Here is a 102885-nt window from a genome sequence, read left to right on the forward strand (position 1 = left end):
AAGTGTGAATGTGTGACATGTATCATGTGCATTTATGTGATGGCTACGATGTGAAGTACACCGTTATGGAAGACCTTCCTTGTGTAACAACTTGGGGGAGTTCTAGGGGATAGTGCAGTTTAGATATCTCGATTCCGCCCATTTGTGAGCACGAGACGTAACTTGCGCAACTTCGCTATCCCAACCAGACCCTAGCAGTACATCCTTCTAGTTGAGAGTGTATGGGTAGCTCCCTACATGTACTCCTAGACTACCTTAGGTGTGTTGTTTAGGCAGCTCACCAGTGATATGTGATATGGCGCCACATGCATGCATTTTTTAGTTGAGTCCTTAACATCATTGCATGATGAATGACTGTGTGTTGTATGTGTAACTTGAATTTGCACTTGGTTAATATATATTTTTTATAATATGTATTGCATTAGTTTATTTTATTTTTACAAATAATAGTTTTATATATAATTGTTTTTTGAGAATATTTAAAAAAAAGAAAATTATTGTAAAATTTCTTCCTTTTATATTATTAATAAATATGAACAAAGAAAACAAATCACATTAAATAAAGGACATAAATATTAATGATTATTTCTCTTTTATCGTATTACCAGTACATTCTATAGGCAACTGTACAAAATCTGGCAAATCATATAAAATTATAATTTGATAATTCTTTATTAGTATATTAAAATGAGTTAACTTCTGTACAATTTTTTTAAAAATGTTTTACGAAGCCTATTAATATCATGATTAGAAAGAAAGTCCAACTCATTTGATTAATTAATAATAACAAGCTGCACACACTCACATATTAATTTTGTATAGACCACAAGTGTCTTTTATTGAAAGTAATCTTATTTGAACGACAAATTTTTTTCCTTTTAATATTTAACATAGTGACATATCTAAAACTTGAATTTGAGATCATTATTTAAGTTGGGCCCATTTTTAAGTTTTGGTCCTCTTAATTTTATTTTATTTTAATCCTCTCAATTTTCTATCCTTATAATATATATTTTTACTTTGGTACCTATAATTTTTTTCTATTGATTTTGATGGATGAAATTGATGATAATAACTAAAATTAAAAATATATATTAATTATATAATGATTAAAATTTATAATAAATTAATAATTTTTATCATATAAAATATATTTTATATTTATGATAAATAACTTATACAATGATGTAGATAATATTAAATATTGTATAATACAAAATTATATTAACTATTAATAACTTCTTTTAAAAATTATGATAATTTGATATAAAAATAAAAATAACATATTGAATGAGATAAAATGTTAAAAAAACATATCTAAAAACACTCATTAAAAAAATAAATAAAATTCTCTCATTGAATAATGATCAATAAAAACATCTCTAAACAAAATTCTAGCACCATATATAAAATGTGTCTAAAAATAATAATGAAATAAGTGAAACATGTCCAAAAGTAAACCAATCTCTCAAACCCTTATGAAACACAATTTGATTTCAAAGTAGCATGATTTAATTAATTTTCACCTAATTAAACACATCTAACATATTTTTTTCAATAAAAAAATCACTATAATTAATGCCATTAAATTGGCTACCATATAACTCAATTATTATATCTACTTGGTTAACACTATATTTCTATCCTATCCATAAAAAAAATAAAAAAAAATTGCGCTAATAATTCCATCATTCTCTACCAAACACAACCGAAAATGTTTTTTTATAAAAAAAAAAAAAAAAGTAGGCATAAATAGTAATAAATAAATAAATAAATAAAAAAAGTTCATGCCGTCTTTGTCTCTAAAGATGAAATGTCCAAGTCCTAATTAACCGACAGTGATTCCATCTACATTAATTTAAGAGAAGTTTTCAAGTTAAAAAAAGTACCCTTAACATAAAATATGATGCATGTGATTATTGATAGAATTTCTTTTTTTTTTTTTGATAAGCAAAAGAGATTAATATTAAAAGGAGTACAAGGGGTACTCCAACCCGTTACAAGAGATACAGATACAAAATTAGTCTAAAATCTAAAATAGAAACTATAAGAAATACAATGTTGGGTTATTATACCAAGTTGAGTAACTAAAAGAACAAACAGGGATAGAACAATTTATCCACTTCCATGAACGCAATTTAATATTATCCAACACTTCCTTGGCATCTATAGTACCTTGCTGAAAGATAATAACATTTCGATGAAGCCATAGGGACCAAATGACAGAAACCCAGACTACTCGCAATAATTGAGAATGTTTTTCATATATGCCAAGATTCGTCCAATATAAATAATGAGAAGTTATAGAATTGGGGAACACCACCGTAACCTCCAACCACTTAGCAACAGCTAACCAAGTATTAAAAGCCATCGGACACATTAGAAAGAGATGAAGAGGATTTTCTACAAACAGAGAGCAAAAAGAACAGAGATTATTTTCCAACTCCACACCACGTGCTTGTAACAATGATTTGCACGGGAACGCATTCAATAGCACTTGCCAACAAAAGACCAAACACTTGATCGGAGCCTTACATTTCCAAAGTCTTTTTATAACTAGTTGAAAATCCGAAGAGTTTCTGAGTTCTCCACCTACCGATCTTTGTAGCCAAAGGTACGCACTTTTCACCGAGAATACACCGTCCTTGTCATAAGTCCATCTCCAATAATCTTGCCTTGACGAGATAACTTGCAAGCCCTTAAGCATATCCAACAAGATATTCACACTCCTACCTTCATGGACAAAAGGTTCTCTTCTCCACTTAACCTGCCACACCCATGTAGATCCCTCCCAAGTTCCATTATCTGCCACCACTGACAATGGGTCAAAGGCAAAGGAGAACAACCGAGGAAATACTTCCAACAAGCGCAAACCACCTATCCACTTATCCTCCCAAAATCGGGTCATAGTACCATCACCAATACAACGTTCAATCTTTTCGTCCAACCAATAATTCCCTTGATGTAGCACCCACACTATATCCTTCCACCACCAAGATGCCTTCCTATCCACATTTGAGCAATTTGAAAAAGACTCAATACGACCATACCTATGATGGAGAACTTTTGCCCACAACATACCCGGAGATTGCATGCACCTCCACACCCATTTCCCTAGGAGTGCCCAATTGAACAATCTAACATCTTTTATACCTAGTCCACCCTCCACCTTAGACTTACACACTGTTTCCCATTTAACCCAAGGAATCTTTGAGCCATCCTTGACACCTCTCCACAAGAAATCACGTTGGATAGCCACAATTTCCTTAATAACCAAGTTTGGAGCTTTAAAAAATGAGAGAAAATGAATTGGAATAGCATTCAAAACCGAATTAATTAAGGTCACTCTCCCTCCAATGGATAAATGCTTATACTTCCAAGAGGATAGACGCTTTCGAAGGCTATCAAGCATTGGCTTCCAAGTATACAACTTCCTAGGATTAGCACCAAGAGGTAAGCCCAAATGCTTGAAAGGTAGTTGACCCACTTTGCAATGTAAGAAAGCAGCCGCCAAATTAGTAAAATCTGCCCCAGAATGAATACCGACCACGCAGCTCTTATGGAAATTAATTTTCATGCCTGAAATTAATTCGAAACCACGCAAGATTGCTTTTAAGCACCACAGATTCTGCATAGTAGCTTCTCCAATAATCAGAGTATCATCCGCAAACTGTAAAAGAGAAACCGGAGGACCTTCATCGCCTATGTGTAAACCCTTAAACAAATTCATTTCTGAAGCCCTACTCATCAATAGTCTGAGGCCTTCCGCAGCAATTAAGAACAAAGATGGTGCCAACGGATCCCCCTGCTTTAATCCTCTACCCAAAGATACTTCTGCTGTAGGACTCCCATTCACAAGGGTTGATAGGCTTCCCCCACATACACAAGCTTCCATCCATCGGACCCATCTCTCGTGAAAACCACACCCTTGGATCATGAACAACAGATAGTCCCATTCCACGGAGTCATATGCCTTCTCATAGTCAATCTTCATAACAAAAATTTGCTTCTTATATTTCTGAGCATAGTCAATAGCCTCAGAAGCAACTAAAAAACTATCCAACAAGTGTCTACCAGGAATAAAAGCAGACTGATTCTCTGAGATGATTGATGGAAGAATACCACGCAATCTATTCACCAATACCTTAGAGATAATTTTATACAAGCACCCCAGCAGGGAGATAGGACGGAAGTCTGTCAAACCTTGAGGACAAGAAACCTTAGGGACCAGAGCCACAAAATAAGACAGAAGAGCCTTTGGAATCTTCAAGTTAGTATGAAACTCAGCAAGCAAGTCCATCACATCCACCTTCATAAGAGGCCAAAATCTCTTTAAAAAAGCAAAATTGAACCCATCAGGCCCTGGGCTTTTGTCACCGTCACTCTCCCTAATTAAACAACTTACCTCCTCCTCAGTAAAGTCACCCACTAACCTTGCATTTTGTTCATTAGACACCACCGGAAAACCAGCAAGTGACAATCGTGGTCTAAGCCAACTTCTTGCTTTGAAGTGCTCATCAAAATATGACCACACTACTTGTTTGATCTCATGGACCTCCTCTACCATACGCTCACCCATCTTCAAGGCTACAATCTGGTTACGTCGTTGTCTTCCCCTGATACAAGCATGAAAGTATTTGGAATTTTGATCACCATATTTACCCCCAACGAATTCTTGCCTTTTGAGCTAGCAAGGTTAACTTGTTTCTCCGAGCACTCCAAATCCCAGCTACTAACTCCTTTTGCCTATTTCTTTCTGATTGTATAAGAACCTGTTCCTCGTTCTTCGCATCAAGCTCCTTTAATTCATTTGTCAGACTTTTTATCATGGTATCCACATTACCAAACACCTCAATATTCCACTTCTTTAGAGCATTTTTAACATTCAAGAGCTTTGATCGTAATCTTTGAGCAGCCCACGGACCTTGGACCTGTTTCTCCCATGCAGACCTTACCACACCCTCAATACCACAATGAGAAAGCCAACAATTATTAAAGCGAAACGGTTTAGGACCCCAATTTAGCACCTTATGGTTCAAAATCAAAGGACAATGATCAGATACATCTCGCGGGATCACCTTCACAAATCCTGCACCCCAGTGAGCACTCCAACTTTCTGATACCAACACCCTATCCAACCTGCTCATTATAGATCCATCACTCCTAAACCAAGTAAATCGCTTGCCAACCAGTGGTACATCAATCAACTCCATCTCAGTTATAAATGAATTGAATTCCTCCATATCCCGTGCACCATGGTCACCAAACCCCCCTTTTCTCTCTTCTAGTCTTCTCACCGTATTGAAATCCCCCACTATACACCATAAACAACTCCCAAAACCTCTCTTAGACATTATTATATCTCCCCATAACCGCCGCTTATCCACAAGGTGACAAGAAGAGTATACATTGACCACTACACACCTATACGCATCCACACCCCATTGCAAGCAAACACCATGAAAACCAGAACCAGAAAACGAAAATAATAATTTACCTCTATCAGAGTTCCAAATTGAAAGTAGACCTCCACTCCTACCGTGAGAAGGGGAAGCAAACCACTGAAACTTTGTAGATCCCCATAATTGAGCACAACGAGCAGTATCACACATCTCCAATTTAGTCTCCTGTATAGCAATAAAATCTAGCTCCTCAGATCGAATAAGCTCTGATATGCGATGACTTTTCACTTTACCCCCTAATCCCCGACAATTGAATGTACCAACTTTCATTGCATATATGAGGCTCCCCTTATATCAACCGATGCCATACGATCCCTCTGCTCCATGGATATAATCTTCTGTCGCACTTCATCTTCATTTCCACGCACCTCCATTCCAATACTCTTGCAAATAGATAGAATACGATTTGCCATGGCTTCATCACAACATCGTTCTGCATTAGCAGCTGAATTGGCCCCATTAATATCATTTGAATGGACCACCTTAGAGTTTCCCCCACCTACACTAGTCTCTGGAGCCAAAGAACTTTTTGGCAATGATGATGAATCTTGAGGTGCTCCTTGGATCTGCATTTTCTTTCTGGCTCTGTTTAGTGCGTTTCTCACATTATTTCTTATAGTTGGCTCATGACACTCCACAACACCCCCTCTACTAGACACATCTTCTTTTTCACGAATCACCCTGCTCATATTGGTAATCAAACCATTATCAACTACTGCGACATGTTGGTCAACGCATACCTCCCTCATCGGGCTCACCATATGATTCTTCTTATTCCCCACTGCCCCACAATGATTATTCTTAGTGCCTTTGTTACTAACCCCTACAATTACGTTATTACCTTCCATGGCCGACTCAGTACTTTTACCATCTTCCATAGCAGTTTCGTTGACCCCTTCCACTATGTGTTCCACCCTTTTCGTAACCCCCTCAATGCCATTCTGACCATAATCATCATTGGCAATTCCCAATGAGACCTCACCGCTGCTACTTGCTTTGTCCATCATCTCTGGTGGTTGTTCCTCTATTCCTCTATCATCCTCAGAGGAATAATTTTCCACATCCTCCAAATTAAGTGACTGATCGACGGAAGCATCCTCAGAGTTGCTATCATCACTGGACCATTCTGTTGTCAGAAATTGTCCTCCATGTTCCTCCACCAAGCGCACTGAGAAACCTAAATCATTCACCAATACCCGTGTTTCCTCATTGATCAATGCCTTATACGTCGTACTCATTTGAATTCGGGCATAATCAAGACGCCTTCTCTGTCGTGTATCATCGTCTACTTGGATGAAATCCCCCATTGAAGATACCATTTTAATGAAAAATTTCTCTGACCATGCATGAAGGGGAATGCCATAACAACGTACCCATGTTTGACGTCGTACACAGACCATCCTCGGATGCCATTCAATTATCTCATAAAACCACCTCTCCCAAAGTTGTTTATATAGTGACACTGTATCCTTAAGATTAACACAAGCATCCGATTCTACTAAAACCATATCATCACCCATCGTTGTCACCTTAATATCCAGGAGACCCTCTTGTAATAGCTCTTGACGTATCGTATCTAACTGGATATGACGATGGCGCCGACCCACCAAAGATCGCTGACAATCCTCTATTACCTTATCATCCACCGAGAAATGAAGATGAGCCCAAGGCTCCTTTTTCCTCACCCATTCAGTACCCCTCTTAGCGGATACCACCGTATTTCCCTTTGAATCCCTAGCGTTGAACCTGGTTTGTCCTTTTAATTTATCCGCATATGAGTCACTATGGCTACGCATTTCCCTGCCAGAGGCACATTGTCTACTAACTTGCATCTGCGTACCAACATGACTGTTACTCCTCACATTTCGAGAATGACGAGTGAGGTTGACCTTTAGCCTCCGTGCTCCAATGACAATAGAATTAAGACTCCTCTCCAAACCTTTCACATCGTAGACACCAGAGAATCGTACAAACCCAAACCTTCGTCCATGATTATCCCGTTTTTTGGGAATAAACACATCTACTACCTTTCCCCATTTTTGGAAAATTTTCCACAGCACCGAGATCTCTTGATTATCTGCCACATTGGTGAAGAAAAACGATGTAGAATTATTCAGAATCTTTCTTAAGTGTCCTCCAAAATTTTTGTGAGCTCCCTCCATTCCCCTTAGAGACCTTTTCGTGATCATTTTCCCGTTCTGCAATCTGAATCACGCAACCATAACCACTCCGATTAAGACAGAAAAGCCTTGTTTAGTAAGACATTTGATCAAACATATGGTGCGCAACCTCTCCCTTACATCCTAGAATGGCATCCTGCATGTCCAGAGCTTGAGGAAACAAATATGAGGAAACACTGCAAAAGATTCCAACACCAAAACCGATAAGACAGAAAGACTTTGTTCAAAGTGTCATTTGATCAAACACCTGGTGCGCAACCTCTCTGTTTGAACTATGAAGAAGAAGAAGAAGGAGATGCTACGACGCTACAATGACCAATTGGACAAGTTGATGATTGAACAAGTCAGAAGCCCTTTGTAAATCGGCTAAAGACAATTCAGACCAAGAACACCCTACAGATCTTAATTGTCTAATAGATGAAAAGGAAGATTGTGGCTATGACGAGGAAGAATAGAACCTTTTAGAAGTTTTAATTTGAATGCCGTTCCACCCTTATTTGTACTTCACCTTCCTTACTGATTTGATACTTCATCGCAAGTAGATTCGGAGTCTCGTTTACACTGTCTCTTCAAGCCTTCTCTCTTTCTCTTTCTCTCGTTCTGTCTCGTTCTCTCTTTCTCTCAACGTCTGTCTTTCTCTCTCGTTCTCGGGGCACAGCGGGTCGAGGGTGGTGGGTGTTGGGTGTGTCGGATTCGGACCACGGAGGGTGGTGGCTGGTGTGGGTGGCTGTTAGCTTGGGTGGTGGGTGTGTCGGATTCAAACTGCGGAGGGTGGTGGTTGGTGTGGGTGGTTGTCGGTGTGGGTGGCTATGGGTGGTGGGTGTGTCAGATTTGGGCCACGGAAGGAAACGACGGATTCAATTTGGAGGTTGGCATCATCGGGATCAGTGTTGGACGGTGTCACGGTGGAAACGACGCCGGAGCTTGGCTCCGATGAGTTTTCAGATTCCGGTTCTGAGTGGTCTCTGAAGCGGAACTTCGGAGGAGGAGGAGGAGGAGTTGATGAAGATTCCATTTCCATGCCAAACTAATGAAAAGGATTTGAATTTGGTGATAAATGCATCAAAACGTGGTGGTTGAGTGTCAATAATATGAAAGAAACTTGATTATCCTGTTGAGAAGGTTAGCTGCTATGTCTCAGATGACAGTGCATCTATGCTTCTCTTTGATACCTTGTCAGAAACTGTTGAGTTTACCGGAATATGGGTTCCTTTTTGTAACAAGTATAACATTGAGTCGAGGGCACCGTAGTTTTATTTCTCTCAGATACTTGATTACTTGAAAGATAAGGTGCACCCACATTTGTTAAGGATCGCAGGGCCATGAAGGTGGGGACTACATAGATAAGCCATGAAAAAAGTTTTTTTTTTTTTTTTTTTTCTTTTTTTTGATGTTGCTCTATTGTCCATGTGAGACTTTTAGGGTTTTTCCTTTGCACATTTGCAGAGAGAGTATGGAGAATTCAAGGTGAAAATTAATGTGTTGGTTGCAAAGGATCAGAAAAAAACCAGAAGAGGGGTGGGTGATGCAAGATGGGTAATCCATGGCCTGGGAACAACATTGATGATCATCCAGGAATGATTCAGGTTTAGCCATTGTTTGATGTGCATTAGGATTTTGTTCCAATAACAAATGTTAATTATTATTGATTTAGGTCCTCTAAATCAAACTTGGGGGAGGGTGTTGAAATTCAGTCTCAAAAATTAGTCTTTCTTCAAAACTTTGGATAATCAACAAACCAAGGAACCATGACTTGTCTTTGCGGGCATGTCTAGGAAGTGCTGGTGCACTGGACAAGGAAGGCAAGGAACTGCCAAGGCTTGTGTATGTTTCACAGGAAAAACGTCCTGGCTATCAACATCACAGAAAAAGCTGGTGCCATGAATGCTCTGGTTAGTAGCTTAAAGCCTAAAACATTAAGTATTTAAGAACAACATGGTATTAGAAAAACAGTTTATTGATAGAATTTCATGTTGTTCACATGTAACTTAAATAACTCGTGCTTTAGAAAATAGATGAACTGATATAATATATAACGCATTGATTTCCCACACTATGTGCTTCTATAGCTATTAAATACAAACAATTGTTACAAATTTAGCAAAAGTTAAAAAAAAAAAAATTTAACTACAACAATTTTCAATTGACAACGTTTGACAACGTGAAAGCAATTGTTCATGCGTTTTATGAACACTTTCGTATTGTATACTAGGTTTGTCTACATTGTCTTCTATCTCAAGATGTAGCTTCGCTTCACCTTGGTTTTTTTTTTATCATATTTTTTCCACTAAATTTTCCATTGTAGAACTATACTTCATTCACTGCAATTGACAAAGACGAATTTCTCTTGCTGAATTTGTTCTTCAGTTTTTTAGCTATGAAGGTCCTATGAAGTATCCAGAGAACAAGGCAAAGCAAGACACCAATTGAAATGAGGCCCAATCCTACATTGATAACCTTAAGATAATGGTTCAATGGAGGACAGTAACGTGAAGTAATTTCTTTGAATGTATCCCTCACAAAATTGCAATTCTGAAGGCCAAGTAAAATTGGAGTATAATGTTCCAATGCATAACTTTCATTAACTACTTGTACTAACTCCACGTAAATCATTGGGGTCACCCTGCCAATAGTCTTGCAAACACCATCTTCAGATGTCTTACACAAATACTTCTTCCAAACCTAAAAAAAAACAAACAATGAATTTGATGAATTATTTGTACGTCTTAATTAGTGATGTGAATCGGTAAAATTGAAGATTAACAAGCCCAAAGTTATATGATAAAGAAGAAGGATTAATGAGCTGAAATTTTAGTGTTTTAGGCTTCTTAGTGGAATTTAATAAGATAATGAACTTATTTAATTATTAGTCCCAAACTAAATAAATTTTAACCCATTAATTTTTCTTCTTTATCATATGACTTTGAGCTTGTTAGTCTTTAATTTTACTCAGCTGAATTCACATTAATTAGTAGAAACCAAAACTATAGAGTAAATTAAATACAAAATCCTTGATGTTTCATGATATTGCACGCAAGTTCTACCTTTTCAAACCACTAAAGTTGGTTGGCCTAATCCTAAGTTCAAATTATGATTCTTTGATAAGTATTTTATTGATATAGTAACACCTTTAAATGTTATATTAACTCTTTAATTATTTGAAAAATATGACGCAGACAAGTAATTGTAAACGTTAAAAACAAAACAAGAGAATTTAACTAATCTCATGAAATCTCATGTGTTAGTGTACTTCACTCAAAACTATAACAAATATAAAAACCAATTCAATCTTACAAGGGTAAATTTTGGCGATTCCTTTTTGCATCTCACTTCCCATAAAAATAAAATAAAATTTGTTCAATGACATGAAGAAATCAGAATTACATAACACATTTGTAGTTATCCTGTCAAGTATTTTTTTTGTTACTCAATCATGCCTCTATAGAAACTAAGGTTGTCAAACTCGACTCGTAGACTCGTAAGAGTCTACCTAATATTCAAAGATATTAAAATAGCACAGTCAGCAGCACCTATAAACCAGAAAAGAAGGGATGCAAAAAGTTTGAATAAAATAGCATAAACACAATAGCAATAGCATGGCTGAAGAAGGAGTAAAAACAAAGGAAATGAAGCACTTTTTTAGCGAGTGTTCTCTCAACCTAGCAAAGGTGAATGAACGGTGCTGGACGAGCAGGGAAACGTGTGAATGAACAACTCGTCAGAAACTACAGGGACGACGTCGAAAGCTACAAGGACGGCGTCAGACGGACAAAACGAAGCTAGGAGGTGTCGTGGGAGCTCGAATAGAGGCATATCGAAGAAAACAGAGGGAGGGAGAGTGTGGTTTTTTATATGTAGAAAATGAGAGATCGAAGAAAATAGAGAGGAGGCTAGAAACCCTCTTTGAAACGACGTCATTTTGGACATTTAGGGGCAAAAAATTAACCTGAAGCTGACTCGCGGACTCGTCCATAGACTCGCGATTCTGAGTGATTCTACTCGAGTCCAGCCGAGTCTGCAGGAATCTACCAGAAAACGATTCCAGAAGCAAGTTAACTAGTTTTCCTACCCTAGACTTGTAAACTCGTACGATTCTATAAGTTTACTCGCGAGTTTGACAAACATGATAGAAATACTAATATTTCAATCACCAAAAGAAATAATAAACTTAAAGTTGATTATGGACTACCAAAACCAACCAACAAAAAGATAAAGCAAAAGAATAATTCTAAATTTGATTATATATAATACTCTCTAAGCTTCAAAATATAAGATTTTTTTTTTTATATTTGTTAATATCATATATAAATAAATTTCACTTTATTTAATGTTATCATTTTTAAAATGCTCCTCATTTAATTGAGAATGTATTTGTAATATTCCTTTTTTTTCTTATATCAAGTTTCAAGAAAAGACAATTTTTAAAAAATAAATTATTTTTTTAGATAAAATTAATAAAATTAAATGACGTAAACAACCTTCCTAATATTCAGAATTGGAGGGAGATCAATATTCTTAGCAATCGTACTATTTATTAAACAAAAACATATTAAGTGCATCCCATGTTTTGAAGAAATTTCAAACTTCCTTTAGAAGTGATTGATCAATTTTCATTAACCAAGTGGTGATTGATCCAAAAACAAGTTGATACCCATCTCAAATTTGAAAAATGAGTTGAGAAACAAAAAGCATACCAATGAAGCATTGGCCGAGGAAACTTCTTGAGGCGTACAGTGGCGTTGTCGAAAGTGAGAGTCAAAGGGATAGCACAAAGGAGGCATTGTAGGTCCAGATTGATTGTAATAGTTCATACTACCTTGTGATGGACTTGCATCTGCAGTGTCATTGATGAACCGGTTCACAACACTAACAATATTCGTAACCACTTGTTTACTCTGAAAAAGTGTCTTGTTTGTTGTTCTCTGATCAACACATGGAAGGATATTGCTAAGGGCAGATTCTGCATGTGGATTCTCCACCCATTCTCCCATGGCCATGCACGTGTCACAAATTGCACTATAATACAAATAAATTAATCATGCCCCATACATACTAATAAATGACTAAGGAAATTAATTTCACATAAGAGAAACTTGGTCCCACTCTCTAACACTTTTTTTTCTTCTTCTAATATTCTCTATTATTGGTTTGAGTTTATTAAAAATCACAAATTTTAATAGATCCTAAAAAGTATGACTCATTAAATGAGATCTGAAACCCACAAAATCTATGGTTTCCGATAAATTTTAGTCAATACTAAAAGAATATTAGAAATAGAATGATAGAGAAATCAATGATACCATTACTTTTCCAGACAATTGAATTTCAATAAGGAAGGGTATATATACTATATAGCTAGATCATTCTTAATGAGCAAGTTACATTGATCTCACACCCAATGCCCTTACTTATTAAGGATTGTGAACACTCCACAAAGAATGAATGTGGTTGCAACCAATAACCATCCACTGATGACAAATCTGCAATGAAATATTGAAATATGAAAATGATCCTTGAGACAGAAGCAAAAAGCAAATGTATTATATTATCATAACTTACACGAGGATTGCATGTTGATATCCAAGGATAGACAGAACTGTAGAAAACATATAAGGAAATTATGAGCAAGAATATATTATTATAAAGTAAGCTCAAGGTATTTAAGATGTTAATTATCACCAATCAATACATACTTAATCCAATTAGAGCTAGTAGAAGCATCATAGCTGCCATCATGATCAAAGCTAGTCGCCTGCAAAGTGGATCATGTTACTATATGCATGCCAACATTAATTTGTAATTAATGAAGATTGAACATTATGAAAGCATACACGGCATTGAACAGTTTTTGTATTTTGACAGAGTTTTCATTTGTTTGCTCAGAAAGTGTATCTGCTGCAGTATTTAGATCCACATTTAAATTGTCAATATCATCCATGATATTAGATGGAAGAAACATCTCTGCCACCCTGATGGATTTGGCAAGTGAGAGATACTCTGTAACATTTCTTAGAGTCTGCACTGTGTAGTCTGATTGATTTACAACATAATGGAGGGTATTCACTGCCTCACCATGGAATTTATCCTGCCCAAAAGAAAGAACAATACATCCAGTCCTGTGGGAATAAGAGAGGTTAATTAGGCAGCATTTACCTGCAAAGCTTGAATGAATGGAATAATCAATCATTTTAAGTACTGGTTCCAGGGATTGGAATTTCATCATTTTTGTTAATGAACTGCTTTCTAGTGTCAACTTCATAAAGTTTAGGCTTAAGGCAAGATTAACTACACAAGAGACAGGTAAGCAAGACAGTGTAAATCATCATTTGAGTCCTTTTAAGTGTATATCGCTCACACTTTGGTTCCTGAAAGTATGGAAATTTAAAAAAAATTTATGAAAGTGTAAAATGTTACTTTAGTCCAAAATTCAGAAACATGTGTGACTTGAATGTTAATATTAACATATATTTTGAAACTAAAATTACAATAAATGGTTAAATTTAGTGACTTAAATGAAACAATTAGAACTTTCAAGAACTTATTTAGAAATTTCTTACTTTCAGGTACTAAAATGCTAATGATATACACTTTTAGAAATCCGAATGGTGTTTTACCCAACAAGATACTTCTTGGCCCTAGATTTCTTTTTAATATTTTCCTTTTCAATCATCCATGTTTTTGAGTTCAAACAATGAATTTACAGGAAACAAACTAACAAATAATAAATGTCATAAATGCTGATTATTAAAATTTCATAGCAGTTGAATGATTTGATTACAGCAAATTATCACCAACGCATGTATTTATTTGCGAATACAAACTATATATGTTTATGGTTAAAAGAGGAAAGGAAGGTGGGAATAAGGAAATCAAGCACTCTAATGAAGTGTTAACAAAGAGACATAAAACAAAGTTAAGAGAATTACGTTACAACACAGGTGAATAACAACAGCAACACTAGACAAATTCTTTGCAAACGATTTGATCCTTTGTCCTTGATGTTAATTCCCCATCCGCAGCATAGATGAATCACAAGTGCTAAGCCAAATGAAATAAACCATAGGACAGCAAGGGTGAAACCAGTCACACCAGTGAATCCAACAGACTGAACAAATAATGGTTAAAACTGATTAATTTAGTTGAAGTGAAAACCAGAATTTGGATGCTGTTAGGAACATTAGGTAAAAAACAATCTGCTGATAGATGAACAACATAACTGAACAATACCCCAACCTAAAATATATCATTTCAAGAATAGAGAAAAACAATGCAAAAAAATCAGAGACTCAGAAGGAGAAATTATTAGGTAGTTTAGGACTACCAAGAGTCCACAGTCTCAATCAATTACTATATGATATGTATTTAGATTTTTCAATCTACAACAAAAATTTAATAACACTTGATTACATGTCAATATGGCATGTAAAAACTAGTTAAAGATCATGTAGTCCACACCAACCACTTAATAATTTATCGCATGCAGGGAGCAAACATACCAGAATATCATATATAATTGGAATTAGAAGAAACATAATAAATCAGTGTCATCCGTTTGAGAACATTATGAAAATGAATCATTGTACTTACAGCCCAATAATGGCGATTTGAAATGTCCCAACCACCATGGTAACGTCGAAATCTGCGTAGAATGTCAGGTCTATTGGTCCTGTTTGCTGCTAGCACAAGAGTACCCTCAGTTTCAGGACGTGGTTCTATTTGTGTGACTTCATTCTTCCATGGACCCAAATTCTCTTCCCCTTAAAACAAAAAAGGACAAGGTGAGAACTGAGAACAAAAGTTACAAAACACTGTATTTATTTTGCCTAAACACGCATAATCCTCATACATAAACTATGTCCTTATTAAATATCAGCATCATTTGTTATGGAATGAAGAATTTGCCTTGTTTTCCCACAATGGAATATGTCAAAATTCAAGTAATTGTCAATTTGATCAGCTTATTGCATCCAATTTTTTTATGTTAAATATGAAATGAAACATTGGTACGTTCTTATAATTTTTATTTTTTTTTACATCTCTTAGAAGAAACAAAAACAATTGCATAAAACTTAGGTACAGTTCCTAAGATACGGTTGGTGTTCTCCAATCAGAGTTGAGGTTTTACTTCGATAGTATCTGCAAATGTATATAATGAATCTTGCATTAAATGATCAAAATAAAACCCCAGATTTTATTGGATAATCGTAAATAAGTTTTGTTTAAAACAATTATGAGGAAACATATTTATGACTAACCAATCACCACAATTTATATTTGTGAAATACTTTCACTGTAATCAATGTTACATAGACATGTGCAAGAGGCACCAACCTATGTTAAACTTTATGAGATGTTTGGCAGACCCACTTGGAGAGAAAGCTGAAATTAAGTTAAGAGAGAGTACTAGGGGGAAGATGAACAAGAGAAAATGGAACAAAGTAAAGGGAACAACACACTTCATTGCTACAAGCTTAAAGGATGACACCCTTCCATTTTGAATTCTCATCCAACCCAACTCTTAAAGCAATCTAACATAGAGATTGAGCCAACATCATGGAATGGTGTTGTTTATTTAGGATTGTGTTGTGCTTTGGATTCTGAGTCTAATCCAACTCTTGAAAATCTAATGTAGGGATTGAGGCAGCATGGTGATGATGTTTGTTTAGGATTGTGTTGGATACTAGGATGATTTATGGAAAAAGATGAGGAGAGTTCACATGGTGTGGTGAAGTGTAGTGTGCAGTGATGAAGACCTGTAAGGGAAAAGGTGGGTGTGATTTATTTAAAACTAGTTTAATTAGTATTTCCCACTGTGACTATAACCCACGGAGTTAAGTAAAGCAATGCCGCAACTTTTGAAAGTTGATATGCTATTTGCTTACATTTCTCTTTTCTGTTTTTTTTTTTTTTTTGCATTGCTTTTTAATTATGGTAATTTTATTTGCAAAGACAACGTGCAATGTATATATGTTTATTATATATAATGAAAATTTATAATAAATTATATATATAAATAAATATTATATTTGAACATATAAATTATATTTAAAATTTATATAAATAGAATTTTAAATATATAAATTATATTTTAAATTTATGATAAATAAATTATATTATATTAAAGAAAAATTTTATTTCTTGATGATTTATTTTAAATATTAATATTTAATTCATAAAAAATTATGATATATAAAAATCAAATTAAATAAAAAGTTTAAAAAAATCCTTACAAATCTTCTAAAAAAAAATTCGTAAAAATATTTTGACACAAAATAATAATTCATCTTTAATATATAAAAATTTATAATAAATTTAATCAATTGTTACATAACTCATCATCATCAATGAATCCAAAACTTAGAAATTTACTAACAAATCCGAATAATAAATAGTAAAACTAACTCACCCACAAACAACCTTTTACTCAGATACTCCCTCCAGATACACACATATATGAACAAAGAATGTTTAAATTTTTTGAATTGAAATATAAATAAACTTAAATCAAGTCAATCTTATTTAATGTTCTTATTTAAAAAATATTCCTATAATAATAAATAAAAAATACTATCTATTATAAATATGGTTAATAATATTTTTAAGGCAAAAATCCTATTTTGGTCCCTTATATTAATTATTTATTTCAATTTAGTCCCACTTTTATTTTTTGTTTCAATTTGGTCCCAAACTAATTAATTGGTTTCAATTTAGTCTCAAATTAATTAATTGGTTTCAATGTGGGACTTCCGTCCAAATTATTTACACGGAGTTAACTTTTGGCCACGTGGATACCACATAGATGCATACGTGGATGACAATTTTTGGCTAAAAACCTATTTTGGTCCCTTATAATAATTGTATGTTTTATATAAAATTATGAAAATTAAATATATTTAATAAATTTTCTGATTTTTTTTATATATAGATATTTAGAGGGAGTACCATCTAACCGAACTAAAGCAAAATAAACTAGCAAACGCTAAATCTTCATGTCCCCTCAACCCCCACAACTTTATCCTCGTTTTCTGAAAATAACATTGCTCATTTTTTTCAATTTTCAGATAACATTGCTGAATATATGCTCTTAGATTTGAATTTTATTGAACATTTTACCGATAAAAAGAAAAAAAGAAGCTCACTTTTGCAAGGTTTAATTTTACTACACAGTATTTCTGAAAAAAAAATTTAATAATAAAAAATAAATAAATATTAAAACTATAAAAATAAACACGAATTTGCTTCTGTTTCATTGGAAAATGATATATGAATTAACTAACGAAGAAGTCTCAATCAAAAGTCATATATCCCTCCACTGATTACATAGTGAGTGATAGATGAATCACGACAAAACAATATTCTGGAGTGATACTCGCTACTTTCCTTAATGACACCAATGAAGACACGTTCATTTACCTTTGTGCCACGAACATGATATATAAACTTAGGATAACAATTACAATGAATCAAAGAGAGAAGCTATTATCAGTCTCAATCAAATGAATCAACTTTAACACCACGTTAGTGTATATGTTGGCTTCTAACTTTGTTTACGCGTTGTTCTGAATCAGTTTGAAAGATTGCAAGGGGAAATCAACTACATGAGATAAAATAACTCTTAATTAACTCTTAGTCTCTTTCTTATCTTCATTTCAGAAAATTAGGTAACAAACTGCAAAACTTGTTGTAATTTCATTATCATGTAGTGGCCAAGGTTTCACAACATAATATCATGTTTTTTCCAACTTGCAACTACATCACAACCGTAATTATGATTGGATCAACTGCATTCATAAGTAGCAATTGTCTTTAGTGTTAAAGTTTTAAATCATGAGCCAACCACAATTTAAAATTTTACATTTGATGACTATTTTATGTTAAGGATAATGAATAATGTTTTGCAGTAACCTTGAAGGGTATAGATAACTAGAGATATTTAGAAAAGAATAAAACTTTAATTAATTTTCAATATCGATATCAATCAATGTGTAACTTGTAAATGAAAAGCATTGTGAAAAAATTAGTTAAGAGCCTCAATGTCATCATTGACAGAGAAAAGGAGGTGCATCAAATGGAAAACGGAAGAAGAAAAAAGGTGTGGCAGCTGCTTTGATATGTGAATATATATAAATTGAGAAACTAATTGTATTAAAGTAATTTATAACTTTTTTCTACTTATAATTTAGGCGAACTATAGGTTAGGACATCCCAATAGTATTAACAAATAATACTTGTTCTTACCGGAGATCGGTCGTGAGAGACGATCTGATAGGTAAGATTGTGACCCTCCTTTGCTGGGTACGTCGGTTGTTCCAAAGAGAGGGTGGTACCTGTAAAAGAGACTCCGATGTTAAAGTTAGTATTTGTGGGTGTATGGGTCTCGTATATGTAATGCACGTACCTTAGTGTGAACTAGGGTGTATCTGGGCCTTGGGCCTGAGGTTGGTTGTCACCCGTTCAGATAGTGGACCTTTGTCTTGGTCGATGTCATGTGACGTATATCCGATGTCAATCTGGCTTTAACGCCGAACTCAAGCTCGGCTTCGCAGTACGGACAGTACAATACTAAATAGCAAGAATGGATTTTCTTCAATTCCTTGCACATTTACACGAGTATTATTGTTTTCAATTAAAAGAATTCAAGCAGACATTAAATAAACAAATATTGTTTTTCAAAATCAAAACATCTTACAACACTTCTTTAACCAAAGACAAAGATTCAACTTCTAGCTTGAGTATATGAAATTGTAGCTCAAGATACTATTTTATTCATATAGGAACCGATCTGGTGGGAAGGAATTTTACCTCCTTAATAGACAAAAAACAAAAAAAATTCCTACTAAATTCTCAAATTACTTTTGTGATATTGACCGTTATTCATTGTTAAAATCGTAAGACAAATATGATGGATTAATATAATAATTTAGTATTTCATACTCACACGTTATAAGAATAATTTATTTAATAAAAAATCTCATGTTTCATTCTTATTGTGTGCAAAAGCTCTTTAGATAAGTGAAAAATAGAGTATAATGAAGGTAGTTTCTAACCCAATAAATTAGAAATATATGTGACAAGATTAAAAAAAATCTTAAGACAAACATTTTCAGCATATAAAGGTGACATCAATATCAATTTAGAGCTAAAATATTTACGTGCAAGGTAGATTGTTCTCCTGTCTCTGCAAATAGTCTGTTTTTTTTTTTTTTTTTTTTGTAGTAAACGCATCATTATATTGTGCTTTTGCAAACTCCCATTAGTTTGGGTGAAAAGAAATGACAAATTACTTTTTAATAACAACCGATACAAATTACCTATATTAATAATAATTCTGTTTTTGAAACAAGTTTTAGGGTTCGAGTGATGTTGAGAGCAGTTTCTATCTGTTCTTTTGAGCTTGTGAACTAGGAAGGGATCTTCCTAATGGAGCATTGGGCTGGTTGTTCTTGTATCTTGGTATTTTCCATTGAAGCATATTTCATATTACTGCTCTGAATCACCAACACTCATTTACCACCAAAATAGGTGCTGCACAGTTGGTATCATTTTTCCAATAAGATTACAGATATATTGATTATTAAAGGTTTGATTGAGTAAACTTCACTATAAAAACTTTTAGGAGAACAAAATAAGAAGAAAAAAATGAAATAAATTTCTTTATAAACTAAAATTAACTTATGCATAAATTATTTTGTAATTTTTTTCTATTAACTTTTTCAAAATCTTATTTTTAATTCATACATAAGTTAACTTTAGTTTATGAACGAGCCTATTTAGATATGAGCTAAAAATACTTTTGAAAACTTCTCTATCAGAAATAAAGAGTATTTTTCAAAAGAGAAACTTTCAAAAACATTTTTAAGTTTGTATCCAAACAGACTTGAAACTTTTTTTTTTTTTTCCTATTTTTTCTCCTAAAAATATTTTTAGAGAAATTTATCCGAATTGACACTAAAACTGATTGGAAAAGACAATAATCTAACAGTGCAATGGAGTTTCAAAATACAACACTTCATGCTTTCACCAACAAGAAATAGAAAGGTTAATGCTTTCACAACATCTCCTTTTTTAGGCAAAACTATCTAAATCGTTATCAAAGGTGAAACATGAATCCAAATATGTAAACAATAATGTCACAGAAATTAACGTGTCTTTCCTCTAGATGGCCGAGTTTTTCATTAAAATATCTTTATGGTAAGTAAGTCTAAGGATAAATAAAAATAACATTGACAAATAGACTGGAAATGAAGTAGCCCCCCCGATGATCTCCAGTATCAGAAATTTGGAAAGTGAACATAATTTCCCCAGTAAAAATAACAAGATTTTTAACACAGCCATCATAAAACCTTCAATGTTCAGATTTTGTGAAGAAAAAGTTGACTGTTAAGCTCACAATTAAATTAGCTTAATAGTCAAAGGAAACTTCAAATCACCACATTAGCATGCAATTACTGATATGAATGCGTAACATGTGCTAGTTAAGCTCCAAAAGTGTAGAAATTACACCTACCAGTTCCCTCAGACAAACTTTCTAAAGATAAATAAAGTTGACCAAGAAAACCCAGTTCAAAATCATCGGAAGAACATTATTTGCATCCTTTATCAACGGCAAACCAATGCAATAAATAATTCTATCCCCACATACCAAATACTCCATCCAGAGGACGATACAGAGGGAACAGTCTTATAACCTACTACACAACAGCATCAAGGCAGTAAATAATATACTACAACTTCAAACATACTTAATTATTCTGAAGTAGATTACAATGTACAAAGAAAAGGAGAAAAGGGCAAACACGTGCTGCCAGAAGAGAAGGGCTGAGGCTTCACTTACTGCATAACCCCTTAAGCTGGCAATTGCTCCCAGTAAAATGGCACTCGGTGTAGTGTACTGTAACAAAAGCACAAATCTAAACATAGCATCATTCGCAACTAGGAAATTTAGCTTATCTGACAATGCCACAATCCCAATTCCCAGGAGAGGAAGCACCAGGAGTCTTGCCACAGTAATACCAATAGTAGTCCTAAGGCCAAGTTTAGACTCATTTGGTCCTTCAGCAAGCATACCCCCCAATATAAGCATCACAGAAGGCACCATTGCCCCAGCCAAAATCTCCAAACTGTCTGTAATGAAAGATAATGGAGCATCATATCCAAAGAACAAAGCTTTCAGCTGAGGCACCATGCCAATGATGATAGCCAATAGAGAGGCAATTGTTGGGGGTTGAAGTATGTGCTGAAGGGGAGTTTGTTCAGCAACAATTCTTATCCTCCTTACAACTCTAGGTTCAGCCAAACATCTAATGGACTTTGGACTATTCCCACCACCACCACTTTCTGCATTGACTTCAAGCTCAGGAATAGTGGATGAGGAAATACCTGAGATGCTCTTAAAGATCCTGGCAATAAAGGGTGTCTTAGAATGTTCGGTCTCTTTATCCTCAATGCCAGGCCACTCAGCTTCTACAAGGAGTGGTCTACTGATATCATTAAGTGCCTGCTCTTCCTCAATTTCAGCCCCTTCCTCGACAATCTCGTAATACTCCATAGGAGGTTCCATCATGTGATAAACAAGAGTGTATACAAGGATAACAGAAACCCATTGAGACAAAGAAACATAAGCCACCCCTCTAGTGTTGCAATGCTTCCCAAATGGATTATCCTTACTATGGCAAACAGATCCAACCACAGCAAGGAGGAGATTTCCGGTGTTGCCGAATCCCGTCATTATAATAGTAAATCTGGTTAACTCTGGAGGTGGGTGACATATGATGACCACCAAGAGCCCCAGTAAACAACCAAGAGCTGTACTCACCAGCACGTTAACAGGGATAAACCACCAATCCCTAAAGTTTTCAAGAGTAATGCTTTCACCTAACTCAGTAAATATAAGGCATGGCAAGAAGAGAGCAAAGACTAGTTTACTAAGAAGCTTAAATGTAGCCTTGGGAATGAATTGCATTGTTGGGTTTGCAAGAAGCAATCCTATGACTGTTAGGCATAGCAACTTCAACAGTGGTACTATAGCACTTGTCAGATCCGCACCAGCAGACATCGTGGTATTTTCACTAACCATGTTTTTGCTCAAGGAACAAAATCAGTTCCCTCCTGCAACACAATTCAATAAGCCATACCCCATTAACACCTTTCAAATCATTATCAAGACTAAACTTAGATTCAGTGCACTTCAAGCTTATCACACAAGAGACCAAACAAAGTCAAAGATAAAAATCTAGAAATTGGCACAACAGAAACTATAATCAATGATAAGCGAAGAAAAAGGGAACTTACAAAAAGTTTTGGAGAGACAATCTTCACAGTTGTGTTGAATATTCAAAATCCCCAAATCGTGAACACAAAAGGATCTAACTATCAATTTCAATCAGATGCTTCGGATGTGGTTCGTACCCATCATTCAACCCTTACACTAATTTCAACTCTTCTTTCCAGATTGTGGTATTAACAAAGAATTTCATTATAACTACAGTACTAGTATTTTAATATTTACATGCGATCTCCGTGTTCAATATTTATTATATATAATTAAAATTTAAAATAAATTGTGGATATAAATAAACACAATATTTGGTAATATAAATTAAACTTAAAATATGAATAAATAGATGTTTTTAGTTATACGAATTATATTTTAAATTTATAATAAATAATTTATATTATAATATAAAATTATTTTTATTTATTAATTTTATTTTAAAATATTAAAATTTAATTTATAAATAATTATAATAAATAAAAAATAAATTGATATAAAATTCAAAGAATTTCTAAAAACTCTCATTTAAAAAAATTTCATAAAAATATGTATGCAAAATAGACGTTTTTATTTTATATGTAAGGGTTGATTTTAATAATATTTTTAAAATTGAATCTATCATTGAACCAAGTACTAATTTAAGATTTAATTATTTAATTATGATTGAATTTGATCGATATTAATAAAATAATAACAATTATTATTATTTAATATAAAAATAATATTTAGTAGATATAATATCATTATTTTATAACACAAAAAAAATATATTATTTATAAATTCTTAATATTTAATATAATAATATTTAAGTTCTAAGTTATATATAATACAATATTTAAATTTTAATAAAATATAATAATATTCATTAATTATAAAATGTTCATATTTAGAATAAAAGGTATCAAATTAATATAATATAAATTATAAAAATAAAAAATTATAAAGTATAAATTAACAAAAATAATTAAATTATATTTATAAGACAAGTATTAAAAAATAAGTTATTCTAAGCATATTTATAAGACAAGTATTAAAAAATACATTTGTATCTATATTTTTTTTATGCTAACTGCACACAATAGTTAAATTTTTTTTTTTTTTTATAACAAGTGCGAAAATAAAAATACATTAAATACTTTATTGCACTTTTTTTTTGAAATATTTAGGTGAGTCTTTTGCATTGTTATAACACTTTGGATAAATGAAAATAAAAACTTTTTTGTTTACAACAGGTACTATCAATTTTGGGTAAAAGTATTTACACGATATAGTCTCCGATCCAAAATCTATAAAGTAAGTGTTATTCAAAAGGTTTTTTTTTATTTTTATAATAGGTGACTTAAACATAAGATGGTTTTGCGACTATTCATGACCATGTATTGTACAAAGTAAGTGCTATAGAAATTTGAAGAAATATAAATAGATGTGCCAAGTTCTTTTTGCTTTCAACTCTTGTACTTATACCGGATATAGATAAGACTAAAAGATTATTGGATCTAATGGGCCTGGCTGTAGGCCTAAATCCATTAAGGTTAGTATAAATAAGTAATCAGCTACTGATAAAGGTACGTTTTCATAATTACCAATTTGATTAGCATTCCTAACTCCGAGACCGAAGACTGACTTAAATATTGGAGTGCCTTTTGCAGGTACTCCTCTCTTTCTCTAGGATACATCACGGAAGACGAAGACCCAGCAGGAGTAGCAAAATTACCGGAGTATCCCCATGCAGATACATTTTGGCGTCCACCGCGGGGCCCGATTTTGAAGGCCCGCATTGTCTGTTTGTTTTGCAGGAAGAAGATTTTGTGGAAGATGGTTAACACTAGGAAGAACAACCACTCGGTCCAGCAGGAACAGGACCTGGGGCCGATTGCCATGGAAGATCAAACCGATCTCTCAGATGCTGTGAATATGCTACAGGAAGAAATAGCAGCCGCCAAACAAGCTCGAGAAAAAGACGCGCAGGAGCTAGAAGCACTTAGAAAAGAAAATGCTGAATTGAGAAGCTTGAACAGAACTTGGAACCCTACGACTGAGCATCCCAACAATGAGGCATCCTCGTATCATGCACCAACAACTACACGAACACATGTCCCTCCTATGCAGCTGTCAGCCATTCCCGGGCAACCTTCCCCTCGGGTAACAATAACACCTGGCTCATACAAACACCCTTTCACTCAAAGCATTATGGAGACAACCATATCTGATAGTTGGAGAAATCTTCCTCTAGAGAAGTACGATGGGTCCTCGAACCCCGATGACCATTTGAACGCATACCTCACACAAGTTACCTTGTTGACAATAGAAAATGCTGCTTTATGTCGCCTTTTTCCCACTTCACTAAAAGGGCGAGCACTGAGTTGGTTCATTAAGCTTTCACCTGGCTCCATAAATTCATTTGAAGAATTGGCATCCTTATTTACGATGCAATTCGCCACAAGCAGACCTTACCAACTGACAGCACTAGCCTTGGCTAATATCAGACAAGAAAAGAAAGAATCTTTAAGGTCGTTTATGGATCGTTTCAACAAAATTGCAATGGAGATAAAAAACCTGAACCCAGCCGTTGCAATGGATAGGTTGAATACAACATTGAAACCCGGGCCTTTTGTAAACAGTTTATGCAAAAAAAAACCCCGTTGGATATGAATGACTTGAGGAGAAGAGCTGAAAAATATATGCAAATGGAGGAATTAACTGAGTCAAGAAACCAAGCTAAAGCCGAGGCCATGCCTTACAGAAGAGAAACCGAAAAGGAAAATTACCAAAAGAACAAAAGAGAAGACACCGGAAGGAGTTATCAGGTGAAAAGACCTCGCTATGCCGAGTACACCCCGTTGAATACAACCAGAACAAGGATATTAGAACAAGCCCTAGCATCAGAAATTTTGAGCATTCCCAAAAGAGCCCACACCCCTCCAAGAGCCGACCTATCGAAATCATGTTCATATCATCAAAACCATGGTCATTCAACAGAGGAATGTGCTGCTTTGAAGGATAAAGTGGAGGAATTGATAAAACAGGGACAACTAAAAAAGTACATCGAAAATCAAAGTACTAATCGAAGGTACGATAATGAGAAGAATAATTACGTACAAAGAGGAAGAGAGACACTAAGAGAAGAACGCAAAATTAGCAGAGAAAGGATTCGGTCAAGAGAAAGAAAGAGGGAACCAAACGCTAGAAATCAAGAAAAGAGAGTCATCAACAGCATTTCAGGAGGATTCGCAGGAGGAGGAGAAACCTCTTCTGCTCGGAAAAGATACTTGAGAGCAGTGAAAACGGTAAATTTTGTAGAAAAAAGGAAAAAGAAGATGCCCACTATAACTTTTACAGATGAAGATTTCAAAGGAGTAGACCCTGAACAAGATGATCCCATGGTCATCAGTGTGGAAATCAACAATTGCATCGTTAAAAAGACCTTGGTAGATCAAGGAAGTTCCGCTGATATACTATATTGGAAAACATTTAAACAAATGGGAATTCCAGAAGAAGAACTGAAACACTATGACGAATCACTGGTAGGGTTCTCGGGAGAAAGAGTAACAACAAAAGGGTGCATTGAACTTTATACTTGCTTCGGTTACAATCAAGAGGTTTCAAAAACTATAAGGATAAGATATATTGTGGTAAATGCGAATACTTCTTACAATATACTGTTAGGAAGACCATCAATCAACGCATTAGGAGTCATCGTCTCAACGCCACATCTAGCCATGAAGTTTCCAGGAGAATCACAAAAGATAATTACGGTTCATGCTGATCAGAAAGTTGCGAGAGAGTGTTACATGGAAAGTTTGAAAATACGACCAATAATAGAGAGAGAAGACAAAAATGTACATATGGTATCACCAGAAGCTGGGAAAATGTTAGACACTACTGAATTGGACCCACGGTTAGGGAACGAAGATCTCAGGATGGAACCGAATGAAGAAACTTTGCCATTCCGGTTAGGGGATAAAGAAGGGCAAAACACATACATCGGGTCGAAACTCGAGAAGGAAGATAAAGAAAGAATACAGGAAGTAGTGACAAAGAATAAAGAATTATTTGCATGGACAGCCGAAGATATGCCTGGCATTGATCCCGAATTCCATTGTCATTGATTAGCAATATGCAAAGAGGCAAAACCAGTAGCTCAACGTAGAAGGAAAATGGGAGAGGAAAGAAGAAGAGCAGTAAAAACAGAAGTACAGAAATTGATAAATGCACGGTTCATACGAGAAATACAATACACAACTTGGTTAGCAAATATAGTAATGGTGAAGAAGGCCAATGGAAAATGGAGAATGTGTGTAGATTACACCGAGTTAAATAAAGCATGTCCTAAAGATGCTTATCCTCTCCCAAATATCGACCGACTTGTCGACGGCGCCGCAGGCCATCAAATTTTCAATTTTTTAGACGCGTATTCAGGGTATAACCAAATTAGAATGTACCCAGGAGATGAGTCTAAAATCGCGTTCATAACCGAATCAGCAAACTGTTGTTACAAGGTAATGCCCTTTGGATTAAAGAATGCAGGCGCAACTTATCAAAGGATGATGGATAAAATATTCCACAAACAGATCGGCCGAAACGTTGAGGTCTATGTAGATGACATGGTGGTAGAGCTGTCAAAATGGGCTAAACCCGGTGAGCCAACCCGGCCCACCACGGGTTCGAGCCGGGTTGGGCCAAAAAAAATTTGAAAATTTCAGTACGGGCCAATTTTGAACCCGGCTCACTAACAACCCGGCTCACCCGGGTTGAACCCGTGGTGAGCCGGGCTAACCCACCAACCCGTAAAAAAAAAAAACGTATACTCTTATTGGGCCAGATTTAATTAAAAAAATATTAAATATATCCTCATTGTTTTGTTAAGCCTAAAGGATGAGATATGAATTGGACTTCAAAAACAGAAAGATGCAGCAACTAGCATTCATACCTACTTGGGCCAACACTTCTTGGAAGGGCTATTTAAAGAGGGCCCAACCCATTATTTACGGACAGGGGAATCAAAAGGCCCAAAACATAGGCAATCCAAAGGTCATGATCAGATAAGCCTTCTCCTTCATATAAGCCTAGTATAATGAAATGAAGATTTAAGATTGTAGAATTGGATGAGACTACTGTAAAGGAATAATCTTAATTAAGAGTTTTAGATTTTTTAAAACAGGTTTGAGTTTTTTGGGCTTTAGTTGTATATTAAAAAAAATTACATTTTTTTTTAAAATTAGGTGAGCCAACCCGTTTAACCCACCAACCCGTGGTGGGCCGGGCCGGGTTCAATTTTTTTGAGCTCACTGATAAATGAGCCGGGTTGGGTTGGCCCACCAAATGCTCAACCCGTGGTGGGCCGGGCCGGGCCGGGCCGGGTTACCCGTTTTGACAGCTCTACATGGTGGTGAAATCAAACAGTGTAGAGGAACATATCCAAGACTTAAAAGAAGTATTCAATGAAATTAGAAAATACAAGATGAGGCTCAACCTTGAGAAATGCGCTTTTGGTGTGCAAGGAGGGAAATTCTTGGGGTTTATGTTGTCATTCAGAGGTATACAAGTAAACCCGGACAGGTGCCAAGCGATACTAGATATGAGAAACCCAAAAAATATAAAGGAGGTACAACAATTGATCGGGAGACTCACCTCATTGTCTCGGTTTATTCCCAGGCTGTTGGAAAGAACCAAACCAATATTAAAATTGCTAAAAAAAATCAAAGAATTATAGTGGACCGAAGAGTGTCAAGAAACATTTCAAGCCCTAAAGGAAACCTTAGCATCCCCTTCAATATTAACAAAACCAGATACAAGCAAGGATCTCATCGTGTACTTATCGGTCTCGGACGAGGCTGTAAGCACAACTCTAGTTCAGGAAGAAGAAAGTAAACAACAACCAATATACTTTGTAAGCCGAACGTTACATGACGCAGAAACCCGTTATCAATTGACTGAAAAGACGGCGTTAAGCTTGGTTTATGCAGGAAGGAGATTACGTCAATATTTTCAGAGTCACAATATTGTTGTTAGAACAGATTGCCCCATTGCGAAAATTTTAAAAAAGCCTGAGTTAGTAGGAAGAATGATGGCATGGGCAATAGAACTATCAGAATTCACTATTCGCTACGAACAGCGAGGTCCAATTAAGGCACATGTATTAGCTGATTTTGTAAATGAATTGAATCCAAAAGAAACGATTGAAGAAGTGTGGTGGAGCCTTCATACAGATGGATCTTCGAATAGTCAAGGAAGTGGGGTTGGTATCATATTAGAAGGACCAAACAAATGTTCAATCGAACAATCTCTTCGGTTCAATTTCAAAACATCTAATAACCAAGCGGAATACGAAGCTTTGATAGTTGGTCTTCGGTTAGCCAAGGAAATGAATGCGCATAAAATAAAATGTCACACCGACTCAAAAGTAGTGGTAGAACAAATTAAGGGAACCTTCCAGATAAAAGAACCACATCTGTTAAACTACTTTCATCTTTTTCAGAGAATGAAAGATGACTTTGAAGAGGTACAGGTCCAACACATACCCCGCAATGATAACGAGAGGGCAGACAAGTTAGCCAGATTAGCTAGTAGCCGAAAACCCGGGCATTTGAACACTTTGCTCCAGCAAGAATTACAAACTCCAAGTATAGAAACAAGAGAATGTTGCCAAGCAGAGACCACAGGAAAAGAATGGATGGAAGATATTTTGAACTACATGAACAAAGGGGAACTACCACAAGACTCATTGTAAGCTAAAAAATTAAAAACAAATGTGGCTCGTTATGTGCTCATTGCAGGAGAATTATACAGACGAGGGTTTTCGCTACCTTTGCTCAAATGTTTGACGGCCGAACAATCAGATTACGTGTTAAGAGAAGTGCATGAAGGCATATGTGGTTTTCACTCAGGAGCAACTACGATGGCGGCAAAGATTCTAAGGGTAGGGTATTTTTGGCCAACACTGAAGAAAGATTGTGAAGACTTTGTCAAAAAATGCAAGCCATGTCAACAACACGGTAACATCATTAGAAAACCTGCCGAAGAGCTACACAGTATCAACTCTCCGTGGCCATTTGCTACTTGGGGAATGGACATCCTCGGTCCGTTCCCGATGGCAAAAGGACAACTTAAATTCCTCATAGTAGCCGTTGATTTATTTACAAAATGGATAGAGGCAGAACCACTGGCAACCATATCAGCAGCAAACATTCAGAAGTTCACATGGAAAAATATCATAACCCGATTTGGAATACCTTACGCGATAATCACCGATAATGGGCTTCAATTTACCGACAAAAGATTCAACGAGTTCCTGGACAACTTACATATCAAACATAAATCTACCTCGGTGGAACACCCTCAGTCAAACGGGCAAGCAGAATCAGCTAACAAAGTCATATTATCAGAATTGAAAAAGAGGCTAGGATCGGCAAAAGGAGCATGGGTGGAGCAGCTACCTGAAATCTTATGGGCATACAAATATACTCCTCGAGAATCACAAAGGCAATTTAGTATGGAGAAGCACAGGCGAAGCAAGGAGGAATCCAAGGGAAGGAAAGCTTTCGGCCAATTGGGATGGACCATATAGAATCAATCAAGACCTACAAAATGGAGCATACAAACCAGAAGAACTAAACGGAAAGTTGATTCCAAGAACATGGAATACAACACACTTGAAAATGTACTACAGTTGAAAAACCTTGTATCTTGGTGTACTCTTTTCCTTGCTTAGCTTTTTATCCCTAAAAGAACGTGAAAGGGTTTTTGCTAAGGAAGGTTTTTAACGAGGCACCCCAATGAATAAAAAGACAAGGAACTTTTTCAACAACAAAAGAGAAGGCAAATCTAAACCTTGACCGAGAACACACTCGGTCGAGTACAAATCAAGATCTCGGCCGAGGACACACTCGGTCGAGCATAAAAAACGAATCAAGACCTCGGCCGAGGACACACTCGGTCGAGTACGTAAAACGAATCAAGACCTCGGCCAAGGACAAACTCGGACGAGCGTGAAAAATGAATCTAAACCTTGGCCGAGGATACACTTGGTCAAGCGTGAAAAACGAATCTAAACCTCAGCCGAGGACACACTCGGTCGAGTACGTAAAACAAAGACCTCGGCCGAAGATACATTATGTCAAGTGTGAAAAAGAACTCAAAACCTCAGCGAATGACACACTCTTCAAAAGTGAAAAATGAATCAAAACCTCCTCGGACGAGAGCGTAAAACAACTCAATCCTCCTACCTAACACGCATGATACCTCGACCGAGATGCATTCGGCCAGGAAAACTCCGAAAAACTGTTTTATATACATTTTTCAAAGCAGTTAAAAGGAATCTAAAATTACTTGATTTACGCTCTCGGTCAAAAAAATTAAAAGGAATTTAAAATTAAGAAAACCGTTTTATTCCTCGGCAAATTAAGGAAAACGTATATAATAGTCAAAGGAATCTAAGGTTAAAACCGTCTTATACCCTCGGTGAGAGTCTTACGTATCAAAAGGCCTTTGGCCAATTAAGGAGACCGTTTTGGCCTTAGGCCAAATATTTAAAAGATAAAAACTTCACGTATTAAAGATTCTGCAGTGAAAAAGCTTTTGAAAGCCAAGGTTATATATATATTAGCCCTTGGTCAAATAATTGAAACGTAAAGCAAGCTGTACGTATAAAAGACTCCTCGGCCTACTAAACATTCTAGTTTTTAGACCTTTCGGCCTAGTTGTTGTTAAAAGTCCTCGGCCTATTTAATTCCTCGGCCTACTAAACTTTTCAATTTTTAAAGACCTTTCGGCCTATTTGTTTTCAAAACTCCTTGGCCTACTAAACTTTTTAGTTTTTAGACCCTTCGGCCTATTTGTTGTTAAAACTCCTCGGCCTATTTATTTAAAAAAAAAAAAAACATTGGCTTTTAATCAAAACTTCCAAAGACATTTCGGTCAATAACCATTGAATAAAAGCTCTTGAACGAGTAAAAGAACCTTCGGCCAGGAGGACTTACAAACGAATTTTTTACGTAAATAATATTTTTTTAAAATTTTTTTACCAAAATAATACCTGTACAACTTTATTTACACAACTAGAACCGTTTACTAATCACACTCAGAATTCGGTTCCCCGGGAACCGAATTCTGAGCTTCAAATTTTTTTTTTTTATGCTCAGAATTCAGTTCCCGGGAAACTGAATTCTGAGTTGTTTTTAATTTTTTTTTTTTTTTTTTTTGCGTTTTCTACTAGTTTGCGCAAGTCTGGGAAGTGGAACGGGCCGTTTCGGAAGTAGAACGGCCCATTCTGGAAGCAGAACGGCCCGTTCTGCTTAAACACATAGAGTGTTTTTTTAAATTGGAACGGCCCGTTCTAATGTTAAAAAAAACACTCCATGTATTTAAGCAGAACGGGCCGTTCTGCTTCCAGAACGGCCCGTTCCACTTCCCACACTCGCAGAAAATCAGCCATAAACAAAAAAAAAAATTAAAAATAACTCAGAATTCGGTTCCCCGGGAACCGAATTCTGAGTGTGAACAGTAAATGGTTCTAGTTGTGTAAATAAAGTTGCACAGGTGTTATTTTGGTAAAATTTTTTAAAAAAAATATTATTTACGTTAAAAATTCTACAAAAACCGTTATACACATTATTAATCCTCGGCCAAAAAAGTTGAAAGTTAGTTTTATATATAATAATCCCTTCGGCCAAGAAAACTTACTTTTGAATGTGATAAAGACCCTTAGGCCAGGAAAACTAGTGAAACTGTTATATATTAAAAGGCCCACGGCCAATTGAGAAAACCATTTTGATCCTCGGTCAAATGCTTAAAACCTAAAGTTTCGCACATAAAAACATTCTCGGCCAGAAAAGCTTTGAAAGGCATTTTTTTTATATATATACACATTCGTTCTCAGTCAAACGAAGCTTTACATATTAAGTGGTCCTCAATCAAAAATTGCCAACGTTTTTATATAACCCCTCGGCAGTTTCAATTCTTATAACTCCTCGGCCAAAAAACTCCTTAGTCAAATTTTATTTTATCGAATAATAAAGGAAATTCCACCTGAATCCCACTTGAAAGCACACTTAGTTATACGCACAATATTAAAAACTTATCAGAGGAGTATTGTTCATAGAATAATTATGTTGCCTTAATATCGAGAATTGTTTTCAATAATACTTGATCATGGTCATGACTTCGGCTCGAAGCTAAGAGAAAACGGAAAATATCAAGACCTAACATTCATAACATGGATGGGTAGAGTACAAACTATAAGAAGCATAACAACTATCACGAAACAGAGTAAAAGACTAAACACGAGGATTTGCATTAGCTGGAGCAGAACTGTCTTCGGCACCTTGAGACAAAAGAGGAGGGGTGTTAGCATCTTCGGTGGTAGCTTCATCAGGAATATCGTTCAAATCCATGAAGTTTCCCTTGTAAAAATCCTTTCCAAGGTCAAATTGAAAGTCCGAAGGAACATCAAGGAAACGAATAGCCTGCCGAACGGCATGATTAAAACCCTCTTCATGTTCATTGTAAATCCTCTCCTCGGCAACGCTTTTGTAGGACGCATAATCTGAAATAGTTTTGTCTCTTTGAGCAGTCACCTCTTCAAGTTGTCCCTCCAACTCCCCCACCACTTTGGCCTTCGATGCTTCGGACTCACCTAACTTCTCTTGAAAATCGCTTACCAAACCATGCAGTTTCGTGCGCTCGGCTTTAAGCTTATCAAGTTCGGCAGAAAGTTCTTCATTTTTGCCAAGAGCCGAAGTAAGGGCAACTTCTGAATTCTTCAAACTGGTACGAAGTTTATCGGTCTCAGTGATCGGTTCCATGAAGAGAGTTTGAACTATTGCCATAGAACGGCCCATCAACTCGCACAAGAGAGACCACTTTGTCAACGAGTTCTCTTGAGATAAAAAGTTACGGCCTTCCGAGGAAATAAACCCTTGACCGAAGACTTCACGTGTGTTGAGTGTCGGATTTAAGAAACTACTTGAAGTCAATGCAGGAGGCAAGGTACATGGACCAATGAAGGAAGGGGTTAAATGCTTTTGTTTCTTAGCTCTCATTCCAGCCTCGGCCTCGGTTTCCATGCGTTCGGTGGTCCTACGCTTAGGACCCTTGCCCTTGTCTTTTGAAGGATTCTTTTTCTCAACCCGAGGAGGGACTACATCTACCAAAGGCTCAACAGAATGAACTCCAAGTGAAGGAGTAGCAGTAGCAGCGGCGGCCTCGGCTTTGGCACGTTCCTTTCGGACTTGGAGGAAGGAAGGGACGTTAGCACCCGAAGAAGCCATAATACCTATAAAAAAGATAAGTTAAAATCAAATTCATGATCACGAAACATGAGAAAAAGAAAAATATATACCTTCAAGGTCTCGAATGGGATTGGGAGACTTAAGCAAATCTATAAGTCGTCGGCATGGGAGGTCACGAGGAAGACTTTCCAAAAAAGAGAATTCAGAAAGTTCCTCGGGTGTAAGGAAGGAGGGAGGAAGAACATCATATCGGAGTGGAGTCCGAGTCCAATAAAAAGGAAACAAAGGAGTATTATGATTATCAAAAAAGTAAGATTGACCACTCGGATGTACACACACCTTGAAAAATCCCACTTTGAACTTTTTATAAGAAGAGGTGAAAGGTTTCAAGAGTCTCCGAGAAAGAACTCGAGATAAAGATACCCACTTGACTTGTTCGGCCGGACGACAATTGATGGAGCTAGGTGAAGAAAATTGATGTTCTCCAATAGTTCCATGCTTGGACCGTGATGCTTCTTGAGGTTGACACTTTGAGACCTCTGAAAACTCCTTTGAAGAATCTTCAATGGAGGAGAAGTCTTAGAGGAGGTTCGGCCACTTCCTAAAGCTTGTGAAGGAAGCTTGAGGAACCAAGGCAAAGTTGAGAAACTTTGCTAGAAAACCTAGGAGAGAAAGTTCTCATTCGGTTTTGGAGAGGGACTCTTGAGAGAGAAATCAGAATTTTATTTCTCAAATGTTCAAAAGTGAGTACATAGGAGGTATTTACAAATATATAGAGAAAAGGTAGCTTCTAGGAGAAGCTAACCTTAACCATGGTTCACTAGGAACCATGGTAAGGTTTACTTAACTCCCTACGGTTTAGCAAGCTTACAAGGGAAGCTAACCTTGACCATGGTTCACTTAAGAACCATGGTAAGGTAAGCTTACCTTACTTGAGTTTAGAAGCTTGCAAGGCAAGCTTCAAAACTCAAGAAGAACAACTAGAAAATTCGGCCAAAGAGACTTAAGAGAGCAAGGCGGCCTTGAACACATTTTGCTCCTTGAATTAATTTGAAAATCCTTGATTTGGTTTAGTTAGGTTCATCATATGATGATGAGACCTAGCTAAATCAAATCTATGAAAAATTAGGAGCAAAATGAGTCCAATATGCAAAATTTAGCCTAGGCCCAACTCAGGCCCAATTTCTAGTCATACCTCAAGCATTGCTAAATGTCACCCCCTTTTCCCTACTGAAGAATATAAAATGAATGTATCATCTAGGGAGGTTAAATGGAGTTAAACTCTCCAAGTAACCTACCTTAAAAACAATATACAATCACTAGGAAAAAGCAAATAAAGTGCCTCACAATACAAAGGCAAAAATAACCTATACAAAAACTATGCATGAACTGTACAATATAAACAAGTAGAACTAAGGCCTTCTCTTCATGATAGAGCATTCCAAGTGAAGATTACCTTGGGCCTAACAAGCCCATTAGTCTTCTCAAGATCTAGCTCTTCCTGTATCCTCCTAGCCATAGCTCTGGTCAATGGGCCCTTGGCCCATGGTCTATCAACAATAATAATGAAAAAGAAACAAACTAGATGTTGCCTTCACATGGGTAAACTTGCACAAACTCCAAAAGGCTTGCATAAATGCCCAACTATTTGGATGTGTCGCAACCCGAAAATTTCCGATCTTGCGACCTATAGTTTAGACATCCTTTTAAAAGTCTCATTAATTAAGGAATGCCCGGATACCAGACTAATCCTTAATTAATGATTTTGAAAATAGGTTCATGGAGTCGCCACCAATATTTTACTCAAAACATTGGAAAAAGAAAAGGTTTTTAAAGATCCAATAATGGCCTTGATAACCAGAATTGGGTTCGGGGGTCGGTTACGTGTAGAGAAGGTATTAAGCACCCCTACAACGCTCTCAATCGGTACCCTATGATGAAGTTAATATGATAACAATTAATAAATTAAATATTGAATCCCCTTTATTAATATTTATTTACATATTTAAAATATAAATTAAACGATTAACCCTAAAATATCTACATTATGAAGTTTGTTATAACAAAAAAAGAGATAAAGATGAAAAATAAAAGAGAGAGAAAAATATTGACTGAAATACCTCTTGAACGAGCTTTATTGAATCTTCAAATATGGAGAAGGTGCTTTGTGGCAACCTTTCACACTACAATATGCCTCACGGATCTCAAGAAATACAATAGGAGGGAGAGAGAAGATAGAGGTGCGACACAAATCTCAAGAAATACAATAGAAGGGAGAGAGATAGAGAATTTTCGTGCTCAAAGGAGTCTTATTCGAAATTTCTCTGGCCGCCCTTGTGAATTGTGCCCAAGGCCTCTATTTATAGTAATCAGAAGGGGACCAGAACGGCCCATTCCGGATTCGGAACGGCCCGTTCTGGGCTAGTCCTTTGTGGGCAAAATAAGAATCTGGAACGGCCCGTTCCAAAAGTGGAACGACCCGTTCTAGGTTCGAATTTTACTTAAAGAAAGTTGTTCTGGAACGACCTGTTCCAACCAAGGGGAACGGCCCGTTCCAGTTTTAGAACGGCCCGTTCTGGGCAAGGTTGTTATAGGTAAAATAAGAACCTGGAACGACCCGTTCCGAAAGTGGAACGGCCCGTTCTGGGTTCAAATTTTGCTTATAACAACCTGTTTTGGAACGGCCCGTTCCGTTTTGGGAACAGCCCGTTCCGGTCTCAGAACAGCCCGTTCTGGGCTATCAAAACTAGCTTTTTTTTTAGGCTTTAGGTCTTCTGATGTCATGTTTCCATGCTTCGGGAGTTCCTTTCCTTCACAACGAAGGTCCATTTCCTTGTTTGTGTGCCCCCCGGACGAAATTGGGTGTCTACAGCTACCCCTCTTTACTTGTCCTTTGGAGTAGCTATGTGTTGCTTTTCCAAAGGCAAGTAAAGACGTAGACATTTCGTCCGGGTCTCCTTCTCATCTCTTTCGTGTTGGTGCTTCTACGTTCCTTCTCTTGGATAGGTTTATTTGCTCGTGTCCTCGCCCTTTAGAGCAATTGAGTGTTGGTTGCATACTCTATTGGGTAGCAAGACTGACGAACTGTACACCTAATCTTTGATCTTTATGTAGATGCTCATTGTTTCTCTTGTGATAGTTCGTTCCTTTATTTGTAACTTGTTGAAGAGGGAGTACTTTCGTAGCTCAGCTTCCCTCACGGCTTTGTCGTATACCGGATTAGGAGATGACTACAGTCTCTCCAGACCTTTCCCTCACGGCTTTGTCGTATACCGGATTGGGAGGTGAGTACAGTCTCTCCAGACCTTTCCCTCACGGCTTTGTCGTATACCGGATTGGGATGCGAGTACAGTCTCTCCAGACCTTTCTCTCACGGCTTTGTCGTATACCGGATTGGGATGCGAGTACAGTCTCTCCAGACCTTTCCCTCACGGCTTTGTCGTATACCGGATTGGGATGCGAGTACAGTCTCTCCAGACCTTTCCCTCACGGCTTTGTCGTATACCGAATTGGGATGCGAGTACAGTCTCTCCAGACCTTTCCCTCACGGCTTTGTCGTATACCGAATTGGGATGCGAGTACAGTCTCTCCAGACCTTTCCCTCACGACTTTGTCGTATACCGGATTGGGATGCGAGTACAGTCTCTCCAGACCTTTCCCTCACGGCTTTGTCGTATACCAGATTGGGATGCGAGTACAGTCTCTCCAGACCTTTCCCTCACGGCTTTGTCGTATACCGGATTGGGATGCGAGTATAGTCTCTCCAGACCTTTGTTGTATTTTGAGGAAACTGTCGGTGCCCTCATTGGTTTGCTTGAATTTTGGTAGATATTGCCCCAAGGATGTTGGGCAGGAGGTGTGTCGTGATGCCTCTAATTTGGGCTGCTTTTGACTTTTGTTCAGATGTTGTCAATTGGAATTTGTGTTTCCCTTTCTTGGCTTTTCTTGTTGGTGTTGTGGGATGAAAGACTGCCCCTAAGTGGATGGGCAGGAGATGTTTGATGTGCCCCTGTGTTGGTGGGCAGAGAAGTGGATGGCTAGCAGGGATTCTAGTGTTGCCCCTGCCACATGAGTATTGTGATGCCCCTCCAGGCGCTTGTTGCGGAGTCCTTTTGATTCATGGATGATTAATTGTTGATTGTTGATGGATGGTTGTGGATGCCCCCTGGTGAGTATGGATGCATGGATGCATATGAAAATGCAATACAAGAATGGATTGGATTTGTTTATTATATTTATTATTTATTTATTTATTTATAAAATGAAGTTATACCCTTTTGTGCACGCTTGTGCCCTATGCCTCTATGATATATTAGCCCTTAGATTAGGTGTACCTAGACTCTGTTCTAGGACACCTCCATCTTTTCCTTGTGAGTATTCACTGTGCATATTCTGTGTATCTTTCAAATTTATCTTAATGTCATGTAGGTCAAGAGGAATGGGATATATACATATTTTTTGTAAAAGTTTTGTTAGAAAGGATTTTTTCAAAAATGGTTTATAGAAGAATGGCTGGCCGAGGTAGGCTAGTGGTTTAGGCTGATGAACAAGTACATTCAAAGTGAGGAAATCATTTTCTACGTTAGCTTATTATTTCCTTCAAAGTTAAGCGATGACTTGGGATGCATATTGATTAAGTGATCTTCTAGAGCCGCCTTTCGGTTTTCAGCTCGGGATGTTGCTTTGTCCTAACTTTTGCCTAGGTTACTTGAGATGTGTTCCCTAGCGGACATTTTTTCTTTGATCCTCACTTTTGCCTAGGCTACCCTTTTTGTTTGTGGGTCTCCTAGCGGACCTTGTCCTAATTTTTGCCCAGCCCCCTTAGTGGGTTTCCTGCCAGTCTTTTGTCTTTGCAGCATTTGTGATCATCTTTCATTCCTTCATGAAAGGGGGATGCCCCTTGCATTGATTTCATTCGGACTTTTATCCACAAGTCATGCCCAATTTGATTGATCTTTATGTGTTTTTTTATTGTGTTTTAAGCCATTATTTCTAATGACGTCCTTATTTCAAATGTACTTGTTCATTTAAGGTTTGTTGACGAGGCTTAGAGTAGATAAAAGGGAGAAGAGAAATGAAGTAGAAAAGTGTATGGCATTAAAATAGAATTTTCAATTTACACGTGATTCGTACACAAAGAAGTAGAGGGAGGTTGCCCCTCAGAGAGGCCTAGGTTGTCTGACTGTAGGGCTAGTCCTACACTTGCTCGGATGTGGCAATTCAGAAGTTCTCGTGCAGAGGGAGGTCCTTTGGCTTCTTGTCTCGTGAAGGTGTTGTCAACCCATATCTTGAGCCTTTCCTAAGAAGTAGGAATGAGTAGAAGCGATGATAGAGCTTTCCATGGAGTCTTGCTTCTCAAGAGGAACATTCAAGCTGTCTCTCAATTTTTAGCTGGAACAAACATTGCTTCTTAATTTTTATTTTTTTATTATTATTTTTTTTTACTTTTTTTTTGTTGCCTAGAACGCCCTTTGCGGGTTTTCATTCTAGCAACTTCTTAACAAGCAATGTTTCTCTCTTGTTGAAATTACTTTTCGAGAAAGCTCTATTCACTTTGCCTTAGTCCTCCTCAGATTCTCTTTAATAGCTTGCAACTCATTAAGAATGTGGATCCATTCATTTATAGTCGTTTCTCCTATTCTGCTTGTATTTCACAGTTGTACGACACGGCTTTATCTTCTTTAGGCAGGAGTTGGCGTCTTGAAAACTCTTTATGCATATGGCTTATATCCCAATACTTTCGACTAATGCACATAGGTTAATTTCCCTTTATATTCTCATTTATTCTTTTACAAGGAGGGATTTGTGCTGAATGAATGTAATGCAGAATGTAGAGAAAGTTGAGAAAAATAAATATCAGTCTCATTGATTTATTTATTTGTGAATGCTCAAATAAATTTCGACAGTATTAAGTGAGAATCTTTATTAGATTATAAGAAGACTTACTTCAACAAACATATCAAAGCAACGGCCCAACTATAGTATTTTTTTTTAAATTGATTTGGGCTTTTCTTTATAGCGCAGATACTGTCGTATATTAGAGCTTTCACTTTTCTTAACTTTCTATACGTACTGCAACCTAATCCTCCTTAGCTAATAAAATAAAATGAATGAAATTAATGAGCTAATCTAGAATGCATGTTTTTTTTTATCTTTATCATGTTGCATGATGGAGATGAGATTTCTTTTATTCAATTTTTTTTTTAAAAAAAAGAAACTACCTATATGATGTTAATGGAATGCTGACCTAAGAATGTACAAAGGGGTATAAAATTTTTATTTTTATTATTTTTTATTTTTTATTATCTGTTTGCTTATTTTAAAATTCCAATCCATCTTATTAGAACAAAATAATACAAGCAAATGCACACACATATGCTCAATCAACGTACACCCACGAACGATCATGATCAAATCCTTGGTCTGTGGTCCCTGTCAAGAAAAGTGCGTTGTATAGGGCGGTTCTAATCTCACTGGTTTTTAAGGCCCCCAAGGTGCCCCCATTATAGGGACCCAGTATCTCTGTCGCCGTCACCTGGCAAACTCTAAGGTTTGTCGCAGTATTTCGGGCTAGAGTAACCGGTTATCACCTTGAGTGTGATTTCCGACAAGGCTTGCAGGCTCCAAGGCCAAACTTGGGCCGGTCTTACGTCAACCACTCCCTATTTTTAATACCCTCATGCCCCCGGGTGTAGGAGGAACTGTTGTGTGCAAAGGTTTGTGTACAATTTTATTTCAAACAGGTGCGAAATTTAAATAAGTAAACAGATATCAGAGCCAAACAAAGAAAACAAATAAGGTAAAGGGGAAAAATATTTAAATTATTATTCTTATTTTATTAACTTCATCATTTACTTGGGCCTGACCCTCTTAAAACGTCCCTAGTGGAGTCGCCATCTGTTGCAACCCGAAAATTTCCGATCGTGCGACCTATAGTTTAGACATACTTTTAAAAGTCTCATTAATTAAGGAATGTCCGGATACCAGACTAATCCTTAATTAATGATTTTGAAAATAGGTTCATAGAGTCGCCACCAATATTTTACTCAAAACATTGGAAAAAGAAAAGGTTTTTAAAGATCCAATAATGGCCTTGATAACCAAAATTGGGTTCGGGGGTTGGTTACGTGTAGAGAAGGTATTAAGCACTCCTATAACGCCCTCAATCGGTACCCTATGATGAAGTTAATATGATAAAAATTAATAAATTAAATATTGAATGCTCTTTATTAATATTTATTTACATATTTAAAATATAAATTAAACGATTAACCCTAAAATATCTACATTATGAAGTTTGTTATAACAAAAAAAGAGATAAAGATGAAAAATAAAAGAGAGAGAAAAAGATTGACTGAAATACCTCTTGAACGAGCTTTATTGAATCTTCAAATATGGAGAAGGTGCTTTGTGGCGAACTTTCACACTACAATATGCCTCACAGATCTCAAGAAATACAATAGGAGGGAGAGAGAAGATAGAGATGCGACACAAATCTCAAGAAATACAATAGAAGGGAGAGAGATAGAGAATTTTCGTGCTCAAAGGAGTCTTATTCGAAATTTCTCTGGCCGCCCTTATGAACTGTGCCCAAGGCCTCTATTTATAGTAATCAGAAGGGGACCAGAACGGCCCGTTCCGGATTCGGAATGGCCCGTTCTGGGCTAGTCCGTTGTGGGTAAAATAAGAATCTGGAACGGCCCGTTCCAAAAGTGGAACGGCCCGTTCTGGGTTCGAATTTTACTTAAAGAAAGTTGTTCTGGAACGACCTGTTCCAACCAAGGCGAACGGCTCGTTCCAGTTTTAGAACGGCCTGTTCTGGGCAAGGTTGTTATAGGTAAAATAAGAACCTGGAACGGCCCGTTCTGAAAGTGGAACGGCCCGTTCCGAAAGTGGAACGGCTCGTTCCGAAAGTGGAACGGCCCGTTCTGGGTTCAAATTTTGCTTATAACAACCTGTTTTGGAACGGCCCGTTCCGTTTTGGGAACAGCCCGTTCCGGTCTCGAAACAGCCCGTTCTGGGCTATCAAAACTAGCTTTTTTTAGGCTTTAGGTCTTCTGATGTCATGTTTCCATGCTTCGGGAGTTCCTTTCCTTCACAACGGAGGTCCATTTCCTTGTTTGTGTGCCCCCCGAACGAAATTGAGTGTCTACAGGATGCAATTGAGTAGGTGCTACATTTAGGATTCGGAGAATATTGGTGAAGAAAGGATGGAAAGGAAGAACAATGCCGAGGTCACGAAAAGGACAATCATACATGTAAAAGAATTGCTTCGGTTTGCTATACGATTGACTGGCAAATATATAGTCCAGAGTAGAAGAGGCATCAGTTTTACAAGTCCTAGCATAAATAGGGTAAGGTTCATCCGTGGAAGGGAAAGAAGATATTTCTACGAGGCTTATAAAGTTCTCTAAAAGTCTAGGGTCACAAAACCTAGAATTGTATGTAGCTACTTCAGGATGAACCCATTCAAAACCCGGTACCACTTTAGACTTACTATCATAAAGAACATCTATATCTCCACCCTCCTCCTCGGTAGAGAGGATACCTTCAACATGAGTTAAACCTTCGGAGGAAGATGAAGAGCCCATACACGAGTGGTAAGGAGATTCATTATTCTCAAATGAAGACGAATTAGAAAAAGGAGAAGAAAAACTGGAAGTAGAAAAAGAGCTCATTACCTAGAAAAGCAAAGAAGACTTCGGGTAAGACAAAACATAGGAAACCAAGAGCAACTGGGAGGAGAGTCTTCGGCCTCGGATGATAAAATTTTTTAACCACGGAGCAAATGTCATGGTAAGAATAAGCGAGCATTTATAGCCGCAGGGTAAAAAGAAAAAGAACCTTTCCGTAAATAATAATAAAAAATGAATAAATAAATAAAAATAAAAAAAAGTGCCTCGGTTAAGAAGACTAGTTTTCTACGAAATTGTCACACTTTCAAAGCTGAAGAGACATTTCGTCCCTGGCACAAGCGTTACTAACACGCAACGATTAATCCGTTGAGATTTCTCGATTGTTTTCGTACATTTTCTTACAAATAGATGGAAGGAATGCATCACGTGTTCCTCGGTTACGTGCGGGGTGAAAAACCATCAGAAATGATGGTGAAAGCATTTATGAGTACTATCAACCACCTTTTTTGGAGTAAAGCAAAGGGAATAAGACAAAAATGGGGTACGTAACAAATATTGATGAACCTTTTACATCCATCTTACTAACATCACACATCCAGGTGCTTAGTAAAATGGGTCCTTGCCTAATATATATATATATATATATATATATATATATATATATACTCATTCGTATTTTAAGCTTTCTTTGATTATTAATAATAATAAATAGTTTTAATAATCTTGAAAGCCTGGGGCATGTATACTGGATATAGATAAGACTAAAAGATTATTGGATCTAATGGGCCTGGCTGTGGGCCTAAATCCATTAAGGTTAGTATAAATAAGTAATCAGCTACTGATAAAGGTATGTTTTCATAATTACCAATTTGATTAGCATTCCTAACTCCGACACCGAAGACTGACTTAAACATTGGAGTGCCTTTTGCAGGTACCCCTCTCTTTCTCTAGGATACATCACGGAAGACGAAGACCCAACAGGAGTAGCAAAATTACTGGAGTATCCCCATGCAGGTACAATACTAATTATTCAATCAAATTCAACAATAAAAATCTAATTTCAAAATGAAAATTGCTCAAAGTAGATAAAAATCTTATACTGATAAGAGGGAAGCCTTAGGAGTTTGAGGAAAGGGAACCTGTATTTCTTAAGGTCATACTCACTACTGGAGTGGAAAAGGAGATAAAGTCAAAGAAATTGACACTAAAGTTTATTAGACCTTATCAGATCCTTTGTTGTGTAAGTTCAATGGTATTTTAGTTAACTTTGTCACCATTATTGTCCAACCTGCATGACATATTTCATGTCTCTCAATTGAAGAAGTATATTCATGACCCAAGTCATGTTATAGAGCCTGATGTTGTGCAAGTCAAAGAGAATTTGACCTATGAGAAGCAACTATTTGTAGTTTTGGATCATAATGTGAAGGAGCTGAGGGGTAAGTTCATAAGACTGGCCAAGGTCCTAAATTATAGGAGGCCAAGGTCCTAAATTATAGGAGCAAAGATTAGTATTCATGAGGCTACATGGGAGTTGGAAGATAGGATCAAAGATTAGTATCCATTTCTCTTCCTAAGTAAGTCAATTTTCGAAGAAGAAAATTCTTGTTGTTGGGAAGAATTGTAACAATGTATGTTTTAGGTGTTTTATTTAATTATATGATTATTTGTTGAATTGTTGTTATTACTATTGTTTTAGTGCTCTAGGGATCAAGGGACCCTTGAGAGTTAAGTTGGCTGAGGTAGTTTAAGTTATTGTTAAGTTGGTTTAACTTAAGGAAGGGTATATAAGATTTTTCTTAGGATGCAAATCGCATAAGTTCATATTTTAAAAAAAAAGTACAAAGTTAGGGAAAGGGTCTTGGAGCCAGAAGAATTCCTCTTTCCCCCTTTAAGAAAATGTAGAGAGATGTTAGAGAGAGGGACTTAAGAAAAAGCTAGAAGAAGTTAGAAAGCCACTTAAGAAATATAGAGTGGTGGCTGAGGCAACTAAGAGTGTGCTTGTGTTGTGAGATCATCACTCATAATTTCTTTCACTTTAATTCTTGTTTGCATCCTACCATGAGCATATGAAATATAAAAAGTATCTAACTAATTAACCATAAATTATTTTTACATACTCAAATTATGGTTTTTTACTTATAATTTCTTTCACTCAAATTCTCTAATGTTTGTTCACTGTTTTAAACATGCAGGGCTAAAATTGCTCATAAAATTTATCTCCTTTTTATTTGTTTTTAAATTAAGAGACATGAACTCCCCCAATCCCTTGCGCATGCTTCTAGGAATAGGCAAAATATCAATGTTTTATGTTTTATTTTCTAAATGTTCTATTGCGTTCCTTGTATGATGTTGAGCGTAAATATGTGTTTAATTTCAAAAATAGACAAGTTTTGATATGAATTAGAGTACTCTGTGAGTTCTTGTGGGAAATCCTATGAAGTAAAATTAAGGATATGATTTTTGGATGAATTTTGAGGCATTATATGTAAAATTGAAGATGGATTTATGTTTTGGATAATAGTTAAAGTGTTTTGAACAATTAATATTATATTAACTGGTTGGTTGTAGAAAATGCGTGAAATCCTGAAATTGAAATCTATGGTCTTTATGCTTCGTATATTATGAATTACTAATTGAATGGGTATGATGTTGGATAACTTCTTGGTATGATTTATGTCCTATTTTGATGTATATGACTACGAGAAGTTTCTTGTATGAGACTATGTGAATATGAAGTGAGAATGTGAAAGGTGAACATATGATCTATGATATGATATTATGAAATAATGCGACATGAGATATGATGAGACGTGATAAGTGAAATGTTGAGTCAATGAAATAGTGAATGTGTGGCATGCATCATGTGTATATATTGTTAGTCAAGTAGCCTCGTATAACTTAACAAGGGGGTGAATTAAGTTTTTCAAATTTTCCTTTTATAAAACTTTTCCGAATTACTTTCTTACAAATTTAATTCCTTAGATAAATTTACATGTAAAGAATGAATGAAGATGCAAACTACTCAATCACAATAAATAAAAAGTAATTAAAAGTGTAGGGAAAAAAGAATTGCAAACTCAATTTTATACTGGTTCAGCCAATCCTGCCTACGTCCAGTCCTCAAGTTTCCCACTTGAGATTTCCACTATTCTTGTAAACCTTACAAGACTTGAATCCTCCAACACCTCGGAACTTCCTTTCCTTGTGTTGAGATTCAAAAACCAACAAGGAGAAAAACCTTTTCTCCTTCACAGATCCAATGATCAATTTGGAATTTACAGAATAACTCTCTTTTAAGAGTAGATATACATTTTTATGATCTTAATGAACTCTTTTAGATTAATGCAAATGAATTTGTCCAAGATGTTTTTGTATATGACTTTTTCATAATAGAGTTCGTAACCTTCTTCTGAAAAATTATGGGTATTTATAGATAATTATTTCTTAGGTTGTGTCTTTCCATGAAGAGTTGTAACTCTTTATAATTTTTCAGAAAAGATACTCTGGTAATCGATTACAAGACTTGGTAATCGATTACAACAGTTTTTAAGTTCAAAATAATTGAAACATTGTATCTTTTAAATTCAAACTTTTGAAGTTTCCTCTTCTAGTAATCAATTACAAGGTCTGGTAATCGATTACCAGAACACACTTTGTATTCTGAATTTGAACTTTGAAGTTTTCTTGTTCTGGTAATTAATTACAAGGTCTGGTAATGGATTACCAAAATATATTTTTGCATTGTTTCAAAAACTTTTATATAGAAAACTTCATATCAATAATTTCTTTAACAAATCTCTTTTAAGAAATGATTTGAACTATTCTTTTAAAGTTTTTGTTAAGTCTTTTGAAAACATTTTTACTTACTTTCAAAATATTTAAAACTTGCTTAAATTTAAAGAGATTAATTTGAGATTTTTGAAAACTTATTCTCAAGGCCAAACATACTTGCAATTCTAAAAGATTCTTTTACATTCTTAGCTAAGTTGACAAGACTTATCTATGTAACACTTGAGATCTTTTTCTTGCATCAACTTGTTTTAGCTCAACCTTGATTATTCTTCAATGCTTTATAATCACTTTGGCATCATCAAAACATTTGTGCATATTTTCTTCCACATATATGACTCTAGGTGTGCCGCTTAGGTCGCATACCAGTGATGTAATAAGCTATTCCAGGTGTACCTTGGGTCACCAGTGTAGACACCCAATTTCGTCCGGGGGGCACACAAACAAAGAAATGGACCTCCATTACGAAGGGAAGGGGCTTCCGAAGTAGGCAAACAACAAGACAAGACATCAGAAGGCCTAAAGGCCAAATAAGGTGGTTTCAGTAGCCCGGAACGGGCCGTTCCAAAATTGGAACGGGCCGTTCAGAACCCCGGAACGGGCCGTTCCAATATAAGAACGGGCCATTCCAACGTAACTGAAATCAACTAAATATTTTGGGTGGAACGGGACGTTCCAATACCAGAACGGGTCGTTCCAAACCAGGCAAATCTGGAACGGGCCGTTCTGGAAAAGGAAATTTTGTGTTATATTCTACTCTGGAACGGGCCGTTCCGTTTTCAGAACGGGCTGTTCCAGGGTACGAAATTTACACATAATAATTGGGCCAGAACGGGCCGTTCCGAAACCGGAACAGGCCGTTCTGGCCCACTGCTGATCCCTATAAATTGAAGTCTTGGGCACAATTCTCCGAGCGGCCAGAAAAATTTCGAATAAGACTCCTTTGAGCACGAAAATTCTCTATTTCTCTCCCTTCTATTATATTTTTTGAGATTTGTGTCGCATCTCTATATTCTCTCTCCCCCCTATTGTATTTCTTGAGATTTGTGAGACATACTGTAGTGTGAAAGGTCGCCACAAAACACCTTTTTCATATTTGAAGATTCAATAAAGCTTGTTCAAGAGGTATTTCAGCTAATCTTCTTCTCTTCCTTTTATTTCTTATCTTTATCTCTTTTTTTTTGTTATAATAAACGTCATAATGTAGATATTTTAGGGTTAATCGCTTAATTTATATTTTAAGCATGATTTATATTTTAAGCATGTAAATAAAATATTAATAAAGGGGATTCAATATTTAATTTATTAATTCTTATAATGTTAACTTCATCATAGGGTACCAATTGAGGGTGCTGTAGGGGTGCTTAATACATTCTCTACACGTAACCGACCCCCGAACCCAATTCTGGTTATCAAGGCCATAGTTGGATCTTTAAAAAACCTTTTCTTTTTCCAATATTTTGAGTAAAATATTGGTGGCGACTCCATGAACCTATTTTCAAAAACCATTAATTAAGGATTAGTCTGGTGTCCGGGCATCCCTTAATTAATGAGACTTTTAAAAGGATGTCTAAACCATACGTCGCGAGATCGAAAATTTTCGGGTTGCGACAGATGACGACTCCACTGGGGACGTTTAAAGAGGGCCAGGCTCATTTAATTGATGAAGTTAATAAAATAAAAATAATAATTTAAATATTTTTCCCCTTTACTTTATTTGTTTTATTTGTTTGGCTTTAATATATGTTTGTTTAAATTATGCATCTGTTTGAATTAACAATTGCACACAAACCATAGCACACAACAGTTCCCTCTACACCCGGGGGCATGAGGGTATTAAACATAGGGAGTGGTTGACGTACGACCGGCCCAAGTTTGGCCTTGGAGCCTGCGAGCCTTGTCGGAAATCACACTCAAGGTGATAACCGGTTACTCTAGCCTGAAATACTGCGACAGACCTTAGAGTTTGCCAGGTGACGGTGACAGAGATACTGGGTCCCTATAATGGGGGCACCTTGGGGACCTTAAGACCAAAGTGAGGATGATTAGAACCGCCCTATACAATGCACTTTTCTTAACAGGGACCACATACCATGGATTTATACGCGACTGCTTGTGGATTGTATGAACACATGTTTGTTTCATTTTGTTTATTCAAACCATTCATTTATTTTTATAGTTCCCCTAAGGTAAAGAAAAACACAAAATAAAAAAAATAAAAATGCATTATCATGCGAGAGAAAACCTAGTGTGAAAATAAAATATGTGAGAATCATACATCCCTTTTTTATTAAAAAAAAAAAGGGGGCATCATGCATTTTCCAAAATAAAAATAATAATAATAAAAAAAAATATAAAAGAGAGAGTAAAGAGGAGGGACATGCATACTACATACATTCCTATGATCACAAGGAGATTTCTCACAAAGATTGATGAGCTCCAATTAGTGTGACCTTTGATACATCGTAAAAAATTACGAAAAGGGACACTTTGATCTCATGTTCAAAGGAGTGGCTACCAAGTCTTCGTTGAGAAACCTCCTTCATGCATTATCATTTAAATAAGCTTAATAGGAAATTATCTTATCCCTTAAAGGTGGCTTTTCAACATTCCGTACTCACACGAGCTCAAAAGATAAAAGCTATGGAAGACCTAGAGGAGAGAAATCGTGCCCTCAACGAGGAGCTCGGACAGCTCAAGGAACAAATGGCTAGAATGCTTGAGGCCATGAACAAATTGCAGCATGACAATAATACTAGCAATGTTGGTAACGCTTCCAAAGATCATCTGAACGCCTTGGAAGAAAGACTGAGAGTTGTGGAAGGCCACAATTTTGATGTTCAAGGGGCTGCAGACATGTGCTTGGTGCAAGACATCCAATTCCCCGCCAAGTTCAAAATCCCTGACTTCCAAAAGTACACTGGAGCCAGTTGTCCAAAAGGACATCTAACAATGTACTGTAGGAAGATGGCAGCCTACATGGACAATGAAAAGCTCTTGATACATTGTTTTCAGGAAAGCCTTTCAGATGTCGCTCTCAACTTGTACATGCAGCTGGATGGAGGGAGGATCCAAACATGGAAACAGTTAGCCGATGCTTTTCTTCGTCGATACAAGTATAACATTGACCTAATTCCTGATAGGTCTGATTTACAAAGCTTGAGCAAGAAGGGCGATGAGTCCTTCAAAACCTATGCACAGAGATGGAGAGAATTGGCTGCGCAAATAGAGCCTTCATTATCTGACAAGGAGATGGTGACAATGTTCATCAACTCTTTAAGTGGACCCTATTATGACAAGATGATAGGGAACACGTCGACCCTTTTTGCTGACATAGTCACTATAGGTGAAAGGGTTGAGCAAGGCTTAAACAGCGGGAAGATAGGGAAGGCTCCAACGAGTTATGACCCTAGGAAGATCTATGAAAAGAAGAGGGAAGAAGGGGTCCACGCCGTCATCTTTACTCCAAAAAGTCAAGTCACACCACAGGAAAAGCCTAGAGACGACAAGGTAGTAGACAAAATCCCCATCACATACACAGAGCTACTACCCCAACTCCTAGAGGCTTCAATGATAGTCTGACTTCCTCCAGCGAAGAAGATGGACCCTCCTTACCCGCCGTGGTACAAACCTGAGGAAAGGTGTGACTATCACTCTAACTCTCCGGGGCACTTCGTGGAGCGATGTAAGGCCCTGCAATTCCGCGTGCAAGGACTTATAGATGCTGGGTGGTTGAAATTTGACACCAACACACCTAACATCGACAAGCACCCACTGCACAAGCATGACGAGGAATGACCTTGGAGTATAAGATTGAGAAATTACTAGAGTAGGGGGACTCTCTTTTTTTCAAAAAAAATCAGAAATAAATAAATAAATTTAAATTCATGCTCAAAACTCATGACCTTCGCCCATGGTCACGAGTTCAAAATAAGGGCTTGTATAAATTTTTACATTTATCAATAAGATATGTCATTCCTACAAATCTCTGTTTCATTCCCTTTTCCCTTTTATCACTAAAGTCTAAAACAATCATAGTGCCCAAATACAAAAAAAAAAAAAAAAACAGACATGACTAAAGATAATAAAATTAATCAAAGCTTTGAACATCTACGACACATCATCTGAGTCTATGGAGATCACTTCCTCGAAGCATAAAAGGATAAGAAAATGATAAAATGCAAAATCATGAGATTCTTATTGCACAAGAAGAGTCTTACAAAAACATCGACTCAATTTGGTTGACAGAGGAAGCACAAATCTCGATCCATGAAAGAACTCTCAACACCTGTAGGCTAGGGCAACATCTTTCTCCTTGGTGTACGGACGGGGGCAGTGTTAATCACCAAAGGCACTAGTCCTCCCAAATGCAGACGGTAGGAGGTTTTGTCAAAGCGAAAAAGTCACTTGCAAAATACCACTGGGATGAAAAACCGCAAAGGGCGTCCTACGCAAAAAAAAAAAAGATCAAAAGTTCCCGCTAGGATATGTCCTAGGCAAAAATTAGGGATCTAAAAAGATTAAAAATAGCAAGTGACGATTTTTCAAGTCGAAAACCAAAAGGCGGCTTGAATACTCCTGTAAAAGGCCAAAACTTTTTGAAGACTCTGCCCTAGACTCAGATATGTAGTCCAAGATAATTAGAAGAATGATTATAATAATTATCCAAAGAAATGTTTGTTTAAAAACTTACCTCAACCACATATCCATTCTAAATCATCCGTTTTTCGTTTCTATCTTGTCCCATCCTAATGACATATATTGTTGATGGTTGTCAAAATTTGAACATGTCCTAAAAAAAATGAAAATGACCCGCTGGGATAAAAACTCGCAAAGGGCATCCTAGGCAAAAATTAGGGTGAAAAAAAAAAAGGAGAGCAAAAATAACCCGCTATGATACATCCTAGGCAAAAGTTAGGGTGTCTAAACAAAAAGAAGAAAAGAGAGAGCCCCAAGACGGTTCAACACATCAAACGACCAATACAACTAAATGTTGTGCATCAAGCAAAGTAATTTATTCGTGAGAAGGAGAAAGGGGAAGCCACCTTCTAAAAACTAAAATCAACATGCATTGCATGCATCCAAAAACATTTCACACACTTAGAAAGCTTTCTTTATCCATGGGGGATTATTCAAAAATAAATAAATAAGTCTTGCATAAATAAGCATTCAACATTTCTGCATCCCAACAAGAAAAATCAAGCACAAATTCCAATTGACAGCATCTGAACAAAAGACAAAAGCAGCCTAAATTAGAGGCATCACAACACACCTCTTGTCCAACATCCTTGGGACAATATCTACCACAATTCAAGCAAACCAATGAGGGCACCGAAAGTTTCCTCAAAATACAACAAAGGTCTAGAGAGACTGTACTCGCATCCCAATCCGGTATACGACAAAGCCGTGAGGGAAAGGTCTGGAGAGACTGTACTCGCATCCCAATCCGGTATACGACAAAGCCGTGAGGGAAAGGTCTGGAGAGACTGTACTCGCATCCCAATCCGGTATACGACAAAGTCGTGAGGGAAAGGTCTGGAGAGACTGTACTCGCATCCCAATTCGGTATACGACAAAGCCGTGAGGGAAAGGTCTGGAGAGACTGTACTCGCATCCCAATTCGGTATATGACAAAGCCGTGAGGGAAAGGTCTGGAGAGACTGTAGCCATCTCCCAATCCGGTATACGACAAAGCCGTGAGGGAAGCTGAGCTACAAAAATACTCCCTCTTCAACAAGCTACAAATAAAAGAACGCACTATCACAAGAGACGCAATGGAGCATCTACTTGAAGATCGAAGATCAGGTGTACAGTTTGTTAGCCTTGTTACCCAATAGAGTATGCAACCAACACTCAACTACTCTAAAGGGCGAGGACACGAGCAAATACACCTATCCAAGAGAAAGAACGTAGAAGCGCCAACACCAAAGAGACGAGGAGGAGACTCGGACGAAATGTCTACGTCTTTACTTGCCTTTGGAAATGCAACACATAGCTACTCCAAAGGACAAGTAAAGAGGGGCAGCTGTAGACACCCAATTTCGTCCAGGGGGCACAAAAACAAAGAAATGGACCTCCATTACGAAGGGAAGGGGCTTCCGAAGTAGGCAAACAACAAGACAAGACATCAGAAGGCCTAAAGGCCAAATAAGGTGATTTCAGTAGCCCGGAACGGGCCGTTCCCAAATCGGAACGGGCCGTTCCAAAACTCAGAACGGGCCGTTCCAAAATTGGAACGGGCCATTCTGAACCCCGGAACAGGCCGTTCCAATATAAGAACGGGTCGTTCCAACGTAACTGAAATCAACTAAATATTTTGGGTGGAACGGGCCGTTCCAATACCAGAATGGGCCGTTCCAAACCAGGCAAATCTGGAACGGGCCGTTCTGGAAAAGGAAATTTTGTGTTATTTTCTACTCTGGAACGGGCCGTTCCGTTTTCAGAACGGGCCGTTCCAGGGTACGAAATTTACTCATAATAATTGGGCCAGAACGGGCCGTTCCGAAACCAGAACAGGCCGTTCTGGCCCACTACTGATCCCTATAAATTGAAGTCTTGGGCATAGTTCTCCGGGCGGCCAGAGAAATTTTGAATAAGACTCCTTTGAGCACGAAAATTCTCTATTTCTCTCCCTTCTATTATATCTTTTGAGATTTGTGTCGCATCTTTATATTCTCTCTCCCCCTTATTGTATTTCTTGAGATTTGTGAGACATACTGTAGTGTGAAAGGTCGCCACAAAGCACCTTTTTCATATTTGAAGATTCAATAAAGCTTGTTCAAGAGGTATTTCAGCTAATCTTCTTCTCTTCCTTTTATTTCTTATCTTTATCTCTTTTTTTTGTTATAATAAACGTCATAATGTAGATATTTTAGGGTTAATCGCTTAATTTATATTTTAAGCATGATTTATATTTTAAGCATGTAAATAAAATATTAATAAAGGGGATTCAATATTTAATTTATTAATTCTTATAATGTTAACTTCATCATAGGGTACCAATTGAGGGCGCTGTAGGGGTGCTTAATACCTTCCCTACACGTAACCGACCCCCGAACCCAATTCTGGTTATCAAGGCCATAGTTGGATCTTTAAAAAACCTTTTCTTTTTCCAATGTTTTGAGTAAAATATTGGTGGCGACTCCATGAACCTATTTTCAAAAACCATTAATTAAGGATTAGTCTGGTGTCCGGGCATCCCTTAATTAATGATACTTTTAAAAGGATGCCTAAACCATACGTCGCGAGATCGAAAATTTTCGGGTTGCGACAACCAGTGATGAAATGATTTATTCTAGGTGTGCCGCTTAGGCTGCATACCAATGGTGTAACAAGTTATTCCAGGTGTACCTTGGGTCACCAGTGATGAAATGATTTATTCCAGTGATGAGAAATGTGAAACTTCTATATGGCGCCACATGCATGCATTTATGAGTCGAATCTATGACATCATTGCATGATAAATGAGTGTGCATGTGATGCTAATTGTGTATGTGTATTGTTTACTTGTGATTTGTGCTTGTGACTTATGTTTGTTGTGTGTGTGTTATCTAACCTTATTTATACACCTGAACCTGAGTGAGATGTTTCTCACTCCCTTGTTGTTCTTGTATATGTTTAAATTGTGTTGCAGGTGATCATCAACATAAGGATGTTGGTGATGAGGCTTAGGCTTCAGTTGGAAGTGCTTTGATAGGATATGTGACATCGGGGCATAGTTAGGCTTAGTTTGGGAATTTAGTTTCTTTCTTTTGTTTTGGAAAATATTCAACTTTATTTCTTCTGTAATTTCTGCAAATGAATTATGATTATGTTTACGAATGTGAATTCTTTACTCTCATGTTAGTGGAACCATGGTTTTAATTCAAAAGATTTATTTACTCCAAGAATATATTTTCATAATTATTGTATATGTATGTTGGGGTAGAGGGTGTCACAGGTATAGATTTAGATAACAATGGTGAAGGTGAAATTGATATACCAAAAGATCTTTTGATTTTAGACATTGAAAAATCATTAATTTCATTAGTTGATTTTGTGTATCCTATTATATTGGAAAACATCCACATTTGCAACTTTTTGAACAAAGAGAAATCTTGGCTCCAATCATTAAATCTTTTGAAGAAGTTAATAACTTCCTATTATCTCTGATTCCCAAAGACGAAAAAGAATATTTAAGTTCAAACACACATCGCCAATCAGATGAAGATTATGATATTCAAGGTGATTGGTTTACATCCGAGTTATTAGATGATAGTAAATGTCCTGGAATTCCAAACCATAGATTAAGACTCAAAGTTGATGCATTAGTCATGCTACTCTAGAATTTAGAATAATCAAATGATGTGTGTAATGGAACAATACTACAAGTGAAGGATTTAGAAACTAATATTATCATAGCTATAGTGTCATTGGGAAAAATACTAGTGATTATAGACACCCAATTTCGTCCGGGGGCATACAAACAATGGGACAGGATTTTAGAGGGCCCAAAAGCCAAACAAGCTGAGTTTAGAAGACTGGAACGGGCTGTTCCAAAACTGGAACGGGACGTTCCCAATTTGGAACGGGCCGTTCCAAGTTTCTAAAAGGGCCAAAAACCCTAAATTGGAATGGGCTGTTCCGAAATTGGAACGGGTCGTTCCAAGCTTATAAAATAAGGGTCAAAACCTTTACTGGAACGGGCCCTTCCCAAACTGGAACGGGTCGTTCCAGGTTAAAAAAAAGGCCTAAAAACGTTTCTTTGGAATGGCCGTTCCAATTTAAGAAATCAAGTGTTAATCTCACTACTGGAACGAGCCATTCCGATTTCAGAACGGGCCTTTCCAGTATACGAAATTTACACACAATAGCCATGTCCAGAACGGGTCGTTCCGATTTTGGAACGGGCCGTTCTGGACCCTTTTTGAAGTCTATAAATAGACAGCTTGGACTCATTTTTCAAGACTCCAAAATTTCGTCCAGACTCCTTATTGCACGAAATTTCTCTCTTTTTCTCTCTCCCCCTCTCTTTTGTATTCCTTGAGATTTTTGTGAGGCATTGTAGTGTGAAGGGTTGCCACAACGCACCTAAAATCTTCCTGTTTTGAAGATTCAATAAAGCTCATTCAAGAGGTATTTCAGTTAATCTCTTTCTCCTTTTTTATTTATTTCTTCTCTATAATAAATATTGTTATAATAAAAATAATCATGTAGATATTTTAAGATTAATTGTACAATTTAAATTTCAAATATGTAAATAAATATTAATAAAGGGGATTTAATATTTATATTATTATTGTTTATAACGCTAACTTCATCATAGGGTACCAATTAAGGGCGTTATAGGGGTGCTTAATACCTTCCCTACACGTAATCGACCCCCGAACCCAATTCTGGTTATCAAGGCCATTATTGGATTTTTAAAAAAACCTTTTCTTTTTCCAATGTTTTGAGTAAAACATTGGTGGCGACTCCATGAACTCATTTTTCAAAACCATTAATTAAGGATTAGTCTGGTGTCCGGGCATTCCTTAATTGATGAGACTTTCAAAAGGATGTCTAAACCATATGTTGCAAGATCAGAAATTTTTGGGTTGCGACAGATGGCGACTCCACTGGGAACGTTTAAAGAGGGTCATGCCCATTTAATTGATGAAGTTAACAAAATAAAAATAATAATTTAAATATTTTTCCCTTTACTTTATTTTCTTTATTTGATTGGCTTTAATATTTGTTTGTTTGTTTAAATTCTGCTCCTACTTGAATAAAATTGTACACAATCCTTTGCACACAACAGTTCCCCCTACACCCGAGGGCATGAGGGTATTAAACATAGGGAGTGGTTGATGTACGACCGGCCCAAGTTTGCCCTTGGAGCCTGTGAGCCTTGTCGGAAATCACACTCAAGGTGATAACCGGTTACTCTAGCCCGAAATACTGCGACAAACCTTAGAGTTTGCCAGGTGACGGCGACAGAGATAGTGGGTCCCTATAATGGGGGCACCTTGGAGGCCTTAAGACCAGTGAGGATAATTAGAACCGCCTTGTACAATGCACTTCTCTTAACAGGGACTACAGACCATGGATTTATACGCGACTGTTCGTGGGTGTACGTTGATTGAGCATGTGTGCGTGCATTTGTTTGTATTATTTTGTTTTAATAAAATGGATTGGAATTTTAAATAAGCAAACAAATAATAATAATAATAATAATAATAATAATTTTATACCCCTTTGCACATTCTTAGGTCAGCATGCCATCATATAGGTAGTTTCCTTTGTGTAAAAAAAATCAACAAAAGAAATCTCATCTTTACCATGCATCATTCCCCTTTAGATAATAGAAACATGATAAAGATTAGGCAAAAAAAAATGACATGCATTCTAGATTAACTCATTAATTTCATTCATTTTATTTTATTAGCTAAGGAGGATTAGGTTGCCGTATGTATAGAAAGTTAAGAAAAGTGAATGCTCTAATATACGACAGTATATGCGCTATAAAAAAAAGGCCCAAATTAATTTTTTAAAAAGTACTGTGGTTTGGCCCTTACTTTGATATGTTTGTTGAAGTAAGTCTTCTTAGAATCTAATATAGATTCTCACTTAATACTGTTGAAATCGATTTGAAATAAGGCATTCACAAATAAACAAATGAATGAGACTGATATTTATTATTCTCAACTTTCTCTACATTCTACGTTACATTCATTTAGAACATATTCCTCCTTGTAAAAGAATAAATGAGAATAAAAAGGGAAATTAACCTATGTGCGTTAATCGGAAGTAATGGAAGCAAGCCATGCATAAAGAGTTGAGGGTAAAGAACTCCACAATCATTAAGACGCCAACTCTTACCCCAACTCTTACCCTAAGAGGATAAAGTCGTGTCGTGCAACCGTGAAATCCAAAGGGAATGGAATGGATGGATCCACACTCTTAACAAGTTGCAAGCTTATAAAGAGAACCTGAGGAGGACGAATCCTTCAAACGCTAAGGCAAAGTGAATAGAGCTTTCTTGAAAGATGATTTCAACAAGAGAAAAGCATTGCTTGTTAAGAAGCTACTAGGATGAAAAACTGCAAAGGGCATTCTAGACAAAAAAAAAAGAAAAAAAAAATAGCAATGTTTGTTCGAGCTGAAAATCGAGAGACAGTTTGAATGTTCCTCTTGAGAAGCAAGACTCCATGAAAAGCTCTGTCATCGCTTCTACTTATTCCTACTTCTTAGGAAAGTCTCAGGATATGGGTTGACAACACTTTCATGAGAGAAGAAGTCAAAGGACCTCCCTCTACACAAGATCTTCTAAAGTGCCACATTCAAGCAAGTGGAGAACTAGCTCTACAGTCAGTGACCTAGGCCTCTCTAAGGGGCAACCTCCTTCTACTTCTCTGTGTATGAATCACGAACTCGGGGCATGCCCGGGCCCTCGAGCTACATTAAATGGGCACGTGTAGATTGAAAATTCTATTTTAATGTCATACATTTTTCTTCTTCACTTCTCTTCTCCCTCTTATCTAATCTAAGCCTCATTAACAAACCTTAAATGAACAAGTACATTTGAAATAAGGACGTCATTAGAAACAATGGCTTAATACGCAATAAGGAACACATAAAGATCAATCAAATTTGGCATGACTTGTGGATAAAAGTCCAAGAGAAATCAGTGCAAGGGGCACCCCCTTTATGGAAGGAATGAAAGATGATCACAAATGTTACAAAGACAAAAGCCCCGCAAGAAACTCATTAAATGGGCAACACAAAGATTAGGGCAAGGTCCGCTAAGAGACCCACAAAAAAAAGGGTAGCCTAGGCAAAAGTGAGGATCAAAAAGAAAACGTCCGCTAGGGAACACACCTCAAGTACCCTAGGCAAAAGTTAAGACAAAGCAGCATTCCGAGCTGAAAACTGAAAGGCGGCTCGGGAAGATCATTTAATCAAATTTGCAATCCTAAGTCATTGCTTAACTTTGAAGGAAATAATAAGCTATTGCAGAAAATGATTTACTCACTTTGAACGTGCTTGTTCATCAGCCTAAACCACTAGCCTACCTCGGCCAACCATTCTTCTAAAAACCATTTTTGCAAAATCCTTTCTAACAAAACTTCTGCAAAAAATATATATATATCCTTTTCCTCTTTTTCCTCTTGACCTATATGGCATTAAAATAAATTTGAGAGATACACGGAGTATGCACAGTGAACACTCACAAGGAAAAGATGGAGGTGTCCTAGAACAGAATCTAGGTACACCTGATCTAAGGGCTAACATATCATATCTGGTACAAGCGAGATGGCTGAACAAAACAAACCTCAGGTTTAAGAAGCAGCACTGAACCTCAGGATCAGGAAGCAACATTTGGAATGAATTTGACACGGCTAAAGGCTAACAATCCATGTCATTGATTAATGCACATAGATTAATTTCTTGAAAGTAAAATCAATCTGCATTTAAGCATTAGCATAGAGGTATCATTGCATACCATGCATAGGGCACAAGTGTGCACAAAAGGGTATAAGTTCAAAAAAATTTTTTGAAAAAATCCAATCCATTCCTTCTTTGCATTTTCTTTTGCATTCCTGCATTCTTTGTGTGTGTCTATCCATCCTTTGTTGGAGGAATCATGAGGCCGAAGCACTCGTAAAAAAGATCAACAACTAGACAGTGCCTTAAAGCCAAGATCATGTCAAAAAGCATAGCCCCAACAAGGGCATTCCATACAAGTGGTTTCATATAGCCACCAAGAAACAAAAGAGATGTCAACAGCAAGACGGGATAGAACCGGACGAGGAAGAATAATCAAGTCCACAAGCATGAAGAGGCCATCACGCCTTACTCCTCAATTGAATGAAGGATGATTCAAGAGAATGCCAAGACTAGGAATGGTTTCCTTACCAAAGCCAGGAGTGGCTTCCAAAATAATACTCATCAATAAATATTAAGCAAATAACATCATCATGGGATGGGATCCCTACACCAATGATGATAACAAAAGATAAAACAGCAAAAGGCAAGCTTCATACATGTTGAAAAAGCCGAAGCATTTAGAAAAATAGCAGAAAAAGGCAAGCTTCAAACATGAAAAAGTCGAAGATAAACAAATATAAAATTTAGAAAAAAACCTACCACAAGCAGACGCCTGGAGAGGCATCACAATCCTCACATGGCAAGGGAGACACCAGAATCCCTATCGCCCATCTATCGCCCATCAACACAGGGGCACATCAAGTACATCTTGCCCATACTCCTTAAGGCATTTTCCATCACAAGTCAACAACAAGGGTACCGTCGAGTGCCTCAAATCAAAAAAATCACCATCAAGTATCCACCCAAAATTTCAAAGGTCATCCTTCAAAGGATATCAACAACCATCCAAGTTGAGAGCTACCATCGAGCCGCTCAAATCAATGAATGACAACGAGGGTACTGCCGAGTTCCCCGAAGACAAAACTGGGATGCCGCCGAGCTCCCACCGTAGGTCGGTTGAAGCCTTAAAATCAGCCAAGTTCGATCGAAAGCCGCCATCGAGCCCCTCAAATCAATTAATGACAACGAGGGTACCGCCGAGTTCCTCGAAGTCGAAACCGGGATGCCACCGAGCTCCCACTGTAGGTCGGTTGAAGCCTTAAAATCAGCCAAGCTTGATTAAGAGCCGCCATCGAGCCGCTCAAATCAATGAATGATAACGAGGGTACCGCCGAGTTCCTCGAAGTTGAAACTGGGATGCCGCCGAGCTCCCACCACAAGTCGGTTGAAGCCTTAAAATCAGCCAAGCTTGATCGAGAGCCGCCGTAGAGCCTCTCAAATCAGTGAACGACAATGACGGTACCGCCGAGTTTCTCGAAGTCAAAATATGGGATACTGCCGAGCTCCCACCATAGGTCAGTTGAAGCCTTAAAATCAGCCAAGCTTGATCGAGAGCCGCCGTCGAGCCTCTCAAATCAGTGAACGACAACGAGGGTACCGCCGAGTTCCTCGAAGTCAAAATCGGGATCGCCGTCTAGCTCCCACCATAGGTCCGTTGAAGCCTTAAAAATCAACACAGCTTGATCAAGAGCCGCCGTCGAGCCTCTTAAATCAGTGAATGACATTGAGGGTACCGCCGAGTTCTTCAAAGTCAAAATCGGGATTGCCGTCGAGCCCCCACTTGTGGGCCGGCTGAAGCCCTAAATATCAGTCCAGCTTGGAGAGGCTGAGCTAAGAATATACTCCCTCTTTAACAAGCCTCAAATAAAGAAACACGCTACCATGAGACAAGCAGAAGCAGTAGGAAGCATCTACATCAAGATCAGAAGCTAAGATGTTTCGATTTACCATCCTTATCACCCGATGGAGCATATAAACCAACACTCAGTTGCTCTTAGTGACAAGGATACAGGTAAACAACATCTACCCGAAAGAAATGGTGTGGGGGCATCTACACTGCTGAAGTAAAGGAGAAGATTCGGACACATAAAGCGACATGGGGCATTCACATGGATCTCGAAGCCTAGATGTTTCGGTTCACCATCCTTGACACCTAATAGAGCATACAATCCAACACTCAGTTGCTCCATGGGGCAAGGATATAGGGAACATCGTCTACCGGAAGGAAACAATGTGAAGGTATCTATTGTCAAAACAAGAGTGAAGATCCAAATTTTCACCTCACTATCACAAGAGAAACAATGGAGCTTCTACTCGAAGACTAAAGATCAGGTGTACAGTTTGTCAGCTTTGTTACTCAATAGAATATGCAACTACTCTAAAGGGTGAGGATACAAGCAAATACACCTATCCAAGGGAAGCAACGTAGAAGTGTCACACAAAGAGACAAAGATAAGACCCGGACGAAATGTCTACGTCTTTACTTGCCTTTGGAAAAACAACACAGCTATTCCAAAGGACAAGTAAAGAGGGGCAGCTGTAGACACCCAATTTCGTCCGGGGGCATGCAAACAATGGGACAGGATTTTAGAGGGTCCAAAAGCCAAACAAGCTGACTTTAGAAGACTGGAACGGGCTGTTCCAAAATCGGAACGGGCCGTTCCCAATTTGGAACAGGCCGTTCCAAGTTTCTAAAAGGGCCAAAAACCCTAAATTGGAACGGGCCGTTCCAATCTTGGAATAGGCCGTTCCAAGCTTATAAAATAAGGGTCAAAACCTTTACTGGAACGGGCTGTTCCCAAACTGGAATAGGTCGTTCCAGGTTAAGAAAAAGGCCTAAAAACATTTCTTTGGAACGGCCGTTCCAGTTTAAGAAATCAAGTGTTAATCTCACTACTGGAACGGGCTGTTCCGATTTCAGAACGGGTCGTTCCAGTATACGAAATTTACACACAATGGCCATGTCCAGAACGGGCCGTTCCGATTTTGGAACGAGCCGTTCTGGACCCTTTCTGAAGTCTATAAATAGACCGCTTGGGCTCATTTTTCAAGACTCCAAAATTTCGTCCAGACTCCTTAGAGCACAAAATTTCTCTCTTTTTTTCTCTCCCCCTCTCTCACTAGTACACAAAGGGTGTTTTACGTCGTGTATTTTGACCCTTTTACGTCGGAAAAGGGTCCGACGTTAATACGGGAGTCGTAAATTTACGTCGCCACTGGAAGACGACGTAAATTTACGTCGGGAAATTTTTCAGACCGACGTAAAAAGGGTCAAAATCATGCCACAAATTTACGTCGGACAACGCCATGTCCGACGTAAATTGTGGCAGTTTTTTTTTAAAAACGTTTGTAAATTGATATACCCAACACCTGCATATAAATATAATCCAGAATACCAAATCTAAACCAGGCAGTCCAGAATAGAAATTCAAATTGTATTTCAAAATTGAATGACAAAAAGAAAATAATATATAAATCTTAAAAAACATAAATTATGACAATGTAAATCCTATTATCCTAAAAAAGCTATAAAACATGTTTGTCAATGCTATCTAAATAACTAACTATCAAACTATAAACATAATATCTAACTAACTAAACTTAGAAAAAAAGTTGCCCATTGTTCTCTTATCTTGAGCATCTCATCTTCGGGCAATGGAGATGGATCTTGAAAGACCTGAAAGGGTAATTTAAGTGTCATTAATATGCAATGTTAATTATTCTAAAGGTAAATATAGTTAAATAAATTTTGATATGAATTACCTGCGCCCAAGAATCAATAATACCCGCAGAAACTATGGCTTTCATCCAATACATGATGTAATAGCCACATTCAAACGAGTCTTGTTGCTTATTACACTAAAATGAGAAACAAATAACTATTAATTCCAAAGTCAATAAATTTAAATATTATTGATTGTATGAATTAATTTGCTAACCTTAGGGTATATGAAATGCAATGACTTTGATGATCTGGCTCTTCCACTTAATATATTAGCTCCAGACACGATTCTAATTAATTGAAATAAAAATAAATGTTAGCCAATATATATAATTACAGTGTTAAAACATAATGAAAAAATTTAGTTACCCATGTAATTGGCTTTTAATTTCCTGGCTTGGTTTTCGATGAAGTGAACAAAACCACACCACGGTATATTCCTTAGGAATGATTACCATTAACTGCCAATGAGACCTACATTGTATGACAAACAAATCAGTTAAAAAATTACCATGATTAAAAAATCAATTAAAAAACTAACCCGTCAATGTATGGAGCCATGTATATATGTCTTCTTGAGTCACTCATCCATGTTTGCATATATTGTTGGATCTGGACCTGAGTGTTTCCTGATTTTTGGATGGATTGAGGCTCAATAAATCCATATACTTCTGCTTGTGCTTGCTCCACACTCAATTTGTCCATGTACCTAACACAAATAATTATTATAAGTTAAATGTAATTATTGTAAATTTAGACTCATAAAAGAAAATATGACTTACATGGCCCACAACTGTATGACAGATATATTTAACATGGAGTTTCCCCCAACAATCTCTAATGCATCAGGCAGAGATATGTATAGTGGAACATCAGAGCTATCAACTCCAAAAACTCTAATGTCCCACTGCAATTGAATTGGTTGCTTCTTTAATCGTGGTAATTTGATTAGAAGCTTAGATATGGGATCATCCTCAGCTTCTGCGATATTAGCATCATGAACATGAGGTTCTCTCATGACCTCCTTACCACGATCGATAAAATCCTAAAGAAATAATCAAAATTAGTTAAACAATAATAGAATTATAAGAATCTAAAAGAGCAATAATATAATTACCTTTGCCCGTGCTGAAAGTGGCATGACCAAACATTTTGGCCAAGCTAAGAATGTGCCGGTTGCCTGCCCCACTAGTTGAACCTCTGTATTGGGCAAAGGCACTGGAGCAGCAGCATCTTGAACTTGGTCAACCACAACCCGTGTCCAGTCTGGCTGTAGAGGGACACCATGGATGGTTGAGCCACCCTCAAATACTCGGCCAATAGCCACTAACCGTGGGGGGTCATCCTCAACATATAACTCGCACTGGTTTGGTACATCAGTGTGAGCATGTTCCCCTGAGAAATTTGGAGCAGCACAACTCCCTTTAGTGCTGACTCGAACACCATCATGAGCAACTGCAGTCTGTTGCTGAGAACGAGCCAAAAGTTCAAACTTCTCTTCAAACTGTTTTTCAATATTCTTCAGTTTCTCTTCAAACTGCATCTCCAATCTCTGCTCCAATTTCTGTATAACCTCTTGACTGCAAGATTCGACAGTGCTCCTCGATGATCGGCCACCAAAGAAATCTCGGTGGCTCCAAGAACCACCAACACCACGCACACGACCTCCGTGCTCTGGCTTTCCTATGGCCGTTGTGAGGATATCATTCCGACCATCGGAAACAAATGAGCCTTGGGTGCTCTGCTCAACTAAATCCTCCTGCAACAATAAGGAAGATTAAAAAATCTTATAAATTAAATGAGTTGAAATGAAGAGTCTTAATTTGTATATTTTTACTTACTATTTTATTAGCAACGACCCTTGCAGACTCAGAAGTCATTTGCCCATCTGGTTTTGTCCGGGCTGCTATCCACATCTCATGGCGGGGAGGTGACTCCACACGGTCAGCATCCTCAACCCCTGCTGCCTGTGCCCTAGCCTTCTTCATTTGCTTTTTTTTTCTTTCATATCCCCCTCTTGACTGCAATAATACAAAAAAAAATGAGATAAATTAAAATATACCTTAAGTATTTGTGTCAATGTAAAAGTTATCAATAACTAACCTGCCACGAAGGGTCCAATCGAGTGGCACAAAATTGCATCCACTCCTCATCAGTGATCTGGTACTTTAGACAGGGAGTCTCATTTTGGCGCTCTCCAAATACATACTCCCGTGTCAAGAAAGTCTTGAAGTCTCTCCACCTGCTGGCAAGGGCAGATAACATCTTCCTCCTCATGCCCTCAGTGTTGGGAATGTCAAAATTTTGCTATGAAAATAACAACAAATAATAAATAATGTATTTAAGTTATATAATATTGAAAGGATGTGAAAGTATATACCTGAATATCCTGCCACATGAGGTTCTTGTCAACCTCCTGAACGTCATCCCATGATGGAATGATAATAGAAACATGTCGTCGAGCTAGGACTCCCAAATAGCTCTTAAACTTGGCAGCATTTGGGCCTGATGCCTTGCCAGAACGAGGATCCACCTCAACCGGTGTCCTCTCCTTGGCAATGCGTCCAGCTGTCAACCCAGACAATCGAGTGACAGATCTACCTTCCCTCCTTCCACTGCCAGACCCAGAATCCTCCATAATCCTGAAAAAATTAAACTGTCATTATTAAAACAATGAATTAATTGAATAGACAAATAAAGTAAAAAAGATAATAACAATATAGCAACAAAATAACTAATAAAAAAACAAATAATACATAAACAGAAACCTATTAGGTTGGAATGTTTTCCCATATTCCTTCAGCATGATCACTTCGAATAGCATGTATTTCGTCCAACATCACGTATCATCTCTTCTAAGTTATCGTTCATCCCTTCAAAATTTTCAGTTGTTGACATTGTTGGAATGTCTAATATTTCTTCGTGCCATGTCCATACTGTATAACTCTTCACAATACCATATATAAACAGGTGATCACGTATTTCTCTAACTTCTTGACGTATCTGATTCAAACATCGAACACATGGACAATAATATGCCCCTTTGATGGGTTTCCCATTTTCTCTTGCAAATTGTAAGAACTCTTCAACTCCATTTCTGTACTCTTGACTAATGCGACTTGCATTCATCCAACTTCGATTCATTATCTATATATTAACACAAATTAACTATTGACTCAGTTATTCATAATTTTTTTAACTTAAACTACAACCCTAAAAAATCGATGGTAAACTAAAGGTCAATGCCTAAAAAAGTCTCTTCTTTAATGCATCTGGAACGGCCCGTACTGAAACTAGAACGGGACGTTCCAGATCAACAAATTACAACAAAAAAAATTCCAGCAGAACGGGCCGTTCTCCATGCGGTACGACCCGTACTGCTTGCAGAACGGCCCGTGCTGCAAGGAGAACGGCCCGTTCTGCAAGGAGAACGGCCCGTTCTGCAAGGAGAACGGCCCGTTCTCCTTGCAGAACGGGCCGTTCCAGAGGAACAAATAGCAAAAAAAAAACAAATAAATTACGGGGACAACAAACTAACCTCAAACGACCAACGTGCTGACACTTACAAACTTGGATACGTTGAATGTAGCCGTAAACGCAGAGGGAGACTCAAGTAATTCAGAGGATTTCGTATAAACTGTGAGCGCGGGAATGAAAATGGGACTTTGGGGGCAATATAGGAGAACTATTACGTCGGATAAGGCTTCGCCGACGTAAATTTACGTCGCCCTTGTTGGACTCCGATGTAAATTTACGTCGGACGTGGGTGGGACCGACGTAAATTTACGTCGGACTAAAGGGAATCGACGTAAATTTACGTCGGAATAGAGGTACCCGACGTAAATTACCTAATTTACGTCGGTCTACGAGAGGTCCGACGTAAATTAGTCTCCACTTATTTACGAAACTGCCACCGCGTTTTTACAACGTCGGTGTTTGTGGTTTACGACGTAAATTGGGTGACGTAAATACCCTTTTTTGCACTAGTGATTCTCAACCACTCCTGGTTCATCAACTTCACTCGTTGACGCTAGTATTCTTAAACCATTTCTGGTTCTCCAAGTATTCTTTCACTAGGCTCTTCAAGCTTTACAAACGATAGATGTTTTGAGTGTGTATGCGACTCTCAAAGAGAGGATAGTATGGTTTCTACACTCGCTAAGGTATTCAACCTTAGTTTTACAAGGATATGTGTTTAGAGTGTGTACATAACTCTCGCAGAAAGGATGGTATGGTTTCTACACTCACTAAGATAAACTATCTTAGTTTTTACACAGATATACAAGACTGTACAGGAAGAGATGTAAGATTGTTTTAACATTCGCATTTCTCGTTGCTTCACTTATCTACTCTTCTCTTCTCAAGTCTTGATATTTATAGCTTTGTGATAAATCTGCCCATTATTTGAATTTGAATGTGTCCATTGAAGCGGAGCTTCCCATTGCTGCAGATAGCAGTTTGTTCATGGCTATGTAGATCTTTCATTTAATGCATATGATCTTGGATTAAATGTTTGCTTACTGAATTTGTGTTACGTGAAGTCTTGTGCGTAGTTTGTTTACTTTTATGTCTGACTTCAATCATAACCTAGGTATATCTTGTTCTCTTTCTGTCATTGTAGTTGCAGAGGCATTGTCTTTTTTTGAAAAGTAGGTGTACTTGCTCTGACACATGCAACTTTGACTTGTGCATTTGCACTCTTGTATTTTTCTTATTTCTTTTCACATTTTTGATGACTTCGTGTGCTCTTCTTATGAATGTAGACGATATATGATATTTCTCGTTGTGAATAGTAGACTTTAGACACTTTTCAATATTCTTCGTCTGCATTTGGATTTTGAGACTACGTCTAAGAGATAGACTTTGACTTTTTCATTCATTTGATTTGACTTTTTCATTCATTTGATTTGACTTTTTCTTTCGTTTAATTTGACTTCTCCTTTCGTCTGGTCAGTTGTGCAGATGAAAGACTTTTAATTTTATCTGGGATGTTTCTTTGTCTTAGATTATCCATCGTTTGATACTTTGACCTTCTTCTAGTTGACCATTAAGCTCCAACTTTGTCTTGTTCTTGACTTAGCCTTGTTTGATGCTTGTTTTGGCCTTTTGTTTGATACCTCAAGACTTCGACTGGTGGTATGCCTTGTCTTGTGTGTATTTTCGTTTGGCTTTTGTTAGGCTTAGTCTTGATGCTTGATCAGTTCGTTTGTTTTGACCATAGTATATGTAATGACATATACTTCATTTTTCAGTCCTGTTCTTATATTTATCTAAACCACTAACACACATGTTAGAAATAACAATATGTATTATATTTGTCATGTTCAAAACCTTGTTGGGAATTTCTTCGTCTGACTTAATGGATGTATCATATTTGGTGCTACTAATGAATCTTTGTGAGGATTTTTCTAAGCTAATGCAAAAGGAATTTGAAATGAGCTTGATGGGTGAAGTCGAGTTCTTTTTAGGACTACAAATCAAGAAAATAAATAAAGGCATATTCATTAATTAGCAAAAGTATAAAAAAAAAAACTTCTCTCAAAATTTAATATGAATGATTGCAAACCTGTGTTTATACCTATGCATATTAAGTCTTCTTATATCATTTTCCTAGTATAGAAAAACATATGTATTTGATATTGATGTTCTGATGCATGATTTATCTCTATATTTATATGCTTATATATATATATATATATATATATATATATATATATATATATATATATATATATATATATATATACTTATGCATGATATGCTGTGATATATATGATGAAACTTATGTATGATATACTCTTATGTATATAATATACGTGATTTGTTTCAATGAAGTTTAATATAATATTTTTGAAACAAATTCTTTCTTCGAGAAAAATGCACGAGAAAAATCATCTATTTTATATTCTAATACTTATGCATGATTTGTTTCAATAATTCTTGCTCTGATATCTGGAAACAAATTTTTTACTCTGAAAAAATGCATGAACAAATTGCCTAAATTGATATTTTTTTTTATCTTGATAAGAATCAACATCTATGCTAATAAATGATGATTCTTTAAGCTCTAAAAGACTTATTAAAATGAGCATATCGTCTGAACACATCACTTTTTGTTTTGAATAGATAAAGTTATACACTTTGATAAAACATAATTGTCTAAAATTGAAAATGACTAGATCCAATGCACTTAAAATTTTCTCTTTTTAAAAAAGTTTTTGTCACCATCAAAAGGGGGGAGATTGTTAGGTTAAAAGAATATCTTAGACCCCCTCAGGCTTTAAGTTTTAATGATAACAAACATAGATGTTTTATAAAAGAATTTTTTTTAGATCACACTTTAAGATGAATAGAGATAACACAGTCTATTAAGACAAATTATTTATTAGGACACTAAGTCTCACAAACAAAGCACTTCATCTATAAGACAAATGTTTTGTATTTATATCATTTATGATGTCTGATAACAAAATCAATTTTTCTACATGATTCTTTAATATATCGAAAGGGAAAAAGTTTCTTTGGTACTCATAATTTACCAAAGAAACTAAAGGCAGGCTTTGTGTCAAAAAAAGGACTAGCATATCTTGTAAAGCCCGAAAAACTACAAAAAAGATGTTTTAGACTAACACACACATGGTTCCTCTATTTGTGTACCTAAAAGGTGATAATTAGCTTCTTTAATCATATAAGAAGTTACAATTTGGTGAAATGCATTTAATGTAAACTTTTAATGCACCAATGGATACTTTTTTTTACATCAAATGAAGATGAAGCCAAAAGCAAGCCTATGAAAGACACCCAAGGATTTGTAACAATCATATTTATGAAGTACCTATATAAAAAATCTTGAAGATTTAGAAATAAAGATAGTGAGACAAACAAACATAAAAAAGATAGATAGATTTACACGAACATGATTATACATTTCCTTTTGTAAAAAGCCTTATACTTAACTTATTGTATCACATCTCGATAGTAAGACAAAATAGCATTGCTAGCTTACCCAACTTTAACTTTGTGTTATCGTTTTGAGCTTGGAGAGGCTTGATGGTAAAAAAATACTTGGTTGTTTTGAGCCTGGAGAGGCTTGACTATAGAAAAGATACTTGGTTGTTAAAGCCTAGAAAGGCTTTGTGTAAAAGGAATACTTGGCTAGTTGCTTGAAAAGACAAGTCAAAGAACACTTAGGTTAAGCTAGAAGTGGCTTGTGAAAAAATATTTGTATCTTTGTTAAAAATAGTGGAACTTGATCAGGTTGATAAAAAACTGGACGTAGTCTCAATGGTTGACACAAGTCAGTATAAAAATATTGTGTGTTCTTCTTACTTTACTCTTTGCCTACTCTTTTACGCTATTTGTGGAGAAAAGGCAGACACTAGAACGGGGTTGAATAGTGTCAATCACAAACTCAAACTTTTTTGAGTAGTGAAATAGTAACATTAAACGTAAAAATTACAGGAGAAAAGGTAGACAAAACACACAGTAATTTTTATACTAGTTTATCTCAACCATTGAGACTACGTCTAGTTCTCAACCCAACTAGATTGAGTTTCACTATCTTAAACAAGATACAAATATTCTTTCAACAAGCCACTTATGGCTCAAACCTAAGTGTTCTTTGAATTGTCTCTTCAAGCAATCTACCTAAGTATTATTTTCACATAAAGACTTTCCATGCTTCAACACTAAGTATTTCTTTTAAAAACAAACCTATATAGGCTTAACCCTATAGTAATAGTTAGATATGGGTAAAGTCTTACAGATGTTATTTCGTCTTACAGACAAGATGTGATACAATTAATTAAGAACATAAGTTTTTATAGTAAGAATGAATAAATGATAATTTTGTACAAAAAGTTATTCTTTTTGACCCTGATGTTTCTCATACAGTAGCTCAAATGAATATGACCATTGCAAAACCTTGAAGGTTCTTAACAAGCTTGTTTTGTTTGTCTTTGTTACAAGTTCCTTGAGATGAGAAGTGTTTGTTGATACATTAAATGCTTGCAATAATTGCATTTCACCAAATTGTCACTTCTTATTTGATCAAGAAGGCTACTTACTAGCTTTAGGATACCAAATGAACTATTTGTAGTATGTGTCAGTGAAGAATAGGTTTTGCATTGACTTTTGGTAACTTTATCCATGATTTTAGGGATCCATTTGTCCTTGTTTCTTGTGCACAACATAGTTTCATTCACTTTAATAGATTTGTGAGTTTCAACTAGCTTTCTTAGTTTGATCTATTAAGGAATCAATTAATAATGCAATAAGTAGTCATTACTAATTATAATTGGTACGCATTTAAAACTTTATGAAGTAAGACTATATGTTTCGTCTAATGACACATCATTTTTCTAAAGGTTTGTTTCTTAGGATTCATTTGATTTGTATTTTGTAAAAGTATTTTCCCTTTAGAAAAACATTATATTTGTTATCATTAAAACTTGAAAGCTTGAGGGATCTAAGATCATCTTTTGACTTAAGAGTATTGCTATTACTTTACTGTTTCAAAAAAGTGTTGAGCCTTTTTATAAACATTATTCAATCCCACTTTTTAGTGTCTCTCTTTTCTCCATAATAGATGTTCTCATGAATCAGTTAGTGGGAGCTTGGGTGTTCAATAAGATAAACCTTAGATCAGGTTACCATCAAATTTAGGTGAAGTTTGAGAAAGTTCCAATGACTTGTTTTAGGACCCGCTCTAAGAGCCATGAGTATTTTGTTATATATTTAGGTTTGATTAATGTATCTATTATGTTCGTGTACCACATGAACAAGATCTTTCATCCTTACCTGGATAACTTTTTGGTAGTCTTCATAAATAATACCTTAGTGTACTCTAAGGCTAGGGAGGAACATGAGTAACATCTAAGGGTTGTGTTGTAGACTGTTAAGGATGGACAACTTTATGTTAATTTATCCAATTGTAAGTTTTGGCTTGAGAAGATTAGTTTCCTAGATGATAAGATATTTAGAGGAGGCAAAACAGTTAACCCATCTAAGGTAGAGGTTTTTTTAAGTGAGAAGTCTCAACTTCTAAGAGTGAGGTTATAAGTTTTATGGGTTTAATAGGGTACTGTAGATACCCAATTTCATCCAGGGTACCCAAACCAAGGACAAAGGTCTACTAGAGCGAGATAAACAGCCTTTGAGGGCCCAACACGTTGGGCATCATTTTTTTTCTGATAATATCTCTCGTTATAAACCTAATTTTGACGATCTAACCATTGAAGTTAAAGATCAATGTATTGAAAAGATATCATCAAAATTTCAGCATGATCCAACGATTAATGAATTCTCTAGAGGCCTCGCACTACAGTTGGAAAGAGCATAACGCACGGCCCCTAAGGGCCCAATAGAGCACCTAAACGGACCAAGATAGCTCTGGAAAGCCCATAAAACTCAAAAACCTAATATGGGACACGGAACGACCATTCTAGTCACTATAACAAGTCGTTCCCGATCTTGGAATGGCCAGTTCCGAAACCGGAATAGTTCGTTCCCCTTTCTTGAAAAGCTTCGCTTTGGGCAATGTTTTTGTTCTGATAATATCTCTCGCTACAGACGTAATTTTAATGATCTGGTCGTTGAAGTTAAATATCAATGTATTAAGAAGATATCATCAAATTTTCAGCATGATCCAACGATTAATGAATTCTCTAGAGGCCTTGCATTGTAGCTGGAAAATAGGAGTCTTATACTAGACATCATTTTTGTTATGATAGTATCTCTCACTATAGACCTTATTTCAAAGATTGTATTTTTGTAAAATTTAGTCCCACATCAGACAACTCTCTTATGCTTTTGCCTCCTAGTTAACTATATAAGAAATCCTCTGGCCAAGGGATTGGGGAGACCTCAAGCTGCATAGCTTCCCCCCCCCCCCTCTCTATGTAAATTTTTGAGTGATAGAGGTTTTTGTAGAGCGAAGGACTGCCAAAACACGCCCCGCACACATTTTGGAAGATTCCCTTATAGAAGGCTTGCTTTGTAGATTCTAAATTCTTCTATTTTATTTATTATTTTTTTATTGTGTTATTTATTATTTCACTTATTTCTTTAATTATTATTTTATTTATAATTCTTATACACAAATAAATAATCATGTAGATAATAGGTATTTTTGTCTTGTGAATAATAACTAAAAGGGGTAAAAATTTAAATTATTATTTATTATTATGCTAAATTCGTCATAGGATATCGAATTAGGGCGTTATAAGGTGCCTAATACCTTTCCTACACGTAACCGACCCCCGAACCCAATTTTAGCTATGAAGGCCATTATTGTATTTTTGAAAATCTTTTTCTTTCTTCGATGTTTTGAGTAAAACATCAGTGACGATTCCTTTGAAGCTCTTTTTTTTTCCAAAACCATTGGTAAGGGATTAGTCCAGTCTCTGAACATTCTATAACCGATGAGATTTCCAAAATGGTAGTCTAAACTATCTATGGACAAGATTCAAATTTTCTGAGTTCTAACAGATACTATAGAAGGTCTCTCTAAGTTAGCTTTTGATGGAGTAGTTCCTTCCAGGGAAGATGACAATGGTTGAAAGGAGACTCCTTGCCCTTGATCTAGGTTCACCAAGGGGTAGACAAAGGAAGGTTTTTGTGGGACAAAAGGGAGATGGGCGTGAAAGAAAGGTGTTGGGCGGAAGCATATGGTGAAAGGTGTTTGGTGCTCACAAGGTTGGCTCACTCCAAGTGAAGGTGGAGACCACTCTAGGTTTCCTACTCTCCAAGGGTGGAGATAGGAGGGGGTTAGACGAATCCAACCTAGTGACTAAGGAAGAGATGTTGAGGCATAAAATGCTCACTCAAAATCTATATATTCCAAAGTATTTACAAGTGGTGGGGTGTTGGGTATTTATAGGAGGGGAGGCATCTAGGGTTGCATTTGGAGTGTGCATGGCCAAAATTCACAAGGCAAATGCACTCCAAATGAAATGCCAAATGAACCCTAGATGCTACTTGGTGGCCAAGGATGGAATCTATGGGTTTAGATTGGCTATATCTAGGTGCATGATAAGACCATGCAACCTTTGCCCTCCACTTGGGCCTAAGCCTTTCTAACACCAAAAATAGGTCCAAGGTCACCAAAAATGCGTCACCTCCTAATGTTAAACCCTAGCCCAAAATTAAAAACCCTAATCATCTAAAGCACCCCATAATACAAGGGTAAAATAGGAAATACAAAAGAAAATAAATCCTATGACTAAAATACCCCAAAATACAAGGGTAAAATAGAAAATAAAATAAATGCTAAAAAAAACTTAGGAGCTAAGGTCCAAAAATGGCCTCACTATCCCATTCCTCTTGCCTCCTTTAGTATATCACCTCTTGGTCTTCTCGGCCTTAGTGTTATTCCATCATTCCCTCCCTCTTGAAAAGGATTTGACCTCAAATCAAGAGGTTCTTCATGGTGGACGTCATGACCAACAAAAACATAAAAGTAAGCATGAGAGGTAATAGTATATGATATAGATGGAAAGTGCATCCTAAGAGGAGTGCCACTAAAAATGCTAAAAAGATTTTCTAAACTAAAAAGACTAGACTCCCTAATGCTAAGGATAGGATCCTCCCCATGATGAAGTCTAGGTGTATAACTAAAACCTAAAAAGTTAAAAAGACTAAAACTATAGCACACTAAAGCACTAGTCCTAAAAACTAAAATATCTTGTTGGAAGTGCCCAATGTAATGACCTAGGTATGTATTGGAAAATAAAGAAAACTTAACTAAGGAATTACCTAAACAACTTTGTATTGCATAATTGGTTAGATACATATGAGAAAAAGGTGTTAAGGGGAGTTTAGAAAACTCATATAATCTAAGTTTGTCTTGTAGGGAAGTGTCCAAGTTAAGTTCAAATAAGTTTGAACTTCCCTCAAGATCAAAAATAGAAAATAGGACACCATGAGATGTATCCAACAAATCATACCAATCTAAAGTTGGGTGCTTTATGAAGGGAACTAAAGTAGAAAGAGTCTTAAAGAAAGAAGGCTTATCTTCCTTGGGCACCACCAAGGAAGTAGCACAAGAAGTGGGACTAAGTGAAGTCCATTTCTTCTTCACTAAATCTTGAAGTTGAGATTCTTTTTCTTTAAAAAGGATTTGTTTTTGAATCTCCACTTCATGACTAGTGGCAACATGAGAGAAAGAGTTAAGGTCTTGATGAATAAAGAGAGTTTCTTTTAAATCATTTTCAATGGGCAAGTGACTCTCTTCAAGCATAAGCCCTTTGGAGGAAACATTATCCTCCTTACTCTTCTCTAAGAGTGTTGGTTGTGTTTCATTTTTTAACCACTCTTGAACTTTCTTTATACTTTTATTTATTTTTTCTTTCTTTTCTCTTTTCTTTTCTCTTTTCTTTTCTTTTTATTTTCTTTCAAGTTCTTCCTCTCTTTTTGTATTTTCTTCCTCATGCATACTCCTAGGAACTCTAACTTCTTTGTCTTTTTGATATCTAAGTGGAATAATCCTAGGGTGGGATCCACGAATTTCTACCAACTTTGCAAGTAAATTTCTTATTTCCTTATTATTCTTTTCAAACTCTTTTTCTTTTCTTCTCAACTCTTCCTCTCTTTTTATATTTTCCTTTTCTTTTTTTCTTAGGTACTCTTTCAATTCCCTAAGTTCATCCCTAACACTAGACCTAGTACTACGAGAATTATGACCATGGACACTAGAATGATCACTCATCTTTGATCAAGAAAAGGTTTTCACAAATTGTTTTCAAAAAGGTTTGAAAAGGTTTTCACAAAGAGTGAGTGATAAAATGGTTTTCACAAAAGGTTTTCAAAGTGCAAGATAGGTAGGAAAAGGCCTAAGTGTACAAAGTGAACTTTCAAGGGGAGGTGGACTACAAAGAATCACTTAATAACCAAGCCCTATCAAGTAAAAATCACTAAGCCTTGTCTACTTTTCTTACAAAACAAATTGGCACAATGATAAAGTGTGTGTGTGCACGTTACCCCAGTAGGCAAAAGCAAGCCTTCTAAACGGATTTGGAGACAAAGATAAAAGCCTAAACAATTATACTACCAAAAGCTATAAAGCATGCAAAAGAAAAGCACTTAAAACATATTCTAGTTGTAGACCCCTAAAATTGTCCGGGTCGGAAATAAAGCTTGAAGACTCTCGAAGACTAAAGGAAAGTCAGCCAGAAGGACTCCTAGAAGACCATAGGATGGCTATCTGTAGGTTTAGAGGTCTTAGAGTAGCTTAAAATAAGGAAGTGGAGGGAATGAAGCCCAATACGGCCGTACTAAACTTAATACGGCCGTATTGAAGCTTCAATATGGCCGCAGTGAACTCAATACGGCGTATTGAAGTTTCTGAAACTTCAATACGGCCGTACTGAAATCAATACGGCCGTATTGAAGCTTCAATACAGCCGCAGTGAACTCAATACGGGCGTATTGAAATTTCTGAATTTCAATACGGCCGTATTGAACTCAATACGGCCGTATTGAAGTTCAAAAATTTCAATACGGCCGTATTGATTCCATAGCCCGTATTGCGCCTGTTCCCTATAAATATGGCGTCATTTTGACGTCATTTGACTTTGGCACGCAGTTTTAACCCTCTCCTTGAGTATTCTGGGGTTTTTGAGCAGTGTTCTGCCCTAGAAATCACTCGGAGAGTTGATCCGACGAAGTTCTTGAGCCACGAGCCATTTTGCTTGAGGTTCGAACCTAGTCGAAGGGAAATCCTCCGGATTTCCATAGTTAAAATTTTATAGGAGGGAGCGAGCGGGCTTGTAGAGCGAGGGAAAGCCAAAAAGCTTCCCAGTTTTACTCGAAATATATAAAAGCACGCTTCAAAGGTTTCTTCTTAAGTCCTTCCTTTTACTGCTTTCTGTGTGCATATTTAAAATTGTCATCATGTAGATATTTAAAGTATAGTCGTTTATAATAAATAGGGGTAATTTAGTAATTTTACACTGTTATTTATAAAATAATCTGTCATAGGGAACCCGAAAGGGGCGTTGTGGGGTGCTAACACCTTCCCCGCACGTAACCGACTCCCTTACCCAACTCTGGTTGTAATGGCCAAAGTTGATTTATAAAATCAATTGCCTAAACCTCTTTTTCCAATGTTTTGAGTAAAACATTGGTGGCGACTCCATGAACCCTTCCTTTTACTACGAAAACCACTAATCCATGGAGGGTCCCGCTTGGGATTAACATGGATTGGTGAGACATTTAATAAATAAATTGGATAAGATCGACAAGGTCTCAGTTTGAGAACAAGTCGTTCTAATAATCCAATACATTTTCAAAACTAAAATAAAAGCGAGCTCGACCGTCTTCGCGACCGCCGAGGCCCGTTTGGGCCGGTGGCGACACTAGTCGAGGTCCTAGGTGAAGGTTTTCAAATCACCTTCAACTACACGAACTAAAACCAAATTGAAGAGGTTTAGGAATGGCCAAATTACAAACCAAAGGAAAGAAACCAAGGCCCAAAAACACAAGAGGCCGAAAGGAAAGAAAACAAGTAAAATTATGAAAAAAAAACAAAAATTAGGTCTTCAAACTCCTCCACTTGGGTTCCTTCACAAAGAGCAAACTTGTTAGTCCTCTCCAAGTGTTTGATCACTCCTTTTGGTGTGGTGTAAATCCCTCCAAAGGCTAGGTTTGGATTCGGTTCACCCCTCCACTCAAATCCACCAAAGGGTGTGATAGTTTGCTAGAGAAGTTCTTCACCTACAAGTAAAGTGAAACCAACCCAAAGAGAAAGAGTCCAAGAAATAAAACTGAAAAAGCACAATTAGGAAGGCTAAACTCAAGGAGAATTGATGGAGACAAAACAAAAGAGGCCAAAGAAAGACAAACTAAAAATTAAGACTCAATCAAAAAAAAGGAAGCACACAAAAGATTAATACTAGAAAGGCACTAGAGTGGATTAGTGTTTATGCTCACTTGATTAAGTCTTTTAGTGATTCGGTCCAGCCAATATTAAGGTCTCAACAATGGTCCAAAAATGTCACAAGTCCAACTCCAAATGCTTAGGTAAAGGGTCCAAGTCCACAAGTCTAGCAACAAGTCCTTTTTGGTCCAAATTTTTTTTATACTATCTTTTTTTTCACGTCACTTTTGTTTGATGTTCCTTGGGTCCAATTTTTTTTTTTTTTTAATATTCAGCCCATTTGTTGCTTAGGTTTTGCACTTGTGGGTGGTAAATTTAGGTCAAATTTTAGAAGAGAGAGAGAAGGACAAGTGGCGTGATTTTAGAGGTGTTTAGGGTATCTTTGAGTGGAAATTGTTTTGTACTAACTAGTACAAGTTGTTTTGCACAAAATTTTCAGCACACCACTTAGATTCTTTTAGGGTTTCTTTAGGCATAGAAAATTGACCAAATCAAGTGAGAATGCAAGGGAGAGTGGGCGGTTATGCATGTGCAAGAAAATGTTTACACATGGAAATCACAAAATCACATAGAACATGCTAAGGACTAGGTAGCATGCATGAATGACTCCTAGATGGCTCCTATATGTCACGCCCACTTAGAATGATGCATCATGGTATTTTGATCATGTGTTTCATGCAAGGTGTTTGGCACATACATGGAAATGATGTAGACAGAATATAGGAAACAAAAATGACAAAACTTTAGGTGGATTCAAAAATATAAAAAAAAAAACATGTTCATGGCATGTTCATATGAGACTCAACCAAAAAATTAGAAAAGCATGGCAATAACCTAACAATGGAAACCTAAAATGGCAAGGAAGGTTCACAAGGAATGAGAAAATGAACCACAAGCATTCGGTCATGCAAAGCAAGGCAAAGGAGAGACAAAGACCGAATGGAAAAGTTGACACAAAGATAAGGAAGACAACGTTTACCCTTGATGAACCATGGCTCTTGATACCACTTGATGGAGTAGTTCCTTCCATGGAAGATGACAATGGTTGAAAGGAGACTCCTTGCCCTTGATCTAGGTTCACCAAGGGGTAGACAAAGGAAGGTTTTTGTGGGACAAAAGGGAGATGGGCGTGAAAGAAAGGTGTTGGGCGGAAGCATATGGTGAAAGGTGTTTGGTGCTCACAAGGTTGGCTCACTCCAAGTGAAGGTGGAGACCACTCTAGGTTTCCTACTCTCCAAGGGTGGAGATAGGAGGGGGTTAGACGAATCCAACCTAGTGACTAAGGAAGAGATGTTGAGGCATAAAATGCTCACTCAAAATCTATATATTCCAAAGTATTTACAAGTGGTGGGGTGTTGGGTATTTATAGGAGGGGAGGCATCTAGGGTTGCATTTGGAGTGTGCATGGCCGAAATTCACAAGGCAAATGCACTCCAAATGAAATGCCAAATGAACCCTAGATGCTACTTGGTGGCCAAGGATGGAATCTATGAGTTTAGATTGGCTATATCTAGGTGCATGATAAGACCATGCAACCTTTGCCTCCACTTGGGCCTAAGCCTTTCTAACACCAAAAATAGGTCCAAGGTCACCAAAAATGCGTCACCTCCTAATGTTAAACCCTAGCCCAAAATTGAAAACCCTAATCATCTAAAGCACCCCATAATACAAGGGTAAAATAGGAAATACAAAAGAAAATAAATCCTATGACTAAAATACCCCAAAATACAAGGGTAAAATAGAAAATAAAATAAATGCTAAAAAAACTTAGGAGCTAAGGTCCAAAAATGGCCTCACTATCTCATTCCTCTTGCCTCCTTTAGTATATCACCTCTTGGTCTTCTAGGCCTTAGTGTTATTCCATCAGCTTTTCCTTTAACTAAATTGACTTACAATGGTGTAACTTTTTGATAAAGATATCCAATTAGAGATATTAGATTATGATTTTTCTTTCATTGTAACTTTTGGTTTTTTATAATTAGAGATATTAGATTAGGATTTTCATTTATTATAATTTTTAATTTTTGTAATTAGGTTTACATTGGGCCAATTTTGTTTTTCAAGAGTGGGCCAAGGAAAAGGTACCACTTATACTTTAATTTGAGTTAAACCCTATTAATTTAAAGGTTTAACATATAAATAATTCAATGTTGTCATTTGTAAGAAAAAAATATTAATTTTGTAATGAAAAAAGCCTTTTGGCTTCTGAGAGTATTATACTCTCTTAAGTTTTTTGATCAGGGTCCTAAATTTTGATCAAATAATTTCAATTCTATGTGGCGAGTCTTCTTTAACTTTTCGATCTTTAGGATTGTGACATTTTTATTTGTGTAATACCACTTTTTATTTTATTTTTCCTGGAATTTTTTTCAATTTTGTGTCAAATTGATGCTACCCGGATCCACTATAATTTTCACTCTTCATGTCATTTGGTTTCTAAGAGCTTGTTTTGGCGTCAATTGGAATGGAGTATTCAATGTTTGTTGCAATCAGCGTGAGTATAATTGAACCACATGAAGCAGTGCTAATGCAAATCAACCAAGTGGTGCAATCTGAATCTAAATTTTGCAGTGACGCAAACTGAACTACATTGTACCATTAAAGTGAAGCCAACTTGATTTGGAGCGATTTGTGCCTAAAATTTGATTGCAATTGAGATCCAAATAGATATCGGTTTATCCGTTTATGGTTTAGTTTAGAGTTTGGGTACTCATCCCTACTTTTTTATTCTTACCATTTGTGTCACTAAATAAATAAAATAAAAAAATCGTAAAACACCATTTGGGTCTTTTAAAATTTATGTCGCCCACACTTTTGTCTCTAATAATATAAAAATTCAAAAAAAAAAAGTTCTTGAAAATGTAAATATTACTTATTATAGTTGAATATTAAAAAAATGTGGCTTAAATAATAATATTAATATTAATATTAATATATATTTAAGTAGTAAAGTAACAATAATAATTACAGAACTTAAATAAAACAACTGAAATTTTTAAGAATTTATTTATAATTTTTTTACTTTCAAATACTAAAGTGTGCTTGTTATAGTTTCAATAATCGAAACAATGTTTTTACTCCATTTTCTTGGCCTCTCTTCCCTTATAATCCACGTTTTCGTGGTACCCTCTCTTCTCCTTCCAATGCTGTTGGTAGACAGCAGCAAGCAAGCAAGGTGTAACACTGATAATTATAATGTCACCAAGAATCTTTGCATGATACGGATAAGGATAAGGAAGTTCACTTTTCTTGGAACAAAATAAAATAAGATTAAGTTGATTTTCTTTTTATCTATACTTAATACTTATATATATAAAAGTGGTTATCTATGTATATAATTTTTGAATTATTTTATTCTTATATTTTTAAATAATAATAAATAATATTAAAAATTAATTATTTGAAAAAAAATTATATTTAAATTTAAGATCTTAAATTTTGAAAATTAAATACAATAACAATTGATTCAATAAATATTAATAATTTTTAAATATTTTTAAATAAATATAAAAGTACGGGTTGTTTTAGTCCATTGATTATGATTATGCATAAGAGTTATTTACTTATAATTGAGATTTTTTTTTTCATAAAACTTGGTAAGGAATTAACATTATTTAATAAATTAAATATATTTTTTTCTCACAAAATATAAAATTCTAATTTTAATCTCCCTAAAAGAATTCTTTATTTTTTATTTGTGTAAAATCTAGGACTATTTCTTTTAGTCTCTATTATTATATAATCAAAATTTGTTTATTAAAAATTCAAATAATTGTGTTAAGTGTTACTCATAATTATTAATGATACCATGTTAATGTGAGACATTTTTAAAAAATGTTATAAATTTTTAAAATAAACGTTATTAATCTCTCTTAAAATTATTACTAGAAACTAAAAATAATAATTTTAAATTTTATATTAGTGAAAATAAAAAAAAAATTTATAGGCTCAAATTAAAATCTATTAATTTTACAACAAAAAAAATAATGTTTACAGTTTTTAAAAAGATAAAAAAAAAATATAGATATATTTAAAAAGATGAATTTCAAAACTCGCATTTTATATAGAATAAAATATATTTAAATCTTATATAATCGAAGATTTCCCCCACTTTCCTTGAGAGCTTATAAATATCTATCATGTAGTACTTAATAGTAAAAAAATCCTTATGCATTGTTCAGATAAAAAATAGAAAACATAAACTTTCAAATATTATTTTTTTATCATTGAATTGAAAAATATATCTATACTAATATATAAAGAGAATACTTATTTTTATAATTATTTTGGTCTCTACATTTTTTTACTATTATATCCTTATATTTTAAAAAATTAAAAAAAATTACTTAATTTTTATTTTATCTTTATAATAGATTAATCATAACACTAGATCAACATATATTTATTACTTAATTTTTATATTATTATAGAGACACTGCCTTAATCCCACTAGTAAATAATAAATTAAATAAAAAAATTTAAAATTTTCCATTTCATTTTTTTCCAATATTTTTTTTCTTACAAAAACACTGGCTAAGTTCTAAAATGGTCTTACACTTAAAACAAAATTAAAAAACTTGAAGAGAATAATAGTCCTTCCATTCTACGGCATGTTTGAGAAGAAAGAAATAGATAAAAGAAAATAATTACGTTTAAAAAAAGTTGAAAATTGTGATGTTGCACTCACATACACACAAATTTTACGCCTAAATCATAGACTAAATAATAATAATAATAATAATTATTATTATTATTATTTATACTTCTATACTAATAATAATTAATAACAATAATAATTATTATTATTATTTATACTTCTATACTAATAATAATGAGAAATTTTTATACACAATATTTATACGCAATGTGTAGATAATTTTATTCTTAAAGCTATCTCACAAATTATTCTGTCCCACTGTCATTTTTTTTCATTTGTTTTCTTTTACATTTCAAAACTACTTAGAAATTGTTCACTATTCAAAATTAACTACTCACTTTTATTTTATTTTTAAAAATTCACAAAAGTGCATGATATCTAATAATAATAATACTAATAATAATGATAATAATATATTTTTATCTAATTATAAAATCTCTTTTATCTAAATTATACATTTTTTTAAAAATTAATTAATTTAGTTAAAAGTATTAAACTTGTTAATAATTCAAACAATTTTTTCAGAATTATTAACATCTCTTAAATTAACATTATTTACAGATATAGAGCCAATAATAAATAAAGTTGGTGATGTTATCCAATCAGACATGAAATTTTACTTTAATAACATATATTTATATTTAATCTAGTTTATAAATATACATTTATATATGTTGTACTATCCATGCCTAGTACCGAGCTTGAACTCGGCACTAAGTCCACAAGATATCAGATGAGTGCTATAAGACATCGGCCAAAACAAAGGCTCACTATTTGAACCGGCCACGACCAACTTCGGGCCCAGATAAACCCTAATTCACATTAAGGTACGTGCACTACATATATGAGACTCATACACCCACAAAAACTAACATTAGCATCGGAGCCTCTTTTGTAGGTACCACCCCCATTTCGGAGCAGCCGACATACCTAGCAAGGAAGATTTTTTTTTATCTTTTACAGTTTTTAAAAAGATAAAAAAAAATATAGATATATTTAAAAAGATGAATTTCAAAACTCTCATTTTATATAGAATAAAATATATTTAAATCTTATATAATCGAAGATTTCCCCCACTTTCCTTGAGAGCTTATAAATATCTATTATGTAGTACTTAATAGTAAAAAAATCCTTATGCATTGTTCAGATAAAAAATAGAAAACATAAACTTTCAAATATTATTTTTTTATCATTGACTTGAAAAATATATCTATACTAATATATAAAAGGGATACTTATTTTTATAATTATTTTGGTTTTCACATTTTTTTTATTATTATATCCTTGTATTTAAAAAAAAATTACTTAATTTTTATTTTATCTTTAATAGATTAATCATAAGATTATATCAACATATATTTATTACTTAATTTTTATATTATCATAGAGGCACGAAGTGCCTTAATCCCACTAGTAAATAATAAATTAAATAAAATAAATTTTAAAATTTTTCATTTCATTTTTTTCTAATATTTTTTTTCTTACAAAAACACTGGCTAAGTTCTAAAATGGTCTTACACTTAAAACAAAATTAAAAAACTTGAAGAGAATAATAGTCCTTCCATTCTACGGCATGTTTGAGAAGAAAGAAATAGATAAAAGAAAGTAATTACGTTTAAAAAAAAGTTGAAAATTGTGATGTTCCACCCACATACACACAATTAATAACAATAATAATAATAATTATTATTATTATTTATACTTCTATACTAATAATAATGAGAATTTTTTATACACAATATTTATACGCAATATGTAGATAATTTTATTCTTAAAGCTATCTCACAAATTATTCTGTCCCACTGTCATTTTTTTCATTTGTTTTCTTTTACATTTCAAAACTACTTAGAAATTGTTCACTATTCAAAATTAACTACTCACTTTTATTTTATTTTTAAAAATTCACAAAAGTGCATGATATCTAATAATAATAATACTAATAATAATGATAATAATATATTTGTATCTAATTATAAAATCTCTTTTATCTAAATTATACATTTTTTAAAAAAAAATAATTAATTTAGTTAAAAGTATTAAACTTGTTAATAATTCAAACAATTTTTTCAAAATTATTAACATCTCTTAAATCAACATTATTTACAGATATAGAGACAATAATAAATAAAGTTGGTGATGTTATCCAATCGGACATGAAATTTTACTTTAATAATATATATTTATATTTAATCTAGTTTATGAATATACATTTATATATGCTATTAAAGAAAAATAATAATTTTTATTAAAAAAAAATACCAAACGTAAATATTGAGCTGTAGCTAAGTTTTTTTTTCTTTCCATAAATAAGCCTAAAATATAAATGCACTTTTTTTGGCTTAATGTGTAATCAGAACCTTGTCTGTCTCCCATTCTAAGGTTGCCTCAGCCGCCAGGCAGGACAAAAGCCCAAAAGTGCCTATTGTGTGTAATTTCTTTATTTATAATATATAACTTAAAAACTCTCTTATACAAATTTTCATTTTTCCAAGATTTTAATTTTAACTTTGTTTTATTTTATATTTTTACTTTATACTTCTAAACCTTTTAATAAACTAAGTAATCTTAACATTTCATTTAATACTAATATATTCAATTATTCTCTTCAAATATAATTGATCTCCAATTGAAAAACTTAAAATATTTTATTTTTATTTCTTTATAATGACAATAGTTATAAATAATATTTTACATAAACATATTATATATACATATATATATTTAATATAATTAATACTTTTAATAAGACATCAATTTCTTTTGTTTATATTTTCTTTAACGTTTAAGAGAAAGTCAAAATCATTAATATCAAATTAATATTCCCTAAAACATACATTTATTTTAAGATTAATACAATACTTTTTGATGTTTGATCATCTTTTTAATTTTCAACTATTAAAATTCAAAATACAAAGTAATTTTTATATTTTAAAATTTATTCAATATTGTAATAAAAAAATGATTTCAGATATACAAATAAGAAAAACTAAAATAATTGATTTATGAGAACCAAAACTAATTAATATTTAATTGAATGTGTAAATTGTAATGATCCAAAAGGTTATTACATGAAATCAACCAACTCCAAATACATGGTCATCCACTATTGACAAGGAACTTTTAATGTTGATGTTATTTTCCAATACTATATTTTAATTCTTCATCCATTTATAAACTTGATCACTAGTTAAGGATATTAGAGCTACTTCATTTTCTGACACTTATTAAATATTTTCTTCAATTTACGTAGAGATGATTATAATGAAAAAATCTCTTTTGCCAAGATAAATTATTTTCCTCCCATGTTGTAGTGAATTGTGTCATGTCCCATTTTCACATATAGATCACACTTTGTGTCCCTTAACACTGTAGCCATGCAAGTTGTCAGATGCTAGAAAGTCATTCATTGATTGTGCAAAATAACTTGGCACACATCTCAAAATTCTTACCAGAAAATTTGTCAAACATGTCAATGCCTTCTTCCCACAATATTGTCAATCTTCAACTAGGGAACTTAGATACACATCAATCTTGTTTCCATGTTATTTTAGACCCGAAATCATCATAGATAACATCATATATTTACGTTACATTTACAGCTGAAGTTGAACGGAAAACACATAGAAAGAGTCATTCATTGATTGTGCAAAATAACTTGGCACACATCTCAAAATTCTTACCAGAAAATTTGTCAAACATGTCAATGCCTTCTTCCCACAATATTGTCAATCTTCAACTAGGGAACTTAGATACACATCAATCTTGTTTCCATGTTATTTTAGACCCGAAATCATCATAGATAACATCATATATTTACGTTACATTTACAGCTGAAGTTGAACGAAAAACACATAGAAAGAGGGGGTTGAATATGTGTGTGTGTGTGAATACAAAGGAATTTTATAACCATTTTTGCAAGAGTAATGTTCTTCGTCCAATTCACTTTTAAATACCAGACGGTTATGCAGAATTTGCTTAACACAAGGTCACTACGTCTGAGCAATTTATCGACTACTGAAGGAAAATGTTTCATATAACAATAATGATTAAGGCTCTTGCATTGTCTTTTTCAAGATAGTTTCATTTAAAGATAGGCAGTAGATAAAACTTTTCAGTGAATTATATATGTTAAACAAAGTTTGCGTTTGCATCTGAAAATTGATTTCACTAAGAGATTCTAGGTGGACGAAGTTTTTCACAAAGATTTAATCAGTAATGAAGATATGCATATGAGAAATAGGAATTAGTAGTGCAAGTTATTTTATACTGGTTCACTCAGACCGAGTTACGTCCAGTCTCCTTCAACTGAAGGGCTCCACTAAATATGCAATTAAGTACAAAAGTATTGCCGACCACTTCTGGCCCGTTGACTTCATTCATCAACGTTAGTATCTACTTATTAGCCTCTTCAGGCTAGCATTGAGTATTATGGACCACCCAAGTTAGAAGCACTCCTAGTCCAAGTATTCTCGACCTCTCCAGGCCTGAGTATTCTAGACCATCCCGGTCATGGCTACTCCTGGTCACAAGTATTCTCAACCACTCTTGGTTGGCTAGCTTCACTCACCAGCTCTAGTATTCTTAAACCACTTCTGGTTCCCTAAGTATTCTCGACCACTCCTGGCCCGCCAGCTTCGCTCACCAACGCTATTATATTCTTATTAGCCACTTCTGGCTAGCAATGAGTATTATGGACCACCCAGGTCACAACCACTCCTGGTCCAAGTATTCTCAACCACTCCTAGCCTGCCAGCTTCACTCACCAGCGCTAGTATTCTTTAATTAGCCTCTTTAGCCTCGCAGTGAGTATTCTTTGACAAGGCCCTCCAGGCTTTACAAGTATTCTTTCCCTAGCCTCTTCAGACTTTACAATATTAGACGTATAATCAGGTTTGGTTTGAGTGTATGGTTTACTCTCATAGAGAGGATACATAGGTTTCTACACTCACTAAGGTATGCAACCTTAGTCTTTACAACGATTGAGTGTTTGGTTTACTCTCATGGAGAGGGTACATAAGTTGGCACATTCATTAAGGTTTTGTTCATAAGATACACATGTTTGGAACTCCTTAATTTACAAAGATGAATACAATATGGCATATTTGACTCTATACGCTCTATCTCTGTTTTCGTTGTTTTGTGGGCTTGATATCACTTGGTTAAGCATGCAAACATGGAAGCCAACCATCCAAGGTTAAAGATATTGATATATATATATATATATATATATATATATATATATATATATATATATATTGTCTTGTAGGATCTGCCCGTTGCAAGTATCCGTTGAAGTAGCTGTAGTTGGTTTGATCTTCTCATTTAATGCTCGGATTCTTACATTAAATGTTGCTTCCTGTGATAGACCTTGCATGAAGTATTCCTTGTATTGGTAGCAGCAGTGTCTAAGTTTAGCAAAGACCCAGGAACCTTTTTGTCTTTTTATGCACTACAAGAAAAATCAAGATTATCTACGGAAAAATCCGTAGATAAACATAAAAATCCGTAGATAAGTATCAATTATCTAAGGAAAAAAATCCGTAGATAATATGGTCGTAGATAACGTTATCTATGAAATTTTCCGTAGATAATGTTATCTACGGAATTTTCCGTAGATAACTCACGAAAGTTGTTATCTACGGATTTTATCCGTAGATAACTTTCAGGAAATTTTTATTTAATTTTAATAAATTTATTAATGTAATAACCCTCATATTTGGCCTCTCAAGGATGCTATTTCAGTACACTTCACTTTTCAACATGTTTTGTCCTTATTGCACATTTTCTGGGAAACTTCCCAGAAGGTCAGCCATCCCTATACTACTCCAGGTCAAGCACGCTTAACTGTGGAGTTCTGATGAGATAGGCTACAGAAAAGCTAATGCATGTTAATTATCAGTATAAGTAGTACAAATTAATTCATTTAAGTACAATCTCATACTTATACTATTTTTGGATCCCTCTCATTTTAGTATGTCCAGACCGCTATAAAAATATAAAAATATATATAATAATTATATTACCAATAATTATATTATATTTAATTAATATTTATTTATATATATACTTACTTGTATAATTAACAATCTACTTATTTCTATTTAAAATTAATATTATGATACAATTTAAATTAATTATTATAAATTTAAAAGTTTAAATAATAATTTATATATTTTAAAATGATAAGGGCTGAAATAACACTAGTGTAACTTTTACTAAGTATTACACCGCTCAATAATGTTATATTAAATGTGAATTTTGTAAATTCAATCGTTAGATTTAAAGTTCATATCACTTTATATGTTTATATCAAATTTTGTTAAAATTGAACAACAACTTGAAGGTAATCAAAGTGTTAATATTTTAGTATATTTTGAAATATATATATTACGTCAATTTTATTTTACAAGAATGAAGTATCAAATCATCTTAAATTAATATAAAATTTTGTATATATGAGCTAAGAGTAGAAAACTTTTAATCTAACGGTTGAATTTATAAAATTCACATTTAATAAAAGTTACATTGATATTATTATAACCCTTCTCTTTTAAAATATTATTTTTATAAATTAAATTTTAACATTTTAAATAAATTATTAATTAAATTAATATATTTATTCATCTTCAATCTAAGATATAAAATTAAAAAAATTTATTTATTCTTGTTTTATTTTCTAATTATCAATCATTAATAAAATACTAATTTAAAATCTTATCTAATTATATCCTAATATTTTCATATCAAATTTAAAACCATATATTAGTATGTTATTTTTTTATCATCAATTAATTTATAAAAATAAAAAATTTAAGATGACAATTTTTAATAATATTTATTTTAAAATATTATAATGAATTAAATAAAATTTTAAAATATATTTTAATCATAAATAATTTTAAAATATATTTTAATCAAAAATATATTTTTTGGTCAATACGATAACTAAAAGTATTATGATAAATAATTAAATTAAAAAAATTAAATCTTATAATGATTATTTTTTAATGATGCTAAATTAAATATTCTAATTATTTTACAATAAATTAAAATGAAAAGATAATAAAATATGTTAATTGATGTTTCAAATAAATTGTAACCTAAGAAATTTATTTACGGGTGAAGTTATCTACGAAAATTTCCGTAGATAACTTATCTATGGAATAATCTGTAGATAAGTTACCTACGGAAAAATCCGTAGATAAGCTACCTACGGATATTTCCTTAGATAACTTATCTACAGAAAAATCCACAGATAAATTATCTATGGAAATTTCCATAGATAACATATTTACAGAAATTTCCGTAGATAACTTATCTAATGACAATTTTTAATAATATTTATTTTAAAATATTATAATGAATTAACTAAAATTTTAAAATATATTTTAATCAAAAATAATTTTAAAATATATTTTAATCTAAAATATTTTTTTTGGTCAATACAGTGACTAAAAGTATTATAATAAATAATTAAATTAAAAAATTAAATATTATAATGATTATTTTTTTAATGATGCTAAATTAAATATTCTAATTATTTTACAATAAATTAAAATGAAAAGATAATAAAATATGTTAATTGATGTTTCAAATAAAATGTATTACCTACGAAATTTATCTACGGGTAAAGTTATCTACGGAAATTTTCGTAGATAACTTATCTATGAAAATTTTCGTAGATAACTTATCTACGGAAAAATTCGTAGATAAGTTACCTACGGAAAAGTCCATAGATAAGTTACCTACGGATTTTTCCGTAGATAAGTTATCTACTAAAATTTCCGTAAATAACTTATCTACGAAAATTTTCGTAAATAACTTATCTAATGACAATTTTTAAAAATATTTATTTTAAAATATTATAATGAATTAACTAAATTTTAAATTATGTTTTAATCAAAAATATATTTTTTGGTCGATACGGTGATTAAAAGTATTATAATAAATAATTAAATTTAAAAAAATTTAAATCTTATAATTATTTTTTTAATGATGCTAAATTAAATATTTTAATTATTTTACAATAAATTAAAATGAAACGATAATAAAATATGTTAATTGATATTTCAAATAAAATGTTTTACCTACGAAATTTATCTATGGGTGAAGTTATCTACGGAAATTTTCGTAGATAAATTATCTACGGAAAAATGCGTAGATAAGTTATCTACAGAAATTTTTGTAGATAACTAAATATTATCTACGGAAATAATTCCGTAGGTAATATTCCGTAGATAACTAAAAATTATCTACGGAAAAAATTCCGTAAATAATATTCCGTAGATAACTAAACATTATCTACGGAAAAAATTCCTAGATAATATTCTGTTGATAACTAAACATTATCTACGGAAAAAATTCTGTAGATAATATTCCGTAGATAATAATTTTTCTTGTAGTGATGGTCACATAGCTGTAGAATTTTGTCCTTGTCTAAAAAAATGATGTACTTCTTCTGACACATGCATGCTTTTACTTCTCCGCTTGATTTTCTCCTTTCTCCTTTTCTTCTCACAATTTTGATTACTTCATGTGTTCTCTTGTGAGTGTGGATGATATTCAAATTGTCCTTTGAAACTTAATTCCTTAAGTGGTTGTGTGACGCCTTTCGTCTGCGTCTGGTAGTCTATATGTAGCTCAAGCCTTGACCTCTGTGTGAGCATTTTTCATTAACGCATTGACTTTCCCTGACCAACCTTCATCTGAGTCTTTATGTTTCGCTTTAAGTTGTGCTTGACACAATTTTGCCTTGTTGGATGCTTGTGTTAGCCTTTCGTTTGACTTCTTGTATCATCTGATGCATATGCTTGTTCTTCATCTTACTTGTTCTTATATTTTTCTAAAACATTAACACACTTGTTAGAGATAACAACATGTATTATATTTGTCTCACTCAAAACCTTGTTGGGAGTTTCTTCGTCTAACTTAACAATCTCTCCCTTTTTGATGATGACAAATATAATTAATCAAAAATTTGTTTCAGATAAAACTTGAAAACTTGAAGCATATTAAACTTGAGGACTTGAAGTTCTTTATTTCAGTTATAACCCTATTGATCATTATATTATTTATGAGACATAACTCTCCCCCTGAGTATATATTCTCCCCTTGACTAGATTGCTCATTACTTTTCTGATTTTGTTAGTCCGTATATAGTTTGATTAATTTTGTTAGTGTTTCTCCCCCTTTGTAATCATAAAAAAGAAATAGATGAGTCGCTAAGGGAAATGTGGAACATATTAAATGAAGATGAAATAAATCAAGTTTAACACATAAAACACTAAAATATGTAGGAGAATAAATTTGAAAGGTAAGTGTGTATTGAATGAGATAATGGGTGTGTACAAAAAGAACATTCAAAAGGAAGTGCAATTTGTTTCTCTCCCCCTAACATGACTAATCTTGCACCTGTTGTCCTATCTTCCTCAATATGATCATCAAGACGGAGGTGGATCTTTGGAAAGCTTGGAGGCAATCAAGTTGAACAGGCTGTCAAACTTGTTGTTCAGATCTGCTTTGAATTCATTGAAAGACTCAATGGAGACATATTGTTGCGATTGTTCAGAAGAAGATGGGAGCACCTCTAGAGGAGTAGACGCAGAGATTGGTTCAATAGAGATAGGCTCAGACGTTTGTGATCCAGACTGTGCAACTTCAGGAGGAGCATCCCAAGGCATAGGCATACCTAGTTTCCATGGTGGAATGTCCTTGCACCAGTCATAGATTGGAGCCTTATACCACGTGTCTGTCATAGCCTTCCATTCATTCTTGTATAAATCAAGATTGAATAGCCCAGAATGAATGAAATATATTTTGCTAAGAGCGTCAAGATCAGGCCCACGCCATCTATGAAGAAAGGCAGCAGATGTGTCGCTGAAGTGCATCACTTTGCATGGGGTCATCTAGCGATAACCACGCAGCATGAGAGTCTTGGCCTTTTCTTCGTCTAAGAAACCTGAAGAACTAGCTTCCTGATTGCATTTGTGCATGAAGTTCTAATAGAACTTCTCAGCATCATCTTCAGTGTATTTCAGTGCTCTGGCAGGATCTTGTTGTCAATCCAAGTTCACTCCTTTATAGTGACGAATCTCAACTTTTGATGGCTTGGGCCTCGGTCCCCCATGTAGTGCAGGTTCTTTCATCTTATTTTGATCAATTGGAGGAAGTCGAGGACAAATGCGATCCGGATAGACATAAATTTGTTCTTTTGTAGGGGTGAATAGAGAGGGAGGTATGTACAGTTGCAGAGGTATATCTATACATAGGCGCAGATGGCCAAATGCAGTAGAATCGGACATAGAGAGGGAGAGATAGTGACCAATATGTACAGGAAGGAATTTGGTCAGAGAATTGTATAACTCTACCTTTGGTAAAAGAGATGGAGGCTTACTTGGTTGGCTGGAGGATGAGGTTTTCTTTCTGGGTGGTGATGAGGATGAGGATTGTTGATGGAGAGGACGGATGAGTTGAGGAGTACCTTGTGGAGGAGTCCATGCGAATTTGGACTTGATCACCTCTCCTAGATAGATCTTCCTCTTGAAGGTTAGTGGAGGAAAAGCAGTTATGGCACCAGGTGGAAGGGCTAGATAGGCCTCAAACGGAGAAAAGGGTACGTCTGGGCAATATGGTGTGTACTCATACACTCCTTCCTCATATTCATATTCTGGCACAGGTAGAGCATTTTGGCATGGTGGAGAGGAGTTTTCAATTGACAGTAAGTGCTGGAAAGTGCTTTAGCAGAAAATACGTAGATGGAGGATGTTTAGGTGTTTTGGCTTGCTGTGGAGAAGATGGAGGTGATTTTTGCTTGAGTCCAAAGGCGGGTGGACGAACAAGAATGGAGAATGGAGCTGGAGGAGGAGGTTGCTCCAGGTAGTAGTACTCTGGTCCATATGTAGGTCGATTTGGAAGAATAGCTTCATACTTGTGGGTGTTTTCTTGCAAATAATGTAGAGGATTTCCTTTAGCGTCCAGTATGATTGAGCCTTCTTCAAGCCAAGCGTATACTGGTTTGTAGTACCCCAGGGCGTGTATGTTGGGCTTCTGCAAAACATAGCGCCCAGCCCAGTTGATGGGGTAACGTTCATAGAGCACATTAATCATCCTGTCGATGATGTAGGGGCGTGGCTTTAAACGCAGACCAATCTTATTACTTTTCATAATATCTTTATTGGTTGTAAGATGGTCAGGCTGAAGCAATTCTGCTTTTCCATCTGGGTTAGCAGTTCCAGGGAAAATGATGGAGTATATGTCCGTCCCTGGGTCCATTCCTTCTGGAATTAGTGAGTTTGTTGGTTCCCTAAGAAAAAATGATGGAAAGGAAGGAGGCCTCGGAGGTAAGATCATGAGATTGTCCTTGATAGCAGTCTTCCTCTTCCTCAGAGCCAAGGTATTTATAGAAAAAATCTATAAGGAGATTTAAGGCAGGGTTTATAGCAGTTTGGTTTATTAATTTTGATCAGACAAAGTTTATAAAAGGTCAAAGGAAGGAAGATAGAGAAATGTCACTTACGAGAGGAGAATGTTTAGTAACAAGAATAATGGGAACATCCGCGAAGTTTTTCATTTGAGCTGAAGGGATGATGACTTCAGCGACTGACACAGTTGTCTCCTGTTCAGCTTCATGTGTAAGAGCACATGCAGACGGTTCCATTTTCGTGGCTACCTTTTGAACCCAGCTTAATGATTTGTTTTTGCTTGGGCTGAGGTGGTGCAAGGGGAGGTTGAGAAGCCCTTTTCTTCAAATCTTTCCCAATGGGTTGACCATCTTCAGCATCAGACGTAGAGTCTTCTTGTGATGCATGAATAATCCTTTTTTTAGTTGGTTATGCAGCGGCAACCAAGGCTTTACTCTTCTCAGGAGATGGAGAGGGTAACCGCTTCCTGCTAGAGCCTGTTATAGGGTGTTCTCCTCTAATCTCCTTCTTTATCTTTAGGGCTATTATGGGGTCGGTGATGGTGTAGCTTATAGGCATCTTGCCCAAGTTGGCCTTCCCAAAGACAATGGGTTGCAATTTCTTGTTTCTATCCATCGCCAAGATTCTCTACTTCTCGCCTTCTTCAAGAGAGAAGAGGGTGTGGTAGACATTGTGATCCCAGAGGACTTTGTTGAGAAGCATGGTATGAACCACAAAGTCCTTGTAATCTTTCAGGCACCCTCTCCAGTGCTGATAAAGTATATGTGGTAAGTTGAATGCTCCTTGGTCGGTGTCGTACCTGATCAAATAAAATACGAAATTTGTAGTACTAGGAAGTAACTCCTAGGTCGTCTCTCAAGGAGCAACAATGCCAATCCGAGGTTCATGTAATATAAACAAACACACAGTATGGGGGGGTTTTCAGATTCAAATGAACAAAAACATCAACAGTAATCAATAAAACAGTACACTTTCCAACTCAGTCATCACACACACATCATTGGTTCAAAATATTATCTTCAATCGTTTTAAACCTTGGTTCAATTTCTATCATTACTCTTGTTTTGAATGCATACAAATGAAGCATTAGCATACATTCATTTCTCAGTTTCACGAGATTAAGCAAACCATGAACAAAACATTCAATCCAGATGAACAAATACCATTAAGCATGGAAAATACAAGGGTTAGAACACGAAGATGCAGTGAAATAAACAGACCTCAATGAGTATTAAATTGAGTTAGAAAGTGTTACAAGTTTAGGCTTCCATGGAGGAAGACAAAGAAGAAAACAAAGAGATAAATGGAAGAAGAAAACGAAAAATGAGTAATTTGTATTCGCAATACAACCAGAGAAGAAAAGCATGAAGAAAAAGTTCCAGAACAAGGAAAACGTAAGAGAAGAACGAGAGAAACATGGTCACATCAAGTCTGCCCACTTGGTGGCTGCATGGTTAGCCCTCAAGACCTAAAAGAAACATGGTCAAACCCTAAAACGAAAGTGGGCCTCCTTCCCATTTGTCTGGCCCAAAAAAGACTAAAACAGCGTTAAAAAAAATGTAACCATGTGGCTGATGTGGCGCTGATGTGGCAAGTTGGTGCTAACATGGTGCTTACGTGGCCCTTTATCTCTTGAAGTCCAAAAATAATATCCAAGCCCGAAAATGCTCCAAAATTAACCTAAAAATAATTGATAAGCAACAATTGGACCAAGTGAATCAGAATTAATTAAAATTCAAATTACTGGCCCAATGAAACTGTACAATTAATAAGCGATTAAGCCCAAATCAACAATTAAAATAAGTACAAAAAGATAAATAAATAAGGGAAAATAATGACTCATCACTCCTCTAGTCATCATCTGAAATAAACAGAATTTATGCATGTCCGAGATGTTGTCTTTGCCGCATACCTTATGAAGGATTGACTTGTTTAGAATCTGCTGAAAGATTTTTTCTTTGTCGTCATGTTTGTTGTAGACAATGGGTCCTCCTTCTCCCTCCTTGTGAATGTTCTTGGTGACGTTGGTTAGACCACTGGCATCAAACATCCACTCCTTGTGGTAGAGGAAGCTTATTTTTTCGCACCCAATGGCTTGTGCGATAGAAGCAGGACAGACTTTGACCTTTACTTCGAGCACAATTACCTCGAAGAATCCTGAAGAGGCCCTTAAGGACTCATAGAATATTTTTATCATCCCAGGGTATATGATTTCCTTGACATTAAAGTATCCGAGAATCCCACAATCAGCTAGGTTTTCATAAATGGGTATTCCCCCAATCTCTTATCTGTTTGATGTTGAAGTGATGCTCTAGATAGATTACCGTCTTCTCCTTAGTGGAGATGGTGTGAGTGTTGTCGGTTGCCTCGCGCATTGCATCAGGGATGATTAAATTTGCGATATTCTCAACTAGTGCAGCCATTGAAGTGGATGAAGAGTTTTCTGAGAGATTTTAGGTTTATGGGCTCAGAGGAAATGCTTGAGAGTTTGAAGGTGTGAGAACAAGCGTAGAGAATAAGATGAAGAGACCAAAGGAATTTTATTATTAAATTTTATTATCAGAGTGACGTGGTGTGCTTTTGCCGCCCTCGTGCAGAGTGATGTACAGTGTGCATTAAATTTCGGGTAAGGGATATGTCTTTTCAAATAGTGAAACCCTAAGTGACGGTTTGTTATTTATTTACTTAAGAGTTTTAATTCTTTAAAGACGAAGAATGTTTGTCTCTGGCCGTTCTCAACAGGGTCCTTATTTAATAATGAAGGTCATTAAATGGGGATATATCAGAAAAAAAAATTTAGACGTACGAGAGATTCCCTAGACGCTTCATTATACGAAGCTTTCCAGACACAGTAATTCTCTTACTGCACTCTAGGGTGTGTTCAAACGTGGTGACTTGCCACGTTGGTTGTCTCATTGTGTTCCAGACGAACTTGAATGATAAACATGTATATATATGAATAATATCCTATGCCATGAGATATGATCTATTTTTATAACAATAGTAACATGTATTAATGCGGTGAATAATTTGATACCAAGTTTGCCTATATGGGTTGTTCGTCTTCCTTGTTCTCCAGTTTCCATTCGTCCTTTGTTCTTCCATGGATCATTGTGTTCCCCTACATTGTTAGATGCTCAACCCAAGGGGTCAAGCTCTGATACCAATTGAAGTTAAACGGAAGACATATAGAAAGGGGGGTTGAATATGTGTGTGTGTGAATACGAAGGAATTTTATAACCATTTTCACAAGAGTAATGTTCTTCGTCCAATGCACTTTTAAATACCATATGGTTATGCAGAATTTGCTTAACACAAGGTCACTGCGTCTGAGCGATTTATCGACTACTAAAGGAAAATATTTCATATAACAATAATGATTAAGGTTCTTGCATTTCCCTTTTCAAGATAGTTTCATTTAAAGATAGGCAGTAGATAACACCTTTCAGTGAATTAAATATATTAAATAATGTTTGTGTTTGCTTTTGAAAATTGATTTCACTAAGAGATTCTGGGTGGACGAAGTTTTTCACAAAGATTTAATCAGTAATGAAGATATGCATCTGAGAAATAGGAATTAGTAGTGCAAGTTATTTTATATTGGTTCACTCAGACCGAGCTACGTCTAGTCTCCTTCAACTGAAAGGTTCCACTAAATATGCAATTAAGTACAAAAGTATTGTTGACCACTTCTGGCCCGTTGACTTCACTCATCAATGCTAGTATCTTCTTATCAGCCTCTTCAGGCTAACATTGAGTATTATGGACCACCTAGGTCAGAACCACTCCTGGTCCAAGTATTCTCAACCTTTCCAGGCCCTAAGTATTCTAGACCATCCCGGCCACGGCCACTCCTGGTCATGAGTATTCTCAACCACTCCTGGTTGGTTAGCTTCACTCACCAGCTCTAGTATTCTTAAACCGCTTCTAGTTCCCCAAGTATTCTCGACCACTCCTAGCCTGCCAGCTTCACTCACCAGCGCTAGTATATTCTTATCAGCCACTCCTGGCTAGTAGTGAGTATTATGGACCACCCAGGTCAGAACCACTCCTTGTCCAAGTATTCTCGACCACTCCTGGCCCGCCAGCTTCACTCACTAGCGCTAGTATTCTTTAATCAGCCTCTTTAGGCTTGTAGTGAGTATTCTTTGACAAGCCCCTCTGAGCTTTACAAGTATTCTTTCCCTAGCCTCTTCAGGATAATCAGGTTTGGTTTGAGTGTATGGTTTACTCTCATAGAGAGGATACATAGGTTTCTACACTCACTAAGGTATGAAACCTTAGTCTTTACAATGATTGAGTATTTGGTTTACTCTTATGGAGAGGGTACATAAGTTGGCACACTCACTAAGGTTTTGTTCCTAAGATACACATGTTTGGAACTCCTTAGTTTATAAAGATGAATACACTATGGCATATTTGACTCTATACGCTCTATCTTTGTTTTCGTTGTTTTGTGGGCTTGATATCACTTGGTTAAGCATGCAAACATGGAAGCCAACCATCCAAGGTTAGAGATAGTGATATATATATTGTCTTGTAGGATATGCCCGTTGCAAGTGTCCATTGAAGCAGTTGTAGTTGGTTTGATCTTCTCATTTAATGCTCAGATTCTTGCATTAAATATTGCTTCCTATGATAGACCTTGCGTGAAGTATTCCTTGTATTGGTAGCAGTAGTGTCTAAGTTTAGCAGAGACCCAGGAACCTTTTTGTCCTTTTCTGGTCACATAGCTGTAGAATTTTGTCCTTGTCTGAAAAAGTGATGTATTTTTACTTCTCCGCTTGATTTTCTCCTTTCTCCTTTCTTCTCACAATTTTGATGACTTCGTGTGTTCTCCTATGAGTGTGGACGATATTCAAATTTTCCTTTGAAACTTGATTCCTCAAGTGGTTGTGTGACGTCTTTCGTCTGCATTTTGTAGTCTATATGTAGCTCAAGCCTTGACCTCTGTCTGAGAATTTGTGATTAATGCATTGACTTTCCCTGACCAACCTTCGTCCGAGTCTTTATGTTGCGCTTTAGGTTATGCTTGACATAGTTTTGCCTTGTTGGATGCTTGTGTTAGCCTTTCATCTGACATCTTGTATCATCTAATGCATAGGATTGTTCTTCATCTTACTTGTTCTTATGTTTTTCTGAAATACTAACACACTTGTTAGAGATAACAACATGTATTATATTTGTCTCACTCAAAACCTTGTTGGGATTTTCTTCGTCTGACTTAACAACAACCACATAGGTAAGTTGTAAATCACTATTAGGATAGACAATGAACTATGTTTACTACTTAGGTTACCATATGGATTAATTCCATCTATAGTAAGTCCAAGCCTAAGGTTTCTTTGATCATTGTCGAAATTTGGAAACATGAAATCTATTTTATTCCATTGTAAAGAATACACTAAATGCTTCAATTGTCTATCTTTCTTATGTCTATTTGTGTGCCACCTAATATTTTTTTTGGCATCATGGACATAAGTGAACAATAGCTTCAACCTTGGGAAAATAAGAAGATACCAAAACACCTTCACAAGAGGATCCTTGCTCACCCCACATTATAGACACCTAATTTTATTAGAGGCACATAATCAAGGAAATGGACTTTTAACATAAGAAGAAGGAGTTCCTGAATGCTTGAAAACAACATCAGAGTAGGCTAACATGACATCTAGAGGCCCAAAACATAGAGGGCCAGAATTAGGGGCCCGAAACAGATCGTTTCAAGCTTAGAAAAAAGCCTATAACCCTAAGTTAGAATGCCCCGTTATGACCTAGTTTGTTACATGCAAACTTCAAATCCAGAATGGGCCATTTGCTTTGGCAATGGGTTGTTCCAATTTTAAATTTTGTGTGTAATAGAAAGGCCAAAAATGACCCGTTTTGAATTCAGAACAGTCTGTTCTGGTGGATTTTCGTGTCTATAAATAGTAGGCTCGTACGCAGCACTAGGGGATGGGAAAAAAAGGAAAAAAAATTGCTTACTGAAGTCTTGTATAAACTCAAAATTCTCTTTCTCCCTCCTTTTGTATTTTTGGAGAGTTGTGAGACACCTTATAGTATGAAAGGCATCCAAAATGCGCCTCAAGTATTCCACATTTGAAGAACACTTTATAAAAGCTCACTCAAGAGGTATTCCCACCAATCTTCTCCATTTTTCTACTTCTTTTATTGTAAATATTGCTATAACTAAAAAGGCCAATCATGTAGACATTTTTGGATAAATTGGGTAATTTAAGTTTAAAGCATGTAAATAATCATTAATAAAGAGAACCAAATATTTAAACTATTATCCTTCATCGTGCTAGTTTTATCAAAAGGATACCAATTTAGGGCGTTGTTGGGAGCCTAACACCTTCCCTGCCCGTAACCAACCCCCAAACCCAATTTTGGTTGTGAAGGCCATTTTTGGTATTTTTAAGAATCTATTTTTCCTTTTCTCGATGTTTTGAGCAAAACATCGGTGGCGACTCCATGAACACTTTTCAAAATCGTTAATTAGGGATTAGTCTGGTCTTCAGGCATTCCTTAATTGACAAGATTTTCAAATTTGAAGTCTAAACCATCTATGGGTAAGATTGGGACTTTTCGGGTTCCAAAAAATGGTGACTCCATTGAGGAAGCTTAAAGAGGGTCAGGCCCAAATAAATGATGAAATTAGTGAAATAAGAATAATAGTTCAAATATTGGTTTCCTTTACTTTGTTTGCTTTGTATGTATTTACTTTGTTGGCTTTATATCTTTATGTTTGAAATAAACAACTATACAGAAACCCTTGCACACCACAGTTCCCTCTATACTTGAGGGCATGAACGCGTAAACAAAGGGAGTGGTTGACATACGACCGGCCCAAGTATAGTCTTAGAGCCTGCAAGCCTTGTCAAAAATCACGCTCAAGGTGATAACCGATTACTCTAGCCTGAAATACTGCGTCAGACCTTAGAGTTTGCCAAGTGACGATAGAGGTATTGGGTCCCTATAATGAGGCATCTTGGGAGCCTTTAAAGACTAGTGAGGATAACTAAAACCTTCCTATACTAACACTTTCTTTGACATGGACAACAGACCATGGATTTGTGTTGTTCATGGATCACTTTGTGTGAGCATATGTTTTTTGCATGTGTGTTTCATTTTTTTCCAAATGGATAACGATTATAGGCAAATAAACACTAATACCCTTTTGTATGCCCCGATTTAAGCATCATATAGGGTAGTTTATTTTAAAAACGGTAAAAAAATCATGCATCATAGCCCTCAGTCAAATAAAACATGATAATATTTAGTTAGAAAATCACATGTCATGCATTTCTTTTAGGATAGTAATTAATAAACATTCATTTAGAGATATGGAAGGCATAGACAGTAGCATGCATGAACTATTCAGGAAGGTGAACATTCTGAATTATGCAATGCCAAGAGTCATCAGCTTATGCGCTATACTGCTAAGAGAAGTCAAGGTAGACTTTGAAAAGCGTTATGGAAGAATCCTTGACCTATTAAGAATATCTGTTGACCCCACCTTCATGAGAGCTTTGGTGCACTTCTAGAAGCTAAAATTTCACTATTTTCAGTTCCCGCACTTCGACATAATGCCCATTGTAGAGAAGAGTATGACCTAATGGTTAGGTGGCCCAAGTTTGAAAGGGTCTACGCTATTCTGGAAGGATGTATCTCTTTAGATAAAGTAACTGAACTAATCAGGCTACCCCCTCATCTATCCACTTTTGAGGGCAATGAGACAATCAAAGGATGGAAGCTCTCTACTCTAGAAAGACACCTTTCTCTTCTAGCCGATCAAGGGGACTGGATGATTTTCAACAAGACTCTAGCTTTAATCTTGTTCAAGATAATCCTTTTCCCTTTTCATGAGAAGGTAATAGATTACACCGCAATCGATGCCTTCTTTGCTTGGGATGCGCACCTAAAGAGCCTTGTGCTTGCCATTCTTGCCGACACCTTGATTACTGTTGACTTTTGTAATTAGAAATCAGGGAAATAAATGAGATGTTGCAGCCCATTCCTTTATGTGTGGGCGTATACACACTTCTTTGCCAAAGACCATATGGGAAAGGTACCCGGTCTGTTAAGAAGCTTTCCTAGAATTCTCACACCAAGGAAGTATTTTATGGCTTGGAAAGCCAAGATGGAGAACTGTACCAAAGGCACCTTCACGTGGATGTGTCCATGGTTGCAATCGAGTTAAGTGTTGATTCGATGTTGCAAGTTCCCTGACCTACCTTTGATGGGACTAAAAGGATGTATAGCTTATTCTCCGAGGCTGGTATAGAGGCTAGATCAATAAATACTCAAAAAACTTGAAAAAGGGTCGGTTGAAGCATCAATACCAGTCCAGCTTGGAGAGGCTGGAACAAGTAACACTCACTATAGGCCAGCTGAAGCCTTAATATCAATCTAGCCTTGAGAGGTCGAGCTCAGAATATACTCCCTCTTTAGCGAGCAATAAATAAAATCACACTATCACAAGATAAACAAAAGTATCATGGAGTTTATACACCAAGTTGGACTCCTAGATGGTACAATTTACCATCCTTGTCACGCAACAGAGCACGCAACCCAACACTTAGTTGCTCCAAAGGGTAAGGATACAGGTAAACCCATCTACCTGAAGGAAACAATATGGAGGCACCTACTGTCAAAGAAAAATAAAAGACTCGGATCTTCACCTCACTATCACAGAAAAACAACTAGATGAAATGGCATGGAGCATCTACATGAAGTAAATAGGGGCATCTGTAGATACCTAATTTCGTCCGGGCACATAAGCAAGGAAATGGACTTTTAACATAAGAAGAATGAGTTCTCGAAGGCCCAAAAACATCAAAGTAGGCTAACATGACATCTAGAGGCCCAAAATGTAGAGGGCCAGAATTAGGAGCCCGAAATGGGCCATTCTAAGCATAGAAAAAAGCCTGTAACCCTAGGTCAGAATGCCTCATTTTGACCTAGTTTGTTACATGAAAAATTCAAATCCGGAATGGGCTATTCGATTTGGGAATAGGTCATTCCAGTTTTAAATTTTATCTGTAACAGGAAGGCCCAAAACAGCCCATTCTGAATTTAGAACGGTTTATTTTGGTGAATTTTCATGCCTATAAATAGTAGGCTCATACATAGCACAAGGGGATAGGCGAAAAAAGGAAAAAAAATTCTTATTGAAGTCTTGTATAAACCCAAAATTCTCTCTCTCCTTCGTTTTGTATTTCTGGAGAGTTGTGAGGCAGCTTGTAGTGTGAAAGGTGGCCAAAAAGCGCCTCAAGTATTCCATATTTTA

The 102885-nt window shown here is 35.8% G+C and overlaps 8 protein-coding genes across 8 annotated transcripts; 3 read left to right on the plus strand and 5 right to left on the minus strand.

Moving 5' to 3' along the window:
• Window positions 1–9589: 9589 nt before the first annotated feature.
• Window positions 9590–16727, minus strand: LOC109790853 (uncharacterized). Its single transcript, XM_029269740.2, has 9 exons — window positions 15974–16727; window positions 15230–15399; window positions 14569–14747; window positions 13474–13758; window positions 13336–13394; window positions 13202–13238; window positions 13051–13122; window positions 12337–12658; window positions 9590–10324 (listed from the first exon to the last, which is right to left on the minus strand). The coding sequence occupies exons 1-9, from the start codon at window positions 16146–16148 to the stop codon at window positions 9950–9952; spliced, it is 1674 nt and encodes a 557-aa protein (XP_029125573.1). The 5' UTR covers window positions 16149–16727; the 3' UTR covers window positions 9590–9949.
• Window positions 16728–21211: 4484 nt separating this feature from the next.
• LOC109792582 (Auxin efflux carrier family protein) lies at window positions 21212–23123 on the minus strand. The gene is made up of 2 exons (XM_020352002.3): window positions 22934–23123; window positions 21212–22750 (listed from the first exon to the last, which is right to left on the minus strand). The coding sequence occupies exon 2, from the start codon at window positions 22716–22718 to the stop codon at window positions 21375–21377; it is 1344 nt and encodes a 447-aa protein (XP_020207591.1). The 5' UTR covers window positions 22719–22750; window positions 22934–23123; the 3' UTR covers window positions 21212–21374.
• Window positions 23124–25564: 2441 nt separating this feature from the next.
• LOC109792583 (uncharacterized) lies at window positions 25565–27025 on the plus strand. The gene has a single exon (XM_020352003.2). The coding sequence runs from the start codon at window positions 25565–25567 to the stop codon at window positions 27023–27025; it is 1461 nt and encodes a 486-aa protein (XP_020207592.2).
• Window positions 27026–27073: 48 nt separating this feature from the next.
• Window positions 27074–29646, plus strand: LOC145953360 (uncharacterized). The gene is made up of 2 exons (XM_083067301.1): window positions 27074–27415; window positions 28630–29646. The coding sequence occupies exons 1-2, from the start codon at window positions 27074–27076 to the stop codon at window positions 29644–29646; spliced, it is 1359 nt and encodes a 452-aa protein (XP_082923427.1).
• Window positions 29647–31334: 1688 nt separating this feature from the next.
• Window positions 31335–43399, minus strand: LOC145953202 (uncharacterized). The gene is made up of 2 exons (XM_083067017.1): window positions 42826–43399; window positions 31335–34188 (listed from the first exon to the last, which is right to left on the minus strand). The coding sequence occupies exons 1-2, from the start codon at window positions 42956–42958 to the stop codon at window positions 33191–33193; spliced, it is 1131 nt and encodes a 376-aa protein (XP_082923143.1). The 5' UTR covers window positions 42959–43399; the 3' UTR covers window positions 31335–33190.
• A 5816-nt stretch (window positions 43400–49215) lies between these two features.
• Window positions 49216–50154, plus strand: LOC145953361 (uncharacterized). Its single transcript, XM_083067302.1, has one exon. The coding sequence runs from the start codon at window positions 49216–49218 to the stop codon at window positions 50152–50154; it is 939 nt and encodes a 312-aa protein (XP_082923428.1).
• A 10493-nt stretch (window positions 50155–60647) lies between these two features.
• On the minus strand, window positions 60648–63659 carry LOC145953268 (uncharacterized). Its single transcript, XM_083067175.1, has 6 exons — window positions 63424–63659; window positions 63183–63350; window positions 63011–63115; window positions 62859–62931; window positions 62683–62778; window positions 60648–62596 (listed from the first exon to the last, which is right to left on the minus strand). Exons 1-6 carry the CDS (start codon window positions 63657–63659, stop codon window positions 62507–62509), a joined length of 768 nt encoding a protein of 255 aa, XP_082923301.1. The 3' UTR covers window positions 60648–62506.
• A 75-nt stretch (window positions 63660–63734) lies between these two features.
• LOC145953267 (uncharacterized) lies at window positions 63735–65949 on the minus strand. The gene is made up of 3 exons (XM_083067173.1): window positions 65022–65949; window positions 64483–64948; window positions 63735–64400 (listed from the first exon to the last, which is right to left on the minus strand). Exons 2-3 carry the CDS (start codon window positions 64627–64629, stop codon window positions 63735–63737), a joined length of 813 nt encoding a protein of 270 aa, XP_082923299.1. The 5' UTR covers window positions 64630–64948; window positions 65022–65949.
• Between the last annotated feature and the right edge of the window lie 36936 nt (window positions 65950–102885).

Source organism: Cajanus cajan, chromosome 11, assembly GCF_000230855.2.
Source record: "Cajanus cajan strain Asha chromosome 11, NIPB_CcT2T_4, whole genome shotgun sequence".
Lineage (NCBI taxonomy): Eukaryota > Viridiplantae > Streptophyta > Magnoliopsida > Fabales > Fabaceae > Cajanus > Cajanus cajan.

Excerpts from the sequence above, each read along its gene's own strand:
- LOC109790853 (XM_029269740.2), bottom strand. The coding sequence starts at position 16,148 with ATGAGAATTCAAAATGGAAGGGTGTCATCCTTTAAGCTTGTAGCAATG. Across the intron at positions 14,748-15,229 it reads CAAATCGCCATTATTGGGCT|TCTGTTGGATTCACTGGTGT; the intron begins GTAAGTACAATG and ends TTATTTGTTCAG. Across the intron at positions 13,395-13,473 it reads CAAAAACTGTTCAATGCCGT|GCGACTAGCTTTGATCATGA; the intron begins GTATGCTTTCAT and ends TCCACTTTGCAG.
- LOC109792582 (XM_020352002.3), bottom strand. The coding sequence starts at position 22,718 with ATGGTTAGTGAAAATACCACGATGTCTGCTGGTGCGGATCTGACAAGT.
- LOC109792583 (XM_020352003.2), top strand. The coding sequence starts at position 25,565 with ATGAATGACTTGAGGAGAAGAGCTGAAAAATATATGCAAATGGAGGAA.
- LOC145953360 (XM_083067301.1), top strand. The coding sequence starts at position 27,074 with ATGGGAGAGGAAAGAAGAAGAGCAGTAAAAACAGAAGTACAGAAATTG. Across the intron at positions 27,416-28,629 it reads CAGCAAACTGTTGTTACAAG|TGGACCGAAGAGTGTCAAGA; the intron begins GTAATGCCCTTT and ends AAAGAATTATAG.
- LOC145953202 (XM_083067017.1), bottom strand. The coding sequence starts at position 42,958 with ATGCTCGCTTATTCTTACCATGACATTTGCTCCGTGGTTAAAAAATTT. Across the intron at positions 34,189-42,825 it reads AGTCTTCTTTGCTTTTCTAG|GTATTATGGCTTCTTCGGGT; the intron begins GTAATGAGCTCT and ends TCTTTTTTATAG.
- LOC145953361 (XM_083067302.1), top strand. The coding sequence starts at position 49,216 with ATGGAAGACCTAGAGGAGAGAAATCGTGCCCTCAACGAGGAGCTCGGA.
- LOC145953268 (XM_083067175.1), bottom strand. The coding sequence starts at position 63,659 with ATGAGAGAACCTCATGTTCATGATGCTAATATCGCAGAAGCTGAGGAT. Across the intron at positions 63,351-63,423 it reads GTCATACAGTTGTGGGCCAT|GTACATGGACAAATTGAGTG; the intron begins GTAAGTCATATT and ends TATTTGTGTTAG. Across the intron at positions 63,116-63,182 it reads ATGGCTCCATACATTGACGG|GTCTCATTGGCAGTTAATGG; the intron begins GTTAGTTTTTTA and ends CATACAATGTAG.
- LOC145953267 (XM_083067173.1), bottom strand. The coding sequence starts at position 64,629 with ATGAAGAAGGCTAGGGCACAGGCAGCAGGGGTTGAGGATGCTGACCGT. Across the intron at positions 64,401-64,482 it reads GGGTCGTTGCTAATAAAATA|GAGGATTTAGTTGAGCAGAG; the intron begins GTAAGTAAAAAT and ends TTATTGTTGCAG.